Below are 144,179 nucleotides of genomic sequence, written 5' to 3'. Positions count from 1 at the left end.
GCCAGAAGGAGCAGTCGAGAAAGTGGAAGTGGTGGAAAGAGGGACCGCTATGGCCCTTATCCTGAGTTCGCGCGGCCGCAGTGGAGGTCCGTCACAGCCAGATGCAGTCACAGTGAGTGCGACGCTTACCATCACCCCAGTCCCCGCACCTGTTTTTGCCCCGAGGACCCTATGCTGTGGCGGTCACAGTTGCGATATCGTAGGAGGCTGATGGGTTGTCATGACAGCCAGGTGTCTAATGAGGACTCCCATGTACGTCATTTTGATTCTCTTGTGAATGCCAGCATTCATAGTAGATCGTGCTATACAAGGCAGTGCCTAATTCTCCCTCATTTCCTTCCAAATTGGGGGGAAAATTGTGTACTATAGTCCAAAAATACAGTATTTTTCTAGATAAGTTAATCAAGCAGGGAGTAATAATTTAGCATGATAATGGAGCCCCCTCTGTGCCCCCATGAAGTGATAAAGCTTCCTGTGTGGCTCTGCATACTAATAATCCCCATCACTGTGCACTGTGCCTCCACGCAGTAAGTGCATATTTCTACATAGAAATAGTGCCCCTTTTGTAACAACATGTAGTAATTAGATCCCTATTAGAGATGAGTGAACTCGAACAGGAGAAAGATTTTTTTTTTCTTTTCTTATCAGTTTGGGTAATCATACTTTCATCAATGTTTCGAGTTAGGTACTAGAGCCTGAACTTCCACCTGTTCTACTATCCCTAATGCCTATGTAAACAGGTTGCGGGATGCAGTGACGCAAGGGAGGCAGAGCAAGGGTTAACATAACAATTTAATTGAAACAATAGGGGAACACCTCGCAGGGAGATAAACAGTTAAGTTTGGGGACGCATAGTTTGGGGAAGCATTCGTGCAGGGGTGCATTCGTGCACTATTATTCGTGTACAGTTATTCGAAGTACTGTTTTTTAAGTACTGGCAGTTAAACCAAGGATGAATCTAACACACTTCTATTCTCTATTCTCTTCATACAGGTAAATCATATCATTCCAGCTTTGAACTGAATCTTGCTTGTCTTTTTCCTCCATTCATTGTCAGCAAGCAGCCTGAATGGTAAATCATATCATTCTATCTCAGGCATTGAATCCTGCATGTATGTAGATTTGTTAGGCATCTTAGTAAGCATTTTTTTTTGTACATAGATATTGACTTCACTTCTGCTTGTCTTTATGCAGAGAGATCACATAACTGTTTTCAAAGCTGTTTATAATCCAAGTAGGGCTGGACCTTTGTTTACCTGTTCACTACATTTATTGTGTCCTGCGGTCTCAACTGGGTTAGATTGATTGCTAACGAGAGAGAGAGAAAAAAAAGTGAGATCTAAGAGATTGCCTTCTATAAATTTAGACATAGTTTGGGGACACATTCATGCAGGGGTGCATTCATGCACTATTATTCATGTGTACTCCAACTAATCAGTACTATCAGTTGGGGACAGTGGGCTTCACAGGGCTCCAGGCACGTACAGGTAAATATTACTAATGATTTACTCTAAACTCTGACACCCTAGTGGTTGTGGGTTCAGAGGTGGTTTACAGCCCCTCTGTCGGTCGTGTGTTTGCTCCGAGGTGTGTGCCTATTTCCTGGGTTTGTTTACTTGAATTATCACTTTACACACTATGGAGTAACTTTACTGAATCTATACTATGTATACCTGCTAGTGCCTGGTTTCCCTGCGTTCTCCCACGTTCTGGCTATTCCCCTGTCACATCCCTTGTACTTTTTATGTCATTATTTTTTGTAATAAATTTCTGAATTTTCTTATTCTTGGTTCTCTTGGTGCCTTATTTTAGTTGGAGTACTATCAATTATTGCACTGAACCTTTTCTGTATTTTGGTTCCACATCTGAACTTTATGTGTGTATGTGGGTTTTGGCCTTGGTTGTAGGCTCAACTATTATTTGTGTGTATAGTTATTCGAAGTACTGTTCTTAAGTACTGGCAGTTAAACCATGGCAGTTAGACAGGTAAGACACTTTAATCTTTCAACTCCCTGTTCATTTGGAACAGAACAAATATTCACCATATGCATTTGCATAATCTATATCTTGGCTGCTGCATTCACTCACATTCATTAACTTGCATTAACTCTTTACACTGCATCTATATCGGCCCCTTTGTCCTTTCCTCTCCTATGTAGTGCACTCACGCTCTGTCCACATTGCTTAAAGGCCCCGTCACACATAGCGAGATCGCTAGCGAGATCGCTGCTGAGTCACAAGTTTTGTGACGCAACAGCGACCTCCATAGCGATCTCGCTATGTGTGACACGTACCAGCGATCAGGCCCCTGCTGTGAGATCGCTGGTCGTGTCGGAATGGCCTGGACCTTTTTTTGGTCGTTGAGGCCCCGCTGACATCGCTGAATCGGTGTGTGTGACACCGATCCAGCGATGTCTTCACTGGTAACCAGGGTAAACATCGGGTTACTAAGCGCAGGGCCGCGCTTAGTAACCCGATGTTTACCCTGGTTACCAGCGTAAATGTAAAAAAAAAAAAAACAGTACATACTCGCCTTCTGATGTCCGTCAGGTCCCTTGCCGTCCGCTTCCTGCTCTCACTGAGATCCGGCCGTACAGTGAGAAGTGAGAGCACAGCAGTGACGTCACCGCTGCGCTCTGCTCTCACTGTACGGCGGCTCAGTCAGAGCAGGAAGCAGACGCCAAGGGACCTGACGGACACCGAAAGGCGAGTATGTAGTGTTTGTTTTTTTTGGTAACCAGGGTAAACATCGGGTTACTAAGCGCGGCCCTGCGCTTAGTAACCCGATGTTTACCCTGGTTACCCGGGTGCTGCAGGGGGACTTCGGCATCGTTGAAGACAGTTTCAACGATGCCGAAGTCGTTGCCCTGATCGTTGGTCGCTGGAGAGCGGTCTGTGTGACAGCTCCCCAGCGACCACACAGCGACTTACCAACGATCACAGCCAGGTCGTATCGCTGGTCGTGATCGTTGGTAAATCGCTATGTGAGACGGGGCCTTAACAGCGCAGATTCATTCAGTCCCACCATCCAACACAAGAGACGCTCTCACAAATAACTTAACTATCTGCTCACTCTTTCTATCCTCCTTCTCCTAGTCGCTGGAGACATCTCTCCCAACCCCCCCTGTTATAGCCAGTCAGACCTCCCAACTGTTATACTCAGAAACCCCTCTAACCTTATTAATAATCCATGCATGCCTTCTGCCTCTTTCAATTGTGCCCTTTGGAATTCTCGCTCTGTGTGTAATAAACTCACTTTCATCCATGACTTCTTCCTTTCTGATTCTCTTAACCTCCTGGCTCTTACTGAAACCTGGATCCAGCAGTCAGACACCACTGCTGCTGCTGCTCTCTCATATGGTGGACTACACTTTTCTCATACCCCTAGATCAGACAACAGAGCAGGTGGAGGAGTTGGTCTGCTCCTATCACCCAAACATACCTTCCAAGTTATCCCCCAAGTACCCTCACTTGTCTTCCCTTCCTTTGAAGTCCATGCTGTCAGACTCTACATCCTCTTCTCTATGCGAGTGGCGGTGGTGTATCGTCCTCACAGCCCCTCTCATCAGTTCCTGGATCACTTTGCCACCTGGCTTCCACACTTTCTCTCCTGTGACATCCCCACCCTCATCTTGGGTGACTTCAACATCCCCATTGCTTTTCCCCCTCTCCCCATCTGCTTCTCACCCTTTATCTGTAACCTCTTCTTTTGGCCTCTCGCAGCATACTAACTCTCCAACGCATGAAGACGGAAACTCCCTCGACTTGGTCTTCTCCCGGCTTTGCTCAGTGGATGATTTCACAAACTCCGCTCTCTGATCTCCACCTTCTTTCATTCTCTATCAAGAACTGCCATCCCGCTCAGGTCACCCCCACTTTCCACACTTATAGAAGTATACAGGTCATTAACACCCAGAAACTTTTGCAGAGCTTGCAGTCCTCATTGGACCCTATCTCCTTCATCTCATGTCCTGATTCTGCACTGAAGCATTACAATGAAACCCTCCAAAGTGCCCTGGATGAAATTGCACCTCCTATACATAGAACAACTCAGCACAACCATGGCACATGCTGCAAACACGTTTCCTACAGCGGTGCTCCAGGTGTGCCGAACGTCTGTGGAGAAAATCTACCCAAAGATTTCATCCATTATAAGTTTATGCCTAAAACATACAACTGTGCCCTTCACCTCTCCAAACAAACCTATTTTAACACCCTCATCACCTCGCTGTCCAATAACCCTAACCGTCTCTTTGACACCTTCCATTCCCTACCCAACCCAAGAGTGCAGGCCCCAACCACAGATCTCCGCCCTGACGATCTGGCCAATTACTTCAAAGAAAAAATTGACCACATTCGACAGGAAATTATCTCCCAATCCCTTCATATCATGCACTGTCCTCCCTCCCCCACTGCATCCAGTTCACTTTCTGACTTTGAACCAGTTACAGAAGAAGAGTTAATCAAGCTCCTTGCATCTTCTCGCCCGACCACTTGCACCAGTGACCCCATTCCGTCACATCTCCTTCAGTCCCTTTCCCCGGCTGTCACCTCTCACCTAACAAAAATATTCAACCTTTCTCTCTCTTCCAGTATTTTACCCTCCTTATTTAAGCATGCCATCATACACCCATTAAAAAACCATCCCTCGATGAAAACAGTGCCGCTAATTATAGACCTGTCTCTAATCTTCCCTTCATCTCTAAACTCCTCGAATGCCTGATCCACTCCCGTCTTATCCACTATCTCTCAGATAACTCTCTTCTCGACCCTCTTCAATCTGGTTTCCGCTCTTTACACTCTACTGAAACTGCCCTCACTAAAGTCTCTGAAGATCTACTAACAGCTTAATCTAATGGTCACTACTCCATGCTAATTCTCTTGGATCTCTCCGCAGCATTCGATACTGTGGATCCTCAGCTCCTCCTCACTATGCTCCACTCCATTGGCCTCAAGGACACTGTTCTCTCCTGGATCTCCTCCTATCTCTCTGACCGCTCCTTCACTGTATCTTTTGCTGGTTCCTCCTCCTCTCACCTTCCCCTTACTGTTGGGGTTCCTCAAGGATCAGTCCTAGGCCCCCTCCTCTTTTCTTTGTATACTGCCCCTATTGGACAAACAATCAGTAGATTTGGTTTCCAGTACCATCTCTATACTGATGACACCCAATTATGCACTTCTTCTCCTGATACCACACCTGACTTTTTAGAAAACACCAGTAATTGTCTTACCGCTGTCTCTAACATCATGTCCTCCCTCTATCTGAAAGTGAACCTGTCAAAAACTGAACTCCTTGTGTTCTCTCCCTCTACTAACCTACCTTTGCCTGACATTGCCATCTCCGTGTGTGGTTCCACCATTACACCCAAGCAACATGGCCGCTGCCTTGGGGTCATCCTTGATTCTTAGCTTTCCTTCACCCTCCACATCCGATCATTGGCTCGCTCTTCTTATCTGCATCTCAAAAACATTTCTAGAATTTGCCCTTTTCTTACTTTTGACACTGCAAAAACTCTTACTGTTTCACTCATTCATTCTCGACTGGACTATTTTAACTCTCTCTTAATTGGCCTCCCTCTTACCAAACTCTCCCCGCTCCAATCTGTCCTGAATGCTGCCAGGATTATATTCCTCACCAACCGTTACACCGATGCCTCTACCCTGTGCCAGTCATTATAATGGTTAACCATCCACTCAAGAATCCAGTACAAAACTATTACCCTCATCCATAAATTTTGCAATTTTCAAACTTTAAATTTTTGTTTTCTTAACCCCTTTCTGACCTCGGACGGGATAGTATGTCCGAGGTCAGATCCCCTGCTTTGATGTGCGCCCTAGCCCTAATCCCAACCCCAACCACAACCATAACCCCAACACAACCCTAAATCTAACCACAACTCTAACCTCAACACCACAACCATAACCCCAACACAACCGCAACTCCAACACAACCATAACCGCAACACAACCCTAACCCTAGCCCCAACCCTAGCCCCAACCCTAACCCTAACTGCAAAGAATGGAAAAAAATAAAAAATAATATTTTATTATTTTTATCTGACAACGGGTATGACAAAGGGGGGTTTGATTTAATATTTCTTTTTATTTTGATCACTGTGATAGGGTCTATCCAGCGATCAAAGTGAACTAATAGGAAAAATCTCCTATTGTTTCCAGATAAAGACTGGCAGATCTCAGCGGGCGCACTGCGCATGACCATTTTTTTCAAGTAGAGATGATGTGGAGGGCCGGGGGATGGAGCAGGATGGTGCGGGGATGGTGGATGTGGAGCGCCCACTAGGACCGTGGGGTACTCGGTCCAGGTCTGACTGTTCTTCAGGGGGTTGTTACGGCAGCAGTGACCAGGTCCGTGGCCCTGGGCATCCAATAAAATTAATTGAAAGGAAATAAAGTTTATAGGGGATTAGTTTGTAACGCCACCCGTGAGACTCCCATTCTGAGACTCCCATTCTTGTGTACCTTCCCAGGAAGTCTCTCTATGCTGGCTTCGCCCTCCTGCCCTGCGCCTCACACACAGTGTCCCAAGCCAGTCGCCTTGGGTCCTGTCAGGCGACACTCTCCTGGTCCCTTTGATCCTATATGACTGCCTTTTTAGCGAATGTGTGTGGATTTGGCTGAAGCACATGCAGATACTACAGTCTCCGGTTTGCTAGCTGAGACTCGCAGTTCCTCCACTAGTCTGGGGCCGGTCCCCACTGTGACCTAGTCCTTCCACCCGACTACGGTCAGCATGGATTCAGGCACCATGGGTGGATTCTTCACTTCTCTAGCCCCTAGGACCTCTTCTCTCACTGGAGCTCCTTTCTTCACATCTGCTTTGATCAACTCCTCCCAACCAACTGACAACTATCAATCCAATTGTCACTCTCTCCACCCACACCCACTACCTAGTTCCTCCTCCAGCCTGAGATGGGGCCCTCCCTCAATAGGGTCCGCCCAGATCCCCTGGCATGGAGTGGTGTTGTGTTGGATTCTAGTGTGCGAGTCTCGGGTAGTGCCCCCTCCTTACCCAAGAGCGAAGTACCACACCTCTGGCTGAGGTGCAGTACCTCTGTGGCGACTGGACCTCCAGGGGCACCACAGATGTACCCGGGGGGCTTGGGGGACTCCATTTCTCTCTCCTCTGATGTGCTAGATCATATCAGAGGAGAGAGAAATTAATTGAAAATTAGACTTTTTTATTTTTGCGATAGTCGTTATTCAGTGAATAAGAGACTGGGAATGGTAAAAACTGACCCAAATCATGTTTTCTGGGGTCTCAGCTACCCCAGGTAGACAAGACACCAGTACACTTTTTTCTCAGCACCGTTAAAGGGCCGCTTAACAATCGCCATTAAAAGGCGTATCGGAGATTGTTAAGGGGTTAAATAAAACTGCTTTGTTTCGGACACTTCCTGCTATCTCTGACAAAAGTTTATTGATAAAGTCATGTGCTTATTGTATATGTTTTAGTGTGTTTCCACTGTAGAAAAACACTACAGATGCATTTGCATTTTTTACCTGCTGATTTTTCTAATTTCATTCACGTCTATGTGGAAAATCTACATGTAAAACTCATATTTTGCATGAGAGAAATTGACATTCGTCAGATTTCAAGAACACAGCAGGTCAATCTATACTGTGTAAAAACGCAAGTGACATGAGATTAGAGAAATTCAATTCATCTTGCTGAAATTGTAATACACAGCACTTTTTGCACATCGAAACTACATAGTCAAAAACGTACCAAATACTCATTGGGGAAACTTAGCCTGAAAGTAAGAAAATAAAGTTTGAAATGATCAGAACATTTTCTATAATTTGGGGCAAAACTGTGACAAATGAATTTGCATTGTGACAGAACAATTGTGATTGGTTTAGAATAGTGATGAGCGAATATGTTCGGAAAACGATTGCCAAATATAAATTCGGCAAAAATATAGCACATTCGGATTCGTGATCAAAAACACAAGGAAAATTTTATAAAATCGGCAAAAAATCGGTAACATTAAAAAGTGCGGAAAAATATTTGCGTTGCCACAAAAGTATTTTCAGCACTTTAGCAATGCTAATGGTGGTGTATCATGAGCGTTTGGTATGTATTTGATGAGCGGAGGGGGTTTGCAGAGCTCAGAGGAACAGCGTTCTTGTAAGCAGTCTTTTTTTCCGAACTTTATGTGTTCACATTGCGGCTAGCCAATCAGGGTGCAGGAAACACCCACAATGTCCTGACACAACGACTTGTGTCATTGGTTGCTCAAATCACATGTCCCTCTCCATATAAATAGCGGACATCCTGTTTTAGTGACATTTTGACACTGTAACAGCGCAGAGAGGCTGCTCGTGATGCTGACACGGTTAACAGCAAGATTTTAGCTAGTTAGGCTACTTTCACACTTTCGTCTTCTGGGCTCCATCGCAATCCGTCGTTATGGGCAAAAAACAGATCCAGCAAATGTCCTTGCAGGATGTGTTTTTTGCCCATAGACTTGTATTAGCGACGGTTGGCGACAGATGGGCACACATCGCATCCGTCGTGCGACGAATCTGTCGTGTTTTGGCGGACGCGACGCACAAAAAATGTTCAATGTTACGTTTTTTTGTGCGACGTGTCCGCCATTTCCGATCGCGCATGCGTGGCCGGAACTCCGCCCCCTCCTGCCCGCTCATCACAATGGGCAGATGCGTTGTGAAACTGCATCCGCTGCCCATGTTGTGCTAAATTTAGCACAACGTCCGTCGGTACGTTGGGCCGACGGTTTGCAATGGCCACGTACCGACAGAAGTGTGAAAGTAGCCTTAGTTAGGCGCTTGTATATCAGTCAGATAGTGTAGCGAGCTACTGCCCAGTGTGGCTGTTAAATTTACCTTTGCCAATTTTTTTTTTCTTTTTTGAACATTACTGAGGTCCGCAAAGAAAGCCAGAAGGGCACGTATTGTGCACTGCTTCTATTGTGCTCCATGCGCATATAGTATAGCTTCCTAATTAATATTTTTTCAGTAGCTAAATGTGAAACACCCTGCTGTATCCCACTTTGTCATTTAGTGCTGTGGTGATGTAAAACTGTCTGCAGACCTAAGGCACATTACAAAAAATTATAATTTTTTCTGTTGCTAAATGTGAAATAGCCTGCTGTATTCCACATTGTCATTTTGTGGCAATGATATGAACCTGTCTGCAGACCTAAAGCACATAAATAAAATTATAATTTTTCAGTTGCAAAAAATTAGACAGCCCGCCGTTATCACACTTTGTCATTTGGTTGGATTGAAATTAAGCTGTAGAAGCCTGATCCATAGGACACAAAAAAGTCTTCTGTTATTAATGTCATACAGTAAGGGACCTGATTTTAAAATTGTTTGTAGCATCTAGTATGTTATATAGGCCTCATCCATAGGCCACAAAACATCTTATAATTAACGTCATACAGTAAGAGACCTGACTTTAAAATAGTTTGCAGCATCTAGTGTGTTATAAAGGCCTGATCCATGGGCCACAAAAAATCCTTCTCTTATTAATGTCATACAGTAAGGGACCTGACTTTAAAATAGTTTGTAGCATCTAGTGTGTTATAGAGGCCTGATCCATAGGCCACAAAAAAATCTTCTGTTATTAACGTCATACAGTAAGGGACCTGACTTTACAATAGTTTGTAGCATCTAGTGTGTTATAGAGGCCTGATCCATAGGCCACTAAAAATTCTTCTGTTATTAACATCATACAGTAAGGGACCTGACTTAAAAATTGTTTGTAACATAATTTCTTTGTCACAAAGGCATCATCCATACTCAAACAATTTTTTTTTCTGCAACTAACATGAAACAGCACACCATATTTCAACTTTGAATTTACTGTCGCTGTAATTTAGCTGTTTGCAGAGGTGGTGCAGAGTGTAAAAACTATTTTTTTATTGCTGATACTGTGCTCCTACCACACTATCTGTGCAACATGACTGGGACAAAGCGAGGCTGTGGTGGAAGGGGAATTACGCTTGGTGGTCAAGGTGTATGTGGGGTAGGTGGTAATGTTTGTGAAAGCACACGTGAAGCAACGTCAAGTCCTATGCAAAGACAACTGCCAACTTATGTTACTGGACAGAGCACACACTACTAGTGTTGAGCATTCCGATACCGCAAGTATCGGGTATCGGCCGATATTTGCTGTATCGGAATTCCGATACCGAGATCCGATACTTTTGTGGTATCAGGAATCGGTATCGGGATCGATATTAATGTGTAAAATAAAGAATAAAAATAAAAAATATTGATATACTCACCCTCTGACGTGCCCTGGTTGTAACCGCCAGCCTCCGTTCATAAGAATGAGCGCTTGAAAGTCCTTAGATGACATCGGGGCCTGTGATTGGTCGTGGAGCGGTCACGTGACCGCAACGCGACCAATCACAAGCCGTGACGTCATCTAAGGTCTTTCAAGCGCTCATTCTTATGAACGGAGGCTGGCGGTTACAACCAGGGCGCGTCAGAGGGTGAGTATATCAATATTTTTTATTTTTATTCTTTATTTTACACATTAATATGGATCCCAGGGCCTGAAGGGGAGTTTCCTCTCCTTCAGACCCTGGGAACCATCAGGATACCTTCCGATACTTGGTGTCCCATTGACTTGTATTGGTATCGGGTATCGGTATCGGCGATACTATCCGATACCGATACTTTCAAGTATCGGACGGTATCGCTCAACACTACACACTACCTTTCTGGCAGATGCACAGCGGTACGCCTTGTCGATGATGCCCGAAAGATCAGGTACTCGAGTGGATGGCAAGTGCAGCTTCAAGTGGACTCTCATCCTCTTCCACCATCTCAACATCAAACCCAGTACAGTCCACAGTTGTGGCACTCAAATTCCTCTTGCTTCCCCCCACGTCACAACTATTCAACCATTCAACTGACTGTACGGAACCACTGATGGGTGAGTCTGAAGAGCTGTTCACACATTCTATGCCATGTTCATCAGAAGTGTACTCAAATGCTTTGCAAAGTCAAGAGGAGGAATAATGCACTGATGCCCCGAATTTTTTTAGCTTGGATCCGGGGCAGGATGAAGTACGGTCCAAACAGCATCCTGACCCTCGTCATCAGACGTTAATCCCTGGGGGGAGGTGATCCTGATGAGACTCAGATATCTGAGGCTCAAGCAGACTGTACTGTCCTGTCAGGACAAGAAGAGGAGGAGGGTGACTCCAAGGGCGAGGAATGTGATAACACAGAGGATGATGATGATGATGAGGTGTTTGATCCTAGTTGGTGTGAACATAGAGGCACCCAGCTGAGTAAGTCATCTGAGGAGGAAATCAAGGAGGTTACATTGCACCATACATTGCAGACATGTACTGATGCAGCCATGACAATCGATGCATCCTCAGCCACAACTGTGCCTGTGATGAGTAGCGTCCGCAGGTCTGCATGCGTGGCAAGGGTTGCCTAGCCAGGGCTTTTTTGACACTGCAAAGGATGAGCCAAATCACATAATCTGCCAACTTTGCAAAAAAGAGTGAGACGAGAGAAAAAGCGCAATAATTTGACTACTACATGTATGAACCTTCACATGTGCAATCAACATGCTTTACTGTGGGAATCATATTGTGCAAAAAAACAGACCATCGGACCTCAACAACCATCAGCTGCCCCATCAATCACATCTGCTGCTTCTTCCTCCTCCTCTGTTACCGTGCCAACTATTGAGACGCAGGTCTTCGACCACAGAATCTCGGGATCTTTACCCACTCCAGTCACGCTGGACTGGAGGCCACCTTCCACTGTAACGGAAGCAGACATGCCTGCTCTTTTTGACCATTCTCAGAGAACGAGCACACCACAATTTTCTCAATCCACTGTAACATCTGAGCCTGCACATCTAAGGTCTTTCAAGCGCTTGAAAGACCTTAGATGACGTCGCGGCTTGTGATTGGTCGCGTGGCGGTCACGTGACCGCTCACGCGACCAATCACAAGCCGCGACGTCATCTAAGATCTTTCAAGCGCTCATTCTTAGGAACGGAAGCTGCCGGTTACATCGGTAAGGTCCAGGCTGCGTCGGAGAGGTGAGTATATCAATATTTTTTATTTTAATTTTTTATTTTACACATTAATATGGATCCCAGGGCCTGAAGGAGAGTTTCCTCTCCTTCAGACACTGGGAACCATACAGGATACCTTCCGATACTTGGTGTCCCATTGACTTGTATTGGTATCGGGTATCGTTATCGGCGATATCCGATACTTTTCGGGTATCGGCCGATACTATCCGATACCGATACTTTCAAGTATCGGACGGTATCGCTCAACACTAGTCTTCACCGTAGTGGAGTTTGGAGTGTGACTGTTTGAGGTTGTGGACAGGTGTCTTTTATACTGTTAACAAGTTCAAATAGGTGCCATTACTACAGGTCATGAGTGAAGGACAGAGGAGCATCTTAAATAAGAAGTTACAGGTCTGTGAGAGCCAGAAATCTTGCATGTTTTTAGGTGACCAAATACGTATTTTCCACCATAATTTGCTAAATAAATCTTGCCAAATCAGATACAAGGTGATTTTCTGGATTTGTTTTCTCATTTTGACTCTCATAGTTGCGGTCTACCTATGATGTTAATTACAGTCCTCTCTCATCTTTTTAAGTGGGAGTACTTGCACAATTGGTGGCTGACTAAATACTTTTTTCCCAATTGTATATGCCGGAGCAGACTTTGAGGGTATGTGCACACGTTGCGGAATTGTGTGTGGATTTATCAACGCAGATTCTGAAAAATCCGCAGGTAAAACGCCCTGCGTTTTACCTGCGGATAACCTGTGGATTTACCACGGATTTACCGCGTTTTTTGTGCAGATTTCACCTGCATTTGTACACGTGCAGATTCCTATTAAGGAATAGGTGTAAAACGCTGCAGAATCCGCACAAAGAATTGACATGCTGTGGAAAATAAACTGCAGCGTTTACACGCGTTTTTTTCTGCAGCATGTGCACTGCGGATTTGGTTTTCCATAGGTTAACATGCTACTGTAAAATGCATGGAAAACTGCTGCAGATCTGCAGCATCAAAAATGCTGCAGATCCGCAGGCAAATCTGCAACGTGTGCACAAGCCCTGAATAGCCTGCGCGAGGAGATGGTGGTCCCAGAAGAAGAGGAGGAAGCAGAGGAGGCTGAGGAAGGAATAACGTTGTCTCTAAGTTCCAGGCTGTCGTCACACAGGCAGGTGCCAAGGGACAGTGGATTACTGCGATTGAGGGGGGCTGGTGTTGACAACAGACAATCTGTTATCGATAGTGTTGAGCGATACCGTCCGATACTTGAAAGTATCGGTATCGGAAAGTATCGGCCGATACCGGCAAAGTATCGGATCCAATCCGATACCGATACCCGATACCAATACAAGTCAATGGGACTCAGGTATCGGACGGTATTCCTGATGGTTCCCAGGGTCTGAAGGAGAGGAAACTCTCCTTCAGGCCCTGGGAACCATATTAATGTGTAAAAGAAAGAATTAAAATAAAAAATATCGCTATACTCACCTGTCCGACGCAGCCGGGACCTCAGCGAGGGAACCGGCAGCGTTGTTTGTTTAAAATTCGCGCTTTTACTTGGTTACGTGAGGTCCCGGCTTGTGATTGGTCAGGGCGGCCATGTTGCCGGGACGCGGACCAATCACAGCAAGCCGTGACGAAATTACGTCACGGCTTGCTGTGATTGGTCCGCGTCCCGGCAACATGGCCGCCATTAACCAATCACAAGCCGTGACGTCACGGGAGGCTGGACATGCGCGTATTTTGAAAAGCGCGCGTGTCCAGCCTCCAGTGACGTCCCGGCTTATGATTGGTCACGGCGCCATGTTGCCGGGACGCGGACCAATCACAGCAAGCCGTGACGAAATTACGTCACGGCTTGCTGTGATTGGTCCGCGTCCCGGCAACATGGCCGCCATTAACCAATCACAAGCCGTGACGTCACGGGAGGCTGGACACGCGCGCTTTTCAAAATACGCGCATGTCCAGCCTCCCGTGACGTCCCGGCTTGTGATTGGTTAATGGCGGCCATGTTGCCGGGACGTCACTGGAGGCTGGACACGCGCGCTTTTCAAAATACGCGCATGTCCAGCCTCCCGTGACGTCCCGGCTTGTGATTGGTTAATGGCGGCCATGTTGCCGGGACGTCACTGGAGGCTGGACACGCGCGCTTTTCAAAATACGCGCATGTCCAGCCTCCCGTGACGTCACGGCTTGTGATTGGTTAATGGCGGCCATGTTGCCGGGACGTCACTGGAGGCTGGACACGCGCGCTTTTCAAAATACGCGCATGTCCAGCCTCCCGTGACGTCCCGGCTTGTGATTGGTTAATGGCGGCCATGTTGCCGGGACGTCACTGGAGGCTGGACACGCGCGCTTTTCAAAATACGCGCATGTCCAGCCTCCCGTGACGTCACGGCTTGTGATTGGTTAATGGCGGCCATGTTGCCGGGACGCGGACCAATCACAGCAAGCCGTGACGTAATTTCGTCACGGCTTGCTGTGATTGGTCCGCGTCCCGGCAACATGGCCGCCCTGACCAATCACAAGCCGGGACTTCACGTAACCAAGTAAAAGCGCGAAATTTAAACAAACAACGCTGCCGGTTCCCTCGCTGAGGTCCCGGCTGCGTCGGACAGGTGAGTATAGCGATATTTTTTATTTTAATTCTCTTTTTTACACATTATTACATTAATGTTGTTGCGATACCCGATACCCGATATCAAAAAAATATCGGATCTCGGTATCGGAAATTCCGATACAGCAAGTATCGGCCGATACCCGATACTTGCAGTATCGGAATGCTCAACACTAGTTATCGAAGGTGCAAGATCTGATGAACAAATATAGGAGGAAGAGGTGATGCGCGAGCAACTGTCAGATGAAGAGGATAATCTTCCTCTCTGTTGTTCATGGTTGGTGGAAGGAAACATAGGAAATGACCCTCATTGTTACCCAGCCACTAACACAGCATGGGATTGGACCTCATGATAGAGCCAGACATATGAGTGCCTTCTGCACTATCTGCATCATGATCCCCATATAGTTATGATTAGGAATAATGCTGACTACTGGGTTGTCACTCTGTTTGATCCATGTTATAAAACCAGATTTTGCCAGATGATTCCCACCCTAGAAAGGGACCCGCGAATGCTGGAATATCGAAACACGCTTTTACACAACCTTAGGAGTGCTTTTCCCCAAGACAGCAGTGAAGCACACACTTGGCATCACAGCTATAGACTTCCAACCAACGGCACGTCAATTCATCAACAACAAAATATTAGCAACAGCAGCAGTGGTGGAAGTGGAAGAAACAACTTCTGTGAGTCCTTGGACAATTTTTTTCAGACCAGCTCGTGCACCAGCACAACAGAGTCCAAGTCTTACACGTGGTGAACGAATGGAGAGGATGGTGCAGGAGTATCTAAAACAGAATATAAATACTATCAGGGAGGGTTTGGACCCGTTCACATTTTGGTCTTCCAAAATGGATGAGTGGCCTGAGTTCGCCTCACACGCCTTGGAGGTTTTATCGTGTCCGGCAGCCAGCGTTCTCTCAGAACGTGTTTTCAGCGCTGCTAGTGGTATCCCCTGAAAGTTTAGACCACATAACTTTAATCACGATGAACAAGTCATGTATCTCCAAGAACTTTTGCACCCCAATCGCAGACTGTACAGACTAGGTGATATTGCATTTTTTATTGTAATACATTAATGTCACTTCACTGCACTTTGTGATATCTTTAGTGTGGCTTCTGTGGTGGCTGTGCAGCGCCCCAGAGTCCTGGTCGTTGCAGTACTGATGCTCCGCCGCTAAGGGGGGCTATGGTACATCTGATGGCACTGAAGGAGTTCACCTGACCAGGTATCACAGACACCAATACACTTCACAGTCTGGCCTCCAGGGGGAGCTAAGGGTGCTATGTATTAGGCCACTCCTCACAATCTGGTAAAACTGGGGGTTGGATAGGAAGTTAGGGAGAAGCTGACTGGGTTGGAACCAGGCAACATCCTGTGGCAGAGGGTGTTGCAGGGGAAGATTCAGGGGGGTCCCTGTCAGGGGTGGGATCCTGACAGAGGCCTAGCGAACTGAGAGAACGTTACGGGACCGCGCCTGCACCTGATCGCGGCGGAACCCTAAGAAAGGACAAAAAGCGAGGTTTATTGTGCTGAGTGAGAAACGAGATCAATGCAACAAGGAGAAACACCAGAAGGATTCATGCTGTAAGACGAGGCAACATCCTACTGAGGCGTGCAGCCAGTGGCCGGAACGCCGAGGAAGTATAGAGCTCCAGGCCTAACTTCAAACCTACGGCAGGACAGTCAGTTATAGGCGGGCTGTCTCACCCAAATCACCTAAGAAGACATAGGGGGCAACAACAGGAGAGGGGCGACACTAGGGTCCAGGAAGAGCTCCGAGCCTACCCGTCATACGGGTGCATCCTAGCCATATCATCTGGGGGACGAAGAAGAACATCATAATCGAGTTGTGAGGGAACTTCAGAAACAGACACAACAGTTGTGGGGACTATCCCGTAAGCACAGCAGGGGAGGACCACAACACACAAGCGATAGAAGGTAGGCACAGATTTCCACCTGCAAAGGGAACTCTGGAGGTGCCATCGGACCGGCCGGACTTGCGCATCCTGGTTAACCGTATTCCGGACTGAGGATCCTGAAGTCTTCAGTAAAGAGGTAAAGAGACTGCAACCTGGTGTCCTCGTTATTTACTGCGGCCTGCACCACATCATAACATCATCACCATACCTTCACCTTCATTGTACGCCCCTCAGCAGGGTCACGGACTGGGTCTAGCCACCGTGACAACCCCAGAGCAGAGACTCAGAGGCCCGGTACCGGGTACCCCTCGGCCCTGCGGCAGTGGGGGCGCTACAACTTGGCATCACGAACAGGATCTACTTAAGCCTGAAGAATCAGGTCATGTGTGCCTTGGAACTGTGATTTATTGTGCTTGGACTGTGACTTATTGCAAAGACTGTGCATTGCCGCTGCCGCCAAAAAAATGCCCGCCAAAACCGCCGCCATTATAGCACTCCGAGAAGCGCAGAAGAAGGAGAAGGGCGTGAAGTGGGCGTACCTGAGCTGGAGAGCGCCAAAGGCAATGGCCGCCCAGTCTGAATATTTCTGTGTCCTGGGGACGTGCCCGTCAGCATGGGATATCCGCCTCCTGATCCTCTATGGTGGGCGGAGACTGAAGAAATGAAACTATGACTCAGATGAGGTGGGACTAGAGACCCGAGAAGGCCTGCGGAAAAGGATGGCCCCGCATTGATCCCCGTCACCGGAGGATTATTCCGATATGCCCCCGCTGGAGGATTTGGACCCGTGGGAGCTGTCGATGGGGCATCCTTTGCCTGCGTGGTCCCCAACCTGTTTGCCTCCCTCAGGAGAGTGGAGTGGCGCCAGAGGAGTAACCCCAAGTAGGGGTACTGAGTGCCACGACCCCCAGGGAGGCCGCCTCACCTCTGCACCAGACCCGGCCGCCGCTGCGACCATGGGTGCCCCAGCGTTCCCGCCGCCTGGCCCCAAAGTACCGGGGGGGCCAGACCTGGGGCCCTTCCCTTGGGGAGAATACAGGAACCACCTGGTTGCAGAGTTCCAGTGGGAAGTGGAGCGGGAGGCGCGTGGTGAGTTGCTGGAGGGCTCCCTGCCGAAATGGGGCGTCGTAATCGTCTACCAGCCCCAGGAAGGGAAGGGCTTCATGCAGGAGATTGGAACAGCCCTGAGGGTCCGCATCACCCGGGACGAAGTGGAGCCCTGCCTGTGTGGAGACAGCGCCAAGTCCCTACTGAAGCCGGGGGATGTGGTGACGTACCGCCGGCGTCTAAAGGGAAGCAGCTGGTGGGCCCGGGATATGCAGCGCTGTACGGCCGTTCTGGCGGTGTCCCAAACCGAGGGGGAGGAGCTTGCCGCTGAAGCCGCTGCTGCAGCCTCTGCCGCCGCCAGCATCATCCATCGACCCACGCAGACACTCATCGCAGCGCACGACCTGGTCGTGCAGAAAACCCGAACCCATGGGGTACACCTGGCATCGGGAGTAGACTTGGAGTCCGGCCTGCCTGGGCCGCAGAGGGCCACCTGCCAGGTGAAGCTTCAGTGGGGGCAGCCAAAAACTGAGTAAGCAAGAATGCTTCATCATTTGTATATAGTTAACTGTTTGTCCTTTTTGTGTTTTCTCTGCTGCTACAACCCGGTCAGGGTTACTCTTAAAGGGATCCCTTTGTTTACCCGGGATCCCTTCTGCTGCTTTTGTTTTTGTTTCTCGTTTTGTCATTTTTGAAAGAACTGCTGGATCATGAACACTGCATGATTACAAACTCATTGTAAATAGTTTGCACCTTCTTAAAGGTGCCCTCTACTGGTTTTACAAAAGAAAGGACTCTTTGCGAAGAAACTGTTCCTGGAAACAGTACCGGAGTCCTTACTGCATAGCTTGAGAAGTTGCACTACCTCATAGAGACTTGGTCCCTTCTTAAAGGGGACGTTCATCGATAGCACTTAGAGAATGATGATACTTTAACAGAAGAAGTAATAATGCTGACATGTAGCAGTTATATGCAGTTAGCTAGGTAATTGTAAGGAATGTTTAATAATGTGTTAGAGAATGAGGACAGGAAGTGGACCCGTACGGGGTTAGTCGGTGAGTCCTCTTAGGAGCCATACAGAGATGGCTCAGTGATCTTGAACTGAGATATGGATGATACGTTCTATACTGTGTATAGTAGCAGAAAGGCAGTAGGCCCGGGCGGAAAGGAGCGGTCCTGCAACAGAACGAGAGGCAGTAGGCCTGGGGCAGATAGACAGGCGGTCCTGCAGATGTAAAGATGGAAAATGAAGAAAAGTTGATTAGCCTTTAGTGTTTTATAAGAAGGTCTTTAGTGGATTCAGTGTGTACGTCCTTAAAGGCAACATTAAATTATTGTTCAAAAATTTGCACTTAGTAGAATACCCGGTTGGGTAAGAAAAAGTTATTTATAGTACGTTATTTAAAGTATTTAACCATGTTTGTAACGTTCAAGTGTCCTCACCTCCCATAAAGGGAAGCTCTGTTCAAATTTGCTTATTGTTACTGTGTTTCAAAATTGTATGTCTTTTTGCTGATCTGTATTGTTGTTTTCTTCCCAGTCCAGGAGTACTGGATTTAACCGGGGGGGAGTGCAGCGCCCCAGAGTCCTGGTCGTTGCAGTACTGATGCTCCGCCGCTAAGGGGGGCTATGGTACGTCTGATGGCACTGAAGGAGTTCACCTGACCAGGTATCACAGACACCAATACACTTCACAGTCTGGCCTCCAGGGGGAGCTAAGGGTGCTATGTATTAGGCCACTCCTCACAATCTGGTAAAACTGGGGGTTGGATAGGAAGTTAGGGAGAAGCTGACTGGGTTGGAACCAGGCAACATCCTGTGGCAGAGGGTGTTGCAGGGGAAGATTCAGGGGGTCCCTGTCAGGGGTGGGATCCTGACAGAGGCCTAGCGAACTGAGAGAACGTTACGGGACCGCGTCTGCACCTGATCGCGGTGGAACCCTAAGAAAGGACAAGTAGCGAGGTTTATTGTGCTGAGTGAGAAACGAGATCAACGCAACAAGGAGAAACACCAGTAGGAGTCGTGCTGTAAAACGAGGCAACATCCTACTGAGGCGCGCAGCTGGTGGCCGGAACGCCGAGGAAGTATAGAGCTCCAGGCCTAACTTCAAACCTACGGCAGGACAGTCAGTTATAGGCGGGCTGTCTCACCCAAATCACCTAAGAAGACATAGGGGGCAACAACAGGAGAGGGGCGACACTAGGGTCCAGGAAGAGCTCCGAGCCTACCCGTCATACGGGTGCATCCTAGCCATATCATCTGGGGGACAAAGAAGAACATCATAATCGAGTTGTGAGGGAACATCAGAAACAGACACAACAGTTGTGGGGACTATCCCGTAAGCACAGCAGGAAAGGACCACAACACACAAGCGATAGAAGGTAGGCACAGATTTCCACCTGCAAAGGGAACTCTGGAGGTGCCAACGGACCGGCCGGACTTGCGCATCCTGGTAACCGTATTCCGGACTGAGGATCCTGAAGTCTTCAGTAAAGAGGTAAAGAGACTGCAACCTGGTGTCCTCGTTATTTACTGCGGCCTGCACCACATCATAACATCATCACCATACCTTCACCTTCATTGTACGCCCCTCAGCAGGGTCACGGACCGGGTCTAGCCACCATGACAACCCCAGAGCAGAGACTCAGAGGCCCGGTACCGGGTACCCCTCGGCCCTGCGGCAGTGGGGGCACTACAACTTGGCGTCACGAACAGGATCTACTTAAGCCTGAAGAATCAGGTCATGTGTGCCTTGGAACTGTGATTTATTGTGCTTGGACTGTGACTTATTGCAAACACTGTGCATTGCCGCTGCCGCCAAAAAAATGCCCGCCAAAACTGCCGCCATTATAGCACTCCGAGAAGCGCAGAAGAAGGAGAAGGGCGTGGAGTGGGCGTACCTGAGCTGGAGAGCGCAAAAGGCAATGGCCGCCCAGTCTGAATATTTCTGTGTCCTGGGGACGTGCCGGTCAGCATGGGAGATCCGCCTCCTGATCCTCTATGGCGGGCGGAGACTGAAGAAACGAAACTATGACTCAGATGAGGTGGGACTAGAGACCCGAGAAGGCCTGCGGAAAAGGATGGCCCCGCATCGATCCCCGTCACCGGAGGATTATTCCGATATGCCCCCGCTGGAGGATTTGGACCCGTGGGAGCTGTCGATGGGGCATCCTTTGCCTGCGTGGTCCCCAACCTGTGTGCTTCCCTTAGGAGAGTGGAGTGGCACCAGAGGAGTAACCCCAAGTAGGGGTACTGAGTGCCGCGACCCCCAGGGAGGCCGCCTCACCTCTGCACCAGACCCGGCCGCCGCTGCGACCATGGGTGCCCCAGCGTTCCCGCCGCCTGGCCCCAAAGTACCGGGGGGGCCAGACCTGGGGCCCTTCCCTTGGGGAGAATACAGGAACCACCTGGTTGCGGAGTTCCAGTGGGAAGTGGAGCGGGAGGCGCGTGGTGAGTTGCTGGAGGGCTCCCTGCCGAAATGGGGCGTCGTAATCGTCTACCAGCCCCAGGAAGGGAAGGGCTTCGTGCAGGAGATTGGAACAGCCCTGAGAATCCGCATCACCCGGGACAAAGTGGAGCCCTGCCTGTGTGGAGACGGCACCAAGTCCCTACTGAAGCCGGGGGATGTGGTGACGTACCGCCGGCATCTAAAGGGAAGCAGCTGGTGGGCCCGGGATATGCAGCGCTGTACGGCCGTTCTGGCGGTGTCCCAAACTGAGGGGGAGGAGCTTGCCGCTGAAGCCGCTGCTGCAGCCTCTGCCGCCTCCAGCATCATCCATCGACCCACGCAGACACTCATCGCAGCGCACGACCTGGTCGTGCAGAAAACCCGAACCCATGGGGTACACCTGGCATCGGGAGTAGACTTGGAGTCCGGCCTGCCTGGGCCGCAGAGGGCCACCTGCCAGGTGAAGCTTCAGTGGGGGCAGCCAAAAACTGAGTAAGCAAGAATGCTTCATCATTTGTATATAGTTAACTGTTTGTCCTTTTTGTGTTTTCTCTGCTGCTACAACCCGGTCAGGGTTACTCTTAAAGGGATCCCTTTGTTTACCCGGGATCCCTTCTGCTGCTTTTGTTTTTGTTTCTCGTTTTGTCATTTTTGAAAGAACTGCTGGATCATGAACACTGCATGATTACAAACTCATTGTAAATAGTTTGCACCTTCTTAAAGGTGCCCTCTACTGGTTTTACAAAAGAAAGGACTCTTTGCGAAGAAACTGTTCCTGGAAACAGCACCGGAGTCCTTACTGCATAGCTTGAGAAGTTGCACTACCTCATAGAGACTTGGTCCCTTCTTAAAGGGGACGTTCATCGATAGCACTTAGAGAATGATGATACTTTAACAGAAGAAGTAATAATGCTGACATGTAGCAGTTATATGCAGTTAGCTAGGTAATTGTAAGGAATGTTTAATAATGTGTTAGAGAATGAGGACAGGAAGTGGACCCGTACGGGGTTAGTCGGTGAGTCCTCTTAGGAGCCATACAGAGATGGCTCAGTGATCTTGAACTGAGAGATGGATGATACGTTCTATACTGTGTATAGTAGCAGAAAGGCAGTAGGCCCGGGTGGAAAGGGGCGGTCCTGCAACAGAACGAGAGGCAGTAGGCCTGGGGCAGATAGACAGGCGGTCCTGCAGATGTAAAGATGGAAAATGAAGAAAAGTTGATTAGCCTTATAGTGTTTTATAAGAAGGTCTTTAGTGGATTCAGTGTGTACGTCCTTAAAGGCAACATTAAATTATTGTTCAAAAATTTGCACTTAGTAGAATACCCGGTTGGGTAAGAAAAAGTTATTTATAGTACGTTATTTAAAGTATTTAACCATGTTTGTAACGTTCAAGTGTCCTCACCTCCCATAAAGGGAAGCTCTGTTCAAATTTGCTTATTGTTACTGTGTTTCAAAATTGTATGTCTTTTTGCTGATCTGTATTGTTGTTTTCTTCCCAGTCCAGGAGTACTGGATTTAACTGGGGGAGTGCAGCGCCCCAGAGTCCTGGTCGTTGCAGTACTGATGCTCCGCCGCTAAGGGGGGCTATGGTACGTCTGATGGCACTGAAGGAGTTCACCTGACCAGGTATCACAGACACCAATACACTTCACAGTCTGGCCTCCAGGGGGAGCTAAGGGTGCTATGTATTAGGCCACTCCTCACAATCTGGTAAAACTGGGGGTTGGATAGGAAGTTAGGGAGAAGCTGACTGGGTTGGAACCAGGCAACATCCTGTGGCAGAGGGTGTTGCAGGGGAAGATTCAGGGGGTCCCTGTCAGGGGTGGGATCCTGACAGAGGCCTAGCGAACTGAGAGAATGTTACGGGACCGCGTCTGCACCTGATCGCGGCGGAACCATAAGAAAGGACAAGAAGCGAGGTTTATTGTGCTGAGTGAGAAACGAGATCAACGCAACAAGGAGAAACACCAGTAGGAGTCGTGCTGTAAGACGAGGCAACATCCTACTGAGGCGCGCAGCCGGTGGCCGGAACACTGAGGAAGTATAGAGCTCCAGGCCTAACTTCAAACCTACGGCAGGACAGTCAGTTATAGGCGGGCTGTCTCACCCAAATCACCTAAGAAGACATAGGGGGCAACAACAGGAGAGGGGCGACACTAGGGTCCAGGAAGAGCTCCGAGCCTACCCGTCATACGGGTGCATCCTAGCCATATCATCTGGGGGACGAAGAAGAACATCATAATCGAGTTGTGAGGGAACTTCAGAAACAGACACAACAGTTGTGGGGACTATCCCGTAAGCACAGCAGGGGAGGACCACAACACACAAGCGCTAGAAGGTAGGCACAGATTTCCACCTGCAAAGGGAACTCTGGAGGTGCCATCGGACCGGCCGGACTTGCGCAGCCTGGTTAACCGTATTCCGGACTGAGGATCCTGAAGTCTTCAGTAAAGAGGTAAAGAGACTGCAACCTGGTGTCCTCGTTATTTACTGCGGCCTGCACCACATCATAACATCATCACCATACCTTCACCTTCATTGTACGCCCCTCAGCAGGGTCACGGACCGGGTCTAGCCACCGTGACAACCCCAGAGCAGAGACTCAGAGGCCCGGTACCGGGTACCCCTCGGCCCTGCGGCAGTGGGGGCGCTACAGCTGCTGCTGATGTTAACACAAATTTGTGGAAATGTGAACAGTCATGGTTGCTCTACATCTGCTGGGTTACCTGTAGTGGAAGACTTGTTGCTTCCAATTATACTATTTCTATTCTTGTGACAGTTATTCCACTTCGGTGGTGTCATGCCCTCATTTTTTAAAATGTGAAAACTCGTTGTTGGGTGTCCATCTGCTGCATTGGGTGTAGTGTAAGACCTGTTGGTCCCTATTATACTATTTCTACTGTGGTCAAATTGATGCACCTTTGGTGATGTCTGCCAATAATTTTTGGAATTGTGAACACTCCTGGTTGCGTGTCCATCTGCTGGATTGGGTGTCGTGAAAGACCTGTCGGTCCCTATTATACTATTTCTACTGTGGTGAAATTGATGCCACTTCTGTGGTTTAAGGACCTAATTTCTTTAAATGTGAATACTCCTGGTTGGGTGTCCATCTGCTGCATTGGGTGTAGTGGAAGAACTGTCGGTCCCTATTATACTATTTCTACTGTGGTGAAATTGATGCCACTTCTGTGATTTAAGGCCCTCATTTCTTTAAATGTGAACACTCCTGGTTGGGTGTCCATCTGCTGCATTGGGTGTAGTGAAAGAATTGTCGGTCCCTATTATACTATTTCTACTGTGGTGAAATTGATGCCACTTTGTTTAAATGTGAACACTCCTGGTTGGGTGTTCATCTGCTGGATAGGCTTATTAAAGATGGAACAAATTGTACAAATATAAATGTCAAGCACAAAACAGACAAGATCCTACAAAAAACGCCACGGGACAGTACGGCAGCTCGTTTTGATTTAGGTAAAATATGCCCTTCTATTGATTTTCCTTTTCTGTTAGCACCTTATATGCACTAAAGCACTTTTAATCACACTTTTGGTAGCTAATACTTTGATTAACCCTTCATTTTTATTAGTGTCTTGGCCATTGGCAGTGTAACACTTTTCACTTTAACATTGATGCACTGCAGCATTTTACACTGTTGCACCTTGCCTAATCAGTTTTTATTGTCCCATTAGTGTCTTGGCCCTTAGCACTGTAGCACTGTGCACTGCAGCATTGATGCACTGTAGCACTTTGCACTGTTGCACCTTGCCTAAACAATTTTGATTGTGTTTGCACACATATTTATATTCATTTTATATACCATGTTGGATTAATTTTTTAGCACTTTGTCATTTTATTGTAATCTATTTTGCACACAAAAAAATTTCACACTTTTTTTTTAACATTTTGCATGCATATTGTGCTGATTAGTTTTCAGTCTGTGGTTCATTTATTGAGGTGCTTGTTTATTTATTATATGTTTTTTTTCTTTACTATTATTTGTGGCATGATTACCGCATTATTCCACTTGGAGGTTATATTGTAATAATTGTCAAACATGCTCCATTGATTTCAGCTGTTTTATATATCTCTATCTATTTTTTTATCATATATTTCAATAAAAAATTATTTTAGCATTCTATATTTGATCTTATCTGGTGGATTGGGTGTAGTGGAAGAACTATCGGTCCCTATTATACTATTTCTACTGTGGTGAAATTGATGCCACTTTGGTGGTGTCTGCCAATAATTTTTGGAAATGTGAACATTCCTGGCTGGGTCTCCTTAATTGAGGCCACTTTCCTGGTGCTGTTATAAGGTGTTGTGTGCATGCATTTGTTTTTGCCTCCCATTGACGTGAATAGCGTTCAGTTATGTTCGGTGAATATTCGACTAATATATTGGCGAATATTGCAAATTCTGTGATCGTAATCCAAACCGAACATTGAAATGTTCGCTCATCTCAAATTTTGTAAGCATTTACTCTCTACATATTCTTGTATTAAAAACAGCAGAAGTATGACTAACTCCAAGCCAAAGTAGGTTTTCAATGAATTTATCCAGTGTCAGACTGGCCCAGAAGAGCATTGGTGGAACCTCCAGTGGGTCATCTCCCTTTTGAGCAGATTCACTTTGGCTGAAGTCTGGAGCATCATGTCATGAAGTAATTGCATCTACATGGAGTTCTGTAGTACTACCTTTATAAAACTCCTTGTGCCACCTTAACGCCTCCTTCTTTTGTTGCCCCTCACACACACACATTTCTGACATCTTTGCTGTAAGGGCAGATAGATTCAGGTGATCAGCAGGCTATAGCTACATTGAGTGGAGCCTTTTTACCTACACTCAGCAACTCAGCTTTAAAGTAAGATTTTCTGTGTGTATATTTATCGGGTATGTGTTTATTGTGTACACTGTATGTGAGCACTTATACTGACCGTATATACTCGAGTATATGCCGACCTGAATATAAGCCGAGGCACCTAATTTTACCACAAAAAACTGGGAAAACGTATTGACTCAAGTACAAGACTGGTATACATTGTTCCTTCATCCCATCATGGTATGTATGGCCTCCTTATCCCCATCTTGGTATGCATGGCACCCTCATCACTATCCTGGTTTTTTTGGCCCCCTCATCCCCATCTTAGTATACATGGCTCCTCATCCTGGTATGTATGGCCCCCTCATCCCTATCCTGGTGTGTATGGCCACCTCATCCCTATCCTGATATGCATGGTCTCCTCATCCCTATCCCGGTATGCATGGTCTCCTCATCCCCATCCTTGTAGGCATGGCTCATCATCCCTATCCTGGTAGGCATGGCTCCTCATCCCTATCTTGGTATATATGGCCTCCTCATCCCTATCCTGATTTGTATGGCCTCTTCATCCCTATTCTGGTATGTATGGCCACCTCATCCCTATCCTGGTGTGCATGACCCCCCCATCCTTATCCTGGTATGCATGGCCTCCATCAGAGAAACATTAAAAAAATAAACCATCCTACTTACCATCCTGCGCTCCTTTGCAGCACCTTGTTTTGATGCCAGCAGCTGGTTTGTGCTCATAAGCAGCGCATTGCAGTGACGTAATGTGCTGCTTACAAGCAGAGGACAGCTGCCGGAATACTCTCTGCTCTCTACGTAGAGCCTCGTTCCGCTCACCACCGCAGAGTCCCCACTGAGTCCTTTCCCTGTGGTGCCAACTGAGTGCCTGCCTGCTCCTGTGGCCTTGACCACTGGACTGCATATTACTCCTGCGGCATTGTCTGCTGAACTGTTTGCTACGTCCGCCGTTCAGCGGACCAACACCTCTACGACATCTCGTGCCCGGACCAGGAGATCACGTGCTGAAGGACCCAGAGGATTCACCACCACAAGAAGCCAGTGCATCGCCTTTCTGCGGGACCGGATTGGAGACTTCTCATGCCGCCTGCGGCACCACCGAGGGATCTTGCAGCCACCTCCTACCAAGGCACAGAGACTGATAAGTTGAATTGTTGTTTTTCTTTACAATAATACCCCCTGCTTGATTTATTATTGTGTTACATAAAATCCCTGCTAACCCTTCCTATTCCTCCTGTGTGTCACTGAACCTATGCACCGGCTAGCATCCTACATCTTTATCCTGCTGGAAGATCCATGACCGAGGACACAAACCCAGCTTTTTAACTAACACTGGGCATGCATTATGACCTAAAATCCTTTGGTAATCTTCAGATTTCATGATGTCAGCTTTATCATGGCAGATGAGTACACATGAATTGGCCAATTTATGCCCTAAGTATTCTCAATTTTTCCAATTTCCTAGAGCAGTAATGCAATTCTAATTTCATATATTTCATGTTTGTATGCTATATTGTTGGTTATATGTGAAGAAGGCTACTCTTAGTAAGCATCTGTACACACCTGTTTTCTGTTTAGTAAGTGATAGTCAGTCTTTTCATATGTTTTTAGGATTAAACATATTAAACTTAATAGCTTTGATCGTCTTTCTCTATAAACCGCATCCCTGAAACCATATGCTATATGTAATGGGTGTTCAATTGGCCTGTTAAGAAATTGGTGATGGCAGCTAATAGTTTTCTTGGGTTATTGTGGAGCTGGCATTGACCATACCAGGGAATATATATTCCATGTGTTAGACTCAGTGGTGTATTTACTGTACAGTCACTGTGAGTTTCCCAATAATTGGCCTAGTAGTAAAAGCAACCATCACTTCATCTACCAATTTGTTGTCAATTTCTTATTGTCCTGAGAATTACAAGAGCAGAGTGCTGTTCTCTTAACAAATTGATGGTAGCGGTGTGATCTGCATGACTCCTCCTGCTATATCCTTGACAAATTGGTGACAATGGTGGGATTATAGAGCATAGTGATTTGGTCAAGCAATCATTCCTATCACTAAAAACTTGAACAATCTCTGCAGTGATTCTGTGCAGAGATCTGAGGATCCAACTCAGTATTTAATTGTACCTGGGACATTACTGTACATGTACACCTCTCCCACGCTCTTGTTTTTCTGTCCTATATTTTGTTTGGCAACTATGGATGCAGTTGGGGAGGCCTGGTACAAACAGCAGACCAAAGAAGTTCTTGCTGCCAACTGTATGACGAAACAGATTGACTCCACTGGTAAAAACAGGCAGAAAATGATTACAGAACTGTTGTAATCTGACTCGGTGCAAGCCATTCACCCGAGCCCTGATGAAGGGGAGGTGAGCCGAGGCCTGGACAGCGTTGATTGCTACCGGGGTCCCAACTATGGATGCAAGCCACAGCAGCAACAAGTGTAACATGAACCCCCACCTGCAGAAGGCATTCCTGGAATTCAGCAGAGATGATCGTAAGGGGTGGTTAAGGCTTATTTAGCAATACCAAGAAAGACAGTGTGAGTTTGCTGAGTGACAGGCTGAGAGAGCAGAGTAACAGGCCCAAGCCGAGCTAGGCCACGAGCTGGCATTAGCCTAACTCTAGAAGGAGCAATCTACCCTACTGAACTGTGAGTCTAATAATATTCATACCTTTCAACCCAATCCTGAGCATTTTCTTGTCATGTACGCAAGTGGGGGTGCACGCGTCTCAGAAGCAAAGCGTCGCGGAAGATAAGCGTCGTGATACAGCAGTTATTCCATGGCACAGAACTAACATCCATCTTCTCTCTTCACACAGGTATAACTTCCCACCTCTGCTTGCTGTCTCATCTGCTGCAATAGACTCTAATGGTATAACTTCCCACCTCTGCTTGCTGTCTCATCTGCTGCAATAGACTCTAATGGTATAACTTCCCACCTCTGCTTGCTGTCTCATCTGCTGCAATAGACTCTAATGGTATAACTTCCCACCTCTGCTTGCTGTCTGTCATCTGCCACTCTACCATCTAGCAACATATTTTAATGTGCCTGCTTAATGTTTGGTATAATTCATTGGTTGCATTGTAGTATTTACTCACTGTTTGATGTATATCCATGACTGTGGCCACTCTAGATACAATCAGTTTGAAGGTGTTATAGCATGTTTCCAGCCGCAATGTGTTTGATCATTTAACCACCCCCTGGTGTGCTGGCCCCAGATGCCAAATTATCCCCACCCTGGTCCCACAATCCATCTCTTCTGACCCAGCATTGGACTATAAATGTAGAACCATCCTAAGGGGTGCACGCAAGAATCCCAGAAGGAAAGCGTCACGAAGATAAGCGTCGTGATACAGCAGTTATTCCATGGCAGTTAGTCAGGGCAGGAGTCAGGTAACCCACACTCTGCACTCCTGTCTATCCATGTGCTTAATTCCTACCCTCCTGTGTTCCCTTGCAATCCACTTTCACCGCCCAATCCCCCCTCTACCACGACTCATATACATCAGCTCCTCTCTCTTTCCCTCTCCCATGTACAGCTCCCATGCACTTCTCACCTTCCTGAAAAACCTCAGCCCATCTTACCCAAACACACTGCACAATAAAACTTCATACACTTCCAAAAACTACTTGCTTTTTATCTTCTTACTCCTTCTGATTTCAGGGGACATCTCCCCAAACCCCGGTCCCCCATCCCCCAACCTCAACCGCTACCCTACCTCATATCAAAACCATACTAACCTTATTAATATTACTTGCACTCCTGTCATAGATCCCAATGGCTGGGGATCGCACTGGACAAGCAAAATAATATAAATAACGGACGAGCTCTAGGGTGATGGATCCTGGGCTGACCGCTGCCCTACTCCTGACAAACACAACTAGAAATAGCCAGGGAGCGTGCCTACATTGATTCTAGACGCCACGCGCCAGCCTAAGAGCTAACTAGCACTGCAGAGGAAATAAAGACCTAGCTTGCCTCCAGAGGAATGAACCCGAAAAGGTATAGTTGCCCCCCACATGTATTGACGGTGAAATGAGAGGAAGGCACGCACATAGAGATGAAAATAGATTTAGCAAAATGAGGCCCGCTATAACTAGAAAGCAGAATGATACAAAAGGGGTCTGAGCGGTCAGCAAAAAACCCTAATCAAAAACCATCCTGAGATTACAAGAACCCATGTGCCAACTCATGGCACATGGGGAGAACCTCAGCCCAGTAGAGCTACCAGCTAGCATAGAGTCATAATTAGCAAGCTGGACAAAAAACCAAACAACTAAAAAACAGAACTTAGCTTATCCTGAGAGATCTGGGAGCAGGTAGTCAGGAACCAAACTGAGCACATCTGAGTACATTGATAGCCGGCAAGGGAATGACAGAAAAGCCAGGTTAAATAGGAAACACCCAGCCTCTGATGGACAGGTGGAAAGCAGAGACCGCAACCCACCAAAGTCACCCAGTACCAGCCGTAACCACCAGAGGGAGCCCAAAAACAGAATCCACAACAGTACCCCCCCCTTGAGGAGGGGTCACCGAACCCTCACGAGAACCCCCAGGGCGATCAGGATGAGCTCTATGGAAGGTGCGGACCAAATCAGTCGCATGAACATCAGAGGCGACCACCCAGGAATTATCCTCCTGACCATAACCCTTCCACTTAACCAAATACTGGAGTTTACGTCTGGAAACACGAGAATCCAAGATCTTCTCAACAACATACTCCAATTCTCCCTCCACCAGCACCGGAGCAGGAGGCTCAACCGAAGGAACAACGGGCACCTCATACCTCCGCAATAACGACCGATGGAACACATTATGAATAGCAAACGATGCTGGGAGATCCAAACGAAAAGATACAGGGTTAAGAATCTCCAAGATCTTATAAGGACCGATGAACCGAGGCTTGAACTTAGGAGAAGAGACCTTCATAGGGACAAAACGAGAAGACAACCACACCAAGTCCCCAACAAGAAGTCGGGGACCCACGCGGCGACGGCGATTAGCAAACTGCTGAGTCTTCTCCTGAGACAACTTCAAATTGTCCACCACCTGATTCCAAATCTGATGTAGCCTGTCCACCACCACGTCCACTCCAGGACAATCCGAAGGCTCCACCTGACCAGAGGAAAAACGAGGATGAAACCCCGAATTACAAAAGAAAGGAGAGACCAAAGTAGCAGAACTAGCCCGATTATTAAGGGCAAATTCGGCCAGTGGCAAAAAGGCAACCCAGTCATCTTGATCAGCAGAAACAAAACACCTTAAATAAGTTTCCAAGGTCTGATTAGTTCGCTCCGTCTGGCCATTCGTCTGAGGATGGAATGCAGACGAGAAAGACAAATCAATGCCCATCTTAGCACAAAACGTCCGCCAAAATCTAGACACAAACTGGGATCCCCTGTCAGAAACGATATTCTCCGGAATCCCATGCAAACGAACCACGTTCTGAAAAAATAAAGGGACCAACTCAGAAGAGGAAGGCAACTTAGGCAAGGGTACCAAATGAACCATCTTAGAAAAGCGGTCACACACAACCCAGATAACGGACATTTTCTGTGAGACAGGGAGATCTGAAATAAAATCCATGGAAATGTGCGTCCAAGGCCTCTTCGGGATAGGCAAGGATAACAACAACCCACTGGCCCGAGAACAGCAAGGCTTAGCCCGAGCACACACTTCACAAGACTGCACAAAGGTGCGCACATCCCTTGACAAGGAAGGCCACCAAAAAGACCTGGCCACCAAGTCTCTAGTACCAAATATTCCAGGATGACCAGCCAACACAGAAGAATGGACCTCGGAGATGACTCTACTGGTCCAATCATCCGGAACAAACAGTCTTTCTGGTGGACAACGATCAGGTTTATCCGCCTGAAACTCCTGCAATGCACGTCGCAAGTCTGGGGAGACGGCGGACAATATTACCCCATCCCTAAGGATACCAGTAGGCCAAGAGTCTCCAGGAGAGTCAGGCACAAAACTCCTGGAAAGAGCATCTGCCTTCACATTCTTTGAACCTGGCAGGTATGAAACCACAAAATTGAAACGAGAAAAAAACAATGACCAACGAGCCTGTCTAGGATTCAGATGCCTGGCAGACTCAAGGTAAATCAGATTTTTGTGATCAGTCAAGACCACCACACGATGTCTAGCACCCTCAAGCCAATGACGCCACTCCTCAAATGCCCACTTCATGGCCAAAAGCTCCCGATTACCCACATCATAATTGCGCTTGGCGGGCGAGAATTTTCTAGAAAAGAACGCACATGGCTTCATCACCGAGCCATTGGAACTTCTCTGTGACAAAACCGCCCCCGCTCCAATCTCGGAAGCATCAACCTCAACCTGAAAAGGAAGTGAAACATCTGGTTGACATAACACAGGAGCAGAAGAAAACCGGCGCTTAAGTTCCTGAAAGGCCTCCACAGCCGTAGGAGACCAATTAGCAACATCAGCACCCTTTTTAGTCAAATCAGTCAAAGGTTTAACAACACTGGAAAAATTAGTAATGAACCGACGATAAAAATTAGCAAAACCCAAGAACTTCTGAAGACTCTTAACAGATGTAGGTTGTGTCCAGTCACAAATCGCCTGAACCTTGATGGGATCCATCTCAATAGTAGAAGGAGAAAAAATGTACCCCAAAAAAGAAATTTTCTGGACTCCGAAGAGACATTTTGAGCCCTTCACAAACAGAGAATTGGCCCGCAGGACTTGAAACACCTTCCTGACCTGTAGAACATGAGACTCCCAGTCATCAGAAAACACCAAAATATCATCCAAATACACAATCATAAACTTATCCAGATATTCACGGAAAATATTGTGCATAAAGGACTGAAAGACTGAAGGAGCATTAGAAAGTCCAAAAGGCATTACCAAATACTCAAAATGGCCCTCAGGCGTATTAAATGCGGTTTTCCACTCATCACCCTGTTTTATCCGCACAAGATTATACGCACCGCGAAGATCTATCTTAGTGAACCACCTAGCCCCCTTAATGCGAGCAAACAAATCAGCCAATAATGGCAATGGATACTGATATTTGACTGTAATCTTATTCAGAAGGCAATAATCTATACAAGGCCTCAGGGAACCATCTTTTTTTGCCACGAAAAAAAAACCTGCTCCCAGAGGGGAAGAAGATGGACGAATATGTCCCTTTTCCAAGGACTCCTTAATATAATTCCGCATAGCAGTATGCTCTGGCACTGACAGATTAAATAAACGACCCTTAGGGAACTTACTGCCAGGAATTAATTCTATAGCACAGTCACAATCCCTATGAGGAGGGAGCGAATTGAGCTTAGGCTCCTCAAAAACATCCCGATAGTCAGACAAAAACGCAGGGACCTCAGAAGGAGTAGATGAAGCGATTGAAATCAGAGGTGCATCATCATGAACCCCCTGACATCCCCAGCTTAACACAGACATTGTTTTCCAATCCAGGACAGGATTATGAGTTTGTAACCATGGCAGACCAAGCACTAGTACATCATGTAAATTATACAGTACAAGGAAGCGAATCACCTCCTGATGAACGGGAGTCATGCGCATGGTCACTTGTGTCCAGTACTGCGGTTTATTCATAGCCAATGGTGTAGAGTCAATTCCCTTCAAAGGAATAAGAACTTCCAGAGGCTCCAGACTAAAACCGCAGCGTTTGGCAAATGACCAATCCATAAGACTCAGGGCAGCGCCCGAATCCACATAGGCATCGACGGAAATGGATGACAGTGAACAAATCAGAGTTACAGACAAAATGAACTTAGACTGCAGAGTACTAATGGCAAAAGATTTATCAACCTTTTTTGTGCGTTTAGAGCATGCTGATATAACATGAGCTGAATCACCACAATAAAAACACAATCCATTTTTCCGCCTATAATTTTGCCGTTCACTTCTGGACTGAATTCTATCACATTGCATAGTCTCAGGTGCCTGTTCAGAAGACACGGTCAACTGGTGCACAGGTTTGCGCTCCCGTAAACGCCGATCAATCTGAATGGCCATAGTCATAGACTCATTCAGACCTGTAGGCGCAGGGAACCCCACCATAATATCCTTAATGGCCTCAGAAAGACCATCTCTGAAGTTTGCAGCCAGGGCGCACTCATTCCACTGAGTAAGCACCGACCATTTCCGAAATTTTTGACAATATACTTCCGCTTCATCATGCCCCTGAGAGAGGGCTAATAAAGCCTTTTCATCCTGAATCTCCAGGTTAGGTTCCTCATAGAAATAAACCAAGGACAAATGGAGTTAAAGTCCATAAATGTGTTTTTATTAATTATAAAATGGCATCCATAGCCAAAATGACATACAAAAAATTCATAAACCAAGTATATATAAGACATAAATCGGAAAAAAGGAGGGTAAATAGTAGCAAAAGATGGAAAATTTTTTCCATCTTTTGCTACTATTTACCCTCCTTTTTTCCGATTTATGTCTTATATATACTTGGTTTATGAATTTTTTGTATGTCATTTTGGCTATGGATGCCATTTTATAATTAATAAAAACACATTTATGGACTTTAACTCCATTTGTCCTTGGTTTATTGCTATGTTAGGAGTGTCCATTCTGATTGAGTGCATATATCTCCCTTAGTGGCTCTCCCATTTGGGGTCGAGCATGGTGTGGATATTAGGTACAGTATCTTCTGATTTGATTTTTTCTGTCTAGGTTCCTCATAGAGCAATCCCAGTGCCAGAAAAAACGCATCCACACTGAGCAATGCAGGATCCCCTGGTGCCAATGCAAATGCCCAATTCTCAGGGTCGCCCCGCAGGAAAGATATTACAATCTTAACCTGCTGAGCAGGGTCTCCAGAGGAGCGAGATTTCAAAGAAAGAAACAATTTGCAATTGTTCCTGAAATTCAGGAAGGTAGATCTATCTCCAGAAAAAAACTCTGGAATAGGAATTCTAGGTTCAGACATGGGAGTGTGAACAACAAAATCCTGTATGTTTTGAACTTTTGCAGCAAGATTACTCAGGCTGGAAGCCAAACTCTGGACATCCATGTTAAACAGCTAAGGTCAGAGCCATTCAAGGGTTAAGAGGAGGTAAGAAGCAGCTAGACAGCAATTAAGGGCTAGGCAGCAAAACTCTGAGGGGAAAAAAAAAAATAAAAAATTTTCCCTTAAACACTTCTTTTTCTCCTGCTTCAGCCCAAACAATTAACACTTTGTAGGCCGGCTATACTGTCATGGATCCCAATGGCTGGGGATCGCACTGGACAAGCAAAATAACATAAATAACGGACGAGCTCTAGGGTGATGGAACCTGGGCTGACCGCTGCCCTACTCTTGACAAACACAACTAGAAATAGCCAGGGAGCGTGCCTACGTTGATTCTAGACGCCACGCGCCAGCCTAAGAGCTAACTAGCACTGCAGAGGAAATAAAGACCTAGCTTGCCTCCAGAGGAATGAACCCCAAAAGGTATAGTTGCCCCCCACATGTATTGACGGTGAAATGAGAGGAAGGCACGCACATAGAGATGAAAACAGATTTAGCAAAATGAGGCCCGCTATAACTAGAAAGCAGAATGATACAAAAGGGGTCTGAGCGGTCAGCAAAAAACCCTAATCAAAAACCATCCTGAGATTACAAGAACCCATGTGCCAACTCATGGCACATGGGGAGAACCTCAGCCCACTAGAGCTACCAGCTAGCATAGAGTCATAATTAGCAAGCTGGACAAAAAACCAAACAACTAAAAAACAGAACTTAGCTTATCCTGAGAGATCTGGGAGCAGGTAGTCAGGAACCAAACTGAGCACATCTGAGTACATTGATAGCCGGCAAGGGAATGACAGAAAAGCCAGGTTAAATAGGAAACACCCAGCCTCTGATGGACAGGTGGAAAGCAGAGACCGCAACCCACCAAAGTCACCCAGTACCAGCCGTAACCACCAGAGGGAGCCCAAAAACAGAATCCACAACACACTCCCTCATCTCTCCCTTTCAATTGTGCCCTTTGGAATCCACGGTCTGTATGTAACAAGCTTCCTTTCCTGCACAACTACTTTGTGAACAACTCTCTGAATCTGTTGGCCCTCACTGAAACCTGGATCCAGGACTCTGACACTGTTTCCCCTGCTGCCATTTCCCATGGTGGCCTTCAATTCTCCCATTTCCCAAGACCCACAAACAGACCTGGTGGTGGAGTCGGCATACTCTTGTCCCCACAATGCATGTTCCAGGTTATACCCCCAGTTCCATCACTCTCATTCCCTTCTTTTGAGGTCCACACCATCAGGCTCTTCCATCCCCTCTCCCTCAGAGTAGCGGTCATATACCGGCCCCCAGGCTCACCCACCCACTTCCTGGACCACTTCTCAGCCTGGCTGCCGCACTTCATGTCCTCAGAACTACCAACCCTTATCCTGGGAGACTTCAACATTCCCATTAACAGCCCCACTTCCACATCTGCATCCCAGCTTCTATCATTAACCACTTCTCTAGGCCTCTCACAGCTCTCAACCTCTGAAACACACAAAGACGGTAACACCCTGGACCTGGTCTTTGTCTGGCTCTGTTCAATCTCCTACCTAGATAACTCCCCTCTCTGACCACAACATTCTCTCCTTCACTCTCACAATTCCTCGCCCACCCCAGCACACTCCTACCTATCACACATTCAGAAATCTACAAGCCATTAACCCTCATACACTTTCAGACTCCCTACACTCATCGTTGTCCCCAATCTCTTCTTTTTCATGTCCTGATCTGGCTGTACATCACTTCAATGACACTCTTAGAAGCACCCTAGACCAAGTAGCTCCCTTCACCCTCAGAACCTCCAAACACAGAGTAAAACAGCCCTGGCTCACATCGCAAACCCGATTTCTCTAGGAGTGCTGAACGCTTATGGAGGAAAACTCGCACACCAGAAGACTTCACACACTTCAAATTTATGTTAAGAACCTATAACTCTGCCCTTCACCTCGCCAAACAGACCTACTATACCACCCTGATCTCCTCACTATCCAACAACCCCAAGAAACTTTTTAACACCTTTCACTCCCTCCTCAGGCCAAAAGCACAAGACACTATCACAGACATTTGTGCTGATGACCTGGCTTCCCACTTTATAGAGAAAATAGACAATATCCATCAGGAAATCCACTCCCAGACACCAAGTGCAATGACTCCCATTCCTCCCTGCATCTCCCCTGGCTCACTCTCTACATTCGATCCCATCACAGAAGAAGAAGTCTCCCAGCTCCTCTCCTCTTCTCATCCGACTACATGCACCACTGACCCCATTCCCTCACACCTCCTCCAGTCTCTCTCTCCAGTCGTCACAACTCGCCTAACTACAATTTTTAATCTCTCCCTCTCCTCTGGCATTTTCCCCTCCTCCTTCAAACACTCTATCATTACTCCATTACTAAAAAAACCCCACCCTTGACCCATCATGCACAAACAACTACAGACCGGTCTCCAATCTCCCCTTCATCTCAAAACTCCTGGAGCGCCTGATCTACTCCCGCCTTACCCATTACCTCTCCACTCATTCCCTCCTAGACCCTTCACAGTCCGGTTTCCGCCCCCTACATTCGACAGAAACTGCACTCATCAAGGTGACCAATGACCTTCTGACAGCTAAATGTAATGGTGACCACTCTCTGCTCATTCTCCTCGACCTCTCTGCAGCTTTCGACAATGTTGACCACCCTCTCCTACTCTCTAGGCTCCAGTCACTAGGCATTAAGGATACTGCTCTCTCCTGGTTCTCCTCCTACCTTTCTGAATGCTCCTTCAGTGTTCTGTTCTCTGGCTCCACTTCATCTCCTCTTCCTCTCACTGTTGGGGTACCTCAGGGCTCAGTCCTTGGCCCCCTTCTCTTCTCCCTCTACACAGCCCCATTTGGACAGACCATCAGCAGATTTGGCTTTCAGTACCATCTTTACGCTGATGACACACAACTATACACGTCATCCCCTGACCTTACCCCCGCTGTACTACAGAACGCCACTGACTGTCTGTCTGCAGTCTCCAACATCATGTCCGCTCTCTATCTGAAACTCAACCTCTCCAAAACTGAACTTCTTCTGCTCCCGCCTTCTACTAACCTCCCTAAATCTGACATTTCCCTCTCCGTGGGTGGCACCATAATAACACCCCGGCAGCAGGTGCGCTGTCTGGGTGTTATGTTTGACTTCGATCTCTCCTTCACCTCCCACATACAATCTCTTGCCCGCTCGTGCCGCTTACACCTAAAGAACATCTCCAGAATCCGCCCTTTTCTCACCATGGAGACAACAAAAACTCTCACTGTCACCCTAATCCACTCCCGCCTGGACTACTGTAACGCTCTACTAATTGGCCTCCCTGTTACTCGACTTTCCCCTCTCCAGTCTATCCTTAATGCGGCAGCTAGGGTCGTCCATCTGGCTAATCGTTACTCGGATGTGTCCGCTCTTCACCAGTCGTTACACTGGCTGCCCATTCATTACAGGATACAATTCAAAATAATTGTTCTCACCCACAAAGCTCTCCACAGTGCGGCACCCCCTTACATCTCCTCCCTCATTTCTGTCTATCGGCCTAGCCGACCACTGCGCTCTGCAAACGACTTTCGACTAACCTCTGCACTAATCCGTACCTCCCACTCCCAACTCCAAGACTTCTCCCGTGCTGCGTCAATCCTCTGGAATGCTCTACCCCAAGATATTAGGACCATCCACAACTTGCATAGTTTTAGGCGCTCGCTCAAAACACATTTGTTCAGAGCTGCCTACCACATTAACTAATCAAAGTAATTTTATGTTTGTGTGTGTAGCCCATTCACTATCTCCATCTACCCACCACCCCCTGAAGATGGCTGGACCATCATTGTAAATACATCATTGTAAATACACACCTGTACTTTGTATCTCCCCCACCTCATTGTAGATTGTAAGCTCTCACGAGCAGGGTCGTCTTATGTTGTCTTATTTTGCTTTATTACTGTATTGTTAACGTTGTTACCTATGACTGTTGTGTTTGAAACTGTTAAACTGTCATGTTTATGTCACTGTTATGTTTATGTTGGCGCTATATAAATAAAAATTATTATTATTATTATTATTATTACAAGGATGCGGATCTGGATACATTTTTGAGGGGGGGTTGAAAAAGCCTGCAGACAGTACCAGTTGCCCGATAACCAGTGTGGTCTACAGCCCAGTAATGAAAATTTACAGAAAGAACAGTTCATATAAACTTTTCAGTCACTGTAATATGACCACTAGTAGTTTATTTATTAATATTGTCCCATAATTTTCCATAGAGATGTCCATTATAAAACATTATCAGGTTATACATTTCTAAAAAAAAACAAAGAAATAATGTTTTATAGCAAACAAGTAAAGAAATCATTTAAACAGGATATTTTGGGAAAGAGCTATGTCTACATACACTTACAGATTACAGTATATAAAAAAAAGTAGAAGATGTAAGGCAATAAGGAGGTATGTTAGTGTTGCTGCTTCCACACGGGAGTTTTTATTTGACCAGCGGTTGAACATGAATCTTAACCTGACATGCAATGCTTATATATATATAAGTTCTGCTATTTGAGGAAGGTTATAATAGTAAAAGCATGTCAAACAAGAAGAACAACACTTACAATGATGTAATTATAAAAAAAAAAAAAAAAAAACATCCAATATTATCAGGCTTAACAGCAAACAGACAAAAATATTAATAGTGTCTTATTAAATTAGTATTTTAAAAGGAAATCAGTAGGTTGGGTTTCATTAAGAGCATTCTTTCATTAAAAATAACCCTTTTTGTCTATCAGCTGTTCAATCCAGGTCTGTCTCCTCCAATATCAGCTGATATTTCATATGGCCAGGACTTTTCATCCTCCAACATAGCACATTTTATTGATATTTAACGCTTACATAGCAATATAATCAGTATACATATTATTGTATCTGGTATAGTTTTCTGTCAATAATACGTTTTTCATTTTTTGCCAAAATAAAGGTTTTGCTTTAGGATTTTTGGGCCATTCCAAGATGGAACTCTTACAGATTTTCTTTCTGAGTCTCAGGTACTGAGAGTTTTGTAGAACAGGCTGTAAAAGCACAATGATAATTACATCCATATTCTCATCCATCAGTTTTTGCATGGCCAAATAAAAAGCTGTCCGAAACTTTCCACTTCTTACATATTTTTTTGTGAGAACAAACATTGTCTTTTTACTTTGGTTAATACTTTGAGCAATGTTGTCAATGACGGCCTTCCCTGGCTCCCAGTCTCTTTCTTCTAGGCAGAGAAGTATGTTCTTGCTCCCCTTCTCCTCGATCTCTTCACATAATTCATTATAAACCCAGTCTGTAACAGCTGAATCTGTCTCATCATATGTGATGAAAGCATCATACACGTTTTCTGGAGAGCAGATTTTGGAAAGTTTGAGCCTTGCCTTGCACAAGTGAAATATATGCCACACATCCCAATAAAACAAATGTTTCATAATTGGTAATGCAGTTATTGGAATAATTAAAAGTGAGGACATTATAAAGAGTAGCATTTCGATCAAGTCCAGATTACAGGTATGCATGTCAAAATATACTATTCCCCTTTTCTTCCAGTTATTAGGTGTTGCACAAGTAACATCAGTGGCCAACCGTGGGATGGTGACATTATTTTTAATGATCCACTGCACAAGGTCAATGATTTCACAGGTACAATCAAACGGGTTGCCTTTCAGATTTAAAACCTTCAGAAAATTATCATTTCCTGACAAAAATATTGATTTATTAATGGACTGAATAAGATTGAAACCTAAATCGAGATGAGTAAGACTTATCGCTTTGACAAGAAAGCCTTCTGCTAGAGTTTGGATTGAGTTGTGATTGATTATAAGCGTTTGTAAGGAATTTGTGTAATTGTTTAAGTGTGCCATTATCATTGTTAGCTTATTATAACTTAGGTCAAGAAGCTTCAGGTTATTAAAATATCTCAAATTCCTCCAACCAAAAAACTCTAAGCCATTATGGTGTAAATACAGCTCTGAAAGGTTTGCAGGTAGGCTAAGAAGGGCGTCATTAGGCATTACACGAAGTCTGTTGTAAGAAATGTCAAGCAATGATAGATTGGTAAACTGCTTAAAAATATCCAAGTAGCGTAAATCTCCCTGTCTCCATAAGACATCCAAGCGATTTCCTGCAAACCTCAATTCTTTCAAAGAATTGCTTTTAATTTCGCCCTCAGTCAAAGTAGAGATCTCATTCCAGCTTAAGTTTAGAATGGTAAGCTTGTGAAGATTTTCAATGAAATGCAGATGATGAGTTACACCTTCTACAATAAAATAGTGCCTGTTGTAACTCACATCCAAGACTTCCAACTGTTTTAATTCTGTAAAAGCATTGTAGGAAGCAAAATCTAGCTTATTGTATGACAAATCTAAATATGCTAGGTTTGGAAAATAAATAAATTCTGTTCCATTTAAATCCTGGCCAATTCCATTGGAAGACAAATTTAAACAAGCAATATCTTTAAATGAAGTAAATTCTTCTGGGTCAATGAAGAAAATGCTGTTTAAGCTTAAATCTAATGCTTTACCATATTCACTACACTGGGGTTTAACAAGTTTATATAATGGAGTAAGAAATTCTGGTAAAATTCTGGTTTCATATCCTAAATTCAGTGACAAATGTGACTGTATTGGTTTTGACAGACTATTTGAACATTTCTTCTGGGCATTGCTTCTGTTACTGGTTTCAGAAAATGGAGATATTCGATTCTCAGATAAATAAATGATTGACAGATTGGAGAGCTTGTTAAATACTTTAAAATAAACATTTCTAATGAAATTCACTCCAAAGTCTAGGATAATCAAGTTTTTTAGCTGTGTGAGTGGGGCAATGTTCTTAGCAGTAATATCTTTAAATACATAACCTCTTATATACAATTCTCTAAGAGATACTAATTTTGAAAAGTTCTCAGAAATGTTAATATTATTTGGATAAGATCTGAAGTTGTAATTAAAGGATAAATCAAGTATTTCTAAAGAAGGTAAATAATGAAAGAATTGTCCTGTTGAAATTTCAGTCACTAAGTAATTTAATGCAAGGTCTAAGACTTTCAACTTGGTTGTGTTCTGAAACCATGTTTTTGGGATGGAGCTCAGAGATGTGCTACCTAAATGAAGCATGCTAAGGTTTGCAAGATATTGAAAAGCAAGCACATGTATTTCAATAGAAGATTTTCCGGGGCATGGTTCACATGGATAAGGAGCATTATAACATCGTGGGCAGTTCCCACTCAGAAAAAGAATTTCCAAGTTAACTAGATTTTTAAAGTCATCTTTGTTAATTACTTTTATCCTATTATTGCTTAAGTAAAGTTGCTTCAGCGATGAAGGCAAATCTAGGGGCACACTGGTTAAATTGTTAAATGATAGATTAAGCACAGTCAGTTCTGTCAGGTCCAAAAATGTTCCGTTTTTAATCTCCAATGCAGCAGTACACTTATTACCATAATAGCAGTTATGTCCCAAAAATAGTTTTCTCAGATGCCTAATGGTAGAGAAATTTGTCCTGTTGACTGAAAAAATGCTATTATACTGAAAACTCAACATTCTTGTACTGTCTGGCAATCCAGGAGGAATTTCACATAAGTAATTATGGTCTATGATTAACTGTTCCAGTTTTGTCAGGTTGGAAAATGTTCCCTCCCTTATTTCAAGGCCTCTTTTGCAGACATTTGGATTGTCAAGTCTTGACTTTGGATAGTGATTGAAGCTCATGTCTATTATTGTAAGATTCTGCCATTGTTGAAAAGATGATTTATCTATGATTTGGATTAGGTTTTGTTTTAATAAAAGTTCAACAGAAGATGATGCATAGTCACTAGGTGATGGCACTGTTTTCAGACTACGTGCACTGCAGTCAAAGACAACACTCTTATTCTGTTCTGTAATGGAACATGGAATGGTCTTGTTGGTTACGGTTGCACTGGAGAATCCAAGGAAAAAAGATATTATCCCCAATATGAAGTATACATTTGACAGATGGCTTAACATTTTATCCTGAAAAAAACAACATTAATATATGTTAGACTAAGGTAGTAAAAATAGTTAAACATACAATGTTTAGATTACTTAAAACAGATAAATCAAACATATGAAAATAGATGAGCAAGATTATTTTTTACCACCTACATCCCAATGCAAAATCTATAACCATGATCTCTATTTCTATTTGCTAGTTATAGCACTTTGGGCAGCATGGTGGTTCAGTGGTTAGCACTGCAGCCTTGCAGCGCTGGAGTCCTGGGTTCAAATCCCACCAAGGACAACATCTGCAAGGAGTTTGTATGTTCTCCCCGTGTTTGCATGGGTTTCCTCCGGGTACTCCGGTTTCCTCCAACATTCCAAAGACATACTGATATGGAATTTAGATTGTGAGCCCCATCAGGGACAGCGATGATAATGTGTGCAAACTGTAAAGCGCTGCGGAATATGTTAGCGCTATATAAAAAAAAAAGATTAAAAAAAGATTAGTACATCTTATAATCCATTCAGATAGGATGATTACTATGAATGACCGTCCCTATGAAAACAGGCTGCCATCATCTGAGTAACGAGCAAAATGCTTGTTTGTCAGAAGTGATTTTAAGAGTATGTGTCCACGTTCAGGATTGCATCAGGATTTGGTCAGTATTTTACATCAGTATTTGTAAGCCAAAACCAGGAGTGGGTGATAAATGCAGAAGTGGTGCATATGTTTCTATTATACTTTTCCTCTAATTGTTCCACTCCTGGTTTTGGCTTACAAATACTGATGAAAAATCCTGACCAAATCCTGATGCAATCCTGAACGTGGACACATACCCTTAGTTTGCTTAAAAATATGGATCTTGGCAGTATATTGTCTGGTATTAACAGGACACATGGAGGATAACAATGGAAGTATACAGGTCCTTCTCAAAAAAGTAGCATATAGTGTAAAATTTCATTATTTACCATAATGTAATGATTACAATTAAACTTTCATATATTATAGATTCATTATCCACCAACTGAAATTTGTCAGGTCTTTTATTGTTTTAATACTGATGATTTTGGCATACAACTCCTGATAACCCAAAAAACCTGTCTCAATAAATTAGCATATCAAGAAAAGGTTCTCTAAACGACCTATTACCCTAATCTTCTGAATCAACTGTCATGAATCCCAATGGCTAGGGATAGCAAGGGACAAGCAAAGTAATACAAAATATCGGACGAGCTCTAGGGTGATGGAACCTGGGCTGACCGCTGCCCTACGCCTGACAAACGCAACTAGAGATAGCCAGGGAGCGTGCCTACGTTGGTTCTAGACGTCACGCACCAGCCTAAGAGCTAACTAGTACTGCAGAGAAAATAAAGACCTCACTTGCCTCCAGAGGAATGAACCCCAAAAGGTATAGTTTCCCCCCACATGTATTGACGGTGAAATGAGAGGAAGGCACACACATAGAGATGATATATATAGGTTCAGCAAATTGAGGCCCGCTGTAAACTAGAAAGCAGAACGATACAAAAGGGGTCTGAGCGGTCAGCAAAAAACCCTAATAAAAAAACCATCCTGAGATTACAAGAACCCATGTGCCAACTCATGGCACATGGGGAGAACCTCAGTCCACTAGAGCTACCAGCTAGCATAGAGACATAATAAGCAAGCTGGACAAAAAAACCAACAACTGAAAATCAGCACTTAGCTTATCCTGAAAGATCTGGGAGCAGGTAGGCAGGAACCAAACAGAGCACATCTGAATACATTGATAGCCGGCAAGGGAATGACAGAAAGGCCAGGTAAAATAGGAAACACCCAGCCTCTGATGGACAGGTGGAAACCAAAGGCCGCAACCCACCAAAGTCACCCAGTACCAGCAGTAACCACCAGAGGGAGCCCACAAACAGAATCCACAACAATCAACTAATTAACTCTAAACACATGCTAAAGATACCTGAGGCTTTTAAAAACTCCCTGCCTGGTTCATTACTCAAAACCCCCATCATGGGTAAGACTAGCGACCTGACAGATGTCAAGAAGGCCATCATTGACACCCTCAAGCAAGAGGGTAAGACCCAGAAAGAAATTTCTCAACAAATAGGCTGTTCCCAGAGTGCTGTATCAAGGCACCTCAATGGTAAGTCTGTTGGAAGGAAACAATGTGGCAGAAAACGCTGTACAACGAGAAGAGGTGACCGGACCCTGAGGAAGATTGTGGAGAAGGACCGATTCCAGACCTTGGGGAACCTGAGGAAGCAGTGGACTGAGTCTGGTGTGGAAACATCCAGAGCCACCATGCACAGGCGTGTGCAGGAAATGGGCTACAGGTGCCGCATTCCCCAGGTAAAGCCACTTTTGAACCATAAACAGCGGCAGAAGCGCCTGACCTGGGCTACAGAGAAGCAGCACTGGACTGTTGCTAAGTGGTCCCAAGTACTTTTTTCTGATGAAAGCAAATTTTGCATGTCATTCGGAAATCAAGGTGCCAGAGTCTGGAGGAAGACTGGGGAGAAGGAAATGCCAAAATGCCTGAAGTCCAGTGTCAAGTACCCACAGTCAGTGATGGTGTGGGGTGCCATGTCAGCTGCTGGTGTTGGTCCACTGTGTTTCATCAAGGGCAGGGTCAATGCAGCTAGCTATCAGGAGATTTTGGAGCACTTCATGCTTCAATCGGCTGAAATGCTTTATGGAGATGAAGATTTCATTTTTCAGCACGACCTGGCACCTGCTCACAGTGCCAAAACCACTGGTAAATGGTTTACTGACCATGGTATTACTGTGCTCAATTGGCCTGCCAACTCTCCTGACCTGAACCCCATAGAGAATCTGTGGGATATTGTGAAGAGAAAGTTGAGAGACGCAAGACCCAACACTCTGGATGAGCTTAAGGCCGCTATTGAAGCATCCTGGGCCTCCATAACATCTCAGCAGTGTCACAGGCTGATTACCTCCATGCCACGCCGCATTGAAGCAGTCATTTATGCCAAAGGATTCCCGACCAAGTATTGAGTGCATAACTGAACATTATTATTTGATGGTTTTTTTGTTTGTTATTAAAAAACACTTTTATTTGATTGGACGGGTGAAATATGCTAATTTATTGAGACAGGTTTTTTGGGTTATCAGGAGTTGTATGCCAATATCATCAGTATTAAAACAATAAAAGACCTGACAAATTTCAGTTGGTGGATAATGAATTTATAATATATGAAAGTTTAATGGTAATCATTACATTATGGTAAATAATGAAATTTTACACTATATGCTAATTTTTTGAGAAGGACCTGTATGCACACAGAATGATTGTCAATCATTCTGTGTGTATGGAAAGTGATGTCAGCCTGTCTAGATTTGCTTTTGCCAGTTGACAAACATGTAGCTGATGGACAGTCAACATCGGTTAGTGTAAACCCACCCATAATAATTCTTATAATTTACAAAAAATGCATTCAAATGAGCCAACAATCAGCAAATGAGCACTCATCGGTTTGTTTACACATGTCGGCAATTACACGGTACAAAACGCTTTATGTAGGCCTATAACTCAGTATTATCAGCAGCACAGTAACCTCTGTAAATAGAATATGTGCTGCCAGTGACATGATACTGTCGAGGAGTTCGATAACAGGTCGAAATCAGCACGCCTAAACGGATCATATGTTTCTTAGCACTAAGCACGAGAGATGAGAGAAATTATTGTAGTGAGATTGAATCCTATTCAAATTGTATAAAAATCCACATTTGCCAAAATCCAGATTTTATTGTAATTTGTTTCTACTCATATTCAGCATAGTCACAGCCAGCTGTACACAATTTTGCTGAACTGTAAAGCGTCATCAAAAGTTTAAAAATAAAAATTACTTATAATCACCTTACTTCTTAGCTCCTTAGCCCTTATGCTACTCACCGTCCCCATCTACTCCTCTTCGCATCTACTCGCTGTTGCTGCCAGCGCTCAAATCCTGGATCTGTACATGTGCGCGCAAGGTCACAACGTCATGAATTGTCCTTGGCCACATCAAAGCTGGAAGTTCTGGCCCAGTAGCCTGGCATTTCAGTGCTGACGGAAGTGATAAGAAGATGCGATGATGTTGAGATGGATGGCAGTGAGAAGTGGTGGGATGGGAAAGTTGAACGTTAGGATGAGTATGAGAACTTTAATTCTTTTTTTACATAATATGTTTATTATGCTCTGGAGTCTTCAGTAAACCCAGAGCATAATAAGGAACATTCAAATCACAAAGAATAACTTTGATACAAATTACATTTCCTAGGAAAATCTGCTGCATCTGGCAAACTCAAATTTTACCTTATCTGCTCATCCCTGCTAACTACTGCACCATTTTATGTTTTCATGCTTGTAGAGTGGTTCCATATGCTTTTATGTGGAGTTATAGAACTTCCACACAGCTCAAAATCAAGTCCCAGATTTTAATCTAACAGCATCTGTGGGATGTTCTGATCCACGAATGTCCCACCTTATAAATTCCAGGAATTAAACGATGTGATGCTAAGCGTTAATGCTAGATACCAGAGAACACCTTTAGTGATGTTGAGGAAGTCTTCTATGTATCAATAAATTAAAGCTGTTTTGGAGAAACAAGGGCGACTTGCACAATATTAGGATGGAGGACTATTGGTGATGATTGGAATGTGAATTATTTTATAGTTCAAAAAGACAAAAAATACTTACAATGAAATATGTCACTCAAATCCTTCACTGTACATAGAAAAAAGTCCAAAGAAAGGTGATAAAGCTCCTGTGTCCAGTGCTTGTGCTTTAGAATTCAGCGTAAGAAGTTAGTCCTCAGTGAATGATCACAATGGCTTTAGTCTTCCATTAGAAGTAATATGAGCTGTATTGTCACATCTAGCAAGACTTTATAGCAGTGGCATTGTTGATTTAATCAGGAATAATCTGCCTTAGAAGCTGGGGAACAAATAAATATTATTATTATTATTATTATTATTATTATTATTACTAAAGCCTTCATTAATCATATTAATTAGATAAATTACAATAAGATTTTTATGAGTAATCTTATTACCCAAATGTCTCAGGACCCCTAAAACACTTTACAAAAGTGAAGATGAGACTTAAGGTCCACTTGCACTGCAGGATTATCATGAATTGAGCGTTCCTAAGAAGCATTATTTTATAATATCCATGTAGTCTAAGCACATTGCTGATTTCAAGACGAACAAGCAAAATTCTTGTTCACCGGGTAAAATGATCTTGTGTTCTTGGCTGCTCATTGTCCTGTGTAAACAGGACTTGCGCTGCCGATAACCTATGCACACTGAACAATTTATTGCATATCATTCAGTACATATCTAAAGCATGGCCTGCCTATGTAGACAGGCAATTACTGACTGCCGATCAGCAAACAAGTTGTTTATTTGTAGTCGAGTCGTATAGTGCCATCAATTGTCATTTATAACAAGCACATCTTTAGGATAGTCGGACACATTATTGCAGACTCAAAATCCAATCATGATTAATGGTGATTTACAAATAATACAAAGTTTTGAGATAAATATTGATATATTTTGATTCAGTTTTGATAGCACATTTGTAAAAGCGATAACCGTCATGTGTGTTGTTACTTTAAAAATATCTTTGCAAAAACTAATCGTATATTTAAGACTTTAGAGTCTTAGTTAGAGATGACTGAATAAATATTTTGCAAATTGACTTAGAATCAAATTACTTGAAACTTGCAGTCCCCAGCTTATTAAAAAATGTGTTATTCTATTCACACTGATGGAAAAAAAAGGCCCTGGACCATTTCACACATTGTTGAAGATTGAAGGATCAAGTGACCTCAGAAGCAGCCATGTGGGCTCCCCATATTGCCTTTCAGCCATCACATCTATGGTCTAGCACAGACAATCAGGTGGGATGGTCAATGGCTCTAGAAAATATGTAGTCGGGGAAAGCAGGGGCCATTTTACAGCCTAGGGAGAGAAGGTCTGGGAGCACAGCTCTTTATTACAGGTATGGATAGTAAGGCCTAATTTAAAATGTAGTGTAATAATTCAAGGGTTAAAGAACTTAGAAAAAGGACCTAGTAGTCTCAGTCCCTAAATAACAGTAATGGAATTCTAGTGCTGTACCTTCAGAATCTATGTGAATAGGAGTTGATTAACCCCTTAAGCCCCGAGGGTGGTTTGCACGTTAATGACCGGGCCAATTTTTACAATTCTGACCACTGTCCCTTTATGAGGTTATAACTCTGGAACGCTTCAACATATCTTAGCGATTCTGACAATGTTTTCTCATGACATATTTTACTTCATGACAGTGGTAAAATTTCTTCGATATAACTTGCGTTTATTTGTGAAAAAAATGAAAATTTGGCAAAAATTTTGAAAATTTTGCAATTTTCCAACTTTGAATTTTTATGCCCTTAAATCACAGAGATATGTCATGCAAAATACTTAATAGGTAACATTTACCACATGTCTACTTTACATCAGCACAATTCTGGAACCAAAATTTTTTTTGTTAGGGAGTTATAAGGGTTAAAAGTTGACCAGAAATTTCTCATTTTTACAACACCTTTTTTTTTTAGGTACCACATCTCATTTGAAGTCATTTTAAGGGATCTATATGATAGAAAATAACCAAGTGTTACACCATTCTAAAAACTGCACCCCTCAAGGTGCTCAAAACCACATTTAAGAAGTTTATTAACCCTTCAGGTGTTTCACAGGAATTTTTGGAATGTTTAAATAAAAATGAACATTTAACTTTTTTTCACACAAAATTTATTTCAGCTCCATTTATTTTCCCAAGGGTAAGAGAAGAAATTAGACCACAAAAGTTGTTGAGCAATTTGTCCTGAGTACGCTGATACCCCATATGTGGGGGTACACCACTGTTTGGGTGCATAGCAGAGCTCGGAAGGGAAGGAGCGCCATTTTACTTTTCAATGCAAAATTGACTGGAATTAAGATGGTATGCCATGTTGCGTTTGGAGAGCCCCTGATGTGCCTAAACATTGAAACCCCCCACAAGTGACACCATTTTGGAAAGTAGACCCCTTAAGGAACTTATCTAGATGTGGGCTGAGCACTTTGACCCAACAAGTGCTTCACAGAAGTTTATAATGCAGAGCCGTAAAAATAAAAAATCATATTTTTCACAAAAATGATCTTTTCGCCCCCAATTTTTTATTTTCCCAAGGGTAATAGAAGAAATTAGACCACAATAGTTGTTGTGCAATTTGTCCTGAGTACGCTGATACCCCATATGTGGGGGTAAACAACTGTTTGGGTGCATAGCAGAGCTCGGAAGGGAAGGAGCGCCATTTGACTTTTCAATGCAAAATTGACTGGAATTAAGATGGGACGCCATGTTGCGTTTGGAGAGCCCCTGATGTGCCTAAACATTGAAACCCCCCACAAGTGACACCATTTTGGAAAGTAGACCCCTTAAGGAACTTATCTAGAGGTGTGGTGAGCACTTTGACCCAACAAGTGCTTCACAGAAGTTTATAATGCAGAGCCGTAAAAATAAAAAATAATATTTTTTCACAAAAATGATCTTTTCACCCCCAATTTTTTATTTTCCCAAGGGTAAGAGAAGAAATTGGACCCCAAAAGTTGTTGGGCCATTTGTTCTGAGTATGCTGATACCCCATATGTGGGGGTAAACGACTGGGCGCATGGCAGAGCTCGGAAGGGAAGGAGCGCCGTTTGACTTTTCAATGCAAAATTGACTGGAATTGAGATGGGACACCATGTCGCGTTTGGAGAGCCCCTGATGTGCCTAAACATTAAAACCCCCCACAAGTGACACCATTTTGGAAAGTAGACCCCCTAAGGAACTTATCTAGATGTGTTTTGAGAGCTTTGAACCCCCAAGTGTTTCACTACAGTTTATAACGCAGAGCCGTGAAAATATATATATTTTTTTTTCACAAAAATGATTTTTAGCCCCTAGTTTTGTATTTTCACAAGGGTAACAGGATAAATTGGACCCCAATAGTTGTTGTAAAATTTGTCCTAAGTACACTGATATCCAAAATGTGGGGGGGGACCACTGTTTGAGCACATGGCAGAGCTCGGAAGGGAAGGAGCGCCATTTGGAATGCAGACTTAGATGGATTGGTCTGCAGGTGTCACGTTGCATTTGCAGAGCCCCTGATGTACCCAAACAGTAGAAACCTCCCACAAGTGACCCCATTTTGGAAACTAGACCTCCCAAGGAACTTATGTAGATGTGTTGTGAGAACTTTGAACCCCCAAGTGTTTCACTACAGTTTACAACGCAGAGCCGTGAAAATAAAAAATCTTTTTTTTTCCACAAAAATGATTTTTAGCCCCTCAAATTTTTATTTTCCCAAGGATAACAAGAGAACTTGGACCCCAAAAGTTGTTGTCCAATTTTTCCCGAGTACGCTGATATCCCATATGTTGGGGTAAACCCCTGTTTGTGCGCACGGGAGAGCTCGGAAGGGAAGGAGCACTGTTTTACTTTTTCAACGCACAATTGGCTGGAATTGAGATCGGACGCCATGTCGCGTTTGGAGAGCCCCTGATGTGCCTGAACAGTGGAAACTCCCCAGTTCTACCTGAAACCCTAATCCAAACACACCCCTAACCCTATTCACACCCCTAACCCTGACACACCCCTAACTCTAATCCCAACCCTAATCCCAACAGTAAATGTAATCCAAACCCTAACCCTAACTTTAGCCCCAACCCTAACTTTAGCCCCAACCCTAACCCTAACTTTAGCTCCAACCCTAGCCCAAACCCTAACCCCAGCCCTAACCCTATGATTGGCAGCTGTCACACACTAAAAGACGCTTTTTGTAGCAAAAAAGTTTTTGCGTCTCCACATTTTGAGACCTATAATTTTTCCTTATTTTGGTCCACAGAGTCATGTCAGGTCTTGTTTTTTGCGGGATGAGTTGACGTTTTTATTGGTAACATTTTCGGACATGTGACAGTTTTTGATCGCTTTTTATTCTGATTTTTGTGAGGCAGAATGACCAAAAACCAGCTATTCATGAATTTCTTTTGGGGGAGGCGTTTATACCGTTCCACGTTTGGTAAAATTGATAAAGCAGTTTTATTCTTCGGGTCAGTATGATTACAGCGATATCTGATTTATATTTTTTTTATGTTTTGGAGCTATTATACGATAAAAGCTATTTTATAGAAAAAATAATTATTTTGGCATCGCTTTATTCTGAGGACTATAACTTTTTTATTTTTTTGCTTATGATGCTGTATGGCAGCTTGTTTTTTGCGGGACAAGATTACGTTTTCAGCAGTACCATGCTTATTTATATCCGTCTTTTTGTTCGCGTGTTATTCCACTTTTTGTTTGGCGGTATGATAATAAAGCGTTGTTTTTTGCCTCGTTTTTTTTTTTTTGTTTTCTTACGGTGTTCACTGAAGGGGTTAACTAGTGGGACAGTTTTATAGGTTGGGTCATTACGGAAGCAGTGATACTAAATATGTGTACTTTTATTGTTTGGGGTTTTTTTAGATAAAGAAATGTATTTATGGGAATAATATATATATTTTTTTTCTTTATTTAGGGATTTTTTTTTAACACGTGTAATTTTTTTTTTTACTTTTTCACTTTGTCCCAGGGGGGGACATCACAGATCGCTGATCTGACAGTTTGCACAGCACTCTGTCAGATCAGCGATCTGACTTACAGCGCTGCAGGCTTACCAGCGCCTGCACTGGACCCGGAAGTAGTCCCTGCAGGACCCGGATGCAGCCCCGTGGCCATTTTGGATCTGGGGCCTGCAGGGATAGGAGGTAAGAGACGCTCGGAGCAACGCGATCACATCGCGTTGCTCCGGGGGTCTCAGGGAATACCGCCCCCCAGGTGAGTATAATCTAACTTGTTTTTCTTATCTTTCAGGTTACATCGGGGGCTTATCTACAGCATTATAGAATGCTGTAGATAAGCCCCTGATGGCGGTGGGCGAAGCTTATATATGAAAAATGAGGTGACAGATTCCCGTTAAGTCACTCAGTCCTAATTTTCTAACTGAAGAAAATTACTTTATCGTAGCTGTAGAAAAAGACATGGACCACACATGCAAATATCATACATTGATCTAATGCCACCAGGCAAAAATTTAAAAAGCTGAACATGAGATTCTTAGTTTACCATTCTGAACAGTCTGAATAAAGTCCACTACCACATTATGGTGAACCTCTTTGTGGGTTCCTAGCCTACAAAATATGGCACAGTATGACAACTTCTGCCAGAATATCAGCGCACGAGCAGGGGGAGCGACCTGGTGCCGAAAAGAAATCATGCTATGTGGCAAAGCACCTATGGCTCTGGGTCACACCACCCCAGAGGCATCCTACCACAGCAGCAATAGCCTCCACACAACACCAACTACAAATGAGTAGATTTAAAAAAACTCTGGAGCGCCCCCACACCGCCGCAGGGCCGAGGGGTACCCGGAGCCGGGCCTCTAGGTCTCAGTCCTGGGGTTGTCACGGTGGCTAGACCCGGTCCGTGGCCCTGTCTGTCAGTGGGGGACGTCCGGTGCAATAAGTGGTATTGTAACGGTGCAGTTGTGGGGTGCAGGTCGCGGTAAATAACGAGGACACCAGATTGCAGTCTCTTTACCTCTTTACTGGAGATCTCTGAGTCCTCAGTCCAGAATACGGTTCACCAGGCTGCGCAAGTCCGGCCGGTCCAATGGCACTTCCAGAGTTCTCTTCACAGGTGGAAATCGGTGCCTTCCTTCTTAGCGCTATGTGTTGTAGTCCTCCCCTGCTGTGCTTACGGAAAGTACCCCACAACTGTTGTGTCTGTTTCTTAAGTTCCCTCACAACTCGATTAAATGATGTTCTTCTAATCGTCCGTCCCTCCCTGATGTTACGGTTAGAACGGCACCCGTTTGTCGGGTAGGCCTGGAGTTCTTCCGGGACCCTAGAGACGCCCCTCTCCCGCAATTGCCTCCCAAGACTTCATAGGTGATATGTGTTAGACAGCCCGCCTTAAACTGACTGTCCTGCCGCTGTTTAGAGTATTGCTTGAAGCTGAATGTTATAATACTCCCTCGGCGTTCCGGCCACCGGTAGTGCGCCTCAGTAGGGTGTTGCTTCGGTCTTACAGCACGACCCCTACTGGAATTCTCCTATTGCTTGATCTCGTTTCTCACTCAGCACAATCTATCTCGCTTCTAGTCCTTTCTTGAATCCCGCCGCTTCCCGGAGCTGGCGCGGACCCGTTACGTTCTTTCCAATGCCAAGCCTCTGCCAGGATCCCACCCCTGGCAGAGACCCTACTGTCTCTTCCTCCACAACACCCTCTGCCACAAGGTGTTGCTTCGTTCAATCCAGTCAGCTTTCTCTGATCTAACTTCCTGCCTGACCCCCAGTTTACCCACTATGGTGGGGAGTGGCCTAATGAATAGAACCCTTAGCTCCCCCCGGAGGCCCGGCTGTGAAATGTATTGGTGTCTGTGATACCTGATCAGATGAACTCCTTCAGTGCCATCGGACGCACCATGGCTCCCCATAGTGGCGGAGCCACAGTACTGCAACGACCAGGACTCTGGGGCGCTGCACTCCCCCCTGGTTAAACACAGTACTCCGGGACTGGGAAGAAAACAACAATACAGGTTAGCAAAAAGACATACAATTTTTGTTGAGTGCAAAACAATAAGTATACTTGAACAGGCTTCCCTTTATGGGAGGTGAGGACACTTTAACGTTACAAACATAATTAAATATCATAGCAACAGGCTACAATTAACTCTCATTACCCAACCGGGTATTCTACCAAGTGCAATTTAATGAACAATAATTTAACATTGCCTTCAAGGAACATACACTCTTAGCTCGCTAAAGGCCTTCCCATAATCACATTACAGGGCAAGTTAACTTTTCATTCTCCTACTTTGAACCTGCAGGACCGCCTGTCCCTATGGCACCAGACCTACTGCCTCTCCTTTCTTTTACAGGACCGCCCCGTTCAGCCAGGGCCTACTGCCTTTCTCTACTATACATGGTATAGACATAACATTCCTTTCAATTAGAGAACATGGAGCTGGCTCTACTTGGCTCCTATTAGGACTCACTCACTAACCCCTACGGGTTCACTTTCTGTCCTTAGTAACACATTATTAACTTTCTATGGGGACTCAGGGTTTACCTTCTATCCTCACCTTCATTATTACTTTCTTACTTTCACTTAAGCAGAACTCTAAATCTGCCCCTACGGGCTTTCTGCATCTTTCTTTTTCAAAGAACATTATCTAGGTTTCACATTTTAAACAAATTGAACACACATAACTTTCCTATATGCAAAACAGTTACATTTCTTCCAGAGCATCATCATCAGCATTTCTTTACATTTAACTAGTTAAAACACATACAACTTTTCTCATTCCAACATTACCATAGCATTACTGTTCTTAAAACAGTATCTCTCGTAAGTACGCTGTTGGACATCCCCTTTAAAAGAGGATCAAGTCTTTCTGAGGTAGCTCGTCTTCTCAGCCTACCAGTCTTTGTTCAGCAAAGGTTCCAGAATGGTATCTTCGCAAAGAGTCTTTAAATAAAACCAGTAGGAAGCGCCTTTAATAAGGTGCAAACTATTTACAAGAAAGTTTGGATCATGCACTGTTCATGATTTCTCAGTTTGTAAAACTCGTGCAAAACTGTAGAAAAACAAACAATAAGGATCCCGGGTCAACTAAGGGATCCATAAATTGTTAACCCTGGACGGGTTTAGTAACAAACAATCAGGAACAGTAACTATTTACATCTTCAGGTTTCCGAGGTTTATTCTTCCAAGTCTGGGGCGGTCTCCCCCCCGGTGGAGGCAGCTCCTGAGCTGGTAGTTGGTCTCTCAGGCGCCCTCAGATCAGCCGGTGCCTGAATTTGAAGGCTAATCCTGCTTGCAAGTTCTGGAGCCGCTACGAGGCGTACGGTGGTGATAGGAATAAGATCTGGCAAATCGGGATCATTCATGATCGGAGCAACAGGGGGCGCTCTTTCAGGCCCACACCGTCGAACGTTCCGGGCACACCATCCTTGTGCACCCCGATGGCGGGTGTAGGTCACCTGATCTCCCCTCTGTAACGGATCACCATTTCGGCTGCAGCAGGGGGTCTTCACGTTATAGCTAGTAACAAAAACATCAGTTGGTAGCCCCGGTTCTTGTATGGAACCCCATCCCCTCTTCGGGTGGTAGGCCAGCACGGTTCCCCGCTTTACCACGTCTTTCCTACCGGGACCAGACTTCTTACGTTGTGTATCAGGCGATTCGGTCTCGTCTCGATCTTTCCAGTGTTGAATCAAACATTGCTTATACTGTTCCCAGGTAAGTACCGCAAGGGTGAGGCCCTCTTCCCGGGTCCCATCCGGCCCGGTCCAGGGGGTGTCCCACCGAAGGATCACCCCGTCTAGGCCCACATCTAGGGGTTCTCCCATCTTGGTTGGTAGTGGGGGCACTAGCTTCCCCATCGCGTTAGAGGTGAGGATCACCCGCTCCACCAAGAAGGAACGATCATTGCTAGGGTGAGGAGCGGTCACAGGAGCGGGATCGATCGGAGGAACTGGATCGGTTGGGGGAGCAGAATCGACCGGGGGAGTAGGGGCGCTTTCCATACCTGCGCCTGATGTGATTCCACCGGTGTCGATCCGTTCCGCCGACAAGGACACTGGAGTCAGCTGCTGCTCGGACCGCGGCTCCTCCAATGCGGTCCTCGGACGCGGCTCCGCTCGCTGTGGTTCCTCCTCCGCTGACTCCGAGGCCAGGATTGGGTGACTCGGCTCCGCTATCTGTTCCAAAGGCTTCGGATCTGCCGGCTGTAGAGGACACGGGTCCACCTCTAGTGAACGAGGGTAAGCCGGGACTGCTCCTCCCCCGTTCCGGCACTCGCTGTTCTTCATCATGATCTGTTGATCGGTGGCAATGCATGCATCTGACTCCGCCATTTCTCCGTGGTCGGGCTTCTCCATCACCCGCTTCCCGCCGTTGCAAATCAGGGGGTTGTCCTCTGCTTTGGGGCAGGTCATCTCCTTGCAGCCAGAAGCGCAGGGGGCGGTACCCATTTCTCGCGCCATTCTGGTAGTCTCCTCCCATAGCACGCCCTCCTTCTTCTCCGAAGTAGCAATGGCGGCGGCTTTTGGCGGGAACTTCTCTTGGTCAATGGTAGCACACAGTCTTTGCAATAAAGTACAGTTCAAGCACAACAAATCACAGTCTCTAGGCACACATGACCTGATTCTTCAGGCTTAAGTAGATCCTGTTCGTGACGCCAAGATTTGGAGCGCCCCCACACCGCCGCAGGGCCGAGGGGTACCCGGAGCCGGGCCTCTAGGTCTCAGTCCTGGGGTTGTCACGGTGGCTAGACCCGGTCCGTGGCCCTGTCTGTCAGTGGGGGACGTCCGGTGCAATAAGTGGTGTTGTAACGGTGCAGTTGTGGGGTGCAGGTCGCGGTAAATAACGAGGACACCAGATTGCAGTCTCTTTACCTCTTTACTGGAGATCTCTGAGTCCTCAGTCCAAAATACGGTTCACCAGGCTGCGCAAGTCCGGCCGGTCCAATGGCACTTCCAGAGTTCTCTTCACAGGTGGAAATCGGTGCCTTCCTTCTTAGCGCTATGTGTTGTAGTCCTCCCCTGCTGTGCTTACGGAAAGTACCCCACAACTGTTGTGTCTGTTTCTTAAGTTCCCTCACAACTCGATTAAATGATGTTCTTCTAATCGTCCGTCCCTCCCTGATGTTACGGTTAGAACGGCACCCGTTTGTCGGGTAGGCCTGGAGTTCTTCCGGGACCCTAGAGACGCCCCTCTCCCGCAATTGCCTCCCAAGACTTCATAGGTGATATGTGTTAGACAGCCCGCCTTAAACTGACTGTCCTGCCGCTGTTTAGAGTATTGCTTGAAGCTGAATGTTATAATACTCCCTCGGCGTTCCGGCCACCGGTAGTGCGCCTCAGTAGGGTGTTGCTTCGGTCTTACAGCACGACCCCTACTGGAATTCTCCTATTGCTTGATCTCGTTTCTCACTCAGCACAATCTATCTCGCTTCTAGTCCTTTCTTGAATCCCGCTGCTTCCCGGAGCTGGCGCGGACCCGTTACGTTCTTTCCAATGCCAAGCCTCTGCCAGGATCCCACCCCTGGCAGAGACCCTACTGTCTCTTCCTCCACAACACCCTCTGCCACAAGGTGTTGCTTCGTTCAATCCAGTCAGCTTTCTCTGATCTAACTTCCTGCCTGACCCCCAGTTTACCCACTATGGTGGGGAGTGGCCTAATGAATAGAACCCTTAGCTCCCCCCGGAGGCCCGGCTGTGAAATGTATTGGTGTCTGTGATACCTGATCAGATGAACTCCTTCAGTGCCATCGGACGCACCATGGCTCCCCATAGTGGCGGAGCCACAGTACTGCAACGACCAGGACTCTGGGGCGCTGCAACTCACCTTTCACAAGTTTTGTACTTTGTCAGGTAAAGTGTACTTCCTGGCAGTTAGAAAGGGTTTAACTGTTTTGCAGACTTGTAATCCAATATTACACCCATACACACCACCCGAATACAGTTTTGCCTGCTTTTGAGACATGAACCTACAAAGCTGGGGGTGGGGGTATTCTAATGTTAAACAATATTTGAACAAGGCAAAAAAAAAAGAAAAATAAAGGTAAATTGGACATATTTTCACACAAAACCCCCAAAATAGGATGAGAAAATTGTTTGCACCTTTCCAAAATTGTGGGTAAACTTTGTTTCAAGCATGTGATGCTCGTTCAAGCTCACCTATAGCAAGTCACAGGTTTTAGCAATATGAAAATCACACCTGAAACCAAAAAAATGGGAGAACTTAACTCAATCTTTGCATTGTGTGTCTGTATGTGCCACACTAAGCATGGAGAACAGAAAGAGGAGAAGACAACGGTCTGAGCACTTGGGAACCAAAATTGTTCAACAATATAAATAATCTAAGGGTAATAAGTCCATTTCCAGAGATCTTAATGCTCCTTTGTCTACAGCGCACAACATAATCAATAAGTTTACAACCCATGGCACTGTAGCTAATATCCCTGGACGTGAACAGCAGAGAAAAATTGATGAAAGGTTGCAATGCAGGATAGTCCGGATGGTGGATAAGTAACCTCAATGAAGTTCCAAAGAAATTCAAGATGTTGTGCAGGCTCAGGGTGGATCTGTGTCAGCGTGAACTATCCGTTGACATTTGAGTTAAATTAAACGCTATGGTAGGAGAAATAGGAGGACCCCACTGCTGGTACAGGGACATAAAAAAGATAGACTGCAGTTTGCCAAAATGTATGTGCGTAAACCAAAATCCTTCTTAGAAAGTGTATTGTGGAGAGATAAGACCAATATAGAGATTTTTAGTAAAGCACATCATTCTACTGTTTACCGAAAACGAAATGAGACCTCCAAAAAAAAGACACAGTACCTACAGTCAAATGTGATTGAGGTTCAAAGATGTTTTGGGGTTGTTTTGCTTCCTCTGGCACTGCGTGCCTTGACTGTGTGCAAGGCATCATGAAATCTTAAGATTATCAAAGGATTTTAGGTTGCAATGTAGTACCCAGTGTCAGAAAGATGAGTTTGCTTCCTAGGTCATGGGTCTTCCAGCAGAAAAATGACCCCAAACATACTTCAAGAAACACCCAGAAATGGATGGAAATAAAGTGCTGAAGAGTTCTGAAGTAGCCAGCAATGAGTCTGGATCTAAATCCCATTGAATACCTGTGAAGAGATCTTAAAATTGCTATAGGGAAAAGGCACCCTTCAAAGATGAGAGAGCTGTAGCAGTTTGCAAAAGAAGAATGGTCAAAAATTCCAATTCAGATGTATAAGAAGCTCGTTGATGGTTATAGGAAGCGATTGATTGCAGTTATTTATTCTAAAGGATGTGCAACCAAATATTAAGTTGAGGGTGCCAACAATTTTATACAGCTCAGTTTTGTTTTTTTGTTAAATGATGTCCAATTTGCCTTTTATTCTGTTTTTTTTGTTGTTCCAATACTTACAAAGGAAATAAACCTATGTATAACAAAAATGCATAATTGCAATAATTTTCTGGGAGAAATACTTTATTTTCTGGAAAAATTTCAAGGGTGCCAACACTTTCAGCCATGACTTCATATGTACACTGCTCAAAAAAATAAAGGGAACACTTAAGCAACAGAATACAACTCCAAGTAAATCAAACTTCTGTGAAATCAAACTGTCCACTTAGGAAGCAACATTGTTTGACAATCAATTTCACATGCTGTTGTGCAAATGGAATAGACAACAGATGGAAATTATTGGCAATTATCAAGACACACTCAATAAAGGAGTGGTTCTGCAGGTGGGGACCACAGACCACATCTCAGTACCAATGCTTTTTGGCTGATGTTTTGGTCACTTTTGAATGTTGGTTGTGCTTTCACACTTGTGGTAGCATAAAACGGACTCTACAACCCACACAAGTGGCTCAGGTAGTGCAGCTCATCCAGGATGGCACATGAATGCGAGCTGTGGCTGTGTCTGTCAGCGTAGTGTCCAGAGGTTTGAAGCGCTACCAGGAGACAGGACAGTACACCAGGAGACGTGGTGGGGGCCGTAGGAGGGCAACAACCCAGCAGGACCGCTACATGAGCCTTTGTGCAAGGAGGAACAGGAGGAGGACTGCCAGAGCCCTGCAAAATGATCTCAAGCAGGCCACAAATGTGGATGTGTCTGCACAAACAGTTAGAAACCGACATGGGGGTTGTTGTCACAGCCGAACAACGTGCAGGACATTTTGGCATTTGCCACAGAACACAAGGATTGGCAAATTCGCCACTGGCACCCTGTGCTATTCACAGATGAAAGCAGGTTCACACTGAGCACATGCGACAGACGTAACAGAGTCTAGAGATGTCATGGAGAGTGATCTGCTGCCTGCAACGTCCTTCAGCATGACCAGTTTGGCAGTGGGTAAGTAATGGTGTGGGGTGGCATTTCTTTGGAGGGCCGCACTCCCCCCCAGGTGCTCGCAAGAGATAGCTTGATTGCCATTAGGTACCGAGATGAGATCCTCAGACGCCTTGTGAGACCATATGCCGGTGAGGTTGGCTCAGACCTCATGTGGCTGGCGTGTGTCAGCAGTTCCTGCAAGATGAAGACATTGAAGCTATGGACTGGCCCACTTGTTCCCCAGACCTGAATCCGATTGAACACATCTGGGACATCATGTCTCGCACCATCCACCAACGTCACGTCTCCTCAGCATCATGCCCAGGTGTTGTAGGGAGATCATACAGCCACATGGAGGCCACACATACTACTGAGCATCATTTTCTTGTCTTGAGGCATTTCCACTAAAGTTGGATAAGCCTGCAACTTCATTTTCCACTTTGATGTTGAGCATCATTTCAACTCCAGACCTCCGTGGGATATTAGTTGTGATTTACGTTGATCATTTTAAGGTTTTATTGTTCTCAACACATTCCACTTTGTAATGAATAAAGATTTACAACTGTAATATTTATTTCAGTGATATGTAGGATGTGGGATTTTAGTGTTCCCTTTATTTTTTTGAGCAGTGTATTTTGGACCCTACAAGTAATCTGCAGTCTGTTGCCTCATTTGTAATCTGTGTACCTGCCTTCTGGCATTTGTTGTTGTGATGTCTTTTTGGGCAAGGAGGAATTAATTTGCTTAACCAAAAAGCTTTAAAACATATTACACCAATTCAAGACATTTAACTGTGCAGGTCTGCTTTGGAACATCTATTTAAAGGTAATCTGTCTTCCCCTGGGTTGCTTCTAAACTATTACTATGGGCATACAGGTAAAAGAATGGTTAAAATAGTCTGACCTGTATGCATCACTGCTGCAATCTAGTTGTTGAGAAACTGAGTTTTAATCTTTTAAGTTAATGATTTCACTTACGGTATATGCTGTATGGCACCGCGCACCCCTAAGCCTGGAAGGAATCTCTGCCTCATGTCTTCATCATAATACCACCCCCTTGCCATACGCATCACACTGCCATGTGACGTGCAGGTGTGGCATCATAGTCTCGCGCCTGTGCCCTGCACTCGTGCTATTATCCGTACCTTATCCACTCTTCTATGGGCAGTGTCTTCATCCTTCTTTTGAGCAGGCCCCTCCATTACCTCTGGCAAGAGTATTAGTTTGAAGGAAAGGAATATATGTCACATCATTCGACTCAATCACAGAAGCATGAGGTTACCTCTTACAACGACACCATCAACTTGACTGTTCTAAACAATCCATCTCCTTGTCGGAATGCAACATTAGTGCTGCGCAAGATGGCTCTTTCAGCTACAAATGCCTGGGGGGGGGGGGGTGACAGGTTCCCTTTAAAGTGGTATACCCATCTCCAAAATCCTATCCTAACGTAGCAGGTATAATAATAATAATAATAATAGCAAATGCCTACAAATACCTCCAAAAAGAAATGTAATATAGTTCTTCTGATTCGCTTTGTTTCTTACCACACAGTCTAAAGTCATACTGATAGGGAGTCCCAATGATGACAGTGATTTATGATAATGCGTGTAAAGCACTGCAGAATACGTTGGCAGAGGCCAAGAAGTCAGCTATCACATGTCAGTATTTCATTAATTTTTTACCTCAGCATTTGTAAGCCAAAACCAGGAGTGGATAAAAATTTCAGAAATGGTGGCATGTTTCTATTATACTTTACTCTGACTGTTCCTCTCCTGGTTTTGGCTTAAAAATACAGAGTTAAAAACTTATTAAATACTCAACCATCAGCATGAATGTTCTAAACAATCCATCTCCTCTGCTCCTATAACACTATAACTATAACACAAGCATGTGGTCTAAACAAAAAATGTTTTTCTAATGTTGTCTAATATAGACCCTTTAACTTCTTCAAGACCGGACAATTTTTTTCGTGCCTTTGTTTTTTTCCTCCTCTTTTTTCAATAACTTTTTATTTTTATGTCAGTGAAATGTAACCATATGAGGGTTTTTTATGGAATAAGTTGTAGGTTTGCATAACACCATTCCATCAATGAAGCGGTGTGAGGTCTACATATTTGAATGATGAGTTGTCGTTATCATATATACCATTTTAGGGAACATATAACATTATAATTGATTTTATCTTATTTTTTTTGAAGGTGTGGTGACCAAAAAACACAAGTTGATATATTTGGACAGCACTTACTGTACAGGTAAATCAATTTTATATTTTCATATCCTGGACTTTTATAGACGCACTGAGCTCAAACATGCTGACTTTTTTAAAATTCTTTATTTTTAATAGGGTAAAGGTAGGTGATGATATTTTTTGTATATTTTTTGAAACTTTTTTTAATGTTTACTTTATGTTTTAGTCAGCTTAAGTGACTTAACCCCTTCCCATTGCAGCCAATTTCTGTGTTTTCATTTTGTCCTTTTTCAACGCAGAATTGGTTGGAATTGAGATCAGACACCATGTCACGTTTGGAGATCCCCTGAAGTGCCTAATCAGTGGAAACCCCCCACAAGTGATGCCATTTTAGAAACTAGACCTCCAAAGGAACTTATCTAGATGTGTAGTGAGCACTTTGAACCCACAAGTGCTTCACAGAAGTTTATAACGTAGAGCCATGAAAAGAAAAAATCATATTTTTTCCACAAAAATTATCTTTTCGCCCCAAAATTTTTATTTTCCCAAGGGTAACAGGAGAAATTAGACACCAAAGTTGTTGTGCAATTTGTCCTGCGTATGCTAATACCCCATATGTGAAGGTAAATCATTGTTTGGGTGCACGGCAGAGCTCGGAAGGCAAGGAGCGCCATTTGACTTTTTAATCTCAAAATTGTGAGATCGGATGCCATGTTGGGTTTGGAGATGTGCCTTGTTATGATCCTGGTGGTTAGAACACATGAACTGACCTGATAAGTATACCCAAAAATAAGGACAAGCTCTGGGAATGTGGGAACTTTACTGACCGCAATTCTGATCCTATCAAACCACACTATAGGCAGCCGTGGAGCGTTCCTAACTAGGCCTAAACGCCTCGTTCACAGCCTGAGAAACTAGCTACCCCTAGAGAGAAACAAAGCCTCACTTGCCTCAGAGAAATTTTCCCCAAAGTGTAAGCAGCCCCCCACAAATAATAACGGTGAGTTTAAGGGGAAAACACAAACATAGAAATGAAAATAGGTTTTAGCAAATGAGGCCCGCTAATAACTAAATAGTCAGAAGATAGCAAGGAATCTGTGCGGTCAGTATAAAATACTACAAAAGTATCCACGCAGAGAATACAAAAAGACCCCCACACCGACTCACGATGTGAGGGGCGCAACTCCGCAACCCAGAGCTTCCAGCTAGCAATCAAATAGCATATAAGCAAGCTGGACTGAACTCATAACATACTGAGAAACATTTTCAAATAGAAATGAGCAAAAATGGACTAGCATGAACTTAGCTTCTCGACGAGGAGACAGGTCACAAGGGAAGTCCCAGAGAGATCTGAACCAGTACTGAATACAACGACAGCAGGCAACAAGTAAAGGTCCAGAGGGAGTTAAATAGGCAGCAGGCCTAGCAGGAAACGAGGCAGCTGGGGTCCAGCTACAGACCAGCAGTAACACTAAAAGCCACCAGAGGGAGCCCATGAACAGAACTCACAAAGTACCACTCATGACCACAGGAGGGAGCCCGAGAACGGAATTCACAACAGTGCCTAAACAGCAGAAACCCCCCACAACTGACCCCATTTTGGAAACTACACCCCTCAAAGATTTTATCTAGCGGTATATTGAGCAATGTTAACCCACTGGTACGACACAGAATTTGATAACATTAGGTCATCATATTGACAAAGTTAATTTTTTTCACCAAAATCTTGTTTTAGACCTGAATTTCTCACTTTTGTTAGAGATTACACCAAAAAGAGGACCCCACAATTTGTTATCCACTTTCTTATGAGCGTGGCGATATCATGTGTAGTAAGAAAGTTCTGTCTGGACAAACAGCAGGGCTCGGACAGAAAGGGGCACAATGTGACAAATTTGGCTTTATTTGAAATAGATTGTCATATTTACAGAGTCTGTGAGGTTCAAGAGCAACAGATATCCCCCATAAATGTATTTTTTTATAAATTGTACCTTATAATCTATTTATCTAGGGTGGCAGTAAGTAGTTTGATGCTACCATTTTTTATGCAGTTGATGCAACACAAGTTTGAATATTTACAATTTGCATTTTTTTCACTGTCTCTATTATGATTCTTTTTTGTACAAACCTCACTAATTTTTATATGTTCAGAATTATATCCAATATGGAACCAATGTAAGTACTGGACGCAAGGCTTTGCCGATAATAACAGATGACACACCATTTTGGTCTTTAGGGTAAAATTGAAGTTCCAGGACCCATTCAAAGCTTCTAGAGACATTGAACAAACAAGAAAACCCTTTCAGGAATTATTACTCACAGAGGGGGCATGCTCCTAAAAATACATTGGCTGATTATAAAATTTGGTCTTGCTAACTAACAGTTGTCCTGCATTTGCGTATATTGTAGAAGGAAGAATAAACAGTACTGGAATGAAGGACAAAATGTGTAGTGAAATGCAGCCAACTATGTGGCAAAGCTGAGTTTGTTCACACCAGCAGGGCTAGAATGGCAGACACTTTCAGAGACTGGTCGTACAACGTCGGTTTAGCTCCATCAATGCCTATATGAGAGATGAATGTGCCAACAGACATAGTACACCATAGCAAGTTCCCACCCGCCAAGGTGAGAACCGCTATATGCACAAAACAACCAGTTCTCTACAGAAACCGTAAAATATTGTCTGGTACCAGAGGTTTGGCAAGAACCATAAAGTAAAGTCCATCTAATATATAAAGCTGAATGTGTGTATGTGTGTATGTATGTATGTATGTATGTATGTCCGGGATTGGCATCTGAACCGTCGCAGCTACAGCCACAAAATTTTGCATAGTCACACGTCTGGACCCCGAGAGCGTCATAGGCTATGTTGTGAAATGAAATTTTAACCCCGCGCTTTCCAATTCACCAAACAATTTTGCCCCTATCTACATAATGGGGAAAAAGTGAAAGGAAAAGTGTTGGAGGCGTCGCAGCTACAGGCACAAAATTTTGCACAGTCACACGTCTGGACCCCGAGAGCGTCATAGGCTATGTTGTGAGGTGAAATTTTAACCCCGCGCTTTCCAATTCACCAAACAATTTTGCCCCTATCTACATAATGGGGAAAAAGTGAAAGGAAAAGTGTTGGAGGCGTCGCAGCTACAGGCACAAAATTTTGCACAGTCACACGTCTGGACCCCGAGAGCGTCAAAGCTATGTTGTGAGGTGAAATTTTAACCCCGCGCTTTCCAATTCACCAAACAATTTTGCCCCTATCTACATAATGGGGAAAAAGTGAAAGGAAAAGTGTTAGAGGCAAATTAACAGCTGCCAGATGTGAACAAGGGGGACTTAAAGAATGACAGCGATGGCGCCAAAGAGTATATACTGTACAGTTGCTAAGGTGGGGCCCCAACATGGGATAATCACCACACCACCACGGGGATATGAACACACACACAAAATGCGCCACACACTACCACGTGCTCGAACACATATACGACCCTCAGCGCACATTTCACCACACATACACCAACCTCGCCACATAAAAGTCGAAACACAAAAGTCGCCGCTCAAAACTCGCCACGCGCAAAACTCTCCACATGCAAAACTCGCCACACGTGCAAAACTCACCTCATGGAAAACTCGCCACACGCAAAACTTGCACACGCAGAAAAATTGCCACATGCACAAAAGTTGCAACACATGCAAAAGTTGCCTCACACAAAACTTGCACATACTCAAAAGGCACCACACATAAAACTCGCCATGCGCAAAACTCGCCATGCGCAAAACTTGCTGCACACAACTTGCTACACTAACCTGTCACATGCAACTCGACACACAAAAAGTTGCTACACGCATGTCGCCACACAAAACTCATCTCACAAAAGTCGCTACATGCATGTCGCCACACGCAACTCAACACACACAACTTGACACACGAAACTCGCCCTAAAACACACACAAGTCTGGTATTATCCTTCAAAAATAAAAATCTGATTAATAAGCTGAAAAACTACAAGAGCAACAAATGTACCATATAGGAATCCGGCAGCTGTCAGTCACATGACCAGTCTATTATGTGTATGTGTGACTAATATATACTGCCAGGGGGTGGGCTTACTGTTGGCTGGGGATTTATCAGGCTGCCAATTTAGCTTACAAATACTGAGGTAAAAATACTGACCAAATAACGTGTGAACGAGGGCTAATACAGGAGGAGATGACATACAGATATATACTATATACAGGAGGAGATGACACACAGGTATATACTATTTACAGGGGAGATGACACACAGGTATATACTATATACAGGAGGAGATGACACACAGATATATACTATATACAGGAGAGATGACACACAGGTATATACTATATAGAGGAGGCGATGACATACAGGTACATACTACATACAGGAGGAGATGACATACAGGTATATACTATATACAGGAGGAGATGACACACAGGTATATACTATATACAGGAGCAGATTACCTACAGGTATATAGTATATACAGGAGGAGATGACATACAGGTATATGCTATGTATAGGAGGAGATGACATACAGGTATATACTATATACAGGAGGAGATGACACACAGATATATACTATATATAGGTGAGATGACACACAGGTATATACTATATACAGGAGATTACATACAGGTATATCTAATATATAAAGCTGAATGTGTGTGTGTATGTATGTATGTATGTGTGTATGTCCGGGATTGGCATCTGCACCGTCACAGCTACAGCCACAAAATTTTGCACAGTCACACGTCTGGACCCCGAGAGCGTCATAGGCTATGTTGTGAGGTGAAATTTTAACCCCGCGCGTTCCAATTCACCAAACAATTTTGCCCCTATCTACATAATGGGGAAAAACTGAAGGGAAAAGTGTTGGAGAAAAATTGACAGCTGCCAGATGTGAACAATGGGGACTTAAAGAATGAGAGCGATGGCGCCAAAGAGTATATACCGTACAGTTGCTAAGGTGGGGCCCCGACATGGGATACTCACCACACACGGGGATATGAACACAAACACAAAATGCGCCACACACTACCACGTGCTTGAACACATATACGACCCTCAGCGCACATTTCACCACACATACACCAACCTCGCCACATAAAAGTCGAAACACAAGTCACCACTCAAAACTCGCCACGCGCAAAACTCGCTACATGCAAAACTCGCCATATGCAAAACTAGGCTCACGCAAAACTCGCCACACGCAAAACTCACCTCATGGAAAACTCACCTCATGCAAAACTTGCACACACAGAAAAATTGCCACATGTACAAAAGTTGCACCACATGCAAAAGTTGCCTCACACAAAACTTGCACATACTCAAAACGCACCACACATAAAACTCGCCACGCGCAAAACTCGCCATGCTCAAAACTTGCTGCACACAACTTACTATACTAACCTGTCACATGCAACTCGACACACAAAATGTTGCTACACGCATGTCGCCACACAAAACTCATCTCACAAAAGTCACTACATGCATGTCGCCACACGCAACTCAACACACACAACTTGATACATGAAACTCGCCCTGAAACACACACAAGTCTGGTGTTGTCCTTCAAAAATAAAAATCTGATTAATAAGCAGACAAACTACAAGAGCAACAAATGTACCATATAGGAAATACGGCAGCTGTCAGTCACATGACCTGTCTATTATGTGTATGTGTGAGCTAATATATACTGCCAGGGGGTGGGCTTACTGTTGGCTGGGGATTTATCAGGCTGCCAATAGCAACCAATCTCAGCTCAGCTTCTATTTTGCTACAGTTAATTAATCTGAGCTCTGATTGGTTAATATAGGCAACAAAGACATTCTCAGTATAACAAAGCTAATATATGTTGTGAAATTCTTCTATTAGCTTAGTTTTTGCCTTTTAATAATTACATTTCTATCTATTTGTTTTGTGGTTTTTGTGTGCAGAATAAATTTTTGTTAACACATTCTATTTTGCTAACAGCAGTCATTAACCCGGGCGAAGCCGGGTAGTACAGCTAGTAGTGTATAAACACGGAACTTCCTCATTATTAAAGATCCTACAATAAAATGATCATGCCCGTTTCACCAACATAAATATAATTAATAAAAATGAAAGCCAAAATTTTGTGTAGCAAGACAGTCGTAAAAACAATCAAAATTAGATAAATGGTCAAAAATGTTTGTGAGTAATCAAGTCCTAGAATTAATTTTCAGATGACCTGACTTTTTAAGAACATTTGTGGGGTCCACACTCTGGAGTGTACAGACATGGTACGTGGATGAGAATTTGTTGGAATAGTAGTTTGGTATGTGATTGATCAAGTCCTGAAATTAATTGTGAAATGGGGTAAAATGGGATCTACTAATAAAAATATTCTCTATTACTTGTCCCAAATTACTCTACTGGGGCCACTAGGCAGAAAATAAAAACTGAAAAAAAACCAACCTAATAATTGTAAGAGGTGTGGTAGGTGTAAAAACAGGGGGAGATACAAAGGCCTGGTTGGAATGGGCATGTGGGGCAATAGTACCGAGAATCACTCCGTCTGCCACGCTTCCTACAAACCTCTTTTTTGAGAATACCTTTGGGTGGGAGTGCCAGGGACAGGGTTAGGAAAATGGCGTTGTGCAAGTCTCCGGGCATCCTCAGAGTCGAAGGCTTCCCCCTGTGCCATCGACTCAAACATCAACTCTACAATTTTTTCCTGAAATTGGAGGAATGTAAGCAATCCTTGGGACTTTCATACAGGTCAAAGCTGTTGTATGTACCAAGCCCTGATCTTCCACTTCACCAGGTATGGTTGCAGAACCTAGTCTGACAAGTCAACACCTCCCATATATTTATTATAGTCTGTGACGCAGCCCTGGTGGCCCCCCTGTCTCTGACCGTCACAGTGGTGTCCACATGCATTGTGGTCAGCATGTAGACGTCCTTCCAGTCATTCCACTTCACTGCAAGAAGTTGGTCACTTGTGAGTGAGAATGACGCCCCCCTTCTCCAAACGTCTGGACAATAACTGTGATGGAAACCCCACTCTGTTTTTCCTGACTATCCCACATGCCCCTGTATTTGCAGCATGGAGGGATTTGTATAGGTGAATGATAATCTTAATAATGATAATCTTTATTTTTATATAGCGCTAACATATTCCGCAGCGTTTTACAGTTTGCACACATTATCATTGCTGTCCCCGATGGCGCGCACATCTAAATTCCCTATCAGTACTGTGTGTCTTTCGAAAGTGGGAGGAAACCGGAGTATCCAGAGGAAACCCACGCAAACATGGGGTATCCTTGATGGAGAAAGGGCATCATTAGCTCCCAGACAATTTTGCCAGGGATGCCAGTTGTCGGGGAGCAGTTTGGGTGTTGATTTGGTGGTCCCTACCTTCATAAATTAGGAAGGTGGATGTGTACCCTGATGAGCTCTCATGAGTTTTGTACAATTTTATGCTGTATTTGGCTCTCTTGGAGGGGATAATTTGGTGGAATGACAGATGGCCCTTGTAGCTCATCAAGGACTCGTTGACTGCCACATTTTTCTCTGGGGTATAGGAATGTAGAAATGAATTTTGTAGGATGGAAATTAGGGGGTCTCAATTTATTTATCCGATCATAGTTGGGGTCAGTTCTTAGAGGGCTTTGGAATTGTCACTGAAGTGGAGGAATCTCATCAGGCCTTCATAACGGACTCAGGACATGATGGCTGCAAATACAGGGGTGTGTGGACAGCTTTTGTTGCCCAGTAGGAAAGGAGTGTGCTTTTTTACTAAACCCATATTCAGGGTAAGGCCCAAAATGTTTATTATTCTGGGGACATTTGTGGGGATCCAAGAATGGGAATGAAAGGCAGTGGGTTTTTGGGAGATATAGTGTCAGGTGTATAAGTTTGTTTGGTGGGGTATTAATTCTAGGGCTTCTGGGCTAATGAAAATTTGTAAAAAATCAATGGCTGTAAAATTGGTGACATCTACTCTTGTTCCAGGGGCTGCAGAAAAAGGGGTTAATTTGAGGGGAAAATGAAGAATCATTATACCACAGCTGTGGGGGGACTGAGGTCCTTGATTTTGCCTCTGAATCTTCAGCAGTGACGACCGACTCCGCTACCATCGGGCTGGGGGATCCCATGGAGGAAGAGTCGTCATCACTTCCTGAAAACTGCTCTACTTCAGAGGCAGATTCTGTTTCACTGCCGGAGCAAAGCAGGCTGTATGTTTGCTCCGCGCTGAATATTCTGCGGGATGTTTTTTTATTTGCCTGGCTAATGAAAAACTAACCCTAATCTAACAATAGTATTTTTTTCCTGCTAACCCTAACCCTAATACATGTAACCCTAACCCTAGTACGTGTAACCCTAACCTTAACACTAGTATTTTTTCCTGCTAACCCTAACCCTATTATGTGTAACCCTAACCCTAATACATGTAGCCCTAACCTCAAAAACTTATAAATAAAAATATTATTAAAAAATAAAATTATGTATTTTTTTTTATAAATCCCCTGACAATGGGGATGCGGAGATTATGGAGAATGGGGGTGGATAATTGGACGTTTCATAACGTTTTCAAACTCATAAATTATTTTTTATAATTCTGACAGAGCAGCGCTTGAACTGTAGTCTATCTCTCTGGGGGGACAATGATCCGGTACATAAGGCACTGTGGGGAGCTTGGGGGACTCTATTTATCTCTCCTCTGATGTGTGATCACATCAGAGGAGAGAGAAATTAAATGGAAAATTGCACTTTTTTTGTGGTCGCGGTTATATTCTCTGGGGTCTCGGCTACCCCCGGCAGCTGAGATCCTGGAGAAATTCTGATGCTATGGAGCGCTATAACCTTAAACCTCAGCGCCGTTAAAAAGCAGCGTTGTGGTTTAAGTACCCTTAACTGCCGCCGTTAAAAGGTGTATCGGCAGTTGCTAAGGGTTTAAGGAACATCCTTTCCAGGGTAATGACTTGTATACAAGGCAAAATAAATAACCAAAAATAAAAATGCTCCTCCACACCTTGGGGTATGTTCACAAGTAGCGTTTTTGATGCGTTTCTGAACTTTAGCATTGCTTTCAACCAAGACAAATGCATAAACTGGGGAATGTCATTTTAACATTTTACAACCTTACATGGCGATGTGGTGTGTAACACATCATCAGACACGTCCTGTTTTATTTATGAAGGAGGGACTCTGAAAGTCACAAAGCCTAGTTTTATAGGGCCATCAGGCGGCCTTTACTATTCTAAAAGGGCCAGCATTTGGCCCTCACTATTCTTAGAGAGCCATCAGCCGGCAATGCTTTGTTGTTCCATTATTAAACAGTGGGTCTCCTATACTGCTATTGCATATGCAGTGTGTGGCAAGGCTGCCCAAAATTTGGACTCACCCCAATACCCCTTTGAAGAGATGTACAGGAGGGCCTCCTGAAAACAATGTTCCCATTGTTAGGAAGTGGGTCTCCCATACTGTTTGCCTATGCAGTGAATGCAAGGGTTGCCAAAAATTTGGAGGCACTCCAATCACGCTTTGAAGAGATGTAGAGGAGGGCCTCATGAAAAAATGTGCCCATTATTAGGAAGTGGGTCTCCCATAATGTTTGCCTATACAGTGAATGCTAGGGCTGCCAAAAATTTGGAGGCACTCCAATGCCCCTTGGAAGAGATGTGGAGGCTTCATAAAAAATGTTCCCATTAGAAAGGTGCAGGTTTCCTTTACTTGTAATGCACCTGCACTAAGTGTATGGGCTGTGAGATAGCGCTCCCTGAGTGTGTTGGTGGACACTCGCTTGGCAACAGGATTAATGCACCCAGGAACGGTTTCTCACTTAATCATACCATCTGATTTATTTAAATTTAGCATAAACCGGATAGAGTATAGTCTGTACTGTTACATCCACGAAACATAATAAGACACCAGTCTGTTTATGTAGCAGATACACCTCTCTGCCTTCTTGCAACCCTCTTGTCTGAGGTTACCTTTCAGGAGCTCCGCTCCACATGCAGACTCCTTGTCAATCCTGGTTTCCAGGGAAGCTGCCTTACTGGGATCACTGTCCCGGATGATGCCTTGCTCAACACGTCAAACTCAACAGTTCCAGACCCTCAGAAGCTTCCCCAATGCAGGTACCCAGCTCTGCAGGTACATGGTCTCACCACATGCTATTCAGGAAGCCTCCACTCGCAGGAGCTTCCAACATAGACTATCCAGGTACATGGCCTCACCATGTGCTCTTCAGGAAGTCTCCACTCCCTGGACCTTTCAACACAGAGACCATGTGACCACACCATAGTCTCATTATATCTGATGGGAGGTAGGTGGTTGGCCAGACCCACCCAGTTCTCTGGCCAACCCTGTAAGCCCAGCCCCTTAAAGCTAAACAAAGCTCATGGAACTTCAGGTCCCAGAGCAACATTTCAGGCTTACAGGGCAGAGGACCTCCTCCCCTGCGACACATACTGGCCATTCACAACAACACCAGTCACTGACTCACAGGGCTGACAAACATTTACCCCTGGGGGCTATATATGAACATACTGTCTAACAAATTGTTTTTACAGGCATCATAAACACACTTTAAAAAAATTATGTGGGTGTTGCATCATAGACCATTGTCATCCTGGTGCTGGTGGAGGATGAGGAGAATTAGGATGACAACAGCAAATAGCCAAAATCAGGAAGCGTATACCCATGTGTGGGTGTGAAGTGGTGCATGGGAATAGACCTCCCAAAAAAAGAGATTGGATTTGAGTTTATGTTATGCTGCTATCATTCGGTGGTGTTGAGAAGTCCCTACCAATCCAGCCCTTGTTCATTTCTATGAGTCAGCCTGTTAGTATTTACAGTTGACAGGTGGATGTGCTTATCAGCTACAATTCCACCAGCAGCACTAAAAACCCGCTATGACAAAACGCTAGCAGCAGGGCAGGTCAGGACCTCCGAGGCATAGAGAGCCAGATCATTCCATGTGTCCAGCTTGGATACCCAATAATTGTAAGGAACAGAGGAATCACTGAGGATGTTGGTACTGTCAGCAAAGTACTCCCTCAGCATCTTCTCAAACTTTGCACTCCTTGTGAGCATACCCTGCACCTCAGGGTCAGGGTGATGGGAGGGTCTGAGAAAACTCTCCCAGAACTTTGACAGTGTTCCCCTGTCTCTGATGGATTGAAGTTGGATCTTTCTTGCCTGTACTCCTTGGTTGTCCAATGAACTGTGACCCCTGCCGCCAGCGTTTTCAGATGGGATTTTTTTTAATAACATGGGCCTTCTGGTACTGCTGCATCTTAGGAGACCTGTCCGCTTACGGAATAAGAGATAGAAAGTTCTCTTTGCAGCATGGGACTAGAAGTGTTACCAATCAGTAATGACTGTCACCCAAAATTTTGAGAATGTGAGGGTCATGGGAAAGGCAGAGTAACATAAACTCAGCCATGCATGTCAGACTGCTAACAGGCAAGACTTCCGTGTCTGCACCAAGAGGATGACTGACCATGCTCCCCTCCTCCTCTTCCCTATCCTCAGGCCATCCACGCTGAACAGAAGGTATGACAGTTGTGCAGGTAGAATAGTCAATAGCGCATGAAACTAGCTCCTGTTCTTCCTCCTCATCGTCACCCAATCCATGTTGGGATGAGATGAGGCTGGGCTGTGTGTAATCACCCTGTATGGTTCCTTGCTCCATCTCATCATGCACCACCTGCAATGCATCATCTTTGATTGTGAGCAGAGAGCGTTTTAGAACACAGAGAAGTGAGATGATGAAGCTAATTATCCTCAAAGTTTGGGAGGATTGTACATAAATAATAATAATAATCATTATTTTTATATAGCGCTAACATATTCCGCAGCGCTTTACAGTTTTTGCACACATTATCATCGCTGTCCCCAATGGGGCTCACAATCTAAATTCCCTATCAGTATGTCTTTGGAATGCGGGAGGAAACCGGAGTGCCTGGAGGAAACCCATGCAAACACGGAGAGAACATACAAACTCTTTGCAGATGTAGTCCTTGGTGGGGTTTGAACCCAGGACTCCAGCGCTGCAAGGCTGCAGTGCTATCCACTGAGCCACCGTGCTGCCCATATGTCTGACATCCATGTCCACTCCTGATGTCTTATGTGTGGAGCCTGATCTGAACACTGATGGACTTGTTGATGCTGGTATTCAACAACTGCCCTCTTCTGCTCACAAATCCTTTCCAACATCTGTAGTGATAGGGAAATCAGGGACCACCTTACTTGAATCTCATAATTCATATACATGACTGTTAGGAATATGTCTTGACATGTCTGAAGACTTCTGCTAAATCATACCTGCTGACTGCTAATTAATATTGTTGATTAGGTCTAATAAAGATGAGACTTAGACCTTTAGCTTGTGACATGGCTAAACTCGAGTTACCCCTTAGGTAAGACTCACCTGGCCAGCAAGATAACCTTATTAGGAATTAGACCTGATATCTTAAGAATGATTTCATATGTAATAAACAGCTGATTGGCGCTCGGACATAATGTATACGCCTACTCAAATGTGTATATAAGTTCATGTCTTAATAAACCAGGTTTATGGCCTGATCAGATACCACATCTGTCTGTGTCCATCACTTTCCGGAAAGGTTCCTCCAATTCGGCAGCCATCCAATATTCCAGACGGGTCTGACTTGCAGACCACCCCAACATATTTGGCGTCCCTGGGTGGGCGGCCACAACAGGAGACCGTCAATATCTGGAAGCCGGCATCACGTAGACCTGAGACCAGGACACACAGACAACATCACCGGTGAAGGTAAGAACCTTTAGCTTCTTACAAACTCTCTCTCTGTGTCTTCCTCTGTCTCAGTAAACTGCAAGCCGGCCTCCGAGGTATGTTATAGTTGGTCTACCTTACAAGGCCGTCCTTATTGGCAAAGAACCGTAGAATATCCTAGTGATACTTAAAAGGCATATTGGATTGGTTAATTTTATGTGCTGCTATACCTGTTGTCTGTCTTGTTACTTGTTCAGTATATGACTGAAGATTGACTGACTGTGTGAATTTGCCCTTGAGGAGACGTCCTCTGGGGACAGGTGTGATAGAGGTACGGTGTAAAAACCGGGCTGAATCGGGTCAGGGTCTTTGCAGTTCCCAACAGCGACTCCCAGTGGGCACTTTGGGTCAGAGGCCAGTATCACGTCCGTCTGTCTGTCTTATGTGTGCATAGATGCTGCCCACCACCTAGATGGTGCTAGTAGATCGAGAGATAGTTTTCATCACATTACTCTGCCTAGCGTTAGTTAGTTATGTTCTCTGGTTAGTGTTCAGAGTCTCTGTGTATGTCAGATTAAGTCAGAGACAGGTGCCCTAAGGTAGACAAGGCCTGCGTTGGATTAGTGTGTGACGCTGCCGCGGTCACATAGGGCCAAAACACTAATCATTAATCCCCACATGACGGCATACGCTGCCAAGGAGAAGGGGAATTGCGTTTCTACACACCTTACCTGTGAAAAACAGGATAGGTTAGGAAGTGTAGATAAGGGAATTGCGTTTCGAGCACACCAAACACTGTGACGTAGGTGTTGGTCAAGAAGTTGCTACGAGTTAGAGGCCGTGAGGAGTGGGCACCTTTAGAGACTACACATGAGTAGAGTAGTTAGTTGTCAGCGTAACAAGAGGACGTAGAGTCTTCGGCAGATAACAGAGAGCAGAGGACAGGTGTAGGCAGATAACAGAGAAGCACTAGCACAGGCTGAAGTGATATCAGGCAGCAAGGAAGGGCAGGTCAGAGTACACAGATAAGGAAAAGATAGTGACAGCCACCTAGCAGCTGAGTGAATAAATGTGTATGTCAGAGAGTGATTGATATATGAGACTCCTTGCTTGTTCTCGCATGATGTGTGTATCCATAAGGATTTACAAATAAGAATCCTGCGTGTATAAGGGAGTCCAAACTAGGTGTGGTCTTTTGGTCAATTGGTACCGAGACAAAACATAGGAACGCTAGTAGTTAAAACACATAGTCACATGTGTATGATGAGCTGAAACCAAATATTTGTTACCTGGCTAACTGATATTTGGGGAGGCTGTAAGTGAACAATTGTGCTGAATGATCTGCAGAGTGTGTTAGAGAATAGAGGGTCAAGTTTTTCAGACCAAGTATATATGTGTTAGAAATAGAGCTCATTTCTGAACACATAGGTCCGTATATAGGTTTTTGATGCTTTTTGTTGTATGGACAATAGTACCCAAGATTGTGGACATCCTTTGAGATACGTTAATCTATATTGTCCTGAAGGTTTTGCTTTTGTTTTTCTGGGACTCTTTGTATTTGTATGGTGTATAGGAATTAGGATTACTTGTAATCTTGCAAAGAACCGACCCCCAGCACAAATTTTGTAAATGTCTTGCCCTGATTGCAAAGTAGGGTTGATGCTGGCTATCTCGCCAGAAGGATGGAGAATTGTAAAAATAGTGGAACCCGGTTATAACCAGGAGTACACTGGGTTCGGACCTCTGTCACATAGTTTCCCTGAATTGAAGTGTTTCCGTCTTAACGGTCACGGGGCAATTCTGTTTAGTCCAGGAACCTTGCTGAGTCAAATAGAAGACAATAATCTCTGGTACCCCAATGACGTACCATTCAGGTGTCCCCTGAATAGAGGGCACCCTGAGGATTATGTCCAGGTTGCTAGACACTTTGCTTATCTATGTGGATTTGATATGGATGAGCTGGTTGTTCCTGTCATGCAGCCAGATCAATAGAGGGTGAAGTCATGTTGATTTAGAAGGAAAAAGCATGTTGATAAGAAGGAACAACTGCAATGATGATCGCAAGTGTGTTTTAGATAAGACCGCCTAGCAAGGTACGAAAACTTAGCATTCTGCCAACTGTCCAAAATTTGCACGTAGGTTCTATACCCCAAGTATATGCTACCCTATTACCAGATTTTTCTGTTTTTGCTTAGTTCATGAGTTGTTGAAGTTTCAAATTTTTGGCTCCCCGCCAGCTAAAAACTTTTTCTTAGTTGAATCCAGCTACTCTCCTGCACTGAGGTAGTGGATTCAAAAGGGGGGAGGAGTACTAGTAAATAACTGTATTTTCGCTGTTCTCTGTTGATTTTGTAAGATTGTGTAGCCCTTATGGCTCAAGAAGTAAATGCAGATTTCTCACATGTCTCGCGTGTACCTCTCAGTAATCCAGATGTTAAGCTTTTTGTAGATGGTGGAAGGAGCATTGGGAAGGATGGACGGCTCTACGCTGGGTATACGGTGGTCACACAGCATGAGGTAATAAAATCACAACCACTCCCTCCTCGCATGTCCACAAGAGAGGTGGAGCTGGTGGCACTCATTGAGGCGCTTAGAGGGGCAAAAGGGAAAAGATACAATGTTTATGTAACGTCAGGATATCTTCTGAGAGTGACCCATGAGTTTGGCCCCACATGGAGGGCAAGAGGTTTTCTTACAGACACAATGACTCCTGTCAAACACTGGTACCTCATTAAGCAGGTGATGGACGCACTATTGCTCCTGAAAGAGGTTGCCATAGTTGAGCTGAGGACACACTGGAGGCTCTCTACCAACAAGGCACGAGGCACGGACAAGAAGAACAAAGCAGCCAAGGAAGCTGCAGGAATGCACAGGCGACACGAGACCTCTGCGGCCGCCCCACTTACTATGGTAAGCACGGAGTATAACCTGTTAACTGTAAGTATCTTGCAGGCTCTGACTTGGGCATCCACAGGGGAGGAGTCAAGGATCTGGTTGCAGAGTGATACCCGTCACCATGCAGGTTTGTGGAAGGTGGAACAGCAGGTGTGTCTGCCAAGGTCTTTGAACTCTGTGGTGGCCCAAGAGGCTCACAAACCGACGCACCGGTCCAAGGATATATGTGCCATGGTAGATGAGAGGGTCACTCACAACTTCATAATGCTCCCTTTTGGGTTCTGCTCAGGCATGTACCCCATTGCACAACACAGGTAGTATAGGCAATGCACCACATACACATGCCCAAGCCTCTCTTCTCGTCCCAATGACTGCAAACTGACTGCATACAACTACCCTCAGGTAGGAATGTATGTGCCCGTGTGTGTTGATCTCTTCCCAGGGTATCCAGAAGCCTTCCAGATGCCAAAAAGCTGCGGCAGCAGGGAGGTAATACAAAATGTTATGCATCTAAGGCCGCATGGGAGAATGTCCCCTCTCAGACAACCTTGTAGCTGCGTCTAGAGCCACAAGGAGAGACTGTTGCTTATGCATGAATAAGTTTTGATTCTGTTCCAGGAGGTTGTGTAGTGATCCAAAGACACGCAAGGAAACCACTGGAGCTGGAATTTCACGGTTCTCCCACCACAGCTACACCATTGGAGGGAAGACCCTGCGTGGAATCATGCAAGCCAGTGTATGGTCCGGGAGTGGAAGAGTGATGTCCCTGCTCCTGATAATATCAACAGTCTCATCCCAAGAAGGACGGATACCCATGCTAGTTAATGATGCCGCCGGGATACCAACAATTTGGTTTGATGCCGTGGGAAAATCTGTGACTTTTAGATTTGACTTTTGTAGGATAGTAGAATGTCAATGGAATCTTAAATTTGGGAAAAAGAGCAGTAATCCCAGTTATAAATTCTTAACAACAATTGAAGGGGCGGTGGTATATATCTGTGTAACCAGACCAGGGAATGAGAACTGTGCTTCGTGGTCTGATGTAGCTTGGAATACTGGAGACACCTGGGGATATGAGCCAGAGGAGGCTAAGACTCGCCTCAGTGCATCAGGACAACCTCTCCTTCACAGGGTGAAAATTGCAGCAACAGGGGGCAGATGGGACTGTAAAATAGAGGAGTATGCATGGGGAGCGTCCTGCAACCCTATCCTTATGATAATGAATGAACCCTCTCGGGTAGATGAAGGTCTTTATGTGTTAGGACTATTTTCCCCGGGAAAAAGGGCTCAGTTGGGGAAGTTCTGGCTAAAAGCTTACCCACCAGAAGAGAGTGGGAATTGTTATGGTTCTCAATGGCAAGAGAACATAGCCCAGCAAACATAAGTACTAGCTCTTGGAAGGATGGAAACTAAACTGACCATGAACTAAACCTGCCGCACAACTAACAGTAGCCGGGTAGCGTTGCCTACGTTTTTTATCCCTAGACGCCCAGCGCCGGCCGGAGGACTAACTAATCCTGGCAGAGGAAAATATAGTCCTAGCTCACCTCTAGAGAAATTTCCCCGATAGGCAGACAGAGGCCCCCACATATATTGGCGGTGATTTTAGATGAAATGACAAACGTAGTATGAAAATAGGTTTAGCAAAATTGAGGTCCGCTTACTAGATAGCAGGAAGACAGAAAGGGCACTTTCATGGTCAGCTGAAAACCCTATCAAAATACCATCCTGAAATTACTTTAAGACTCTAGTATTAACTCATAACATCAGAGTGGCAATTTCAGATCACAAGAGCTTTCCAGACACAGAAACGAAACTACAGCTGTGAACTGGAACAAAATGCAAAAACAAACGAGGACTAAAGTCCAACTTAGCTGGGAGTTGTCTAGCAGCAGGAACATGCACAGAAAGGCTTCTGATTACAATGTTGACCGGCATGGAAGTGACAGAGGAGCAAGGTTAAATAGCGACTCCCACATCCTGATGGAAACAGGTGAACAGAGGGGATGATGCACACCAGTTCAATTCCACCAGTGGCCACCGGGGAGCCCAAAATCCAATTTCACAACAGTACCCCCCCCTCAAGGAGGGGGCACCGAACCCTCACCAGAACCACCAGGGCGATCAGGATGAGCCCTATGAAAGGCACGGACCAGATCGGAGGCATGAACATCAGAGGCAGTCACCCAAGAATTATCCTCCTGACCGTATCCCTTCCATTTGACCAGATACTGGAGTTTCCGTCTGGAAACACGGGAGTCCAAGATTTTTTCCACAACGTACTCCAACTCGCCCTCAACCAACACCGGAGCAGGAGGCTCAACGGAAGGCACAACCGGTACCTCATACCTGCGCAACAATGACCGATGAAAAACATTATGAATAGAAAAAGATGCAGGGAGGTCCAAACGGAAGGACACAGGGTTAAGAATCTCCAATATCCTGTACGGGCCGATGAACCGAGGCTTAAACTTAGGAGAAGAAACCCTCATAGGGACAAAACGAGAAGACAACCACACCAAGTCCCCAACACAAAGCCGAGGACCAACCCGACGCCGGCGGTTGGCAAAAAGCTGAGTCTTCTCCTGGGACAACTTCAAATTGTCCACTACCTGCCCCCAAATCTGATGCAACCTCTCCACCACAGCATCCACTCCAGGACAATCCGAAGATTCCACCTGACCAGAAGAAAATCGAGGATGAAACCCCGAATTACAGAAAAAAGGAGACACCAAGGTGGCAGAGCTGGCCCGATTATTGAGGGCAAACTCCGCTAAAGGCAAAAAAGCAACCCAATCATCCTGATCTGCAGACACAAAACACCTCAAATATGTCTCCAAGGTCTGATTCGTCCGCTCGGTCTGGCCATTAGTCTGAGGATGGAAAGCAGACGAGAAAGACAAATCCATGCCCATCCCAGCACAGAATGCTCGCCAAAATCTAGACACGAACTGGGTTCCTCTGTCAGAAACGATATTCTCCGGAATACCATGCAAACGGACCACATTTTGAAAAAACAGAGGAACCAACTCGGAAGAAGAAGGCAACTTAGGCAGGGGAACCAAATGGACCATCTTAGAGAAACGGTCACACACCACCCAGATGACAGACATCTTCTGAGAAACAGGAAGATCCAAAATAAAATCCATCGAGATGTGCGTCCAGGGCCTCTTCGGGATAGGCAAGGGCAACAACAATCCACTAGCCCGAGAACAACAAGGCTTGGCCCGAGCACAAACGTCACAAGACTGCACAAAGCCTCGCACATCTCGAGACAGGGAAGGCCACCAGAAGGACCTTGCCACCAAATCCCTGGTACCAAAGATTCCAGGATGACCTGTCAACGCAGAAGAATGAACCTCAGAAATGACTTTACTGGTCCAATCATCAGGAACAAACAGTCTACCAGGTGGGCAATGATCAGGTCTATCCGCCTGAAACTCCTGCAAGGCCTGCCGCAGGTCTGGAGAAACGGCAGACAATATCACTCCATCCTTAAGGATACCTGTAGGTTCAGAGTTACCAGGGGAGTCAGGCTCAAAACTCCTAGAAAGGGCATCCGCCTTAACATTCTTAGAACCCGGCAGGTAGGACACCACAAAATTAAACCGAGAGAAAAACAACGACCAGCGCGCCTGTCTAGGATTCAGGCGTCTGGCGGACTCAAGATAAATTAGATTTTTGTGGTCAGTCAATACCACCACCTGATGTCTAGCCCCCTCAAGCCAATGACGCCACTCCTCAAAAGCCCACTTCATGGCCAAAAGCTCCCGATTCCCAACATCATAATTCCGCTCGGCGGGCGAAAATTTACGCGAGAAAAAGGCACAAGGTCTCATCACGGAACAATCGGAACTTCTCTGCGACAAAACTGCCCCAGCTCCGATTTCAGAAGCGTCGACCTCAACCTGAAAAGGAAGAGCAACATCAGGCTGACGCAACACAGGGGCGGAAGAAAAGCGGCGCTTAAGCTCCCGAAAGGCCTCCACAGCAGCAGGGGACCAATCAGCAACATCAGCACCCTTCTTAGTCAAATCAGTCAATGGTTTAACAACATCAGAAAAACCAGCAATAAATCGACGATAAAAGTTAGCAAAGCCCAAAAATTTCTGAAGACTCTTAAGAGAAGAGGGTTGCGTCCAATCACAAATAGCCTGAACCTTGACAGGATCCATCTCGATGGAAGAGGGGGAAAAAATATATCCCAAAAAGGAAATCTTTTGAACCCCAAAAACGCACTTAGAACCCTTCACACACAAGGAATTAGACCGCAAAACCTGAAAAACCCTCCTGACCTGCTGGACATGAGAGTCCCAGTCATCCGAAAAAATCAAAATATCATCCAGATACACAATCATAAATTTATCCAAATAATCACGGAAAATGTCATGCATAAAGGACTGAAAGACTGAAGGGGCATTTGAAAGACCAAAAGGCATCACCAAATACTCAAAGTGGCCCTCGGGCGTATTAAATGCGGTCTTCCACTCATCCCCCTGCTTAATTCGCACCAAATTATACGCCCCACGGAGATCTATCTTAGAGAACCACTTGGCCCCCTTTATGCGAGCAAACAAATCAGTCAGCAGTGGCAACGGATATTGATATTTAACCGTGATCTTATTCAAAAGCCGATAATCAATACACGGTCTCAAAGAGCCATCTTTCTTAGCCACAAAGAAAAAACCGGCTCCTAAGGGAGATGACGAAGGACGAATATGTCCCTTTTCCAAGGACTCCTTTATATATTCTCGCATAGCAGCATGTTCAGGCACAGACAGATTAAATAAACGACCCTTAGGGTATTTACTACCCGGAATCAAATCTATGGCACAATCGCACTCCCGGTGCGGAGGTAATGAACCAAGCTTAGGTTCTTCAAAAACGTCACGATATTCAGTCAAGAATTCAGGAATCTCAGAGGGAATAGATGATGAAATGGAAACCACAGGTACGTCCCCATGCGTCCCCTTACATCCCCAGCTTAACACAGACATAGCTTTCCAGTCAAGGACTGGGTTATGAGATTGCAGCCATGGCAATCCAAGCACCAACACATCATGTAGGTTATACAGCACAAGAAAGCGAATAATCTCCTGATGATCCGGATTAATCCGCATAGTTACTTGTGTCCAGTATTGTGGTTTATTACTAGCCAATGGGGTGGAGTCAATCCCCTTCAGGGGTATAGGAGTTTCAAGAGGCTCCAAATCATACCCACAGCGTTTGGCAAAGGACCAATCCATAAGACTCAAAGCGGCGCCAGAGTCGACATAGGCATCCGCGGTAATAGATGATAAAGAACAAATCAGGGTCACAGATAGAATAAACTTAGACTGTAAAGTGCCAATTGAAACAGACTTATCAAGCTTCTTAGTACGCTTAGAGCATGCTGATATAACATGAGTTGAATCACCGCAATAGAAGCACAACCCATTTTTTCGTCTTAAATTCTGCCGTTCACTTCTGGACAGAATTCTATCACATTGCATATTCTCTGGCGTCTTCTCAGTAGACACCGCCAAATGGTGCACAGGTTTGCGCTCCCGCAGACGCCTATCGATCTGGATAGCCATTGTCATGGACTCATTCAGACCCGCAGGCACAGGGAACCCCACCATAACATCCTTAATAGCATCAGAGAGACCCTCTCTGAAATTCGCCGCCAGGGCGCACTCATTCCACTGAGTAAGCACAGCCCATTTACGGAATTTCTGGCAGTATATTTCAGCTTCGTCTTGCCCCTGAGATAGGGACATCAAGGCCTTTTCCGCCTGAAGCTCTAACTGAGGTTCCTCATAAAGCAACCCCAAGGCCAGAAAAAACGCATCCACATTGAGCAACGCAGGATCCCCTGGAGCCAATGCAAAAGCCCAATCCTGAGGGTCGCCCCGGAGCAAGGAAATCACAATCCTGACCTGCTGAGCAGGATCTCCAGCAGAGCGAGATTTCAGGGACAAAAACAACTTGCAATTATTTTTGAAATTTTGAAAGCAAGATCTATTCCCCGAGAAAAATTCAGGCAAAGGAATTCTAGGTTCAGATATAGGAACATGAACAACAAAATCTTGTAAATTTTGAATTTTCGTGGTGAGATTATTCAAACCTGCAGCTAAACTCTGAATATCCATTTTAAACAGGTGAACACAGAGCCATTCCAGGATTAAAAGGAGAGAGAGAGAGAGAAAGGCTGCAATATAGGCAGACTTGCAAGAGATTCAATTACAAGCACACTCAGAACTGAAGGGAAGGGAAAAAAAAAAAAAAAAAAATCTTCAGCAGACTTCTCTTTTCTCTCCTTTCTCTGTCAATTAATTTAACCCCTTTAGGCCGGTCAAACTGTTATGGTTCTCAATGGCAAGAGAACATAGCCCAGCAAACATAAGTACTAGCTCTTGGAAGGATGGAAACTAAACTGACCATGAACTAAACCTGCCGCACAACTAACAGTAGCCGGGTAGCGTTGCCTACGTTTTTTATCCCTAGACGCCCAGCGCCGGCCGGAGGACTAACTAATCCTGGCAGAGGAAAATATAGTCCTAGCTCACCTCTAGAGAAATTTCCCCAATAGGCAGACAGAGGCCCCCACATATATTGGCGGTGATTTTAGATGAAATGACAAACGTAGTATGAAAATAGGTTTAGCAAAATTGAGGTCCGCTTACTAGATAGCAGGAAGACAGAAAGGGCACTTTCATGGTCAGCTGAAAACCCTATCAAAATACCATCCTGAAATTACTTTAAGACTCTAGTATTAACTCATAACATCAGAGTGGCAATTTCAGATCACAAGAGCTTTCCAGACACAGAAACGAAACTACAGCTGTGAACTGGAACAAAATGCAAAAACAAACGAGGACTAAAGTCCAACTTAGCTGGGAGTTGTCTAGCAGCAGGAACATGCACAGAAAGGCTTCTGATTACAATGTTGACCGGCATGGAAGTGACAGAGGAGCAAGGTTAAATAGCGACTCCCACATCCTGATGGAAACAGGTGAACAGAGGGGATGATGCACACCAGTTCAATTCCACCAGTGGCCACCGGGGGAGCCCAAAATCCAATTTCACAACAGGGAATACAGAAAAGGAGCCCCAAGAAACAACGGCAGGAGGAAAGCCAAGATTCAACGTGTTTAAGGAAGTGAGCTACGAAGAGAAAGTTGCCATAGAAACAGGCTATACTGAAAGAAATGAGTGGCTCATGTGGATGAGATTTACAGCAGGACAGCATAACAAGTCTAACTGTATTGCATGTGCTACTGCCAGGCCTCATCTAGGGACAATCCCTGTCAGGTCTTCAGAACCAGACCAAACAGACTTGCAATGCATTATAGCCTTGTATGATGCTACCTATGACCCCTCTGATAATACTTTGTGCCATGCTCTATCAGCTTTGTATCCACCTGTAAAGCTCGATCAGGTACCCCCTAGAGTCTTTGCATATCCAGGGAACTACACCTGTTTCCAGAGACAAGGGACGGGAGTAGGTAAACCCGTATCAGTAGGAAACCTCACGTCAGAGTTCTGTGACACGGCCATCCCCGTAGACCAAGACACGGGGGGCTTTAAGGCTAAATGGTTCCAAGGACAGGCCACAGCAAGGAGTGATATATGGTGGATATGTGGAGATATGCTACTTAGAGCCAGGTTGCCAGCAGACTGGATTGGCAGCTGTGCCCTAACGCAGATACTCATGCCATTTCAGATAATCTCATCAGAAGAGATACAAAGGGGTAAACTGAGTGTTGATGCTCTGCGTAGAAATAAGAGATCAGCACCTGCTGGATCCTTTGACCCAAGGATTTACATAGATAGCATAGGAGTTCCTAGAGGTGTACCGGATGAATACAAAGCTAGGAACCAGATTGCAGCAGGGTTTGAATCAGTTTTCTTTTGGTGGGTCACACTTAACAAAAATGTGGACTGGATAAATTATATATATTATAATCAGCAAAGGTTTATAAATTATACAAGAGATGCTATAAAAGGGATAGCAGACCAATTAGGCCCTACTTCACTGATGACGTGGCAGAATAGAATGGCTTTAGACATGTTGCTAGCAGAAAAGGGAGGTGTCTGTAAAATGTTTGGCACTTATTGTTGTACTTTCATTCCTAACAACACAGACCCAGATGGAAGCATCACTAAAGCTCTGGAGGGTCTTACATCGCTGTCTGAGGAGCTGGCAGAGAACTCGGGTATCGACAATCCCTTCACAGATTGGCTCGAGTCATGGTTCAGAAAATGGAGCCACCTGGTGTCCAGCCTCCTCATCTCCCTCTCCGTCGTCACGGGAATCCTTGTGATCGCCGGATGCTGCTGCATACCCTGCATTAGAGGGCTCCTCCAGAGACTGATCGATGCGTCCCTTAACAAGACCATGTACATGCAGATGAAACCCCGCAATGATGAATATGAACATGTGATATGATTGAGATGGGATATGATCTCCCCATCCTATGGGGGATTCGGCCGAAAAATTGACAAGAAAGTCCGACATTGGCACTAGGCCAGTGACAGCACCTATGGGTTAGGGGTAGAATCATATCTAATCTCAAAAGGGGGGACTGATAGGGAAATCAGGGACCACCTTACTTGAATCTCATAATTCATATACATGACTGTTAGGAATATGTCTTGACATGTCTGAAGACTTCTGCTAAATCATACCTGCTGACTGCTAATTAATATTGTTGATTAGGTCTAATAAAGATGAGACTTAGACCTTTAGCTTGTGACATGGCTAAACTCGAGTTACCCCTTAGGTAAGACTCACCTGGCCAGCAAGATAACCTTATTAGGAATTAGACCTGATATCTTAAGAATGATTTCATATGTAATAAACAGCTGATTGGCGCTCGGACATAATGTATACGCCTACTCAAATGTGTATATAAGTTCATGTCTTAATAAACCAGGTTTATGGCCTGATCAGATACCACATCTGTCTGTGTCCATCACTTTCCGGAAAGGTTCCTCCAATTCGGCAGCCATCCAATATTCCAGACGGGTCTGTGTTATGATTTTCCCAATGGCAGGGAAATCAAAATAACAACGGACTAGCTCTCGGGTGATGGGAACTAAAGTGACCGTGACCTGAACCTGACACGACACTGGAAGTAGCCGGGGAGTGTTTCCTACGATGCCCTAGACACCACGCGCCAGCCGGAGATCTAACTACCCCTATCAGAGGAATATACAGGCCTGCCTTACCTCCAGAGATGAACCCCAAAAGGAGATAGCAGCCCCCCACAGATATTGACGGTGAGTCAAGAGGAAAAGACATACGTAGGATGAACAGCAGATTTAGCACAGTGAGGTCCGCTTACTAGATAGCAGAAGTACAGGAAAGAGTCACTTCACGGTCAACTTCAAAACACTACTCAAAAACACCATCCTGAAATTACTTTAAAACTCCAGTGACAACTCATGCCACTGGAGTGGCAATTTCAGTCCACGAGAGCTTCCAGCTACAGAGAGTCACATTGCAAATAGCTGGACAAAAATAGAATAAACTAGAAACAAAATTCAACTTAGCTGAACAGGATCTTGAGGCAGGAGAATGCAACAGAATGCTACTGATACATTGTTGGCCGGCATCAGACCAGCAGCCAAGCAGCCTTAAATAGGAAACTCCCCTAATGGGTGTCAACAGGTGATCAAGGATAGAAGAAGGCAAATAAGTGGCACTACCATAAAACACCACCGGGGGAGCCCACAAACAGAATTCACAACAGTACCCCCCCTTAAGGAGGGGGCACCGAACCCTCACCAGAACCACCAGGGCGATCTGGATGAGCACTATGAAATGCACGAACCAAATCAGGAGCATGAACATCAGATGCTGTCACCCAAGAATTATCCTCCTGACCATAGCCTTTCCACTTAACCAGATACTGAAGTTTCCGTCTGGAAACACGGGAGTCCAAGATCTTTTCCACCACATACTCCAACTCACCCTCAACCAGCACAGGAGCAGGAGGATCAGCAGACGGAACAACCGGCACCTCATACCTCCGCAACAATGACCGATGAAAAACATTATGAATAGCAAAAGATGCTGGGAGGTCCAAACGAAAGGACACAGGATTGAGAACCTCCAGAATCCTATAAGGGCCGATAAACCGAGGCTTAAACTTAGGAGACGAGACCTTCATAGGAACAAATCGAGAAGACAACCAAACCAGGTCCCCAACACAAAGACGAGGACCGACACGCCGATGACGATTAGTGAACTGTTGAGTCTTCTCCTGGGACAACTTCAGATTGTCCACAACCTGTCCCCAAATCTGATGCATTCTATCAACCACAGCATCTACTCCAGGACAATCCGAAGACTCCAATTGACCGGACGAAAAGCGAGGGTGAAACCCTGAATTACAAAAAAATGGAGAAACCAAAGTGGCAGAACTGGCCCGATTGTTAAGGGCAAACTCTGCCAATGGCAAAAAATCAAGCCAATCGTCCTGATCAGCGGACACAAAACACCTCAAGTAAGTCTCCAAGGTCTGATTAGTACGCTCAGTCTGGCCATTAGTCTGAGGATGGAATGCAGACGAAAAAGACAAGTCGATGCCCATCCTGGCACAGAACGCCCGCCAAAATCTAGACACAAACTGAGTACCCCTGTCAGACACTATATTCTCAGGAATACCATGCAAACGCACAACATTCTGAAAAAATAGAGGGACCAGCTCAGAGGAGGAGGGCAATTTGGGCAAAGGTACCAAGTGAACCATCTTGGAAAAACGGTCACACACCACCCAGATGACGGACATCCTACGAGAAACAGGAAGGTCAGAAATAAAGTCCATAGAGATGTGCGTCCAAGGCCTCTTAGGAATAGGCAAGGGCAACAACAACCCGCTGGCCCGGGAACAGCAGGGCTTAGCCCGAGCACAAACATCACAAGACTGCACAAAAATACGTACATCTCGAGACAAGGAAGGCCACCAGAAGGACCTAGACACCAGATCCCTGGTGCCAAAAATTCCAGGATGACCTGCCAACGCGGAAGAGTGAACCTCCGAAATAACTCTACTGGTCCAGTCATCAGGGACAAACAGTCTACCAGGCGGACAGCGATCAGGCCTATCCACCTGAAACTCCTGCAAAGAGCGCCGCAGGTCTGGGGAGACAGCTGACAATATCACCCCATCCTTCAGGATGCCAGTAGGTTCGGAATCACCAGGCGAGTCAGGCTCAAAACTCCTAGAGAGGGCATCCGCCCTCACATTCTTAGACCCAGGCAGATATGAAACCACAAAGTTAAATCGAGAGAAAAACAACGACCAGCGCGCCTGTCTAGGATTCAGACGCCTGGCTGACTCAAGATAAATTAGATTTTTGTGGTCAGTCAAGACCACCACCTGGTGTCTAGCACCCTCAAGCCAATGACGCCACTCCTCAAATGCCCACTTCATGGCCAAGAGCTCCCGATTTCCAACATCATAATTTCGCTCAGCGGGCGAAAACTTTCGAGAGAAAAACGCACATGGTCTCATCACTGAGCAGTCAGGACCTTTCTGCGACAAAACTGCACCTGCTCCGATCTCGGAAGCATCTACTTCAACCTGGAACGGGAGCGAAACATCAGGCTGGCGCAACACAGGAGCAGAAGAAAAGCGGCGCTTAAGCTCCCGAAAGGCCTCCACAGCCGCAGAGGACCAATTAGCAACATCAGCACCCTTCTTGGTCAAATCAGTCAAAGGTTTAGCAATGGCAGAAAAACCCGCTATGAATCGGCGATAGAAATTAGCAAATCCCAAGAATTTCTGAAGACTCTTTAGAGAAGTAGGTTGTACCCAATCACAAATAGCCTGAACCTTAACAGGGTCCATCTCCATAGATGAAGGGGAAAAAATATATCCCAAAAAGGAAATTCTCTGAACCCCAAAAATACACTTTGAGCCCTTCACAAATAGAGAATTAGCTCGTAAAACCTGAAAAACTCTCCTGACCTGTTGAACATGAGATTCCCAGTCCTCCGAAAAAATCAAAATATCATCCAAATACACAATCATAAATTTATCCAGATATTCACGGAAAATATCGTGCATAAAGGACTGAAAAACGGAAGGGGCATTCGCGAGACCGAAAGGCATTACCAAATACTCAAAATGGCCTTCAGGCGTATTAAATGCGGTCTTCCACTCATCCCCCTGCTTAATCCGCACCAAATTATACGCACCACGTAGATCGATCTTAGTGAACCACTTCGCCCCCTTTATGCGAGCAAAAAGATCAGTGAGTAAAGGTAACGGGTACTGGTATTTAACTGTAATCTTATTCAGAAGTCGATAGTCGATACAAGGTCTCAATGAACCATCCTTTTTACCCACAAAGAAAAACCCTGCCCCCAGTGGAGACAAAGAGGGGCGAATATGACCCTTTTCCAAAGATTCTCTGATATACTCCCGCATAGCAGTATGTTCAGGTACAGACAAATTAAACAAGCGACCCTTAGGAAATTTACTACCGGGAATCAACTCAATAGCGCAGTCACACTCTCTGTGAGGGGGGAGAGAATCAGTTTTAGGCTCCTGAAAGACATCATAAAAATCTGACAGAAATGCTGGGATCTCAGAGGGAGTAGATGAAGAAATGGGAACCAAAGGTGCATCCCCATGAATCCCCTGACATCCCCAGCTCAGCACAGACATTGATCTCCAGTCCAAGACTGGATTATGAATTTGTAACCATGGTAATCCAAGTACTAATACGTCATGTAGATTATATAACACAAGGAAACGAATAATCTCCTGATGGTCTGGGGAAAGATGCATAGTCACTTGTGTCCAATATTGTGGTTTATTGCTAGCCAAAGGTGTAGAATCAATACCCTTTAAGGGAATAGAAACCTCCAGAGGCTCTAAATCAAACCCACAACGCTTGGCAAAGGACCAATCCATGAGACTCAGAGCGGCGCCAGAATCCACATAAGCATCCACAGTAACAGATGATAAAGTACAAATCAATGTCACGGACAAAAGAAATTTAGACTGCAAGGTACCCATAGAAAAAGATTTATCAACCTTTTTATCAACCTTCTTTATGCGTTTAGAGCATGCTGATATAACATGAGCTGGATCTCCACAATAGAAGCACAACCCATTTTTGCGCCTGTAATTCTGTCGTTCGCCTCTAGACAATACACTATCACATTGCATATGCTCTGGTGCCTTTTCAGAGGTCACCGCCAAATGATGCACAGGTTTTTGCTCAGAAGATACCGCCATATGGTGCACAGGTTTTTGCTCAGAAGATACCGCCATATGGTGCACAGGTTTTTGCTCAAAAGATACCGCCATATGGTGCACAGATTTTTGCTCAGAAGATACCGCCATATGGTGCAGATTTGCGCTCCCGTAAACGCCGATCAATCTGGATAGCCAATTTCATGGCATCATTCAGACCTGTAGGCACAGGGAACCCCACCATGACATCCTTCACGGCATCAGAGAGACCTTCTCTGAAATTAGCTGCTAGAGCGCACTCATTCCATTTAGTAAGCACCGACCATTTACGAAATTTTTGGCAGTATATCTCAGCTTCATCTTGCCCTTGGGAAAGAGCTATCAAGGCTTTCTCAGCCAAAATCTCTAAATTAGGTTCTTCATAAAGCAACCCCAAAGCCAGAAAAAACGCATCTACATTTAATAACGCAGGATCCCCTGGCGACAATGCAAATGCCCAACTTTGTGGGTCACCCCGCAATAGAGAAATAACAATTTTAACCTGTTGCGCAGGATCACCAGCAGAGTGAGATTTCAGAGACAAAAACAATTTACAATTCTCTCTGAAATTCAAAAAACGGGATCTGTCTCCGGTAAAAAATTCAGGCATAGGGATCTTAGGTTCAGACATTGGAGCACGTATAACAAAATCTTGTAAGTTCTGGACCTTTGTAGCCAGGTTATTCAGACCTGCAACCAAACTCTGTGGATCCATGATTCAAACAGGTGTAACCAAAGCCATTCAGAGATTAAGAGGAGAGGAAAAAAAAAAAGGCTGAAGACTGCAGTTTAAGCAAGGAGTACAAATAAGCACTAAGGTGCACTTTCCAAACACAGAAGGAAAAAAAACCTTTTCATATCCTTTCCTGCTTTAGTGCATAGTTTTAACACATGTGGGCCGGCCAAACTGTTATGATTTTCCCAATGGCAGGGAAATCAAAATAACAACGGACTAGCTCTCGGGTGATGGGAACTAAAGTGACCGTGACCTGAACCTGACACGACACTGGAAGTAGCCGGGGAGTGTTTCCTACGATGCCCTAGACACCACGCGCCAGCCGGAGATCTAACTACCCCTATCAGAGGAATATACAGGCCTGCCTTACCTCCAGAGATGAACCCCAAAAGGAGATAGCAGCCCCCCACAGATATTGACGGTGAGTCAAGAGGAAAAGACATACGTAGGATGAACAGCAGATTTAGCACAGTGAGGTCCGCTTACTAGATAGCAGAAGAACAGGAAAGAGTCACTTCACGGTCAACTTCAAAATACTACTCAAAAACACCATCCTGAAATTACTTTAAAACTCCAGTGACAACTCATGCCACTGGAGTGGCAATTTCAGTCCACGAGAGCTTCCAGCTACAGAGAGTCACATTGCAAATAGCTGGACAAAAATAGAATAAACTAGAAACAAAATTCAACTTAGCTGAACAGGATCTTGAGGCAGGAGAATGCAACAGAATGCTACTGATACATTGTTGGCCGGCATCAGACCAGCAGCCAAGCAGCCTTAAATAGGAAACTCCCCTAATGGGTGTCAACAGGTGATCAAGGATAGAAGAAGGCAAATAAGTGGCACTACCATAAAACACCACCGGGGGAGCCCACAAACAGAATTCACAACAGGTCTGACTTGCAGACCACCCCAACAGTAGTGTAGAGTTCCAACACGTGGGGACATCACAAACCAGTTGGTGAGCCGGAAGCTGTAAACGCTGCTGAAGCACAACAAGGGTGGCGGAAAATGTAGCTGACGTTCTAAAATGTGCACACAGGCAAAGTACATTGACAAGCAGATCCAGCAGCTCCGGGTAGGTTTTGAGAAACTGCTGAACCACAAGGTTAAGCACATGGGCCAGGCATGGTAGGTGTGTGAGCTCACCTCGGAGTCGCCACCAGGTTCCGGCCATTGTAACACATGACCATGCCTATCTGTAGGTTCAGCTGTGTCAACCACAGATCTACCTGGTCTTTCAGAGCTGTCCACAACTCATCAGCATTGTGATGTTTGTCACCTAAACATATTACCTTCAGCACAGCCTGTTGCCGCTTGGCTGAGGCAGTGCTGCAGTGCTTCCAGCTTGTGACTGATGTGGTCATTTCAGAGATGGAAGCTGAAGAATAGGAGGAGGATGAGGTGCTGGAGCTGTAGACTGTGGGGGTAACCCTGATTGACCTAGGGTCCGCAATCCTTGGTGTCGGGAGGACGTGTTCCTTCCCAAGGTCTGACAGGGTCCCGGATTCCACAATGTTAACCCAGTGTGCCATCAGCAATATGTACCGTCTTTCCCCACAAGCACTTGTCCACATGTTCATGGTTAGGTGGACTTTCCCAGTAACTGCATTGTTGAAGGCACGGCTAATGTTGTGGGACATGTGCTTGTGTAATGCGGGGAGGGCACACCAGGAGAAATAGTGGCGGCTGGGGACCAAGTACCGAGGGATGGCTGCCGCGATCCAGTTTTGGAAAGCTTCTGTCTCCACGACCCTTAAAGGCAACATTTTGAGTGCAAGCAGTCACAAAATGTGGGAATTTAGTAGTGTGGCCTGTAGGGTGTTGGTTGCATATTTGCGCTTGCGTTCCAAGGACAGGGGTATGAACAACTGAATGCTGTGCTGGCACAAGGACATGGACATGCTTGCTGATGGTGCTAGTTGAGTGTGTGCAACAACAGGTGCAGAGCAGGAGGCCTCTTCGCATGCACCACAGACAGGGGATTGGCTTGCACGCACAACAGTGGAAGAAACAGTGGTGTCACCCGCAGACACGGTTCCTGGACCTTGTAGTTTCAGCCCACAAAGTCGGGTGCTTTGCTGCCATGTGCCTGATCATGCTGGGGGTGGTTAGGCTGGTAGTTTTGCAACCCCTGCTGATGCTGGCCTGGCAGGTGAGGCAAATGACCTTTTTGGTGTTATCGGCAGAATCTTTAAAAAACAACCAGACTCGGGAAGACCTCCCAGTTGGACTGGCAACTTCCGTCGTGTTGGTGTTTCGAGGAATGGTAGCCCACCTTCTGTCTGCAGCCAACAGACTGCTTCTTCCTGCATATTGGGGTGCTACACATTCCTCCCCCTGTGTGCTGCTGTCCTTGCTCTGCATGTCCTCCTGCCAGCTTGGGTCAGTTACTATATCATCCACCACCTCGTCTTCCACTTCCGCACCCTGGTCCTCCTCCTGACTTTCTGGCAATTGTGTCTCATCATCGTCCACCTCTTGTGACACTTTACCACCATCACCTTCATGTGACTGTGGCTGCTCAAATATTTGGGCATCGCTTCATGCGATCTCCTCTTGCCCCACTTCAAGTGAACTGGGCGAGAGGCCTGAATCTATTATTGGAAAAGTGAACAGCTCTTCGGAGTGTCCAAGTGTGCGATCAGTTGGCACTCGGCATGGTGGGAGGAAGGAAGATCAAGGTGAGGAATATGCAGTCCAGACTCATGGCTACTGAGACTTGACTGTATGGAAGACAGGGTGGTGGTGGTGGTGGTGGTAGCAAAGTGACTGGAAGTGTGGCACCCCTGGAGTCCAGTTGCCACAATGGCATTGCCTTCCTCACAGGTGGGGGTGATGTCATGCCTGGAGGTAAGAAAGGATCCACTTAGCAGGTAACACAAACATACCACACCTTCCTAACTCCAGACCAGAAGGGGGAGCTCTAAACGCTGTTTCAGGGTAGCTTCCCTATAAGTTCTGGTCTGGAGGCGGGGTTAGGTAGTTTAATGTGAGACACTGAAGGGAAAGGAAGCACTTGAGGAGAGAGACTGGGGTCTGGAGCTGCGATTGGACTCACCCCAGAGGAAAGCGCCAAGAGACTGGACACCAGAGTCTGTGGTGGTGTGGGATTTGCATACCCAGCCACTGAATCCGGAAGGCAGGAGATTGCAGGTCTCCTGGCCCATCTAATACCTACAGGTACCACAGCAAGTCAGGAGCCTGGGGCTGCCAGTGAGAAAACAGTGCCCTTGAAAGGTTCAGGCTGTCAGAAATACAGGTTGGGAGTACAGACACAGAAAGGACTTGTGCAGAGCTTCAGGCAGCAAGGGTCAGAGTATACAGCGCAGAAGGAAGGCCTCCAAACCCACCTAGCCAGGTGGATCTCAAGCTGTTTCCAGGCTGCCTGGACCCCATCACCACCTGCTACCTGTACCCTGGACTGTACCTGCATTTCATTAGTAAAAAGTAAAGGAAACTGCTATCCCTGTGTCCTTCAATTATTTCCTGCACCCTCAGTCCTGTACCCCACCGTCAATTATCCCTCTTACCAACAGTACCGGTAGCCCTGGGGACTAAGCTCTACCTATGGGGAGCTATACCAAGTCTGCTGCAACTCCATCCACCCCAGTGGACCCCTTTAAGCAGCGTCGGCCATCCCTGGTCGATTACCACAGGTGGAGTCATGAATTATCCTTGATAGACTTTATACTATACTTCCATTCATCCCCTTTAACTGGACACCCAGGGCCATGGACTGGGTCACTGCCACTGTGACCATCCCTATAAGTACAATCAGACCCAGCCCGAGTACCCCATGGCCCTAGTGGATGGTTCATTTTGGCATCACGAACAGGATTCGTACCTCGGCATGGTCAGGTGCTGTGTGCCATAGACTTTATTGAACTGTGTAATTGCCGCCATTACAGCACCACATGGTGCGCGGGAAGCACAAAGGGCGTGCCTTCATGGGCGGAGCTAAGAGAAATAGCACGAAGGAAGCTACGCTCCATGCTTTGCTGTGCGCAGATGAAAAAGCAGGAGGCCCCAGACTTGAGAACCAGAAGGAGCACCGTCCAGATTGCTGGTGGAGCAGCCACTCATTCTGGTAACGATACCCAGAGCCTGGCTGAGGTTCACTGGGGGGGAAAGGACATGTCGAATCTGGGTGGAGATTCAGCGGCGGCCACAGCCGGAGCCCCCATGTTACCGCCAGACCCAGCGGTTGCCGCAGCTGCAGCCCCCCTGATGCAGCCAGATCCAACTGCAGCTACGGCCTCCATAATGCCGCTATCGATGCTGTACATATCGGGGAGCAGCCTTTTTACTGCAGTACTCAGGGGAGTCACACACCCTGAGTGATTTTAAGGAGAAACTCTGAAGTTTGTTTGAAGTGTACCTCCTGTCTGAGAATCAAAACATCAGCATCCTAACTGGCCAGTTAACTGGTGCAGCTCAGAGGGAGGTAAAGTCCTGGCAGGACACAGCTAAAAGGACTTTTAAGCACATTTTGGCAAGGCTGAAGGACACCTTTGACATGCACTACAGCAGAGATTAAAATGAGATTCTTTGGGTGCAAACAAAGGGTGCAGGATAGTATAAGGAACTATGCCTTTAATCTCCAGGAGGCACTACGGGCCATTAAGCAGATTGACCCTGAGAGCATGCGGGATGGGGATAAATTGTTAAAGGAGCAATTTATTGAGGGACTCCTGTCCAGAACCCACAGGACACAGCTGTGCATGTTGGCCCTACAAAACCCTGACCTGGACTTTGCACCCTTTAAAGATTGGTTCATGCAGCACCCGGATGGCCCTAATTCCAGCCGCACAGCGCCCCATAGGGCCCAGCAATTACATACCATCAGAAAACGGAATCCTTTCCTCAGGCCCCCATTGATGCAGACCCTAGATAATGACTCTGCTACAGGACTGCCCCTTGCAGTCCATGCAAGAGGTCCCAAAGGAGAAGATCCAGCTGGCCTCCAGTCCAGATGACGTCCCGTGGAGACGGCAGAAGAGGATCCCACTGACCAGAGGGAGAGACAAGACCGCTATGTCCAGAACGGACGACCCATTTGCCCCCGCTGCAGCAAGGCGGGACACATCGCAAGATTCTGCAATTTAAATGGGCAACCCCTGAGGCAGACGGCCAACCCCCAGGAGTAGGATGACCAGGCCCACAAAGCTGGTGAGCCAAGTACGTCGGAGGACAACCGGTCCTCCCTATTGTGATTGACGGCATCCCGATGATCGCTTTTTTGGACATCGGCTCTCAGGTGACGACTATGCCATATATTCTTTACAAACGGTACTGGGCTGTCTCAGATATTACCCGTGGCCCAGATAATGATCTGACAATAGTTGCCAGCAATGGTCAGCCTTTGCCACAAGTGGGGTACAAGGATGTGACCATTAAGGTGGGGCGGATAGAGTGGAAAGGCAAGGTCTGGTAATTGTAGATATTGCTCGACGGGAATGTAACCCAATGATCACTTTTTGCATCAATGTAATAGATTAATGACTTGCAGAAATTATTGTTTTGCTGCAACAGGTTGCCGAAACTGCTGGTTCCAGTGAGCAGCGGGTCCTACAAAAGGAAATCAAAGCGCTGATGCAGAGACAAAGGTAGAGCTGTCTAGTGGAGAAGTCGCCAGTGTCAGAGTGAGTGATCCATTCTCCATTGCAGTACCCCCAAGGAGTGAAATGTTAATATGGTGTCGGGCAGCAATAGACCTCAGGGGCCAAGATTACCAGGCCCTGGTAGAACCAGTGTACTCTGATAGTAGGCCCACTGTCCTGACAGCCAGGGGGTAGTTGATGTCCACAAGAGGGGAGTACCAATACGCATCCTGAATTGTGGGGAAAAAGAGGTCCATTTACCCCAATATGCCACCCTTGCTAAACTGTTCACTGTCAGTAACAATGCAATACAAGCAACAGAACCCTTGGTCCCGTCCAACCGGGGCGGAGGACAATGGCTCTGCAGGACAGCTGGAGGATTGGTGTCAATAGCTACACGTAGGCACTGACTCCACTCCTTTGCACCAAAAGCATGGGGCTTACTGGGTGATCCAAGAATATGAGCAGGTATTCAGCAAGCACCCACTAGACTTTGGTCAGGTAAAAGGGGTCCAACATCATATCCCCACTGGAGATCATCCGCCCATTAAGTAGAGATACCGGCCTGTATCCCCAGCTCACTATCAATGTGCCAAAGATATGTTACAGGAGATTAAGGAGGCTGGGGTGATCAGAGACCGTTGTATCCCCTGGGCAGCTCCATTAGTCCTCATTAGAAAGAAAGATGGTACCATGAGAATGTGTGTTGACTACAGACAAATTAACAGCATTACACACAAGGACGCCTACTCATTACCTAGAATTGAGGAATCACTAGCTGCACTGAAAACCGCTAATTATTTTTCCACCTTAGATCTCACCAGTGGGTATTGGCAGGTTCCCGTGGCAGAGGCAGATAAAGAGAAGACCGCCTTCAGATGCCAATGGGCCTCTCTGAGTTCAACTACATACCATTTGGGCTTTGCAAAGCACCAGGGATGTTTCAGAGGATGATGGAGTGTTGCCTCGGGCACAGGAACTTTGAAAACATTCTGTTGTACCTGGATGACGTCATCGTCTTCTCCAAAACCTATGAAGACCACTTGAAGCACCTGGCCAAGGTGTTTGAAGCCCTGTCCAACTGTGGCCTAAAAGTGAAGCCACCAAAATGCCACCTGATGAAGCCCAAGGTGCAGTACCTAGGTCTCGTGGTAAGCGCCGAAGGTGTGGCACAAGACCCTGACAAAGTCACCGTTATCAAGGACTAACCAAAACCCTGCACCATTCATGAAGCACGGCAGTTCCTTAGGTTTGTAGGCTACTACTGAAGATTCATCAAGTACTTCAACCCAGATAGCCACACCCTTGCAGGACCTGTTAGTGGGCCAATCCAAGAAGGCCAAGAACAAGAATCCTCCGTTCGAGTGGAAAGACAGGTTAGAAAGATCCTTCACTCGGTTGAGGTTGGCTCTCACGGGAGATGAAATCCTGGCCTATCCTGACTATGACCAACTGTTTGTACTCTACACAGATGCCAGCAATGTTGGATTAGGAGCAGTGCTGTCCTAAGTGTAGAAAGGCAGAGAGAGAGTGATTGCCTACGCAAACAGGAAGCTTCATCCCTGACAACTACAGTTCTTTTAAACTGGAGTTCCTCTCCATAGTCTGGGCTGTAAAGGAGCAATTCAAACACTACCTGGCTTCAGCAAAGTTCACCATCTACACGGACAATAATCGACTAACCCAACTGGAAACCGCAAGGCTAGGTGCATTGGAACAGCGATGATGGCCCGGCTGTCCAACTACGAGTTTACCATCAAGTACCGAAAGGGGCATAAGAACGCTAATGCTGATGCGCTGTTCAGGATGCCCAATTCACCAGGTTGGGGAGAGGATCCAGAAGAACTTGAAGAAATTGAGTTACCGGCCTTCCACTGCCCGGTTGCAGACCAATGCTCCCAGGGGGTGAGGAACAAGCGCTGCATCGTGCAAGAGACTACGTTAAACCCATTGCCCCACCATGAGTAGGCAGAGACACAGGATACTGATCCAGCAGTCTGCCTAGTAAAGAGCTACTGACGCAAGCTGACTCATACCCTGATCCGGATGCTCCACAGGAAGCGCAGCAGTTGTGGTAGGAGAATGGCAAGCTGTTCATCTCTGAGGTAAAGCTGTGTTGGAGGAACATCAACCTACGCACTCATGAACTAGTCTGGCAAGTGGTAGTCCCGAGGTGGGATGCACCAGTGGTCTTGGAAGCGTACCATGATGGAGCAGGACACTTCAGATGGAGGAAGTTGGAGGTCCTACTTCGTGAAAGATTCTACTGGATTGGCATGAGGAAAGCCATTGAGAAGTGATGCCGAGAGTGTGGCCCCTGTAACCTGCGCAGGAAAGACTGTAACAGCCAGAAGGCTTCCCTACAGCCCATAGTCACCAAACAACCACTTGAACTGGTAGCCTTGGTCCACGTGAAGCTGACCCCAAGCCATTCAGGCTATGTCTACGCCCTGACCATAGTGGACCATTACTCAAGGTTCTTAGTAGTCGTGCCTGTCAAGGACCAAACAGCAAAGACTGCAGCAAAAGCATTTCAACAACACTTTTGTTGACCACATGGTTACCCTGAAAAGGTACTCACCAACCATGGCCCAGCCTTTGCGGCAGAAGTGTTCCAGGAGTTCTGAAACCTGTACGGATGCAAGAAGATCTGGACATCGCCGTATCATCCACAGACAAATGGCATGTGTGAGAAAATGAACCAGGTGGTAATTGACCTATTGAAGAACTTGCCCCTAGAAGAGAGAAACCAGTGGCCAGAGAAGTTGCCAGATTTGGTAGACCTATACAACCATTTCCCAGTGAACTCCACCAACTGCACTCCAGCCTACCTAATGAGAGTGAGAACTGGCAAGTTACCTATTGACTTTGATATGGGAGTCTTAACACCAGAAACATCACCAGATGCAGACTGGGATACAGAGCGGCAGCAGCAATACCGGAAAGTACAGGAATGCATGGAAAGAAGTTTGTTCCAAGCAAGGCAGAGACAGGAAAAAAGCTACAACCAACAAGCTCCGGCTATTCCTTTAGTACCTGGAGAACAAGTTCTCAAAAGAAAAAGGAGGATGCACAAACTAGATGATCAGTGGGAGACTGAACCCTACACCGTCATGTGCTCAAACTTTGATAACATTAAGGTGTGCCTCATCAGTCAAGATGGAGGAGAAACCTCAACAGCAATATCAAGAGATCATCTGAAGCTATGCCCTGACCAACTGAGAAATGAATAGAAAGACCAAGATGCCCCTCAACCCATAGAAGAGGAGGAAAAGAAAATCCATACTGTTCTTGGAGACTTTCCCCAGTCATGGACACAGGTAAACCAAGCCATCGTAGTACCTGCCTTGACCTTTCCCCAGCTAGTAGTGACAGAAAGAGAAGCGACTCAAGACCAACCTGAAGACCAGCGGGCTCAAGCAACAGATGCCACACCAGCAGTGGAGCAAGAGAATCCACCCCCTGCCAATGGTGAATCTGTCATGCCCACAGTGAGCAGGAGTAGTCCTAGGAGATCAGGTATACCTGTGCTATGTAGAATCACCCATAGCATAGCCAATAGTGAGCACACTACACCAGTGGTAGCAACCATAGTGAATCCGGTAAGGACACTATCAATACCTGTATTGCGCAGATCCACCCGTAGTACCAGAGGTCAGGTCCCAGCCAATATAGGGACTAAGAAGTCACTGTACTACTAATATATATGTTGAAATGTATAAGTTTGCAACCGTTAAAGCATGAGTACCTACAGAGACTACTGTATGAACTTTTAAACATGCATGATAACCTGTTAAAGGACAATTGGGCCACTGGACTATGTGTGGTCAGGACCTTTTCTGTTGTGAATTTACTTTTTGCTCCCTCTAGTGGTTACTAGTTTTTTGACTCTGGTTTTTCTGTCATTCCTTTTATCCGCACCTGGGTCGTTAGTTAAGGGTGTTGCTATTTAAGCTCCCTGGACCTTCAGTTCAATGCCTGGCAACGTAGTTATCAGAGCTAGTCTGCTGTGCTCTTGTCTACTGATCCTGGTTCCAGTTATATCAGCTAAGTCCGCTTTTTGCTTTTTGCTATTTTGTTTTGGTTTTGTATTTTTGTCCAGCTTGTTCCAAATATATATCCTGACCTTTGCTGGAAGCTCTAGGGGGCTGGTGTTCTCCCCCCGGACCGTTAGACGGTTCGGGGGTTCTTGAATTTCCAGTGTGGATTTTGATAGGGTTTTTGTTGACCATATAAGTTACCTTTCTTTATTCTGCTATCAGTTAGCGGGCCTCTCTGTGCTAAACCTGGTTCATTTCTGTGTTTGTCATTTCCTCTTACCTCACCGTTATTATTTGTGGGGGGCTTCTATCCAGCTTTGGGGTCCCCTTCTCTGGAGGCAAGAAAGGTCTTTTGTTTTCCTCTACTAGGGGTAGCTAGATTCTCCGGCTGGAGCGTGTCATCTAGAATCAACGTAGGAATGATCCCCGGCTACTTCTAGTGTTGGCGTTAGGAGTAGATATATGGTCAACCCAGCTACCACTGCCCTATGAGCTGGATTTTTGTATTCTGCAGACTTCCACGTTCCTCTGAGACCCTCGCCATTGGGGTCATAACAGTTTGCCAGGCCAGTATTAAATGTTTAATGCATTGCAGAAGAGGGATTATAAGAAAGAAGATTCTGAGTTTTTTTTTTTTTTTCTTCTTCCCCTTTACCTCAGAGTGGCTATGCTTGCTGCAGACATGAATGTCCAGACCTTGATTACAAGTGTGGACCAGCTGGCTACTCGTGTGCAGGGCATACAAGACTATGTTATCAGTAATCCTAGGTCAGAACCTAAAATACCGATTCCTGAACTGTTTTCCGGAGACAGGTTTAAGTTTAGGAATTTTGTGAATAATTGTAAATTGTTTTTGTCCCTGAGACCCTGTTCATCTGGAGACTCTGCTCAGCAAGTAAAAATTGTTATTTCGTTCTTACGGGGCGACCCTCAGGATTGGGCTTTTTCGCTGGCGCCAGGAGATCCGGCATTGGCTGATATTAATGCGTTTTTTCTGGCGCTCGGTTTACTTTATGAGGAACCCAATCTTGAGATTCAGGCAGAAAAGGCCTTGCTGGCTATGTCTCAGGGGCAGGACGAGGCTGAAGTGTACTGCCAAAAATTTCGGAAATGGTCCGTGCTGACACATTGGAACGAGTGTGCACTGGCCGCTAATTTTAGAAATGGCCTTTCTGAAGCCATTAAGAATGTTATGGTGGGTTTTCCCATTCCCACAGGTCTGAATGATACGATGGCACTGGCTATTCAAATTGACCGGCGGTTGCGGGAGCGCAAAACCGCAAATTCCCTCATGGTGTTGTCTGAACAGACACCTAATTCGGTGCAATGTGATAGAAAAATCGCAAATTCCCTCATGGTGTTGTCTGAACAGACACCTGATTTAATGCAATGTGATAGAATCCTGACTAGAAATGAGCGGAAAATTCATAGACGCCGGAATGGCTTGTGCTACTACTGTGGTGATTCTACACATATTATCTCAGCATGCTCTAAACGTATAGCTAAGGTTGTTAGTCCTGTCACCGTTGGTAATTTGCAACCTAAATTTATTCTGTCTGTAACTTTGATTTGCTCACTGTCGTCTTTTCCTGTCATGGCGTTTGTAGATTCAGGTGCTGCCCTGAGTCTTATGGATCTGTCATTTGCTAAGCACTGTGGTTTTACTCTTGAACCATTAGAAAATCCTATTCCTCTTAGGGGTATTGATGCTACGCCATTGGCAGCAAATAAACCGCAGTATTGGACACAGGTTACCATGTGCATGACTCCTGAACACCGCGAGGTGATACGTTTCCTGGTTTTACATAAAATGCATGATTTGGTTGTTTTAGGGCTGCCATGGTTACAGACCCATAATTCAGTCCTGGACTGGAAGGCTATGTCAGTCTCAAGTTGGGGCTGTCGTGGTATTCATGGGGATTCCCTGCCTGTGTCTATTGCTTCTTCTACGCCTTCGGAAGTTCCGGAGTATTTGTCTGATTATCAGGATGTCTTCAGTGAGTCTGAGTCCAGTGCACTGCCTCCTCATAGGGACTGTGACTGTGCTATAGATTTGATCCCAGGCAGTAAATTTCCTAAGGGAAGACTGTTTAATCTGTCGGTACCTGAACATACCGCTATGCGTTCATATATCAAGGAGTCTCTAGAGAAAGGACATATTCGTCCGTCTTCTTCCCCTCTTGGTGCGGGATTCTTTTTTGTGGCAAAAAAGGACGGATCTTTGAGACCTTGTATTGATTATCGGCTTTTAAATAAGATCACTGTCAAATTTCAGTATCCTTTACCGCTGTTGTCTGACTTGTTTGCCCGGATTAAAGGTGCCAAGTGGTTCACCAAGATAGATCTTCGTGGTGCGTACAACCTTGTGCGCATTAAGCAAGGTGATGAATGGAAAACCGCATTCAATACGCCCGAAGGTCATTTTGAGTACTTGGTGATGCCTTTTGGGCTCTCCAATGCGCCTTCAGTTTTTCAGTCCTTTATGCATGACATTTTCCGGAAGTATCTGGATAAATTTTTGATTGTTTATCTGGATGATATTTTGGTTTTTTCTGATAATTGGGATTCGCATGTGGAGCAGGTCAGGTTGGTCTTTAAAATTTTGCGTGAAAATTCTTTGTTTGTCAAGGGCTCAAAGTGTCTCTTTGGTGTACAGAAGGTTCCCTTTTTGGGGTTCATTTTTTCCCCTTCTGCTGTGGAGATGGACCCAGTCAAGGTCCGAGCTATTCTTGATTGGACTCAGCCCTCGTCAGTTAAGAGTCTACAGAAGTTCTTGGGTTTCGCTAACTTCTACCGTCGTTTTATCGCTAATTTTTCTAGCATTGTGAAACCTTTGACGGATATGACCAAGAAGGGCTCCGATGTAGCTAACTGGGCTCCTGCTGCCGTGGAGGCTTTCCAGGAGTTGAAACGCCGGTTTACTTCGGCGCCTGTTTTGTGCCAGCCCGATGTCTCACTTCCCTTTCAGGTTGAGGTGGATGCTTCAGAGATTGGAGCAGGGGCCGTTTTGTCGCAGAGAGGCCCTGGTTGCTCTGTTATGAAACCTTGTGCCTTTTTCTCTAGGAAGTTTTCGCCTGCCGAGCGAAATTATGATGTGGGCAATCGGGAGTTGTTGGCCATGAAATGGGCATTTGAGGAGTGGCGTCATTGGCTCGAGGGTGCTAAGCATCGTGTGGTGGTCTTGACTGATCACAAAAATCTGATGTATCTCGAGTCTGCTAAACGCCTTAATCCGAGACAGGCCCGCTGGTCATTGTTTTTCTCCCGCTTTGATTTTGTTGTCTCGTATTTACCAGGTTCAAAGAATGTGAAGGCCGATGCTCTTTCTAGGAGCTTTGTGCCTGATGCTCCTGGAGTCGCTGATCCTGTTGGTATTCTTTAAGATGGAGTTATCTTGTCAGCTATTTCTCCGGATCTGCGACGTGTGTTGCAGAGATTTCAGGCTGATAGGCCTGAGTCTTGTCCACCTGACAGACTGTTTGTCCCGGATAAGTGGACCAGCAGAGTCATTTCCGAGGTTCATTCCTCGGTGTTGGCAGGTCACCCGGGAATTTTTGGCACCAGAGATCTGGTGGCCAGGTCCTTTTGGTGGCCTTCCTTGTCAAGGGATGTGCGGTCATTTGTGCAGTCCTGTGGGACTTGTGCTCGAGCTAAGCCTTGCTGTTCTCGTGCCAGCGGTTTGCTCTTGCCCTTGCCTGTCCCGAAGAGACCTTGGACACATATCTCCATGGATTTCATTTCTGATCTTCCGCTATCCCAGGGCATGTCCATTATCTGGGTGATATGTGATCGCTTCTCAAAGATGGTCCATTTGGTTCCTTTGCCTAAGCTGCCTTCCTCTTCCGATCTGGTTCCTGTGTTTTTCCAGAACGTGGTTCGTTTGCACGGCATCCCTGAGAATATTGTGTCAGACAGAGGATCCCAGTTCGTTTCCAGATTCTGGCGATCCTTTTGTAGTAGGATGGGCATTGATTTGTCGTTTTCGTCTGCTTTCCATCCTCAGACTAATGGACAGACGGAGCGAACCAATCAGACTTTGGAGGCTTATTTGAGGTGTTTTGTCTCTGCTGATCAGGACGATTGGGTGACATTCTTGCCGTTGGCTGAGTTTGCCCTTAATAATCGGGCTAGTTCCGCCACCTTGGTTTCGCCTTTTTTCTGCAACTCTGGTTTCCATCCTCGCTTTTCTTCGGGTCATGTGGAGCCTTCTGACTGTCCTGGGGTGGATTCTGTGGTGGATAGGTTGCAGCGGATCTGGAATCATGTGGTGGACAACTTGAAGTTGTCACAGGAGAGGGCTCAGCGCTTTGCCAACCGCCGCCGCGGTGTGGGTCCCCGACTACGCGTTGGGGATTTGGTATGGCTTTCTTCCCGCTTTGTTCCTATGAAGGTCTCCTCTCCCAAATTTAAACCTCGTTTTATTGGGCCTTACAAGATATTGGAAATCCTTAATCCTGTATCTTTTCGTCTGGATCTTCCTGTGTCGTTTGCTATTCACAATGTATTTCATAGGTCCTTGTTGCGGCGGTACATTGTGCCTATAGTTCCTTCTGCTGAGCCTCCTGCTCCGGTGTTGGTTGAGGGCGAGTTGGAGTACGTGGTGGAGAAGATCTTGGATTCTCGCCTCTCCAGGCGGAGGCTTCAGTACCTGGTCAAGTGGAAGGGCTATGGTCAGGAGGATAATTCCTGGGTGGTCGCCTCTGATGTTCATGCGGCCGATTTAGTTCGTGCCTTTCATGCCGCTCATCCTGATCGCCCTGGTGGTCGTGGTGAGGGTTCGGTGACCCCTCACTAAGGGGGGGGTACTGTTGTGAATTTACTTTTTGCTCCCTCTAGTGGTTACTAGTTTTTTGACTCTGGTTTTTCTGTCATTCCTTTTATCCGCACCTGGGTCGTTAGTTAAGGGTGTTGCTATTTAAGCTCCCTGGACCTTCAGTTCAATGCCTGGCAACGTAGTTATCAGAGCTAGTCTGCTGTGCTCTTGTCTACTGATCCTGGTTCCAGTTATATCAGCTAAGTCCGCTTTTTGCTTTTTGCTATTTTGTTTTGGTTTTGTATTTTTGTCCAGCTTGTTCCAAATATATATCCTGACCTTTGCTGGAAGCTCTAGGGGGCTGGTGTTCTCCCCCCGGACCGTTAGACGGTTCGGGGGTTCTTGAATTTCCAGTGTGGATTTTGATAGGGTTTTTGTTGACCATATAAGTTACCTTTCTTTATTCTGCTATCAGTTAGCGGGCCTCTCTGTGCTAAACCTGGTTCATTTCTGTGTTTGTCATTTCCTCTTACCTCACCGTTATTATTTGTGGGGGGCTTCTATCCAGCTTTGGGGTCCCCTTCTCTGGAGGCAAGAAAGGTCTTTTGTTTTCCTCTACTAGGGGTAGCTAGATTCTCCGGCTGGAGCGTGTCATCTAGAATCAACGTAGGAATGATCCCCGGCTACTTCTAGTGTTGGCGTTAGGAGTAGATATATGGTCAACCCAGCTACCACTGCCCTATGAGCTGGATTTTTGTATTCTGCAGACTTCCACGTTCCTCTGAGACCCTCGCCATTGGGGTCATAACACTTTTCTTCTACATAGTTACCTCGGTTTGGCCTAGAAAATAAACTGCCAGTGTGGCTGAAGACCAGGCCCACCAACAGAGTGCCCTGTAGCCACGCCCAGGGACGATACATCAGGTGGGTTGGGGTGGTTCCCACCGAGGAAACTCAAAAGTCCAGAGGGTAACAAAAATGGACCAGTGTTGCCCCCAGGAGCTTAATTGGCTTGATTGGCTTGTCTAGGATATAGTCTTGTGTTTTATTCAAGATACATAATGTTTTATGGTCTGTGATAACAGTCACTTTCCTCGAAGGCCTTTTTGATTGCAAACAATTCACAATTGCCAATGTCATAATTTTTTTGGCAGAAGAAAATGTTTGTTAAAGGAAGGCACATGGACGGAGAATAGTAAGAGATGGTGTACCCTGTTACAACACTGCTCCAACTGCTGTTTCAGAGGCATCTACCTCTACCACAAAAGGACATTTTAGGTCAGACTGGACTAATAATGGATCAGATGAAAACTGTTCCTTTAACTCCAAGAAGTCTTGAACAGTCTCAGGTGTCCAGATAACCACATCATCCCCCTAGTTAGTCAAATCAATTGAAATTTTGTAATGAATCTTCAATCTTCCACGCTGTGGAGCTGCTGAGTAGATGCACTGTAGAGACCCGAGCAGCAAGGGAACGAGGAGGAGAGGTGAATATGTTTTGCTTTTTGTTAACTCAGTGAGTACGTGGTGGCCATAATACTGAAGGACTATGGGGCTGCATTCAACTCTATGGGGCTGAATTTTGCTCTTTGTTGCTGCATTGTACTCTTTGGGGGCTGCATTATACTGTGTGAAGGCTGCATTATTCTCTTTGGGGGCTGCATTATACTATATTGGGGCTGCATTATACTTTATGGGGGCTGTTATACTTTATGGGGGCTGAATTATACTCTATCGAGGTCTATAGGGAGTGCATCATACTCTATGGGGCTGCATTATACTATAGGAGAGCTGCATTATGCTCTATTGAGGACTATGAGAAGTGCATTATACTATATGTACTACAGGTCCTTCTCAAAAAATTAGCATATAGTGTTAAATTTCATTATTTACCATAATGTAATGATTACAATTAAACTTTCATATATTATAGATTCATTATCCACCAACTGAAATTTGTCAGGTCTTTTATTGTTTTAATACTGATGATTTTGGCATACAACTCCTGATAACCCAAAAAACCTGTCTCAATAAATTAGCATATTTCACCCGACCAATCAAATAAAAGTGTTTTTTAATACCAAACAAAAAAACCATCAAATAATAATGTTTAGTTATGCACTCAATACTTGGTCGGGAATCCTTTGGCAGAAATGACTGCTTCAATGCGGCGTGGCATGGAGGCAATCAGCCTGTGACACTGCTGAGATGTTATGGAGGCCCAGGATGCTTCAATAGCGGCCTTAAGCTCATCCAGAGTGTTGGGTCTTGCGTCTCTCAACTTTCTCTTAACAAAATCTCACAGATTCTCTATGGGGTTCAGGTCAGGAGAGTTGGCAGGCCAATTGAGCACAGTAATACCATGGTCAGTAAACCATTTACCAGTGGTTTTGGCACTGTGAGCAGGTGCCAGGTCGTGCTGAAAAATGAAATCTTCATCTCCATAAAGCATTTCAGCCGAGGGAAGCATGAAGTGCTCCAAAATCTCCTGATAGCTAGCTGCATTGACCCTGCCCTTGATGAAACACAGTGGACCAACACCAGCAGCTGACATGGCACCCCACACCATCACTAACTGTGGGTACTTGACACTGGACTTCAGGCATTTTGGCATTTCCTTCTCCCCAGTCTTCCTCCAGACTCTGGCACCTTGATTTCCGAATGACATGCAAAATTTGCTTTCATCAGAAAAAAGAACTTGGGACCACTTAGCAACAGTCCAGTGCTGCTTCTCTGTAGCCCAGGTCAGGCGCTTCTGCCGCTGTTTATGGTTCAAAAGTGGCTTTACCTGGGGAATGCGGCACCTGTAGCCCATTTCCTGCACACGCCTGTGCACGGTGGCTCTGGATGTTTCCACACCAGACTCAGTCCACTGCTTCCTCAGCAATCTTCCTCAGGGTCCGGTCACCTCTTCTCGTTGTACAGCGTTTTCTGCCACATTGTTTCCTTCCAACAGACTTACCATTGAGGTGCCTTGATACAGCACTCTGGGAACAGCCTATTTGTTGAGAAATTTCTTTTTGGGTCTTACCCTCTTGCTTGAGGGTGTCAATGATGGCCTTCTTGACATCTGTCAGGTCGCTAGTCTTACCCATGATGGGGGTTTTGAGTAATGAACCAGGCAGGGAGTTTTTAAAAGCCTCAGGTATCTTTTGCATGTGTTTAGAGTTAATTAGTTGATTCAGAAGATTAGGGTAATAGGTCGTTTAGAGAACCTTTTCTTGATATGCTAATTTATTGAGACAGGTTTTTTTGGGTTATCAGGAGTTGTATGCCAAAATCATCAGTATTAAAACAATAAAAGACCTGACAAATTTCAGTTGGTGGATAATGAATCTATAATATATGAAAGTTTAATTGTAATCATTACATTATGGTAAATAATGAAATTTAACACTATATGCTAATTTTTTGAGAAGGACCTGTATATGTGGGTGGCATTATACTCTATGGGGCTGTATTATACTTTGCAAGGCTGCATTATAGTTTGTGGGGCTGCATTACACTCTGTGGAGCTGCATTATACTCTATCAAGGACAATGGGGAGTGCAACATACTGTATGTACTTTATGGGAGCTGCATTACACTGTATCGAAGACTATGGGGAATGCATTATACTTTAGGGAGGATATGGGCTGTGCATTATGCTATATGGAGGACTATGGGGAGTGTATTATACTGTATGGAGGACTATGGAACACATCATACTATATGGATCACTATGAGGCACATTGTACTATATGGAGGACTATGTTGTGCATTATAATATATGAAGGACTATGGGGTGTGCATTATGCAATACGAATGACTATGGAGTGCATTATACTGTGTTGAGGACTATAGAGTGCATTATACTATGTGGAGGACTATGTGGTGCATTATACTATGTAGAGGACTATGTGGTGCATTATACTATGTGGATGACTATGTGGTGCATTACACTATGTGGATGACTATGGGGTGCCTATTCATCACGTGATTTAATTATTTATGCTGGAACATAAATCATTGATCTCAGCAGCACATCGCCCAGTGAAAACTGCAGATGTGCTGCTAATAGCATGATACTGTATGGGAACAGACTGAACCATTAGTGATTGTTCTGTCCCCATCATTCTTCCTCAGCCAGTGTAACGATCCTGGGAAACCAGCGTCGGACGACTTCAATATTATTGATCACGCTCGTTTATTGGCCTGAACTCTGCACATCTAAATACAACCTAAATATTTCTGTGTGATGGTGTATGTTAGCATTCGGGGCCCCTATTTAAACTTTTGCCCGGGGCCCCACCAGCCCTACCTTGACTACCTTTACCCTATCCCTGTAAGCAAGAAAGAAAAGATTAGAAACAAGAAAATAAAATTCAAGGAATGAGGATGGTTGGAAGGGGGGTGGATACTGAGAGCATTTTGCTAAAATAGTAAAATGTCCCATCCATGATGGAATAGGATGTTACAAGCAAAGATTGAAAGAGACTACATGGAAATAAAAAAAAAAAATGAGGTTTATGGTTTTTAGGCCAAAAGTAACATGGGTAAGAGTAAATTTTTTTTTTTTTTTAGACATTTTTACCAAACGGGAATCCCCTTTAGCACATTTAATCACATACTCTCTCTCTGCTGAAGGAAAATTCCAGTTAAAGAAGACTTGTCATCAGCTCAAAAGTGGCCAGTTTTGTGCCTTATTTTATTCCTGTTCCTCCTGAGTATTCTTCTTTTTTTTTTTTTAAATCCACCATATGGATATGCTACATATCCACTAGAGATATGGACCTTTTTATTTTGTACCTTTTTATTTAGTACTAATTTCTATGGTCTTAACCAAGAGGGCATAGCTCACAGAATTCTCTGGAGGTGTATCTTTTGGCTGCTCTGCAGAATTACACTGTGAGCAAAGCCCGCTGAATAAAGACCATCAAAATTAGCACTAAATTAAAAGGCTCATATCGTTTAGAACCATATGGTGGATTTAAAATACACAGGTTGAAGCAGCACGACATTATAGAGGACGGTATTGGGGTGAGAGAACACTTACTAGAAACAGTAGCAGTGTATTTGTATGTCTGAACCTTTCCTTACATTTTTATCTGATTGATCTTAATAATGAAGGTTTGAAAAATGTGTTAGGCCTCTTTCACACGTCAGTGTCTCCGATACGTGTAGTGACAGTTTTCTCACGTACCTGAGACACTGACACCCGTAGACCCATTCAAACTAATGGGTCTATGCACATGTCTCCGTGTTTTCACAGACCGTGTGTCCGTGTGCAAAACACGGAGACATGTTCGTTTTTCTCCCGCAGCACATACTGCAATACGTCCTGCACACGTGCACACGGAGAACAGTGTGCACGTACCGGCGCAGGAGAGACAGCGCTACACTAAGCGCTGTCCCCCCCGCATGTGGTGCTGAAGGCGGAATTCATCTCTTCTCCCCAGCGTTTGTTGGAGAGAAGAGATGAAAGATCAATTTTTTTTTTTTTTTTGGTGAAAAATAAAGTTTGCATGTGCCCCCCACCTCCCCCCCCAGTGCGCCGCCTGGCCCCTTGCCGAAGAAATACTCACCTAGCTCCCGCGATGTCTCCTCTCCGCGCTGGCAGCTTCTCCTGTGTGAGCGGTCATGTGGTACCGCTTATTACAGTCAGGGAATATTCACTCATCACACATCATCCGAGGCACAAGAGAATTATGATTATCAAGTTGTAGCTGGCAGTGAATGATCCTTTTAGTTCCCTCCTCATAAATATTAGCAGATATGAAAAATACAGGACGGTGAAAAAGTATCTGCCATAATTAGTAACAGTAAATTGTTTTATACTGCAGGGAATGTTATAAAGTGAAATATCCCCATAAGACCTCTCTCTGATACAACACAAATCGTATCTAAACCGGATTTCCTAAATTAAATCGTGCCATTGGTTATCCCAGTCATGGATATGCCAAGATTAAATGAAATTAGGACAAATGACTGCCTAAGGCTTCTTTCACACTTGCGTCGTTTGGCCTCCGTAGCAATGCGTCTTTTTGGGAAAAAAACGCATCCTGCAAATGTGCCCGCAGGATGCGTTTTCTCCCAAAGACTTGTATTGCCGATGGATCGCAACGTATGGCCATACGTCGCGTCCGTCGTGCACTGGATGCGTCGTGTTTTGGCGGACCGTCGTCATGAAAAAACGTTCAAGGGAATGTTTTTTCGCACGTCGCATCCTCCATTTCCTACCGCGCATGCGCGGCCGGAACTCCGCCCCCTCCTCCCCGGCACTTTAGAATGGGCAGCGGATGCGTTGAAAAACTGCCACATTTTCACAACGTACGTCGGTACGTCGCGCCGATGCTTAGCGATGGCTGCGTACCAACGCAAGCGTAAAAGAAGCCTAATCTATTACTTTTTCACATGAACAGATGCAGGTGCTTGGACAAGCAATCAAGCTGTATATTACATGTTTTCTTGAAAAAATTAAAACAGCGTCACAAAACATCCCAGAAGGATCTCCATAGAATTCCTGTCCTCACTAGCCTCTGAGTCTTCTATCACAGCTTTTCTATTACAATTGTATACCTAAGGATATGCTCATACTGCTGTATAACAGAACCAAGTGTTATCTAATGTTTTATCAGATAGCACTGAGCCCAATGTTAATTTATGGTGCAGTGCAGATCTGCGATTGCAACCTATGATCGGATTGCACGCACCCATACAAGTCTATGGGTGCATGTGAAACATCAAACTGCACTCAGATGTCATCCGAGTGCAGAGTGATGACGGCAGACACAGAGAATGGAGAAATTAAATTCTCCATCTTCTCGCCACCTGTGATATGATTCTGTCATGTGAGTGACATCAGAGAGACATTAGCATAATTGTCCCAATCCTGTCGCATGAGAGACTAGACTGCCATGTGACCCAAGCCTAAGTATTGCTCTAATGTTCCTGTCATGAACTCCCCGAAGTACTAGGCAAAGGTGACATATGACTGTAGGAAGGGGGGAACCCTCCAATTCATCTATACTTATGTAGTAAAAAAAGAGAAAACAGTAGTGCTGCACAGCCTCTCAACCTAGAGCGAACTATACACAGTCCAACCGCAGCGTGAAAGAAAACCTGACTTCAGCAATGGAGGTGCTCGCATGAAAAAAAATGCACACATCATGAGTATGAAAAGAGGTTTGCGGTAGCACTCATCAAGCTTCATGTGGTTCAGTCCTTTATTAAAGACATATTTCAAAACAGCATCTTCACGGCTCGGGGGAGTGCGGATGGAAGGGAGGTGAGCAGGGATGATCCCTGCTCAACTCCCTTCCATCCGCACTCCCCCGAGCTGTGAAGATGCTGTTTTGAAATATGTCTTTAACGCCTTAACGACCGCCGATACGCCTTTTAACGGCGGCCGCTAAGGGTACTTAAACCACAGCGCCGTTAATTAACGGCGCTGTGGAAAAAGTGAATAGCGCCGCCCAGAGTCGGATTTTCTCTGGGGTCTCGGTTACCGGGGGTAGCCGAGACCCCAGAGAACATGATTCGGGGGGTTTTTACCGACCCCCGAGTTGCGATCGCCGGTAATTAACCGTTTACCGGCGGTCGCAAAAAAAAAACACAACGCGATTTCCCATTTAATTTCTCTGTCCTCCGATGTGATCGCACATCAGAGGACAGAGAAGTGGGGTCCCCGATTGCCCCCGATGGCCCCCCGATACTCACCTGTCTCCCCCGGTACTCCTCGTGGCTCCCGATGGGCGCCGCCATCTTCTTCCGGCAAAAAAATGGCGGGCGCATGCGCAGTGCGCCCGCCGGCCGGCACCCGGGAGATCTTTGGGGTCTCAGCTGCTGGGGGTAGCCAAGACCCCAAAGAACATGATCGGGGTCGGTTTTCACCGACCCCTGTTTTGCGATCGCCGGTAATTAACTGTTTACCGGCGACCGCAAAAAAAAAAAAAAAAAAAAAGCGATGTGCAATTCTCTGTCCTCTGATGTGATCGCACATCAGAGGACAGAGAAATAGGGGGACTCGGGGACCCTATCATACTTACCGGTGTCCCTGGGTCCTACTGCGTCCTCTCCTGCCCGCCGGCTTCTTCCTATGGAAAGAAAATGGCGGGCGCCCGCTCTCTGCTGCCATCTGCCGGCCGGCAGGAGAGAGTAGTTGGGGCTAAAATTAGGGTTAGGGTTAGAGCTAGGGTTAGGGCTAGGGTTAGGGTTGGGGCTAAATTTAGGGTTAGGGTTGGGGCTTAAATTAGGGTTAGGGCTGGGGCTAAATTTAGGGTTAGGGCTAGGGTTGGGGCTAAAGTTAGGGCTAGAGTTAGAGTTGGGGCTAAAGTTAGGGTTAGGGTTGGGGCTAAAGTTAGGACTAGGGTTGCGGCTAAAGTTAGGGTTAGAGTTGGGATTAGGGTTTGGATTAGGGTTGGCATTAGGGTTACGTTTGGGATTAGGGTTAAGGTTAGGGTTGGGATTAGGGGTGTATTGGGATTAGGGTTAGGTTTGAGGTTAGGGTTGAGATTAGGATTAGGGGTGTGTTGGATTTAGGGTTCTGATTAGGGTTATGGTTGTTTTGGGGTTAGGGTTGCGATTATACTTAGGGTTGTGATTAGGATTATGGATCGGGTTGGAATTAGGGTTAGGCCTCTTTCACACTTCAGTCTTTTGGCATCAGTCTGAAACCGCCATTTTCGTCACATAGCGGATCCGCCATTTTTTTTGGCGGATCCGCTATTTTCCCATTGACATGCATTAGCGACGGATTGTGGCGGATGGTCGTCCGTTCCATCCGCCATGCGACAGATCCGTCGAGATTTGGCGGACGTCATCTAGACATTGACGGCCATTGTAACGTTTTTTGTCCGCGCAGAAATGGCGGTTCGCGACGGATCCGTCGCGTTCGTCATTCCATAGAATGGCCGCCTATGGGCGACGGATCCGTCGTTACAGTCATTTCGGCGCAATTATTTTAATCTTACATTTGGTGGCCCCTCATGTTACTTTTGTGGACAGAGTCCATTATTCTATGTACTTTTGGGTCTGTTGCCGATGTCCTCACCATCTGCCTTTAATGTTATGTGAGTGCTTTCTCTGCCGGCTGTAGTGGTAAATTATATGGGTACCTAGTCCCCTCTATTATTTGAGTATATTCTGGGACCCTCCCTTAGCCTGTCTTTTGCCATTGTTCTTGTGACTACTCAGCTCTGTTGTTTGTTTTATTACCTTTATACATCTTGGTCTATTATGTTTTAATCAATAAAGTATTATGTTTTATACTCTAATGCCACCGTATGTCATCTGTTTTTTGTTATGGTTTTGAGATTTGATGATAGGGTGTGATATAGTCCTATCTGTGGTACTAGAAATATTCTATGATTATTATGTATGTACCATGTGTAGTAACACTATAAGCGCATATATGCTCCAAAAAGTAGATACTTTTCCCAGACAACCCCCAAGTAACGGATCCGTCAAAAAAACGGATCCGTTAGAACCGTTTTCTCAACAATTGTGACGGATCTGTCGATCCGTCACTATGTCGGAGCTGACTGACGCAAAACAACTGAAGTGTGAAAGAAGCCTTAGGGGTGTGTTGGGGTTAGGGATGGAGTTAGATTTGGGGGGTTTCCACTGTTTAGGTACATCAGGGGGTCTCTAAACGCCACAGCCAATTTTGCGCTCAAAAAGTCAAATGGTGCTCCCTCCCTTCTGAGCTCTGCCGTGCACCCAAACAGTGGTTTACCCCCACATATGGGACATCAGCGTACTCGGAATAAATTGGACAACACATTTTGGGGTCCAATTTCTCCTTTTACCCTTGTGAAAATAAAAACTTGGGGGCTAAAAATTCGTTTTTGTGGAAAAAAAATTTTATTTTTATTTTCACGACTCTGCATTATAAACTTCTGTGAAGCAGTTGGGCATTCAAAGTTCTCACCACACATCTAGATAAGTTCCTTGGGGGGTCTAGTTTCCAAAATGGGGTCACTTGTGGGGGGTTTCTACTGTTTAGGTACATCAGGGGCTCTGCAAACGCAACATAACGCCCGCAGACCATTCTATCAAAGTCTACATTCCAAAACAGCGCTCCTTCCCTTCCGAGCTCTGCCATGCGCCCAAACAGTGGTTTACCCCAACATATGGGGTATCAGCCTACTCAGCATAAATTCCACAATAAATTTTGGGGTCCAATTTCTCCTGTTACCCTTGAGAAAATAAAAAATTGCAGGCTAAAAAATCATTTTTGAGGGAAAAAAAAGGATTTTTTATTTTCATGGCTCTACGCTATAAACTTCCGTGAAGCACCTGGGGGTTTAAAGTGCTCACCACACATCTAGATAAGTTCCTTAAGGGGTCTAGTTTCCAAAATGGTGTCACTTGTGGGGGGATTCCACTGTTTAGGCACATCAGGGGCTCTCCAAACGTGACATGGCATCCGATCTCAATTCCAGCCAATTCTGCATTGAAAAAGTCAAACGGTGCTCCTTCTCTTCCAAGCTCTGCAGTGTGCCCAAACAGTGGTTTACCCCCACATATGGGGTATTGGCATATTCAGGAAAAATTGCACAACAACATTTACTGTTAAATTTCTGTTTTTACACTTGTGAAAATAAAAAAAAATGGTTCTGAAGTAAAATGTTTGCAAAAAAAAGTTAAATGTTCATTTTTGCCTTCGACATTGTTTCAGTTCCTGTGAAGCACGTAAAGGGTTAATAAACTTCTTGAATGTGGTTTTGAGCACCTTGAGGGGTGCAGTTTTTAGAATGGTGTCACACTTGGTTATTTTCTATCATATAGACCCCTCAAAATGACTTCAAATGTGATGTGGTCCCTAAAAAAAAATGGTGTTGTAAAAATGAGAAATTGCTGGTCAACTTTTAACCCTTATAACTCCCTAACAAAAAAAAATTTTGTTTCCAAAATTGTGCTGATGTAAAGTAGACATGTGGGAAATGTTATTTATTAACTATTTTTTGTGACATATCTCTCTGATTTAAGGGCATAAAAATACAAATTTGGAAATTGCTCAATTTTAATTTTTTTTGCCATATTTCCATTTTTTTCATAAATAATCGCAAATAATATCGAAGAAATGTTACCACTAACATGAAGTACAATATGTCACAAAAAAACAATCTCAGAATCAGCAGGATCTGTTGAAGCGTTCCAGAGTTATAACATCATAAAATGACAGTGGTCAGAATTGTAAAAATTGGCCTGGTCATTAAGTACCAAATTGGCTCTGTCACTAAGGGGTTAATAAAGGATTGAACCACATGAAGCTTGGTGAGTGCTACCGCAAACCTCTTTTCATACTTATCTATACTTATATTGATAGTATTAGGCTGGGTGATTCCCATTTTAGAACCAGTAGTCCATTTGTGTGCCTGGGAAGGTGGAGTTAATGAAAAAATATAACTTCCTTTCTCACTGTCTCTTTCTCATTCTACCAGAAGATATGGCAGAATTTCCCGCCCACTGGCTCCCTTTTTCTTGTTTTACTGTGCAGTTGTAAATTTGACATATTACTTGACTGCTTACCTTTTTTATGTTAATGTATGTACTATTGCGTCCATTATATTTAATCTTCCTTTTTACATGTTATCATATAATTGAAAAAAAAACATGTTGATTAGCTTTTTGGCATTCACCTTTCTAAGCGCAAGGGAGGGCAATCCTTCAGCCATGGTTCCCTAGAAGTTTCCTACACAGGGGTTTTTTCCTCTCATGAGTGCTGAAGGACACCTAAGGCCGGCGTCACACTGGCGTGTTTTACGGACGTATGAGAGGCGCAGAAAATACGGATTGCATACGGTACAATGATTCTCTATGACCCAGCTCCTATATGCCGTATTTTACTGATCCGTATTATACGGTCTTGTACGGCCGTAGAAAATCGCAGCATGCTGCGTTTGTCAGCGTATTGCGCCAAAAATCCACCAATGAAAGTCTATGTGGGTGAGAAAATTACGGATTACACACGGACCATGCGTATGACTTGCGAGAAATACACAGTGTTCTCTAGAAAAGCCGGCAATTCAGTGCGGTGTACAGTAAAATCACACTGACAGAATAGAATAGGTAGAATAAATGTCTACACATAGAATAGGTATATATATATATATATATATATATATATATATATATATGTCAGTGAGACACATATATATATATATATATATATATATATATATATATATATATATATATATATATATATATATATTTAATTCAGCGCAAGATAGCATAAAAGCCAGTAATTCAATTGCCGGCTTTTGCTATCTCCTTCCCAAACCTGACAGGATATGATACATGGTTTACATACAGAAAACCATCTCATATCCTTTTTTTATTACATATTCCTCTTTACTAATGTAATAAGTGTCTGTGTGTAAAATTTTGAAGTTTTTATGCTATCTTGCGCTGAATTAAATATAAATATATATATATGTGTCTCACTGACATATATATACAGTGCCTACAAGTAGTATTCAACCCCCTGCAGATTTAGCCGGTTTACACATTTGGAATTAACTTGGCATTGTGACATTTGGACTGTAGATCAGCCTGGAAGTGTGAAATGCACTGCAGCAAAAAAGAATGTTATTTCTTTGTTTATTTTTTTTTTTAATTGTGATAAGTTTTTTCAGAGGGTCATTTATTATTCAACCCCTCAACCCACCAGAATTCTGTTTGGTTCCCCTAAAGTATTAAGAAGTAGTTCAGGCACAAAGAACAATGAGCTTCACATGTTTGGATTAATTATCTCTTTTTCCAGCCTTTTCTGACTATTTAAGACCTTCCCCAAACTTGTGAACAGCACTCAAACATGGTCAACATGGGAAAGACAAAGGAGCATTCCAAGGCCATCAGAGACAAGATCGTGGAGGGTCACAAGGCTGTCAAGGGGTACAAAACCCTTTCCAAGGAGTTGGGCCTACCTGTCTCCACTGTTGGGAGCATCATCCGGAAGTGGAAGGCTTATGGAACTACTGTTAGCCTTCCACGGCCTGGACACCCTTTGAAAGTTTCCTCCCGTGCCGAGGCCAGGCTTGTCCGAAGAGTCAAGGCTAACCCAAGGACAACAAGGAAGGAGCTCCGGGAAGATCTCATGGCAGTGGGGACATTGGTTTCAGTCAATACCATAAGTAACGTACTCCACCGCAATGGTCTCCGTTCCAGACGAGCCTGTAAGGTACCTTTACTTTCAAAGCGTCATGTCAAGGCTCGTCTACAGTTTGCTCATGATCACTTGGAGGACTCTGAGACTGACTGGTTCAAGGTTCTCTGGTCTGATGAGACCAAGATCGAGATCTTTGGTGCCAACCACACACGTGACGTTTGGAGACTGGATGGCACTGCATACGACCCCAAGAATACCTTCCCTACAGTCAAGCATGGTGGTGGCAGCATCATGCTGTGGGGCTGTTTCTCAGCCAAGGGGCCTGGCCATCTGGTCCGCATCCATGGGAAGATGAATAGCACGGCCTACCTGGAGATTTTGGCCAAGAACCTCCGCTCCTCCATCAAGGATCTTAAGATGGGTCGTCATTTCATCTTCCAACAAGACAACGACCCAAAGCACACAGCCAAGAAAACCAAGGCCTGGTTCAAGAGGCAAAAAATCAAGGTGTTGCAGTGGCCTAGTCAGTCTTCTGACCTTAACCCAATTGAAAACTTGTGGAAGGAGCTCAAGATTAAAGTCCACATGAGACACCCAAAGAACCTAGATAACTTGGAGAAGATCTGCATGGAGGAGTGGGCCAAGATAACTCCAGAGACCTGTGCCGGCCTGATCAGGTCTTATAAAGGACGATTATTAGCTGTAATTGCAAACAAAGGTTACTCCACAAAATATTAAACCTAGGGGTTGAATAATAATTGACCCACACTTTTATGTTTAAAATTTATAAAAATTTAACTGAGCAACAAAACTTTTTGGTTTGTAAGATTTATGCATCTGTTAATAAATCCTGCTCTTGTTTGAAGTTTGAAGGCTCTAACTTATTTGCATCTTATTAAACCTGCTAAATCTGCAGGGGGTTGAATACTACTTGTAGGCACTGTATATATATATATATATATATATATATATATATAGACTGTATATATGTTTTTAAGAATATTTTAGCTGATGGAGCCATGATTTGTCCATTTTGCAAGCCTGCGCAAAAAAATCGCCATACGGAAGCCATACGGATGCCATACAGATGACACACGGATACATTTGTCTGTAAAAATCGCATCCTCGCATTGAATACAGAACAGTGTTTTGTGAAAATTACTGCGTATTACGGCCGTAAAATACGGACCGTATTTCCCTACGCTGAGTGTGACGCCGGCCTTATTGTGAGTTAGAGGTTTAGGCTGGGGCCACACTTGCGAGAAACTCGCATGAGTCTCGCATCTCAATACCCGGCACTGCAGCCGGCACTCGGACCGGAGCGTTCAGCTGCAGAGAAATACATGGAGCCGCACACTCTGGTCCGAGTGCCAGCAGCAGTGCAGGGTATTGACACTCGTGCGAGTTTCTCACAAGTGTGACCCCAGCCTTAGAGTCTTTTTATAAAGTTTAGCCTAGTTTTATTAAGAAATAAAAAATAAATAAATAAAATAAAAGTCAGAATGAAAGACGATTTAAATCAAAACAGATTGGTATATTATTTTCACAGCTGTTGGTCAGTCAGATGGAAGTGGGCAGCAAGTTATGGTAGAGTAAGGGTATGTTTCCACGGTCAGGAAATGCTGCTTGTTTGACGCTGCGCAGAGCTGCAGCGTCAAACAAGCAGCGTCCAGATGTTCCAGCATAGTGGAGGGGATTTTATGAAATCCCGTCTCCACTATGCGTGGAAACCCGCACGCGGCGGCCCTGCGACTCCGGACATGCTGCGCGTCTTTTCAGATCGCAGCATGTCCGTACACCTTGCGGGGACGCAACGTCCCCGCAAGGCATATCACAGGGCGCTATGGGAGAGAGCGATCATCCCGGATGTGAAGAGTTAACACATCCAGCATGATTGCGTCCCAGAAAGGGGGCGGGGCTTAGCGCCGAGCGGCTTCGCCGCTGCGGCGATACCGCCGGCCATCCTGACAGTGGAAACATACCCTAAGGGTATGTGTCCACGTTCAGGATTGCATCAGGATTTGGTCAGGATTTTATGCAGGTAAAATCCTGACCAAATCTGCACCTGAGGTCACTGGCAGGACACCTGCGTTTTTTATGCGTTTTTTGATGCGTTTTTGACGCGTTTTTCATGCGTTTTTTGACGCGCTTTTTAATGCGGATTTGTGTGTTTTTGTAAGCTCAATAAAGATATACCAAAAAAAAGGATGATGTCATTTCTTGTATAACCTCTTCATTTACATACTCCATTGAAGAATAATGTTTACACACACAGACAGATGATAGATAATAGATAGATCTATCGTATTTATCTATCGTATCTATTATCTATCTATAAATATATCTATCGATAGATATATCTATAGATAGCCAGATAGATATGTCAATAGATAGATAATAGATAGATAGATGATAGATAGATAATAGATAGATAATACCAAGCCTGATGTTTAGTATATCTGTGTATCTTTATTCTGTTTGTCTGTCTGTCTGTCTGTCACGGAAATCCCAAGTCGCTGATTGGTCGCTGCAAAATGGCCACGACCAATCAGCGACGGGCACAGTCCGGTGGTGAAATGGCCGCTCCCTACTCCCCTGCAGTCAATGCCCCCTCCATTCAGCGCTCACACAGGGTTAATGGCAGCGTTAACGGACCGCGCTATGCTGCGGTGTAACGCACTCCGTTAACGCTGCTATTAACCCTCTGTGACCAACTTTTTGACTATTGATGCTGCCTATGCAGCAGCAATAGTAAATAGATCTAATGTTAAAAATAATAATAAAAAAATATATATATTATATATTCACCCTCCGTCGGCCCCTGGATCAAGCTGAGGCCTTTCCCGGTCCTCGCGACACTCTGGTGACCGGTCCATGCATTGCGATCTCGTGAGATGATGACGTAGCGACCTCGTGAGACCACTACGTCATCATCTTGCGAGACTGCAATGCACTCTTGGGACCGGAGCGTTGCGAGGAGCATCGGTAAACGCCTCTCCTGGATCCGGGGGCCGACGGAGGGTGAGTATATAACTATTTTTTATTTTAATTCTTTTTTTTATCAGGGATATGGTGTCCACATTGCTATATATTACGTGGGCTGTTAGATACAGCGTGGGCTGTGTTATATACTACATCTCTGTGCTATATACTATCTGCACTGTGCTATATACTACGTGGCTGTGGTATATATTACGTGGCTGGGCAATATACTACATCGCTGTGCTCTATACTATGTGGCCTGTGCTATATATTGCATGGGCAGTGTTATATACTACGTCTCTGTGCTATATACTACGTGGCTGGGCAATATACTATGTGTCTGTGCTATATACTACGTGTCTGGGCAATATACTACGTGGCTGTTATATCTACTGTGTTGGCTGTGCTATATACTATGTGGGCTGTGTTATATACTACATCGCTGTGCTATATACTACGTGGCTGTGTTATATACTACGTGGCTGCTATATACTACGTGGCTGTGCTATCTACTGCGTGGGCTGTGTTATATACTACCTCGCTGTGCTATATACTATCTCGCTGTGCTATATACTACATGGCTGTGCTATATACTACGTGGCTGTGCTATACACTACGTGGCCGGCCGTGACAATCAGCGATATTAGTGCGGAATTTAACCCCACTCACAGCGCGACGTACATACATACAACCATATTCTAGAATACCTAATGCATTAGAATTGAGCCAACATCTAGTATATATATAATCGTCTAAGGGTCTGTTTGTCTGTAACAGAAATCCCGCGTCGCTGATTGGTCGCGGGCGGCTGGCGCGGCCAATCAGCGACAGGTGCAGTCAGGCCGTGAATTGGTGCAGGATTTAAACCACGCTTCGCTGATTGCTCGCGCTCGGCTGGCAGCGACCAATCAGCGATATTGCAGTGGGATTTAAACACCACTTCATAAATAAAGTACATACATATTCTAGAATACCCGATGTGTTCGAATCGGGCCACCATCTAGTAGATATATAATAGCAAGGCCGATTGCTTATGAATGAATGTTTAATTTAAAAAAAAATGAGAAAAAAAATGGCGTGGGCTCCCGCGCAATTTTCTGCACCAGAGGGGGAAAGCGGACATCAGGGGGCCATTATTTGTAGCCTGGGAAGGGGGTAATACTATGAATATCAGCTCGTAGCTGTCTGCTTAGCCTTTACTAGCTATTAAAATAGGGGGACCCCCCAAAAAAAATTGACATTGGGTCCCCCTATAATTTATAGCCAGAAAGGCTACGCAGACAGCTGCGGGCTGATATTCATAGCCTAGAGAGGGGCCATGGATATTGGCCCCCCGGCTACAAATACCAGCCCACAGCTGCCCCAGAAATGGCGCATATGTAAGATGCGCCAATTCTGGCACTTAGCCCCTCTCTTCCCACTCCCGTGTAGCGGTGGGATATGGGGTAATAAGGAGTTAATGTCACCTTGCTATTGTAAGGTGACGTTAAGCCGGGTTAATAATGGAGAGGCGTCAATAAGATGCCTATCCATTATTAATCCTAGAGTAGTGAAAGAGTTAAAAAAGAAATAGACACAGCCAGAAAAAAGTATTTTATTATTCTTAATTTCACCATACTTACCATACATCAACTCCTGCAAAAAACGTAAAATAATAAACCGTATACTCCCTGTCCGACGCAGTCCAATTAATAACGAGTGTCCCACGACGATCTCCCCTATAGAACAGTGACATCGGGTGATGTCACTGCTCTATAGGACCTCCAGTGACACACTGACAGGAGACAATGGCTCCTGCAGTGCATCACTGAGAGGTTACTGTAGTTCACTGGTCTCACTTTATGGCAATTGCTGCATGGGAACTTTCTCACACAGCAATGCCAAAAGTGAGACTAGGGACTATTTTCTCACAGGGGCGTAGGAATACATTGTGAGGAATACATTGTGGAAGGATACCCTCCATCATTGTATTCCTGGAGCCCCTGGAGAGCGGTCGCATCAGCTGATGCTGCTGCTCTCCACGGGAGATCGTCGTGGGACACTCGTTTTAATTGGATTTCTGCGGATTAGGGAGTATAGTGTTTGTTTATTATTTTTATATTTTTTACAGGTGACACTGGCTTCGGGGATCAAAGTGACAAGTAATGGTGAGTATGTACTCTATGTTTAATGTACTATATGTCTGTATGTATGTTGTATGTATGTACTGTATGTATGAGTTGTATGGTGTATGTTGCATTTTGTATGGTGCATGTCGTATGGTGAATGTAACATGTTGTCCCATGTTGCATGTCGCATGTTGTCGCATGTTGCATGTCGCATGTTGCATGTCGCATGTTGTCGCATGTTGCATGTCGCATGTTGCATGTCGCATGTTGTCTCATGTTGCATGTCGTCGCATGTCGCATGTTGTTGCATGTTGCATGTCGCATGTTGTTGCATGTCGCATGTTGTTGCATGTTGCATGCCGTCGCATGTTGTTGCATGTCACATGTTGCATGTCGCATGTTGTTGCATGTAGCATGTTGCATGTTGTCGCATGTTGCATGTCACATGTTGTTGCATGTCGCATGTTGTTGCATGTCGCATGTTGTATGTCTAATTATAAGAAAGTCTCGCACTCAACTTAAATCTGATAGATTTATTGGTATTAAGGTAGCACTGGAAACGTTTCAGCTCTTATCGAGCTTTCATCAGTCACGTGCTGTGCCTTATAGTGTGTCGAACGTGTCCTTATTTAGAATGCAGATCATGCATGATGCAATAAATGTCCGCTATTAACGATTGTAGAGGTGATTCCATATATGAGGCAAGATGCTTCAGAGCTGATAAAGGAGCCGCCTGGGCGCGTGTATTCACCTCCTGGACGCGGTATCCACCGCTAGTCTCATGTTGTATGTCGTCGCATGTTGTATGGTGTTTGTTGTGTGTTGTATGTTGTGTGGTGTATGTGCACACAGTGTAGACGAGTTCAGCTCTGCTACATTTGGATGCCTGACATCTAGATGTAGCAGAGTCGGTAGATGATCGCCGGAGATAACTCTCCAGCGATCACCTACACTGCAGCATTCTCACAATCAGCTGATCAGCTGTTTGCGAGAACCAGACTAGTGACCGGAGATAAGTCCCGATCACATGCATGGCAGTTCTCGCGATAACATAAGTTATCGTGAGAACTGCAGTAGACGAGGGACTTCCGGCGGCGGGACAGGTGAGCCGGCATGGACATGCACAGTAAGCTGCCTGTACGCAGTTTCTACGCATGTGACTAATCATTAGATGCGATTTTATCGCATCTAATGATAGTCTATGGTAAATATACGGTGCGGCGACGGAGCGTCGCCGCTTTGTAAACAAACATGCTGCGTTCTGATAAGACGCGCCACATGTCCGTTTACGCTGGTCTGCCGCCTCCGTGTTTTACCGCATAGTGGAGACATGTGGACGCTGCGTGTTTGACGCTGCGGCTCTATGCAGCGTCAAACACGCAGCGTTTCCTGAACGTGGAAACATACCCTTAAGGTATGTGCACACGTTGCGGATTTCCTGCGGATTCGCAGCGTTTTTTGCAGTGCAGAAATGCTGCAGATCTGCAATTGATTTACAGTACAATGTATATCAATGAGAAAAAAAAACACTGTGCAGATGGTGGGGAAAATTCCGTGCTGAAACGCTGTGGAATAAAAGAAGTAGCATGTCACTTCTTTTTTGCGGATCTGCAGCATTTTTGTACCCATTCCATTATAGAAATCCACAGGGGTAAAAAAAACGCTGAAAATCCGCAAAAAATCCACAGCAAAAGCGCACCAAAAACGCTGCAGATCCACACAAAAAACACAACAAATCCGCAGCTGCGTTTTCTGCTAAGAGATGCAGAATCCGCACCAGAAATTTCTAAGGCTAATCCGCAACGTGTGCACATAGCCTAATTTTCATTTAATCGAAGCTGTTACACCATGGTTGTGAACAGGTTGAGCTTTGATGGCCGGTCTGAAGGATGTGATCATGGTATTTTCATCCAGGGGCAGCTTATTTGTTAAGCACAGGAATGAGGATCTTTGGTAGGGTCATTCGAGCTCTTGATGTGGACTGGTGGCAAGTCAGAGGGTGCCGCCCCTGGATTGCTGCCTTCTGATTACTGAATGGCAGGCAGCTCATGGTGTCTGTGAACTTCAGAATATTCTTGCCTTGCATTTCACCTTACTCTTACTATACTCATATGATATTTAATAAAAGCTGTGACCGTTCTGACACCAAAATAATATGTTGTGCATTTTATTTTATTGGGTTATGTAGTTTGGGTTATGTGCTAATAAATGAGGGTCCACCCCATATCTAAAAGTCATGCACTGTCTAACAGTTTTTTCCATTCTGCATACTCTAAATTTGCATGAGCAGAACACAGCTGGCTTGGATCGACATTGATGAATAGACACTAGAACATAGTGTAGCACAACCGTTATTCCTTTTTTATTGCATGCCTATTTATAGCTCTTGCTGTGTTTCTAACTTTTTATTCTTCCATAAATATAGATGTATGAGGGCTTGTTTTTTGTGCAATGAGTTGTAGTTTACATTGTCACCATTTATTTTACTATACAAAGTACTGAAAAGTGAGAAAAAGAATTCAAATTGGTTGAAATGGATAGTGAAAAAAATGCCGATCTGCCATTGCTTTTTGAGATTTGCTTTTATGGCAATAATAGTTTGATAAAAATGGACAAATATGGTGACACCAAACTTCAATAGTTTTGATATTATTTTATATTATAACATTTTGAACTTTGTAAGAAATGGTCCCAAATCATTTGCAATTTATTGAAGACACTTTTTTCTTTTTTTGTTTTCTGATATTTGCTGATGTTTTTTACTCACCAAAATAGTGAATGCGGTCCTTGAATTTTCCCCAAAATCAAAAATGCTCTTTATTTGTGTCTTTAACCTGTTTTTGCTACTTTTAAGCACTAAAAGTCGCAAATTATTTAAAAAGTCATAAAAAATGCACTAAGATATAAACTCCTCCTGCAACCTTACTCCAGGGGTAATTCTGGAATGAGCTGCCCCCCAAAAATGCGACTTTTGGTAAAAATGTCATTTTATGAATTTGTTTAAAACGTCTGGATAAGCACAGCTAAAAACAGCTTAAAAAGTGGCACAAAAAGTATACATAAAAAGGTATATGTGTTAAATCCATGAAAAGGGAGAAAATTACTCCAGAAAACTGGAAAAAAAAGAAATGCTGAATCAAGGGCAATGGCTTGGGTTTTTTTTTTTTACTCGAGAAAAAAATGCTATTACTTATTACGTAAAAAAGTCTGTTATTTATAAGGAACAACAGTATATGAAGATCTTTCATATCACATTTAACAGACAGTAGAACATTTTTAAGATCTCATATAACACATTATTCTTCACCTTAATTAGAATAGTCACAGTATGAGGGGTTAGAGGGGTTAGCACGGTATACACACATTTAGAAATAGGTATATGAAGTTTGAAATGACTTACCATAACCGAGGCTCTTCTGGGCTGCAGTAGAGTCCAAACCAGTATTTCAAATACGGTACCTCAAAAAGACTTCTCCGCTGTCTACTGTACAGTGAGACGCATTGGTTGAAGGAACTATGAATACTTCCTCAAAAAGGCTTAACAACAGCATCGCGTGTTCATGGCTTTGTACTTTAACAGGAAATTGTAGTATCTCTGACAGATGTTATGTACTTGCTGAACATTTAATTTGTTTGAAAAAGGAAGTTTACGAACTCATAACTTTAAGTCACAGCCAGTATTAGGTATAATTAAAGCCCTGTAAATCAGGCACAATGGGGCAGATTTATGAGACTCTCGAAAAGAGAAGCTGCTTTTATTGCCCATAGCCAATCACACCACAGCTTTTATTTCTCAAGAGCACAATAAAAATGAATTCTGTGCCATTATTATTATTATTTATTTATATAGCACCATTGATTCCATGGTGCTGTACATGAGACTGGGTTACATACAAATTACAGTAAACAGATTAACAATAACAGATTGATACAAAGGGGAGAGGACCCGGCCCTTGTTGGCTTACATTCTACAGGATTGGTTGATAAAAGCAAAAAATAATAATTTTAGAGAATTTCATGAATCTGTGCAATTGGATGCTAAAAAAAAAAAACTTGTCATATACAGTATATGCCTTCCGCCACAATTATTATGTGTTTTAGACACTTTTTGCATTGCACTCAAAAATGTTGGTGTGGCTTAGCAAAAAATGGGCATGCATTAGTAATAGATAGGAAAGGTGTAGACTAGCATATTTGCTGCCCGACTGCTATCTGACAAAACATTGGATCACACTCAGATGAATGTTAGACTATGGTTCGCACTTGGTCATGCATGTCAAGCAGTGTATGGGAAACAACTGGACTGAACTCAAATGACATCTGAGTGCAGTCTTAATTCCTTGGCCTTACAGAATGGAGAAGATGGAGAAACAACCCATTGCAATAAATCTGATGCATTTTCAGTTTTGGTACAAAATGTTATGCAATGCATAAAAGGCCAAAATGTCATTCATATGCAAGATATATTTATTGAAACAGTACAAGACAATTAAGGCTACTTTCACACTAGCGTTAACTGCATTACGTCTCAAAACGTCTTTTTTTCGAAAAAACGCATCCAGCAAAAGTTTTTGCTGGATGCGTTTTTTCCCCATAGACTTGTATTGGCGACGTATTGCGACGGATTGACATACGTCGTGTACGTTTTACGACGGATGCGTCAAAATTTGGCGATACGTCGTCGGCAAAAAACGTTGCTTGTAGCGTTTTTTGTCTCCGCCTAAAAAACGTGTCGCGACGCATCCTGCGGCATACGTCGTTGGCTGCAATGGAAGCCTATGAGCGACGGATGCGTCGGGACACGTCGTACGACGCAATGCAGCGCTGCAATACGTTTTTTTTACACTGAGCATGCTCAGAAGCTGGATTTTGTTGCCAATTGGCCAGACACCCCCAAATCTATATAAACCTGGCCTGGGCCTTCAACCCCACATATATGTGGCACTTATATACGTGGCACTTATATACGTGGCACTTATATACGTGGCACTTATATACGTGGCACGTATATACGTGGCACGTATATACGTGCCACGTATTTACGTGCCACGTATTTACGTGCCACGTATTTAAGTGCCACGTATTTAAGTGCCACGTATATAAGTGAAACGTATTTAAGTGCCACGTATTTAAGTGCCACGTATTTAAGTGCCACGTATTTAAGTGCCACGTATATAAGTGCCACGTATATAAGTGCCACGTATATAAGTGAAACGTATTTAAGTGCCACGTATTTAAGTGCCACGTATATAAGTGCCACGTATTTAAGTGCCACGTATATAAGTGACACGTATTTAAGTGCCACGTATTTAAGTGCCACGTATTTCAGTGCCACGATATTTCAGTAGTTATAGTATTTATAGTACGTGGCACTGAAATACGTGGCACTATGACTGTCAGAAAATGTTCATCAAACGGTTAGGTGTGAGGTTAGGGGTAGGGTTAGGGTTTGGATCCCTTTATCATCATCCGTAGTTCATTAATCGGATGAATCCACAGTCGTCTCCGTCTCCGTTGCTGCAGAAGCATCCTACGTCTTTCCGCTGCCGCCTCCTTCTCCCGCACTATGATATCCAGGCGATTCGTCTCAAAGATAACGTCGGTAACCAAACTAGCAATCCTCACAAGAACACCTTCCATCGCTGCCACAAAACTAAAACCCTCAAAGATGGGCTGTAAAAACAGTAACTATATAGTTTTCCATATTTTCCAGTAGCCAATCAAATTTGGGAGCCTCCCATTTTAAAAACGGATCCGTCGTAAAAACGGATGCAACGGATGGTAAAAACGGATGCAACGTATGCAACGCATCCAGTATTTTCGACGGAAACGTTTAGCGGATTTGCGATGGATCCTTCGAAATGCTGTATGCGTTGCATACGTTTTTCACTTTTTTTGACGCATCCGTTTTTTCGGCAAAAAACGGATTTGCGACGTAATGCAGTTAACGCTAGTGTGAAAGTAGCCTAAAAAGGAAACAATTTTAAAAAGTCAACAAAGAATAAAATGGAGAGAATCCTGAATACTGCAGATCAATCAGAGGGAAAAGTAATGTGCACAACCTGGTAGCTGTGAATAAAAAAAGAATGTTATTGACGCTGAACAGACATAAAAGAAACATCAAAGCAAGAGCATAAAGTGTATAAGGTATCAAAAGGTGTCATTACAAAAAAGTGAAAAGGCGAATAACAGCAATATCCACACACACAGCTATGTGGTGATAAAAAAAAAGCTTAAAAGCATATTCCTTACTAACAAACTAGCAATTAGATTCCTTAAAATAAGCTTTTATTCCATTTGTAAGTTAAAACGTTGCTTTTGCCGCATCTAAAAGTAATTATAGTGTTGACTAGAGTTGAGCGACTTTTACTTTTTTAGGATCGAGTAGGGTCGGGTGAAATCGGCCGATTATTGCAAAAAGTCGGGGGCCCGACTGAAACACGAAACCCAATGCAAGTCAATGGGGAATCAAAGTCGGCAGTGAGTGGAGGACAGGAAAACACCTATAGTGCCCATTTTAATGCCAAAAACATCAATTCTTATTACTGAAGCTTGTCAATCTTAATTTACACTCCAGCCGTACGCTGAACCATCAGCGATCGCTGAATCTTCCCCAGCACCGCCTGATAATCGACATTGCAACAAGGTGGAACTCCACACTGCACATGCTTCAGAGGCTGTGCGAACAGAGGCGTGCTGTAATGTATTTGTGGGAGGATACACATACACGGGCAGGCAGTTGGATGGCAGACATGGAGTTGTCTGGTGTGCAGTGGTCGAAGCTACAAGACCTCTGTTAAGTCCTTCAGTGTTTTGAGGAATGCACACGGCTGGTAAGTGCAGACGACGCCATCATAAGCATGAGAATCCCTCTAATGCGTCTGCTGATGCAAAGTTTGACGCACATTAAGGAGCAAGCATCTGCAGCCGAGGAGGAGGGAAGCCTTGATGACAGTCAGCCATTTTCTGCTCAGGGAACTCTCCTGGACGAGGTGGCGGACGAAGAGGAGGAGGGTGATGGGGATGAATATTTATGGGAGGAGGATGCTTCTCAGGGGGCAATAGAAACTGGTGGTGTTGCAAGGTCAGGTACAGGGTTTTTGCGGGACACAAGTGATGTTGATTTGCAAGAAAGTGCTCCTCAACCCAGCACAAGCAGTGAATTGACACCTGGAACATTGGCCCACATGGCTGAGTATGCCTTGCGTATCCTAAAAAGGGACCCCCGCATTATCAAAATGATGACCGATGACGATTACTGGTTGGCCTGCCTCCTGGATCCACGATATAAAGGAAAATTACAAAATATCATGCCACATGAGAACCTTGAGCAAATATTGGCTACCAAACAAGCAACTTTTGTAGACCATTTGGTTCAGGCATGCCCAGCACACAGCAGCGGTGATGGTTCTAACACGAGGCGTAGTGGGCAACATGGCAGAGGTGTTAGAGGTGCACAAATCCGAAGTGGCGTTGGGCAGAGGGGTTTTATGACCAGGTTGTGGAGAGATTTCGCAATGATCACTGACACGACAGGTACTGCTGCATCGATTCAAAGTGACAGACAGGAGACAGCATTTGTTCAGTATAGTTACAAGCTACTTTTCCACCCTTATCGATGTTCTCCCTCACAGTTCATTCCCCTTTGATTACTGGGCATCTAAAATAGACACCTGGCCTGAATTGGCAGAATATGCATTACAGGAGCTCGCTTGCCCTGCTGCTAGTGTGCTATCCGAAAGAGTCTTCAGTGTGGCTGGTTCAATACTGACCAAAAAAAGGACATGTCTGGCTACCCGAAATGTCGATAACCTAACCTTCATTAAAATGAAGCAATCATGGATTTCCAATTATTTGGCCCCACCTTCCCCTGCTGACACGTAGCTTGCCTGAAAAATGTCTTGCTTTTGGCCTCCTCTTACTGACTGCTCCAATTCCTCCATTTGCAGCTGCTGAATGTCCACCATAGGCCATTTTTATACCTCCCTAAATGGGCTGACTCCCCCCATAGGGCCGTGGTCACCACCTGGCGCAAGCACCCGTGCGAGTGCCGTTTGCCTGGACAGGTGGATGTGCCCACTCTTGGGCGACGGCACTGGCACAGGGTCCCTCATAGTACAATGAAGTGTCTCTGACGGTGGTGGTGCACAACCAACGTCAGACACACCGTCGTAATATGAGGGGCCCTGGGCCAGTACCGTCGCCCACGAGAGAGTGTTCCCCCCCAGCTCAAACAGTGCTCTACCACTTGCAAAACTTACCTCTCACTGCTCCATCACTGTTTAGTCTGTGCTGTTAAATCCTTCAAGGGCACTGCCAATACAAATTTGTTGAAATGATAGATGATAGTTAAAATATACAGGGGCCCTGGCCTCCATTTAGACCAGCTAAAACGTTGCGCCTACTACCACTGTCTGCTACTGAGCAGAGGAGCCCACCCCTGTACCTAGCTATGCCACCTGGTTCTTTCTGAAAAAAATTTTGCCAGACATTTAGCCTACTTTATTATTAGGGCCTACTCACTGTGTCAGCCACTCCTTACAATTGTCCTCTGCTGAACCAAGCAACGCCGACAGTTTAGTCCTGTTACCAATTTTGAACTGCATTTAGCCTACTTAATTATTTGGGCCTACTAACTGTGTCTGCCTCCCATTTCAGTTGTCCTCCACTGCACAAAGCTATGCCACCTGTTTAGTCCTTTTACCAGTTTTGAACTGCATTTAGCCTACTTATTTGGGCCTACTGTGTCTGCCTCTCATTACAGTTGTCCTCCACTGAACAAAGCTTTGCCACCTGTTTAGTCCTTTTACATGTTTTGAACTGCATTTTGCCTACTTACTTATTTAGGCTTACTAACTGTGTCTACCTCCCATTACAGTTGTCCTACACTGAACAAAGCTATGCCGCCTGTTTAGTCCTTTTACTAGTTTTAAACTGCATTTAACCTACTTATTTGAGCCTACTAACTGTGTCTGCCTCCCATTACAGTTGTCCTCCACTGCACAAAGCTATGCAGCCTGTTTAGTCCTTTTACCAGTTTTAAACTGCATTTAACCTACTTATTTGGTCCTACTAACTGTGTCTACCTCCCATTACAGTTGTCCTCCACTGAACAAAGCTATACCGCCTGTTTAGTCCTTTTACCAGTTTTGTACTGCATTTAGCCTACTTATTTGGGCCTACTAACTGTGTCTGCCTCCCATTACAGTTGTCCTCCACTGAACAAAGCTATGCCACCTGTTTAGTCCTTTTACATGTTTTGAACTGCATTTAGCCTACTTACTTATTTAGGCCTACTAACTGTGTCTACCTCCCATTACAGTTGTACTCCACTGAACAAAGCTATGCCACCTGTTTAGTCCTTTTACCAGTTTTGAACTGCATTTAGCCTACTTATTTGGGCCTACTAACTGTGTCTGCCTCCCATTACAGTTGTCCTCCACTGAACAAAGCTATGCCGCCTGTTTAGTCCTTTTACCAGTTTTGAACTGCATTTAGCCTACTTATTTGGGCCTACTCACTGTGTCTGCCTCCCATTACAGTTGTCCTCCACTGCACAAAGCTATGCCGCCTGTTTAGTCCTTTTACCAGTTTTGAACTGCATTTAGCCTATTTATTTGGGCCTACTAACTGTGTGTGCCTCCCATTACAGTTGTCCTCCACTGCACAAAGCTATGCCACCTGTTTATTCCTTTTACCAGTTTTGAACTGCATTTAGCCTACTTATTTAGGCCTACTAACTGTGTCTGCCTTCCATTACAGTTGTCCTCCGCTGAACAAAGCTATGCCGCCAGTTTACTCCTGTTACCAATTTTGAACTGCTTTTAGCCTACTTACTTATTTGGGCCTACTCACTGTATCAGCCTCTCATTACAGTTGTCCTCCACTGAACAAATCAATGCCGCCTGGTTAGTCCTGTTACCAATTTTGAACTGCATTTAGCCCACTTTATTATTTGGGCCTAGATCTGTGTTTCCTCCTCATCCTGCCCATTGCCCAGCCACTGCTAGATGAGTCCGCTGGTACATTGACCCAGACCACTACATTCCCCTTGCACTCTACACAGCCAGAATCTGACCCTGCTGAAAGTCAGGTTCCCCTTCCCGCATACTATACCACCTTACACGGGGACAAAGAGGAAGGTGCAGATGAAAGTGCAGGTTCCTTCATCAGGTGGGGGGCATACTCGTTGGCGACGTCACTGGCACAGGGCCCCTCATAGTACGCAAAAGTGTCTCTGCCGGTGGGAGGTGCCACCACCGTCAAACACACCGCCGTACTATGAGGTGCCCTGTGCCAGTGCCAATGCGAACGAGTGACCCCCCCCGCTTGCTCAGGATCACAGCACTTGCAAAGTTGAAATACTTACCTCTCCCTGCTCCACCGCCGTGACGTATTTTGCATTTCCTGGGCCCACAAAAAACTTGAGCCAGCCATACCCCTCCACAACTTTAGCCAAATGACCCCCAGTTTTCAATGCCTTACTATTATTATAAAGTAAATTAAGATTGAAAAGCATCAGTGATAAGAATTGATGTTTTTGGCATTAAAATGGGCACTGTAGGTGTTTCCTGTCCTCCACTCTCTGCCGACTTTGATTCCCCATTGACTTGCATTGGGTTTCGTATTTCGGTCGGCCCCCGACTTTTCGCAATAATCGGCCGATTTCACCCGACCCGACTTTGCCCAAAAAAGTAAAAGTCGCTCAACCCTACTCGTGGCTGTACCATCATTTGGGTTATCACCGATCATTTTTCTAAAATGGTGCATTTGGTGCCACTTCCACGGCTACCTTCTGCACGGGCCTTGGCAGCGTTGTTCATAAAACACATCTTCCGCCTACACGGTATGCCGGACAAAATTGTCAGTGACCGGGTCCCCAGTTTGCATCTCGGTTCTGGAGAGAGCTTTGTCGTCTTCTCAGCATTGAGTTGAATTTCTCTTCCGCATATCATCCCGAGACGAATGGGTTGGTAGAGAGGGCCAACCAGACCTTGGTCACATATCTGCGACATTTTGTCTCTGCCAGGCAGGATGACTGGGCATCCTTGCTATCGTGGGTGGAGTTTGCGCTGAACAACGCTGTAGCTGACTCCACTGGACAAACCCCATTCCTCCTTAACTATGGTCAGCTTCCGCGGGTACCTGTACCTATGCCCGTGTCTTCCGCCGACTCCAGGGTGGCAGACTGGGCTGTGGAGGCATGGGATATTTGAGGCTGCACTCAGGATGCTATTTGGGCCTCCAAGGAGAGAATGAGGTCCTCCACCGATGCACATCGGTGCCCCACTCTGACCTTTGCTCCTGGCGACTTGGTGTGGCTCTCCGTCCGTAACATCAGGCTGCGAGTTGAGTCCACTAAGTTTGCACTTTGCTACTTGGGTCCTTTCAAGGTCCTCGAACAGTTTAACCCTGTGGTCTACCGTTTAGCCCTTCCACCACGCCTGGGTATCACCGACACCTTTCATGTGTCCCTCTTGAAACCCGTATACATGTCACGGTTTTCCAAGTCATCTGCCTGCACATCAGGTTCGTCTATGGACGATTACGAGGTGAACGCTATTTTGGGGTGCAAGGTGGTATGTGGCAAAAAGTTTTATTTGGTGGACTGGAAGGGTTATGGTCCTGGGAACCTGCTGAGCACATTCAGGCTCCGCAGCTCATTGCTGCCTTCAAGCATAGCGAGGTCCAAGGAGGGGGGCCCTAGGAGGGGGGGTAATATTAGAGGTTGAGTTCCTGCCTCTGCACAGGGGGAATCTTGGGCCATCTCTGCTGTGGTCTCCCATTCTTCTCCTGCCACAGTGGAGCCTGCTCAGCGGAGACGTCGGTCCCAGTATCTCGCTCAGTCTGACTCTGTGCAAAGGGTTACTGCTGCTATTCCAGCTTCTGCCATTGAAGCCAGTGCTGGGCAGCGGTGAGCAGATGCTTTTGGGACTAAGTCCTGCTTTTTCCCTTCTGAGCATGCCCAGGGTAAGATCTCTCATTGGAGATCAAGGGTCACATGCTTAGATACTGCAGCAAAACCCATTGGTTCTTCAGGAAGGTCCTGAAGTTGCTCAAGCTCTGTGGCAGCCTCTCATTGGTCCTTCTAGGAAGGTCCTGTACTTGCTGCAGCTATAAAAGGTTCACATGGCCGCACAGCCATGTGCTAGTATCAAATCTAAGTTATGTACCTTGCACCAGTGTGGTTATGTTTGTATGTGTTCAGGGACCCGGCTGAAATAAGCTTCTAGAATACCGGCACCTCCGGTGAGGAGATTGTATGATTGCATAACCACAAACTTCTATCTGCTCGGCAGTCGCTGTTTACTCCTGTGAGGTTAACAGGACACAGTGCTTTCTTTAGGCGACTCTGTGAAGTAACAGAGTTCGCTTCTACCGCCATATAGGGCTGCCATTTGCCAGCAGCAGGTTCTCTCCTGCACGGTGGACCCCGGGCTGTGAACACACCAAAAAACATCTCTCTATTTACTCGGTGCATTCTGCCAGCCCTAACAGTGAGACTATGTTGCCTCTTTTTCTTCATGTGCTGTAATGTAGAATTTGGGAAAAATTAAGTAATGTGTTCTGCAAGCGGAGCTCGAGATAACTGTGTTATTTCCTGCAGAGATGAGCCATGGCTGAAAGAAGTGATGGCGGTCTGTACTGGATGAATTATGGACTTCACCTAAAGAAGTCACTGGTGAGTCATTGTGTTACCTATACACTGACACTATACAATGTATACTATATACAGAGCTCCTGTGTATAATGTCACCAGTGATCACTGTATAACCTCTACACAGACACTGCATACTAAGTATAGATCTCCTGTGTATAATGGCACTTATGGTGATAGTACTGTGTTGTTGTTTTTTATTACTGATCAGTATTGCAGTATTAAGTCATTATGTGGTGGTAATATGTGGTCTGGACATGGTGTTGTGGTATTTGTTCCTTGTATGTGCCATTTGGTCACTTTGTGGTGGTAATATGTGGTTTGGTCATGGTGCGGTGGTATTTGTTCTTTGTATGTGATATTATTCGGTCACTGGTGGTAATATGTGGTCTGGTCATGGTGTTGTATTTGTTCCTTGTATGTGATATTATTGGTCATTTTAAAAATTGAAAAATAAATAAAAATATACCTAAATTGTATTGCATATTTTAACAAATATTTAATAAGTTACAATAGAGTAGGGCCCGGCCAAAAGTGTCTACCGTGTTATGGTGGCGGCTTAAAAAATATTTTGGCCAAAACAAAAGCTGCCGGCTATATGTGTGATCTGGTGATGGGAACTGTTAATGTGTGATAGGTGAGAAGTGGAGTTTCATTCAGCAACTATTTTTCTGGAATAATCTGGTTTAGGTATATGATGACCCCGTCACGTGACCAGGGGGCCCACAGAGTCTGAACAGCCCGGGGCCCTGGCTCCCCTTAATCCACCCCTGATCACCACACATTCATACTGATGAAGGTCTGCTCTGGAAGTTTCAAATACATTTCTATATCCTGATATCTAAAATACTTAAAGATTCATGTTAGAATAAACAAAATATTCTACATTGTTGAATAAGCAACAATTTGAAACTAAAGTGGTAGATATGGAATATAGCCCTATAACATAAGCCACCAAAACATGTTTCCATTCAACTATAGTTAACTTAATATGTGGATGTGGTCTATCTAGTTCTTTCTGTTGTATACCACCTACGCCAAAAATCTACTAATACATAATTAATATCCTCCAACTGTATCCTACACATGCAGTGGCCAAAAGTGTTGGCATCCTTGAAATTGTTCCAGAAAATTATTGGAATTACTTATGTTTTGTTATACATGTTTGTTTCTTTTGTATGCATTGCAATTACACAAACAAAAACAGAGAAAAAATAGGCAAATTGGACATAATTTCACATAAAATCCCCAAAATGGGCCAGACAAAATTGTTGGCACCTTTACAAAATTGTGAGTAAACAACTTTGTTTCAATTATGTGATGATCGTTCAAACTCACCTGTGGCAAGTAACAGGTATGGTCAATATGAAAAGCACACCTGAAACCAGATAAAAAGGGAAGAAGTTGACTCAATCTTTCCATTGTATGTCTGTGTGTGCCACACTAAGCACGGTGAACAGAAAAAGGAGAAGATAACTGTTTGAGAATTGGAAACCAAAATTGTTGAAAATATATAATCAATCTTGAGGTTACAAGTCCATCTCCAGAGATCTTTATGTTTCATTTTTCACTGTGCAGAACATAATGAAGAACTTTACAACCCATGGCACTGCAGCTAGCCTCCTTGGACGTGTACGGCAGAGAAAAATTGCTCAAAGTTTACAACGGAGAATAATCCAGATGGTGGATAATCAGCCCCAATCAAGTTCAAAAGAACTTTAAGCTGTCCTACAGGCTCAAGAAGCATCAGCATCAGCGAAAAATATCTGTCGACATTTGAATGTAATGAAAGGCTATGACAGAAGACCCAAGTAGGACCCTACTGCTGACACACAGACATAAAAATCTAGACTGCAATTTTTCAAAATGAATGTGAGTAAGCCAAAATCCTTCTGGGAGAGCATTTTGTGGAAATACAAGACCAAGATGGAACTTTTTTGTAAAGCACATCATTCTACTGTTTGCTGAAAATGGGATGAGGCCTACAAAGAAAAGAAAACAGTACCTACAGTCAATAATGGTGGAGGGTCAAATAGGTTTTGGGACTGTTTTGCTGCCTCTAGCACTGATTGCCTTCAGTGTGTGCTAGGCATCATGAAACCTGTAGATTGCCAAAAAATGTGGTTCACAATGCAGTGCCCAGTGTCAGAAAGCTTGGTTGTGTCATAGGTCATGGGTCTTCCAGCAGGACAATAATCCCATACTTCAACAAGCACCCCGAAATGGACGAAAACAAAGCAGTGAAGAGTTCTGAAGAGGCCAACAATGGGTCCGGATCTAAATCTCATTGAACACTTGTGAAAAGATCTAAAAATTGCTGTTGGGACAAAGCACCCTTCAAATATGAGCGACCTGGAGCAGTTTCCAAAAGAAGAGTGATGCCAAATTCCAGTTGAGATGTCAGAGCAGTTTGGGATGCCAAGATCTCGGTTTTCGAGATCTCAATCTGTGGTTATTTTCCCAAAGCCCAACATATGCATATACTGATTATAAGCAAACAGGTGAGGTTGTTACCTTTAGTAACCATTCAAACCCATTGTGTCAACTTCTGTGCATGTTATCAGGACAAAATCACCAGGGTATGTGAACTTTTGATCAGGGTCATTTGGATGTTTTGGGTTGCCATTATGATTTCAACCCTTAACTCCCGGAGCTTTTTCGATTTTGCGTTTTCGTTTTTCGCTCCCCTCCTTCCCAGAGACATAACTTTTTTTTCTGTCAATATGGCCATGTGAGGGCTTGTTCTTTGCGGGTCAGGTTGTACTTTTGAACGACTCCATTGGTTTTACTATGTTGTGTACTAGAAAACGGGAAAAAAAATCCAAGTGCTGTGAAATTGCAAAAAAAGTGCAAACCCACACTAGTTTTTTGTTTGGCTTTTTTTTACTAGGTTCACTAAATGCTAAAACTGACCTGCCATTATGATTATCCAGGTCATTGCGAGTTCATAGACACCAAATGTGTCTAGATTCTTTTTTATCTAAGTGGTGAAAAAAATTCCAAACTTTGTTAAAAAAAAAATAAAAAATTGTGCCATTTTCCGATACCCATAGCGTCTCCATTTTTCATGATCTCGGGTTGGGTGAGGGCTTATTTTTTGCATGCTGATCTGACGTTTTTAATTATACCATTTTGGTGCAGATACAATTTTTTGATCGCCCATTATTGCATTTTAATGCAATGTCATGGTGACCAAGAAAACGTAGTTTTGGTGTATTGACTTTTCTCTCTTTATGCCATTTAGCGATCAGGTTAATTTTTATTTTTATTGATAGATTGGGCGATTCTGAACACAGCGATACCAAATATGTGTATGTGTTGTTTTTATTTTTATTGTTTTATTTTGAATGGGGTGAGAGGTGGGTGATTTGAACTTGTATTTTTTAAAATATTTTTAAAAACATTTTTTTTAAACATTTGGCATGCTTCAATAGTCTCCATAGGATCGGCTCTGCTATATAGAGACGATGTTCAGATCGCCTCTATATGGCATATTTACAGACTTGCTATGAGCGCTGACCACTGGGTAATGCTCACAGCAATCTGGCACTGACAACCATAGAGATCACATGAAGGGGGTCACCGGTGTGCGTATTTCCACCCTGATTGCCGGAAGCGCGATTTAAATGCCGCTGTCAGAGTTTGACAGCAGCATTTAACTGGCTAACAGCCGCAGGTGGATCGCGATTCCATCCGCGGCAATTGCGGGCACATGTCAGCTGTTCAAAACAGCTGACATGTCCCTGGAAAGATGTAGGCTCACCTCCAAAGCCCACATCAAAGGGAGGGAGACTGACATCGGCGTACTATAGAAAACACAGTAGTTTGACAATAAATGGCTTCACCCAATGACTAACCATGAGTGGAGAAAAAGTTTTGGTGTTATCATTCATATTCTCTGAAAAAAAGTCAAGAAAGCAAAAATTGTGCCCTATAACTGGACCTGCTGTGTGGCATGCTTCTCTTACTGCCCCAAATAATAATGCCTCCTCTGACCTCTAAATGCTAATACCCAATAGAAAATAATAAAAAAGCCCTCTGAGTGTCCTAGAAATTAATTAGTGTTCACATTTTGCCCCTAGAAAGTAAAAGTGCCTCTTATGTGGACTTTTGACAGTCATAATTCTGAGTGCACCCTGGTTTTAACCAGCCTGTTTGCACCTTCATGACCAGGCCAAATTTTACAATTCTGATCAGTGTCACTTTATGTGCTAATAACTCTTGAACGTATGGAGATTGCATTTTTGTGACATATTGTACTTCATGATAGTGGTAAAATTTCTTCGATATGACTTGTGTTTATTTGTGGGAAATAAAAGGATATTTGGCGAAAATTTGCAATTTTCAAATTTTAATTTGTAAGTCCTTTAATCAGAGAGCTATGTCACACAAAATAGTTACCGTAATAAATAACATTTCCCACATGTGTACTTTATATCAACACAATTTTTGAAACATCTTTTTTTTCTGTTAGGACGTTATAAGGATTAAAAGTTGACCTGCGATTTCTAATGTTTTTCAATAAATTTGCAAAATATATATTTTTAGGGACCACATTACATTTGAAATGACTTTGAGGGGTCTATGCGACAAAAAAATACCCAAAATGCCATTCTAAAAACTGCACCCCTCAAAGTGCTCAAAACCACATTCAAGAAGTTGATTAACCCTTCATGTGCTTCACACCAATATTTGGAATGTGGAAGGAATAAATGAACATTTAATTTTTTTCACAGAAATTTCAATATAGAGCAATTGTTTGTTATTTTCACAAGGGTAACAGGAAAAAATGGACCGCAAAATTTGTTGTGCAATCTCTCCTGAGCATGCCTATATCCCACATGGGCAGGGCTTGGAAGGAAAGGAGAGCCATTTGACTTTTTGAACGCAAAATTTTCTGGAATAATTAGCTGCTGCCATGTCATGTTTGGAGAGCCCTTGATGTGCCTAAACAGTGGAAACCTCCCATAAGTGACACCATTTTAGAAGCTAGAACCCTCTGAGAACTTATGTAGATATGTGGGGAGCAACTTGAGCCCCAAGGTGCTTCTCAAAAGTTTATAACATTGAGCCATGAAAATAAAAAATAAACATTTTCCCACAAAAATGTTTTTCGGCCCCAAATTTTGCATTTTCATAAGAATAACAGGAAAAGTTGCACCGTTCAATTTGTTTTGCAATTTTTCGCGAGCACGTTGATACCCCATATGTGGGGGAATACTATTGTTTGGTTGCATGGCAGGGCTCAGAAAGGAAGGAGTGATGTTTTGGAACGCAGACTTTGCCTAAACAGTGGAAAATCCCCACCAGTGACCCCATTTTGGAAACTATACCTCTCAAGGAATTTATCTAGATGTGTGTGAGCCCTTTGAAAGCCCAGGTGCTTTCTAGAATTTTACAATGTTGATCTGTGAAAATGAGAAAAACATTTTTTTCCTACAAAACCTTTGTTTTTGTCCCAAATTATTTCATTTTCACAAGGATAGCAGGTGAAAATGGACCCCAATTTTACAATGTGTACAATTTCAACTAAGTGCAATGATATCCCATATGTGGTCAGAAATTACTTTTGAGGCACAGTGCAACGCTCAGAAGGGAAGAAGTTCATATTGGAATTCAGATTTTGCTGGAATGGCTTGAGGGTGCCATGTCCCATTGGCAGAGCTCCTGATGTGCCAGAAAAGCAGAACCTCCCCCCATATATGACCTCATTTTACAAACTACACTCTGAAATGAATTCGTCCAGGAGTGCAGTGAGCATATTGACACCACATGTGCCTCATAGATTTTTATACTATTGGGCAGTGAAAAAAGAAAAGTAGGAATTAGTCCTACCGGTAATAGTGTTTCCAGGAGTCCATCATGACAGCACCACCAGGAGGTTGTCCTTCTTATCCTTCATAGGGACAGGAACACAGAAGAGGTTAAATAGCCCCTCCCCAGCTCCACCCTTCAGTGATTTTCCCAAGTACCACACCAGGATGGATGCAACACTATTTTATTGAACTTCCTCTCTACACATGTTCATATCACATATCAGGTAAAGAAAATTGGTGCACACTCAGGATAATGGGGGAGCGAGGTGCTGGTGTAGTGGGCTGTGGTAGCCCCACGTATATAGAGAATATAGTACACCACACACTCTGTATGTATATTGCAAATGGTGAAGAATTTATTACCAAATTGACTATGTGACATGAAAAGCGACCAGAGGTAATTATTATGACGTTTTGGCCCAACCAGAGCCTTAATCATACAATCGCCAGGTAGTAATGCATG

General features: G+C 44.8%; 1 protein-coding gene across 2 annotated transcripts; it reads right to left on the bottom strand.

The window, feature by feature from the left end:
* Positions 1 to 39,148: 39,148 nt before the first annotated feature.
* Positions 39,149 to 128,758, bottom strand: LOC143816406 (toll-like receptor 8). 2 transcript variants are annotated; one of them, XM_077296716.1, is made up of 4 exons: positions 128,643 to 128,758; positions 47,629 to 47,865; positions 46,843 to 46,995; positions 39,149 to 42,967 (listed from the first exon to the last, which is right to left on the bottom strand). In XM_077296716.1, the coding sequence occupies exons 3-4, from the start codon at positions 46,849 to 46,851 to the stop codon at positions 39,830 to 39,832; spliced, it is 3,147 nt and encodes a 1,048-aa protein (XP_077152831.1). In that variant the 5' UTR covers positions 46,852 to 46,995; positions 47,629 to 47,865; positions 128,643 to 128,758; the 3' UTR covers positions 39,149 to 39,829. The 2 variants fall into 2 exon arrangements, with proteins under 2 accessions (XP_077152831.1, XP_077152832.1); XM_077296717.1 differs by lacking the exon at positions 46,843 to 46,995 and having other exon boundaries at positions 39,169 to 42,967.
* Between the last annotated feature and the right edge of the window lie 15,421 nt (positions 128,759 to 144,179).

This window comes from Ranitomeya variabilis, chromosome 3 (genome assembly GCF_051348905.1).
Source record: "Ranitomeya variabilis isolate aRanVar5 chromosome 3, aRanVar5.hap1, whole genome shotgun sequence".
Taxonomy (NCBI): domain Eukaryota; kingdom Metazoa; phylum Chordata; class Amphibia; order Anura; family Dendrobatidae; genus Ranitomeya; species Ranitomeya variabilis.
Note: the sequence above shows the minus strand (reverse complement) of the source record. Positions and strands in the feature narration are given on the sequence as shown.